Source organism: Vulpes lagopus, chromosome 15 (assembly GCF_018345385.1).
Source record: "Vulpes lagopus strain Blue_001 chromosome 15, ASM1834538v1, whole genome shotgun sequence".
Classification (NCBI taxonomy): Eukaryota; Metazoa; Chordata; class Mammalia; order Carnivora; family Canidae; genus Vulpes; species Vulpes lagopus.
The window spans coordinates 9,072,916-9,208,928 of NC_054838.1; the positions used below are offsets into that span (position 1 = coordinate 9,072,916).

A 136,013-nucleotide genomic window follows, 5' to 3' on the forward strand; every position below is an offset into this window, starting at 1 on the left:
GGAAAGGGCAGAGGTAACACACTCAGGAATCCCATGCAAGTCTTGACACTGGGGACAGCAAATCTAAGTTTAAAATAGGCAGCTTTCTATCCCAGGGCCACTGTTGGCTCCAGATGGTATATATACTGACTGGAATCACTTTCTGGATTCAACTCTCCCCCTGGATGTTATAACGGATGGTTACCATTATAGGTACAGATGCTAAAGCATTCTTTAGTCTTCAAGACTGAAGTGGGCAGCGCAACACAGAATTCACTTTGTAGTTTAAATCCAAAGCAAACCAGCACTACTGACTTTCCACTTCTTTCCAAGAGAAAGTCCATTCTCCTAAGGCAGGTTATGATTTCATTATTATATTCTGCAGCCCTCTGGGCTAATGGGACCCATTAAGCAGACTACTGTGATTTGCCATAAAAGCAACACAGAATAGAATCAGAGGTAGGAATAGCAAGGAAGTCAAAAGAAAATCTAGCCAATGGAAGCGTGACTTGGGGAATAAAAGTTTCCAACTTCACAAGCATCTTATCCCTAAGGGACTGCAAAAGCTTAGCAGTTCGGGTAAATCCCATCACCTAATATCTAAACCAGTTCTTTCTTTCTTCTTTCTTTTTTTTTTTTTAAGATTTTATTTATTTACGAAAGAGAGAGAGAGAGGCAGAGACACAGGCAGAGGGAGAAGCAGGCTCCATACAGGAGCCCAATGGGGGATTCCATCCAAGGACCCGGGATCATACCTTGGGCCAAAGGCAAACGCTCAATCACTGAGCCAACCAGGCGTCCCGATCTAAACCATTTCTGATTTGTAAAATTATCTGTCACACCTACCCACTTCACTGGTTATATCTCCATCCAAGTAGAGAATGAAATGAGATACAGCCGGAACGGTGCGATCGTTTTCCACAATCAGAAGGTAGGAAAGTAACAGGCCCAAACGGCAGCCAAAGTTCACTTTGAAAAGACTCCAAGGATAAGATACTTTAAATGCAAGGTAGACATGAAATTGAGAGCTATCTCGGGTGAAATCATCCTTAAATCCTTCATTTCCTGTAAGACTAGGTCACATATCTTAAGAATGTCTTTACTCATCCCTTCCTATTTACCAGAACTCTTCTTTAATTTGGACCTAGTTTCCAGTCTGGATTGGCATGTTTAGGGGGTTGGCCTTCCTAACTGCCAGGCTTTATCTAAAAACCAACCAACCAACCAACCTTCATAAAAACTTACATTTTTTTCTGACATAACCCATGCCTAAAGGATAAAGTCTTGAATTTCTTACCTTGGCATACAAAGCCATTCACAATCTGGATTACACTGATTTTCCCAGTCATTTACTGTCATTCCCAGCCTTCTAATCTAACACACTGGGGTCTTTCCAAGCCCTCACACCTTCATCATGCTTTTCCCTATTCAACCTGCAAGGCTTAGCTAAAATATTACCTCCTTAGTAAAGCCTACCCAGTTTCCCAAAGTGGTTTCTCTCTTCAGTCTCCGTTACTTCCATCACTTAATAACAGAGTACTCAACAGGGTATTTGTTTACACTTGGCTTTCCCAACAGATACATACTCTTCATTTCAAACATTCTCTACCTGCTCCACTGCTATTGCTTACAGTAGTTGTAGTGATAATACACTTGAAAAGCACTTTGCAAAACTGTAAGGTGTAAGAGATTCCACTATTACTGTTCTGATCTGAAGGAGAAATGGGAAGACTGAAGCTGAAAGGGATGTTGCCCCTTCTCTTTTACCAGTTCAAAGACCAAGTTTTTGACCCGTTGTAGCCATTATATGAAAGAGAATCAGTCACAAGGATGGGAGGTACTGCATACAGAATATTGTCACTGGTACTGTAATCAATGGTGACAGACGGTAGCTACACTTGTGGCAAACATACAGCATAACATGTAGACTTGCTGAATCACTATGTTGTACACGTGAAAGGAATACAACGTTGTATGTCAACTATACTTCAATACAAAAATAATTTTAAAAAAGCAAGAAAAAAAGGAAAGACAACCAGCTTGTACAATGGCTTTAAAAAAGAATGAGTAGCCTACCTGAGTAAATACCACACGTGAAAAATCACAAGATGTGTTAACAGTTAAAACAGTACCTACAAAAATTTTTTTTTTCCTGTAATTTTTAATACATCTGAAGTCTTAAACAGTGAGTTGATCCTATTAGGAACAAAATATGGCATGAGTCCAGAAACAAGAATGTGCCTTTTTTTTTTTTTTTTTTTTGCATGTAGGCTTTTCAGTCACTATGCAATGATTATCGATTCGCCAAGGACAGTAACAGTCAGATACTGGAGAAAAGGAGATATGAGAAACATCTTTTATTTTTTTCTAAAGAGGTGAAAATAAGTAAGATTTCTTATATTTCTCACTCGTAAGATTTTTAAACTCTTAAAAATGCAATTTCCTCTTTTCAAAGCACATGCCATCTTAAAAAAAAATCTTAGCAATGTACATTTGCACTCAAAGAAAAACATGCAGCGCCATTGTCTTTTGACAAAATTCTGCATAAAAAAACCCCACACAACTTTCTGCAAATATGTTCCCTCTTAATTATTTAGGGACTCCAAACCACAAACATTCAGTGCAACATTTATTGTTTCTTATTTCCGTAGGAAACACAGGACCAATGATGTCTTCTGACTATAACTGTTTCCTGATGGCTGAACAACAGTCTCCTTCTGCTTTACTTTAAAGTACTCTCTTTAACTTGCTGATGTAAGGTATAATTAGAATTCAGTACAACTTGAGGATCCAAGTGGAGGATGGAGGAGAAATACTTAAGGTGTACCCTGTGCCATAAACTTAGGAAAAAAATTTACAAAGAAAAAAAAACAAACCTCAGATTTTATCAATGCACCCTTTTAAAAAGTTTTTTTTTTTTTAATTTCTGAAAGCAGCTTAATGTGAATCAAAAGCAGTTCCTGAGTAACTGCAGTAAACAGTGTCTCTTTAAAATATATATATGTGTATATATACATATACATATATATATATATCTGCAACTTATTAGCTCATTTTGGTTCTGCCTTAATTTACCTCCTCAGCTTTGAGTTTTGTCACAGTTCCTTTCCTTTCAGTTCACAATGTGCAAGAACAACAGCATCAGCTCCGAGAGTTGGCATGGTGCAGATGTTTGTCACTTCTGTGCGATCATCGGCATGTCTCAGCCAGGTTTCCAGAGTCACTGCAGGTCACAGTTCTCTTAATTTCACAAAACCTGCGAGAGCCACAGATACTTCACGTTTTCTTCATCAGACGCCGTGACTGCCACTTGTGGAGCTTGTTGTAGGCTGTCTGGAGCATCTCTTCTATGTGACTTACCAACTGAAAAACAAAGCAAGACACTTAAGCAATAACTGGGCAAAGGCTGGGGAGGTTAACCGTTCTGATCCAGATCTGGCACATACTTCAGAGTATAGTTTCCAAGCTCATTTCTATTACTCTGATGAGGCAACCTGCAAGCCCTTTGTGGAGGTATTTTCAGACACACTGGTGGGATAGAGGCTGGACATTCATCTGCTTTGGCCTGTTATTAACTAGCTATAGGACACCATGGAAGTTGAAACTGAGCTCTAGACCTCAGTTTCTTCTGTCAAATGAGGCTGATTGATAGTTTCTAGATTTAAACATTAGTCTGGGGATCCCTGGGTGGCGCAGCAGTTTGGCGCCTGCCTTTGGCCCAGGGCGCGATCCTGGAGACCCCAGATCAAATCCCATGTCGGGCTCCCGGTGCATGGAGCCTGCTTCTCCCTCTGCCTATGTCTCTGCCTCTCTCTCTCTCTCTCTGTGTGACTATCATAAATAAATAAAAAATTAAAAAAAAAAACTTAAAAAAAATAAACAGTCTGTTGACTAAGGACAGGATGGTGGCATCAACATTATTTTATAGAACATTTGAAAAAAAATGGCTTACTCTCCTGAAGATCTTTAAAAAAAAAAAGCAACAGATTTTTATTTATTTGAGAGAGAGAATGAGCAGGGGCAGGGGCAGAGGGAGAAGCAGACTTCCTGCTGAACAGGGAATCTGATGCAGGGCTCCATTACAGGACTACAGGATCATGAGCTGAAGGCAGGTGCTTAACTGACTGAGCCACACAGGCACCCCTCTCTCCTTAAGGTTCTGATGTAGCAGGTCTGCCACAAGATCAGGAAGCTGATGTTCAAAAGCTCCTGTAGCTAATTTTGTTGCACAGCCAATCTTGTGAAGTATTTTTCTATGTTTTTTTAATGGTCTTTTCCAGCTCCAATGTTAGGGAATTTCAATGTTACTCAGTAAATTAAAGAAAATCTTAATGGTGTCAATCAGTACTTCACCTTAAGTATTATGTCACACCTTAGGTCAGAACTATACATCTTGAATAGAAAAGGATTTTCACCCTTGTTATGGATATAACTAGAGGTCAACAGGATCACACTGATTAAAGTTGATAAAGACTCCTGAAGGAAAATGTCTTTGGAGTATCTGTTTCTTTGGAGACGGACAGTATTTATGTGGTTGGAACTAACAGTCTTATAAAGTCTGCAAGTCAGTTCTGGCAGTATGCAATGGCGACAGGAAGTCCTTAATTCTTTTAGCATGTCAATAACTTAGATTCAATCTGAGATGGAATAAAAAAAAAAACAAACCACCAACACGCTTATTTACCCCATCTGTTATCATTATGGTGGGGATGGGGGTAAGGAGAAAAAGTATTATGTTATTTAGTTGGAAATAACATTGGAAAGTATATAAAAATCATTTATTTTGCTTGACGGGCACCAGTGGTTCCCTAGTGCCAGTGAGAAGAGATGAATGCCATAACCTCTTGTGAGGTTGTACAGGCATACCTTGTTTTATAATGCTTATCATGCTTCTCAGTGGTTTTTTTAATCACAAATTGAAGATTTGGGGCAACACTGCATCAACTGAGTCTACGAGGGAAAAGCCAGTTTCCCAAGGGCATTCATTCACCTTGTGTCTCTGTGTCACATTTTAGTAATGCTTACAACATTTCAAACTTTTTCATGTAATCTGTGACAGTGTGACTTTGATGTTTCTGCAACTAGTTTTGGGGCACCATAAAGCATGCCTGTATGATGGTAAACTTTAAATCGATAAATGCTGTGTCCTCTGACTGCTGCACTGACTGGCTGTTCCCCTCTCTCTCCCCTGTCTTCAGAACTCCCTATTTGCTGACACACAACGCTGAAAATAGGCCAATTAACAGCCCTACAATGGCCTCTAAGTGTTCAAGTGAAAGGAAGAGTCACACAACTCCCACGGTAAAACAAAACTTCCTCTTAGTGAGGAAGGGGTGTTGAAAGTTGAAACAGGCTGAAAGCTAAGCCTCACTGTGTCAGTTAGCCAAGTTGTGAACGCAAAGGAAGAGTTCTTGAAAAAAAATTGTTATTCCTGTGAAAATATGAATGGTAAGAAAGCAAAACAGCCTTATTGCTGATATGAAGTTTTAGTGGTCTGGACAGAAGCTCAAACCAGTCACAACGTTGCCTTTAGCCAAAGCCTAATGCAGAGGAAGGTCTTAACTCTCTTCAGTTCTATGAAGGCTGAGAGAAGTGAAGAAACTGTAGAGAAAAAGTCCAAAGCCATCAAAGTTGGGCCATTACCTTTAAGGAAAGAAACCATCTCTGTAACAAAGTGCAAGGGTGAAGCAGCAAGTGCTGATGTATAAGGTACAGCAGGTTATCCAGAAGATCTAGCTAAGTTAATTAACAAATGCGGCTAAATTAACCAATAGATTTTCAATATAGACAAAACAGCCTTCTACTGGAAGATGACATCCACGACTCTCATAGCTAGAGAGAAAACTTCAAAGGACACACTGATTCTCTTATTAGGAGCTAATGCAGTTGGTGACTTTGACAATGTACCTGGTCACTCAAGAGCTCTGATGAAGATGTGCAAGATGAATGTTGTTTCCATGCCTGCTAACCCAACATTTATTTATTCCATAGCCTGTAAGTTAAGGAGTAATTCTGACTCCTAAGTCTAATTATTTAAGAAATACAATTCCCAAGGCCATAGCTGCCATTGACAGGGATTACTCTGATGGATCTAGGCGAAGTAAAATGAAAACCTTCTGGAAAGGATTCACCATTCTAGATGCCATTAAGAATATTCATGATTCCTGGGAAGAGGTTAAAATACCAACATTAACATGAATTTGGAAGAAGTAACTGCAAAGTAAAGGAAATAGAGAACTACAATTAGAAGTAGAGCCTGAAGATGCGACTAAATGACTGCCATCTCAATAAAACTTGAATGAATGAGGAGTTGTTTCTCAGGTATGAGCAAAGATAGTAGTAGTTTCCTGAGATGGAATCTATTCCTGGTAAAGATGCTGTGAAGACTGTTGAAATGACAACAGGATATTTATTTACATAAATTTAGCTGATAAAGCAGAATTTGAGAAGGGTGACTCTGAAGCAAACTTCACTGTTATCTTATTTTTAAAAACTGCTACCAGCCACCCCAACCTTCAGCAGCCACCAACACAGAAATAAGATCCTTCGCCAGCAAAAAAGATTGACTCTCTGAAAGTTCAGGTGGATAGCAATTTTAGCCATAAAGTTTTTTAAATTAAGGGAGGTACAATGTTTCTAAAGATATAATGTTATTGCATACTTAAAAAAAATTTTTTTTTTTCATTCACAAGAGACAGAGAGAGAGAGAGGCAGACACAGGCAGAGAGAGAAGCAGGGTCCATGCAGGGAGCCTGACGTGGGACTCGATCCCGGGACTCCAGGATCACACCCTGGGCCGAAAGCAGGCTCTAAACTGCTGAGCCACCCAGGGATCCCAGTTATTGGATATTTAATAAACTATAGGAGAATGTAAACAATTTGTACATGCACTAGGAAACAGAAAAATTCATTTGAATCACTTTACTGAGGTGATCTGGAACCAAATGCTCAACATCTTTGAGGTTATGTATGCATGGGGCTTCAGAATCCTTTTTTCCACAGTGTTCCAGGCAGTTACAACTGAGAAGACAACACATAAATTGAAACCCATGTGCTGTCCTTGCTCTCATATAGGAAGAAACTTCAAGCTTCTTTCCTGATTTTTAGTACTATAGTTCTATTCTGAGAAAAACCATGTAGAATGTTCATGGAATAAATACTAAAAAACCTTACTGATGAAGAATTTTCAGCTTTTTTTTTTTTTAATTTTTTTTATTTATGATAGAGAGAGAGAGAGAGAGGCAGAGACATAGGCCCCTAGGCCTCATAGAGAGGGAGAAGCAGGCTCCATGCACTGGGAGCCCGACGTGGGATTCGATCCCGCATCTCCAGGATCGCGCCCTGGGCCAAAGGCAGGCGCCAAACTGCTGCGCCACCCAGGGATCCCGAATTTTCAGCTTTCAATTATAAAACTCCTCCTTTTGATTAGCCCATTTACTGAAATACTAAATCCTAAAATTGTATATATTCTTCTTTCCCAGTCATCTCAGAGGGAATTGCATAACACATACAAAAAAACCAATCTTGAGTGGTTGCTCTAGCCTTGCATTAAAAACAATGTTAAAAATCCTGAGCACAAAGTGACACTTTTCACCCACTACCGCACCCCCAGCCCTGCGCTGCTGTAAGCAATTAGGGTAGGTGAAGGCAGACCATTAGGCAGCAACTTTAAGGTTTACTGTTACAGAGTAGCAATTCTGCCTTTCTTGGCAGGGTTAAGTTTTCAAAATAATTTTTTAGGAAATATATGTAGGTTTCTAAATCTATAAAAGCACAGAGATGATTAGAGCTCCTTGACTGGCTCAATTGGCAGAGCAGTAACTCCTGATTTAGGATTGTGAGTTCAAGCCCTATAGAGCTTACTTAAAATGAACTTAAACCCATGGAGTTCATTATTATAAATGCCTGGGTTAGTTGTGGACTTGGAAGACTGTGAAGGAGGGGTAGGCAACTGGATAGGGAATGCCTACGGGTACTGGTATTGTTCCATTTCTTATGGCGATTTATGCATAGATCCTTGTTTTGAAGTGTTACGTATTTTATATACTCTTGAATGTATGGTACATTTTCATTTAAAAAATAGTACCCTTGAGAAGCTCCTGAGCGAGAGCCCCACACTGGGTACAGAGATTACTAAAAAAAAAACAAAAACAAAAACAAAAAAAACCCCCAAAAAACCAAAACCAAACTGTACTCTAAGCAACAGAAAAAACAAATGAACCCAAAAAACCAAAAAAACCAACATGTACTCTGAGCAATAGAAAAAACCAAACTGTACTCTGAGCAATAGAAAAAACAAATGAACCCAATTTATCTACTCATTCACATGAAAACAAAATTAATCCCATAATTTTGTGACACAGAGAAAGAAAATCAGGCCAAAATCACATTGTTGCCTTACATTTGTGCTTAAATACTGTCTCCGAATCTTTTCTTGGAATGGGCAGAGCTTCGTAACTTGAAATCGCTCCAAATTACTTTTCATTTTCACTACCTAAAGACGATGACAGAAATAAATTAGAGAAATCTTAGAGAACCTATGGGAGGTAAGATAGAAACACAGGAAGGTTACTTTTTTTTAATAGATTAATTGGCTTTAGGAATTTATATTAAATTCCTGAATACTGAATTTCTGGGTCAAAACATTTTTTAAACAAGGTAGTACAAATTTAATGAAGAAAGGACTCTTAGCAACACGGCCATCACGGATCATTTTAAATTTTTTATTTTAAAAACCATAGATAAAAAAATGCTCTTTCACTGTAGCTTTGAAGATTATTTGAATACTAGGGAGTATGAAAATGTCCTCTTAGGTTTGCTGAGCCAAGTGCATTCTTTAGTGAGGTGCCTGTTAAAAATCTTTTGACTATTATTTTTAATGGGGCATTTAATCTTTTTTTTTTTTTTAGAGGGTTGTTTAAAAGAGCAATCTATACAGTTCAATTACTACTATTAATACTATATATATTTTCTATTTGTCAACTGTCCTTTAATTGGTTAAAAAAGGATTTTAGTGTTATATAGCTAGTGCTGTATTTGTTGTCAGGCTCAGTTTGAATTTCGCTACCTCTAAAAAATAAACCAAATAAATAATTTTACATATATAACTTGTTTTGGGTCTCTGTCCTTCATTGCTCCTAGTTGATTTGAGCTAGACACAAGTTTTAAGATGCCAACTATAGGTTATAGAAATGGCCTGGATCTAAAGTTTATTTATAAAATGGGTTTCAAAACCTACTCCATTAAGATGTTGTAGGCTTAAATTAACATATGCAAGTAGTTATCTGAATGTCTAGCACATGGTAAATACTCAATACAATTTTGATTTCAAAATAACACCCTACTAAGTCATACTACCAGAGAGCTGGCTGTTTGGAATTATTCTGACCTTTTCTTCTAGGAATGGTGTATTAACAGGAAAGCAGGACCAGAAGTGCCGTAGAAGTTCCCCAACAGCCACATAAAGGTGTTTCAATTCAGACTGAATATCATTTGGCACCATCTCTGCCGAAGAAAGAATTGGATAAAAGTTATTTCCACATATGTATAGTCTCTGAAAGAACGATCACTCACAAAATAAATATGATCATGTGTTCTTTGCCAATGCTAAACCAGGATGTGCTATTCAGAGATAAGTTAATGATTTTGTGGCTAACAGATCTTAAAATTTAAATTCCCTTAGATTTTGGAATAATTTTCAGGTTTCCTTTTATTCTAAGAGGCTGGAAAGTAAAAAAGAAAGCTTTTAGTATGATTAAGGAGACTAGCAATGTACTGCTGTTTGTAATATTAGGATAATTAATGAAACCTAACTCTTGTCTAAGTAGGATCTATATGCATAAAAACATAAGTTCCAGAAATGCTCCCAAAAAACAGAATATAATTTTTGCATTCCTCTCAACTTGCTCTTTAGAGTTTATTTAAGTAAAGGGACAGCAAAGAAAGTGGCCCAGCACATACGGTTTATGGCTTGCTGTGTCCCTCCCTGCATAAGTGCTCCTCCAGGTGATAGCGTTGTGATAGTACTACTGGCAGCACTACTTGAGAGAACCTGAAAGAAATGAAGACACAGAAAAGTGGTTTTCCTCTTCTTGCCATCTTTCTTACTTGTTTTACGGCAAAACATTCAGTACATCTTTATTCCTGTATCAACAATATACAATTTATAGCAGCCAGAGTGAATTATTTTGCATGAGGCCAGAAAAAAATACCTACCAGTCTTCCAGCGAAACAAGCAAGTCTATAGAACTCAAAACTCACACTTTGGCTAGTAAAGCACTTTCTTAAGCACCAACTCAACTAAACTTGTGAACTTTTACCAATGAAGGTAAAATTGAGTTTAAGAAAACAAGCAAAAACAATATGATGTGTACTAGCCGGTAGCGGCGGGGGGGGGGGGGGGGGCGCGGGAACAGAGCCGTTTTCCAAAGGAGTGAATATACTTGCCAAAAGGGGAAAAAACATACTCCCCACTGTATCAGTATCAATAGTTAAGGAAATAATTGACCTATGTATTCAGTGAATGCTTAACAAGTGCCAGGCACTGTGGTTATAGAGGAACAAATCATTTGTTGAATAGTTCAAGTGCAGGACCAGTATGTGCAAGGCTTTTCAATGATGTTTTTGCAAGTAGAAATCTATGGGTATAAGGGACTGGCTGAAAATAAATTTTCAACCTGGCCTCAGGGTACAGGACATGACAACAATGAGTGAAGAGAACATGGGAGTTCATGTTATTCCTATTTCTTTTTGTCAGAAATTTAATGTGTTGGACCCAGAAGTTTCACTGACTGTTGAGTTTGCTGACTAGCCATGGGCTGCACTCAGGTACACACACCCAAAGAGAGATAACTTCCTGGGCATTCCTGAGTCAATTCATGTGTCTTAGATATTAAATCATTTTGGGGATGCAGAGTAGGTGTGGGGAAAACTTTAAATATCTAAGATTGACCACAGCTTAAAAACAACCAGGAGAGGGATCCCTGGGTGGCGCAGCGGTTTGGCGCCTGCCTTTGGCCCAGGGCGCGATCCTGGAGACCTGGGATCGAATCCCACATCGGGCTCCCGGTGCATGGAGCCTGCTTCTCCCTCTGCCTATGTCTCTGCCTCTCTCTCTCTCTCTCTCTGTGACTATCATAAATAAATTAAAAAAAAAAAAAAACAAAAACAACCAGGAGAGTCTATCTGGGCCCAAGGGCCAGATGTTGAGCAGTTATATACCAAGAAGAAAAAAAAGTAGTCAAATAATCTCAAATGTATTATGTGTACATACATGTACATACCTATATTTCTCAGCTCTGATCATGGGACAATAACACTAGCAGTAAATGATACCCCAAAAGCAATGAAAACACTGCACCCAGGTCTTTGTTTCTTTCTTTTTAAATTCTACACCAAGAGAGAGAATCCCAAGCAGGCTCTGTACTGAGGGCAGAGTCCGACTTAGGGCTCAATCACACCATGCTGATACCAAGACCCCAGAAATCAAGAGTGTGGCATTTAACTGACTGCACCACCCAGGCACCCCCAGATCTTTGGCTTCTAAATCTACACAGCACTAAAGAAGATTCCATGGCTGGGGCAGAGAAAGCATAAGATGAACCTGGAAGATCTATCTCATTGTTCCATAAAGTAAGGTACTCAAAAATTGATGAAGAAATCATCAGAAAGATACAGGAGCCAGTGTGAGGGGCATGGGAAGGTACTAACTACAAAGAGGCATGGGTACATTTTTGGGGATGACAAAACTGCTTTTTGACTTGTGTTGGTGGTTACCGAACTGCATATGTTTATTAAAATTTGCAAAAGAGACTAAAAAAAATGTACATTTTATAATTTACTGCATGTAAATTATACCTTAGTTTAACAAAAAGACAGCAACAGTTAATAACCCAGAGAATAATGTAAGAACCCATGAATCCATTCTGATATAAATGCAAGAGAAGGAAAGGCAAGCTCTTCATCTTAGCAAAGTGTCAATAAATGTAGAAGGAATAATGGGATTAGAAAATCACCATTTGGGGCACCTGAGTGGCTCAGTCAGTTGGGCGTCCAACTCTTAAGATTCTCTCCCTTTCCCTCTGCTCCTCCCACTGCTTGTGCACTCTCTCAAAGACAAAAAAAAAAAAAAAAAAAATCACCATTTAACTACCATGGTAAGAATAAAAAATGGATTCTAAAAAACTGTGGGTAATAGTTTGATAAGAAACAGAATAGTTACATAGTCTTAAAAGTATTGCTCAAGGGGCACCTGGGTGGCTCAATGGGTTAAGCCTCTCCCTTTGGCTCAGATCATGATCTTAGGGTCCTGGGATTGAGCCCTGTATCAGGCTCAGTGGGGAGTCTGCTTCTCCCTCTGCCCTTCCTCCCCACTCATCATGCTGTTTTTCTCTCTCTCTCTCTCTCTGAAATAAATAAAATCTTAAAAAAAAAAAAAAGTATCTCTCAAAATAAGTCATTACAAAGGGAAAAACAGTAACTTTTTGGTGGAGAAACCAGGTAGATACTACCTTACCCAAGTGGTCAGAAGTTAGGAAAAATAAATACGTGCCTGATAGGATATAGTGAGGATAACACATCACTTCTGTGGTATTCCTGCCAAAAATGCATAATGTGAATCCAATCATGAGGAAACATAACAGAAACTCCAATTAAGGGCACGTCACAAAAACTGGCTCTACTCAAATATCAAGACCATGAAACTGTAAAACGATTCCATTTGAAAGGAGACTAAAGGGATACGCGAGAACCAAAGAAAACTTGGAACCTGACTTGGATGCTGGACCAAAAAAGTTTTCTTTGCTGTGAGGGACACTGCTGGTACAACTGGTAACATTTTTGTAAGACCTAAAGAATAACAATGCTTTATCAGTGTTAACTTATCATTTCTGTAATTATATTGTGTTATTTATGAGGAATGTTTTGTTTTAGGAAATACAAACTGAAATATTTCAGAGTTTCTAATCTCAAAATAGGCCAGAAAACATTCTTTTGGCAACTTTCTGTAAATTTGAGATTACTTCAAAATAAAAAGCAAAAAAATAAGTTCCAATACGTGACAAGTATTATAAAACATATATGAACTCTGCCTCGGGGTTTACAAAAACAGACATGCCCCCATGCCCTGCCCCAAACTTGTTCTGGGCATGCTGAGAATTGCTTTACAGAGATAATGAAATCTGAGCTGAGTTTTGAATAATTATTATTAGGGGCAGAACAGACTAAGGGCATTCTAAGAAGAGAGAAAGCCTGAGCTTTCTCTGTTTTCTAGGTAGTTTAGTGTGTTTGGCTGGAGAGAAGACTCTTGGTTGTGTGGAAGGGAATGGTGGAGATACAGCTGGAATGCAAACTGGAGATGTGAATCCGGGCCACAACGTAAAGGCTCTGGCACACCAGATAAAGGCATTCAGACGATTCCTATGTCAATGAAAGGGGACAGTAAAGGTTTTAAGCTGCAGGGTGATAAGATTAAATTTCTGTTTTTAGAAAGATAACCTGTAGAGGCATTGTGGAAAATTGATCAAGTGTGCTTAAACCAATGTTGTGCGAATCAAGAAATACTGAAGAATGGACAGAACTTGCCGAAGAATTTAAGTATGAATAAGAAAATAAAGACCTGATAATAAGCTCTATTTTATATATTCTAGTTTGAGATCATGCAGAATATCTAGATAGTGATGTCCAGGAGTGTTTCGGAAATCTGGGAAATTTTCCCAATAACACTGGGTACGTGGAAGGAAAAAATTAGCAATCACAAAACTTATGTTATTTTTTATTACATCTTAACTTCAGATGCTTCTTAAGTATGCCAAATATCTTTTTTTCCCTACCTCTTGGTTATTTTAAAATCTATTTAGCAGAAATATGCCTTTAAACCCAATTAAAACAGTTTATATAGTTCAATACAGTTGTGCTCATAAACGGAGGAAAGAACTATGGGAATTCTGGTTTTCAAACTGTACAAGTCACATACCTGAGTTAATTTGGGTGTATAAGCTTCCATTTCTTGCCTAATACTTTGAAAAGAATTAATAATGTCCTGACTTGTTGCATATTGTAGTGACTGGATTGGAGTTGGACCGTGATAATACCTGAAGATTAGCAAAGAATAAATTACTCATCACACAGAATAAAGGCGCTCAACATTTGCCCTTCAAATATTTCAGCAGTCTTCATATAAGTTGTCCCCAAAGGAAAAAACAATAATACATTTAAACAGATTTCAATAAAGTAACTCAATTTTTATGGGGGTAATAAAAAAATAGCACAGAGAACCACCTTTTATCTTAGCTTTTATCATTTAGCATCCTTTTCTGAAATGCACAAATTTTCAAGGAAAGAATATACTGTATTTATATGGTAACAAAGGGATAGAAAACGTGGGTTCTACACTTGCAGAATACACTCTGCAGTGACTTGTGTTATAGAACTGTTGTGCCTTAAGTTAATTTGATATTGACCAAACTTACCTATCTGACTTCTTGAGGTTTAGTGCAATCGTTTTTATGGAATTATTTTTTCCCAAGTCTTCATATTCAATGGACTCTTGTAACTTTGCCTGTAATCATCAATACAGCACTTTTTATGTTAACTTTTCCGTACAAAAGTAATAAATGTGACTGAAAAAGTACCACTATAGAGTAAAATATGAAGTCTTCCCACCATGAGATTCGATTCCTAGAAATGAATGTTCTACAACTTGTTGAACTAATTTTTTCACCAACCACTCAGAGTACCTGTTTTCTTCCTACACTCTGAAGTACACTTCCTACACATCTTAAGTATTACTGAACTTCTAGTTTTTAGCAGTCTGACAGGTGAAGATGGTGTATTTTACTATTTTTCTACCAAATAAGTAAGACTAATTTATTGTATGTGTTGTAAATACTTTTTCTTTTACTTGGGTGGGTTTTTTTTTTTTTTTTTTTGGTTTTAATTATTTCTTTCTTACTTATTATTCTGTGGATTAAATCTTTTGCCTAACTTTGATCCACTTAGGATTTATTGTGGAATAAGGAATCTGAGTTGTTTTAACAGTCTTCCCAACAGCATTTATAGAATGTCATTTCCCATGCATTATGAAACAGCATGTTTATCACGTATATTTAATTCTTCCAGGTATTTGGGTTTACTTCTGTACTCTCTCTTCTGGTTTCTGTACTCTCTATTTTGGTTGTACTAATCTGTTTTCTCCTGTACTAGTAGTAACAGACTGCTAAATTTCTACAGCCTATATGTTAATTATAAAAGAAATAAAGCAATCTACATATGGCTATTTGTGAAAATAATTCTACAACATTTCATCCTTTACATAGCTGTGAAATTCATCTGGTCAAACCTTCATCTATAGCTACCAAGACTAGGACCAAAATATTTAGGTTATTAAATAACCTGAAAACTTAGTATCTGAAATTACCCATTTGGACAGTTTGAATATTCCCCTGGTAGTATAGGAACACAATATTCAGAATAAACACATTCACCAGTCCCACTTTACCTAAACCCAGAATTTTTTTTCTCAACTCTATACCCTTTTACCAACTTCAAGGCATATAGAAATCTTCATTAATTTTCACATAAATCAAGCTCATTTCTACCCCTGCTGTTGCTTCACCTAAGTCATATTCCTTTCTAACCTCCCATGATAACCCAAATCCCATACTTTTGCCAAAGTCTCATTCGATGACCTGATTCTCATACCTAACCGAAAACTCCATAAAAATACTCTTATTACTTCAGAATCTCTCATTCTATAAAACCCTTCTACAGAACATTCATCAGACTATTTATTTCAAACTATTGATTTCAAATAATGTCTAGAGTCAGCATTATTGAACACTGTGAAAATCCACACAAACCATGATTTTTTTTTCAAACCATGATTTTTGACAACTCTTTAATTACCAACTGTCAAATGTACTTAGTGTAATAGTACTGCAAAGAAAAGCATCACTTCCTAGATTTCCTCTTAAACTCCTCTCTATAACTTTCATTTTATTTTCACTTTTCTTAATCAGAAAAAAAACTATTCAACTCATAATAAGATATTTTTTAAAGGAGTGCACTTGTGATGATCACTGGGTATTATATATAAGTATCGAATTACTAAATTGTAGGGGCGCCTGGACTGCTCAGGCACTTAAGCGGCTGCCTTCGGCTCAGGTCATGATCCTGGAGCCCTGGGGTCCTGGAATAGAACCCAGTGGTGTGCTCCGCGCTCTGCCTCTCCCTCTGCCCTTCCCTACTGCTCATGCACACTCTCTAATAAATAAATAAATCTTAAAAAAAAATTAACAAAGCCAATAGAATATTTTTTCATTTTAAGTTTCCTTTTTTTTTTTTTTTTTTTTTTTATGATAGTCACAGAGAGAGAGAGAGGGAGAAGCAGGCTCCAAGCACCGGGAGCCCGACGTGGGATTCGATCCCGGGTCTCCAGGATCGCGCCCTGGGCCAAAGGCAGGGGCCAAACCGCGGCGCCACCCAGGGATCCCCTCATTTTAAGTTTTCATTTAAATTCCAGTTAGTATATGGTACAGTCTTCGTTTACAGGTATAGAATTTATTATTTTTCTTTACAAGATTTTATTTATTTATTCAAGAGAAAGAGAACAGGAGCAGGGTGATGGGCAGTGCGAGCGGAGAGGAAGAAGCAGGTTCCCCCATTGAGCAGACAGTCCAACGGGAGGCTTAAGTCCAGAACCCTGGGATCATGTCCTGAGCCAAAGGCAGATGCTTAACTGACTGAGGTGCCCAGGCTTTGTTAATTTTAAAGGTTTTTAATTTTTTTAATTTTTTATTTTTTTAAAGATTTATTTATTTATTTATTTATAAGAGAGAGAGAGAGAGAGAGAGAGGGGCAGAGACACAGGAGGAGGGAGAAGCAAGCAGGCTCCATGCAGGGAGCCGGATGTGGGACTCGATCCTGGAACTCCAGGATCAAGCCCTGGGCCAAAGGCAGGCGCTAAACCGCTGAGCCACCCAGGGATCCCCTAAAGGTTTTGTAATTTATTCATTTGAGAGAGAGAGAAAGCAAAAGCATGAGAAAGGGGGAGGCGGAGAGGGAGGAGACAACCCACTGAGCAGGGAGCCCAACCTGAGGCTCAATCCCAGGACCCTGAGATCATGACCTAAGCCGAAGGTAGACACTTAATCGAAGGAACCACCAAGGTATCACCGGCTTTGTTAATTTTAAAAGTGTATATGCCTGTAGAAACATTAAGTTACTAAAAAATGAACTAAAAAATGAGTGTAAGATTCATTCATAATTCTTTTATGGAAAGAAAACCATTTAGCGAATTTTTGAAGGCCTTTTAAAAAAGTTCATAAACTTTTTTTTACATGTGAAATTGTATTACATAGCCTGTTCTGTGAACTTTGCATTTATTTAATTCATGAATTTTTATTTTCTTTGATTCCTACTTTATTTTTTTTTATTCCTACTTTAAATAACATAATTGCTAACTTCAAGTTTTATTCTGAAACACTTTTGATTTTGTGTTCCCTAAGACACTAAACTCATAAAGGATAAGAACTCTTATCCTTTTTTGTTTCCCACCCCCTAATATTTTCAGTGACTCAAAAATAGTTTCTTGAATATAATTTTTTATGAACTAGTTATGGCATATGTGAACTCTTTTTAATTTAGTATGTCAATAATCCTTTTCAAGTTATTCATGACTGCATCAATCTCCATTGTATGGGCAGATGTATTACTAGGATGTTTGCTGCTTTGTTATAATACTATAATAGGTATTTGCATTTAAATATTTGCACACCTTTACTGTCCCAAAAATGGAATTAAGTGCATAAACCACTAAAATTTTAATACACATTGCTTGATTGCTGTTTATATTTATAATTAGGGAAGAACTTAAAAAATTGGTGAGAGAGTAGCTTGGCAAAGTTGAAGGAAAAAATATGGAAGTAGATAATTCTGTCCATACTCCCCAAACGCCCCAAATGATTACTTCAATATTTAATGAGAACACATTTCTAATTCTGATACGTTGTTTAAAAGAGGCCCAAATCCTATCTTTTAAAATCATATACACAAACCTTTAGTTTTTCTTCCTGTCATATTGCCTTTGTTGAATACTCTTGCCCAGAACACAAACTGTATGTCAATATGTGTGTATGTGTACATGTGAAGGAAAAAAAGAGAACAAAACCAGTAAAAACAGTTAACAGACAGGAGTGCATGGAAAGTGGGCTGGCAAGTTAAAAACCAACAAAGTATTCTTTAAAACGTTCTATAAGTTATGCCAAATGCTTAAGGTCCTGGTCAGAAGAACTGAGTCATTTGAAATAATCTAGGGTTAACATAAAGTACTAATAGTTATACAAGGTTATCTGGAGAAAGTTGAGCTCTAAACCTTCTGAACTTTTTACCCATACCCTTTTGACTGCAGGCTGGAAGCAATCTGCATCTCCAGAATTTCCATCGATGCTGCTGGGTTCACCATTTTGTTCATTTTGTGCTTCTCTTAAAACAAAGGGGGAAAATGTTAAAAATCAGAACAACACAACTCCATCTGGTTACCTTGAAAAGCCCAGTTATTGCACCTTTGTATGTATACTTAACTGTTTCCTGAGACCTGCTGCAAGGACCATGGCACTGTGATGGTTAAACCTCTTGATGATGGCAGCATTACTATTCTCCTTTATGGATTTAGAATTAGAAGTAGATGGCACAGAAGAAATGCCATAGCCCTATGAGAAACAATTTAGAAGATTAAAAATAAAGTTCTGGTTTTCTTATCCATTATGAGAGAGATGCCTAGCTGAAAAAGTTTTCTGGATGATGGGACTATATTAATTCTGAGCATTACACAAAATTTTTTTTTTGCGTTACTCAATGTTTACAGGCAAATATTTAACAAGTTACATACACACAAAAAAAATACAACATGCTCCTTCTTCTAGCATGATAAAAATAATCTTAAACCACCCATTTTTTAAAAGAAGATTTTAAGTCATCTTTACACCCAGTGTGGGGCTCAAACTTCTAACCTTGAGATCAAGAATTGCATGCTCCACTGACTGAGCCAGGCAGGCACCCTGAACCGTGTTTTTCTTTATTTTTTTTTTTTAGAAGAGCAGTTTTGGATATAGTTAGCAAAATATTAAATGAAGAATTAGAATACAGTGGAAAAAAAAGGCATAGACTTTGGAGTCATATAGATATGGAGTCAAATCCTGGCTTTATAACTTTTTAATAAGTATTAGTCTAAGCAAGGGTAATAAACTTTTCCAAGCTCTGTAAAAATAAGTATTTAAGAAACAGATGAGATATTTTCAAACATGTAGACAGAAAGTTGTTAAGACCTCGTGCCAAAGGAGCCAGAACACTAGGTTAGCAGGGTGCTAGGCTATAAGCCAGTTACACATAGTTAAGTGCTGCATCCTGAGGAAAAAAAAAAAAAAAAAGTGTTGCAACAGAGGAAGTAGTCTATCCCACAGGAGAGCAGAGATAGGTTCAAAAAAGCTTCATGGAGCACCATAAATTGATCAAGTGCTTGCAAGCCAGACATGAATACAGTAACATTTCAGGGAGAGGAAACTGCTTAAATATAGGTGTACAAGCAACATAATACATATGTGTCATAGGGTTTTCCTGGTCAGCAATACATCTGGAATGAAGGGTGGACCAGGGATTGGTAAGACATAGGGCTAAAAAGGGAAAAGATTATAAAAAGACTCATGCCGGGCAGCCCGGGTGGCTCCGCAGTTTAGCACTGCCTTCGGCCCAGGGCCTGATCCTGGAGACCTGGGATCGAGTCCCATGTTGGGCTCCCTGCATGGGGCCTGCTTCTCCCTCTGCCTGTGTGTCTCTGCCTCTCTCCCTCTGTCTCTCATAAATAAATTTAAAAAATCTTAAAGACTCATATGCCATTCATTCATCAAATACTGAATACCTATTACATGTCATGTGCAGGGGATAGGTCAGTAAATGAGAGTCACCATCACAAAACTTCTACTCTATTGAGAGATCACTTTTGAAAATGACAAGGGGTATGAAAAAAATAAAAGGGTGGCAGGATATAAGGACTGCATGGAGAGAGAGCAGGAACTACTTCAGATAGAGAGGTTAGAGAATGTCTCTCTTTTTTAAGATTTTATTTATTTATTTACTCATGAGAGAGAGAGAGAGAGAGAGGCAGAGGGGGAGTAGGCTCCACGCAGGGAGCCCGACCCAGGATCACGCCCCAGGCTGAAGGTGGCACCAAACCGCTGAGCCAATGGGGCTGCCCGAGAATGTCTCTCTTGAAGAAGTCTTTGAACAGATGTCTAAAAGATAGGTAGGAGCTAGTTAGGTAGAAGAGCAGGAAGGAGGAATAGCAAGTGCAAAGACCCTGAGGTAGAAAAAGCTTGGGATAGACATGAAAGAAGGTATCTAAGGGGATGAATGAGTTTAAGTGGCCTAAACTGAAGTAGCAGCAGGCAGAGGCCAAATCAAGAAGAGCCTTGTAGTTTTGATTTTTAGGTTCAATAAGAAACCACCAAAGAGTTTTACACAAAAAACTGTTATGATCTGATTTATAACTCTACTGCTAAGGGGAAGTAACATAGGGAACAAAGTTGAAAATAGTATCAATTAGGAGGCTAATAAAAGCAATCAAAACAAAAATGGTGGTAGCTTAATAGTAAGAGAGTTTAAGTGTGGAGATGGACAGTTGTAGGCAAATCGACGTATTGTAGAGAACTTGCTGATGAACTAAACATTGGAGGTGAAGGAAGGGGAGGAATCAAGGAGACTCCCAGCTTCTGGCTTGAGCAACTGAGTCCATGGTAATGTTCGTCTTTTTTTCTGAAGATTTTATTTATTTCAGAGAGTGAGGGTGGGAGGGGAGGAGAGAGAGAAAGAGAGAGAGAGAGAATGAGAGAGCGTGTGCAAGTACAAGTGGGTGTTATAGGCAAAGGGAGAGGGAGAAACAGATTCCCTGCCGAGCATGGAGCCTGATGTGGGCCTTCATCCCAGAACCCTGAGATCACGACCTGAGCCAAAGGCAGATGCTTAACCGATTAAGCCACCTAAGCACCTCGATGCTATGTAATGGTAATTTTTTAAAAATTAAGACACAGAAGATCCAAGAAGAAATAGGTTTAAGAGGATAAGAACAAAAAGTTCATTCTGGACATGCTATGCTGAGGTGTCTGTGAAATATCTAAGTGAAGACAGTAAGCAGGTATGTGTATAGTTTTGGAGTTCTGGGGTCAGAGAGACCAGGGCTACCTGGGATTCATTATTACGTATTAGTATTCAAAGCAATGGAAGAAAATGTATCCAGAAGGTGGCCCAAGGCCATATTCTGGAAAAGTTACAACTAGAGGATATAGGGGAAAGAGGCACCAAAGGAAAAACAGAATCACCCAACCACCCAATCACCTCCAATGTTTTGTTCATCAGCATTTCTATTTAGGGAATTGGTTATGTAAATGTTCATTTCTCCATATAATGGAATATCAAGCAAGCACACCTAAACATAAATAAAAGTAACACCTATGATTTGCTGAGCACTGTGTACCACACTCTTCTAAACTCTTGTAGCAATCCCATAGTCAGCACTTTTCTTTGTACTGAATTTATTCAACTCAGATATAACTGATACATAACATTTTATAAGTTAAATGTATAAAATGTATTAACCTCATATTTCCATATTGCAGTATGATTACTCTAAAGCTAACATCTCTATCATGTCATGTAATCATCATTTCCTGTTCTGCAGTAAGAACTAAGATGTAGCAACTCTGAAGTTTATAACACAGCATTGTTGACCATAGGCCACATATTAGATCTTTAGAACTTATTTATCTGCTAGTGGCAAGTTGGTTATTCTTAACCAACATCTCAATTTTCCTATCCCCTACTAATAAGGTCAGTACTATTAACCTCATTCCATAAGAAAACTTGGAATGACAGTCTAAGCCAGGTAGTTTGGTTTTATAGTCTATGTACTTAACAACTATGGTTTATCTAACTAGGACTGACAGTGGTTAACAAGCAAAGTGAAGAACAAAATCACACAAGAATACGTATAATATGCCATCATTTCTTTTTTTTTTAAGTTAAAAAAATTTATTTCGGTAAACTCTGCACCCAACGCGGGGCTTGAACTCATAACTTTGCGATTAAGAGTCACACGCTCTGCTAACTGAATCAGGCCGACACCCCAAAATACCATCATTTGTATTTTCTTAAACAAAAAAACCCACTAATATCTTTCCCCCATATTAAGCTATACTTTTTAAAATTTTTTTAAAAATTTATTTATGATAGTCACAGAGAGAGAGAGAGAGAGAGGCAGAGACACAGGCAGAGGGAGAAGCAGGCTCCATGCACCAGGAGCCCGACGTGGGATTCGATCCCGGGTCTCCAGGATCATGCCCCGGGCCAAAGGCAGGCGCCAAACCGCTGCGCCACCCAGGGATCCCTTAAGCTATACTTCTAAGCTTCACAAAACTTCATATTTTCAGGATGATTTAAAGAGGGCCATGTTTTAATGTATTGAAACTCACCAAGAAAGTGCCTGAATATAGAGAATTAACAAGAAAACTCAATTTCATTAAGGAAATGACTTATCTGGGCACCCAGGATTATTTTCTGCTAAAAACTGTAGGTTAAAAGTTTCCTCACCTTGCTGAATACAATACACTAAAATAAAGAAAAAGTTTATTTTTTTAATTTTTATTTATTTATGATAGTCACACAGAGAGAGAGAGAAAGAGAAGCAGAGACATAGGCAGAGGGAGAAGCAGGCTCCATGCACTGGGAGCCCGACGTGGGATTTAATCCCGGGTCTCCAGGATCGCGCCCTGGGCCAAAGGCAGGCGCCAAACCGCTGCGCCACCCAGGGATCCCCAGGAAAAGTTTAGAAAAGTTTGGAAGGTTTAAGCATGTGTATATGGCCAGCAGAAGAGGAGCCAAAAGAAAGGTAAGAAAATGAAAATCTGAGTATAAAGAAGAATAATTGAGGAAAGCAGGCTTCTAGCCTAGAAGACAGGGGAAGGGATCCCATCCTTCCCTGTGACCAATACATCTGTAAGTCTGGAGTTCTGAGGTGGAGGTAGGTGGTGCATACCTGGTGGTCTAGCTGTTGAAACATATCAGAGCTGGTAAGGTCATGGGTGTGCTCAAGGTCTGGCATATAGTGGGCTATGGAAAAATGTTATCTTTTCTTGGCCTATTGATATTTACTCATATTTCTTTAGATCAACGTCAGAAAATAAAGCAGACTCACAAATATCTTAAGCCTTCACATTACTTAGAGAAGTACCAATCAGCTAGAGCTAGAAAATTCTTTTTTAAAAAAAAGTTTTAGTGGGGATCCCTGGGTGGTTCAGTGCCTGCCTTTGGTCCAGTGCGTGATCCTGGAGTCCCGGGATGGAGTCCTGCTTCAGGCTCCTGCTTGGCATGGAGCCTGCTTCTCCCTCTGCCTCTCTCTCTATGCCTATCATGAATAAATAAAAAATATCTTAAAAAAAAAGAAATTAAAAGTTTTAGCAACTCAGGATTTTCCATTTTCCAAGGCGATTTTAATAGCAAATGGTGCTGACAAGACTTCTGATAAATCACTCCAAATAACAATATTTATGTGAAATATTTACCCTGAAGGAAATTTTTTAAAGAATTTTGTTGGTTTTTTTTTAAATTAAGATTTTTATTTTATTTGGCAGAGAGAAAGCCAGAGAGCACAAGTGTGGTGAATACCAGAGGGAGAGGGAGAAGCAGGTTCCCTGCTGAGCAGGAAGCCCCATACAGGGCTTGATCCGAGGACCCTGGGACCATGGCCCGAATCATCAGCAGATGCTCAATCGACTGAGCCATCCAGGTGCTCTAGATATTTTTAAACCAGCTGAAGACTGTTTTCTCTCGTCAATTTTTTTTTTTAAGATTTTATTTATTTATTATTCAGAGAGAGAGAGAGAGAGATGCAGAGACACAGACAGAGGGAGAAGCAGGCTCCATGCACCGGGAGCCCGATGTGGGATTCGATCCCGGGTCTCCAGGATCACGCCCCGGGCCAAAGGCAGGCGCCAAACCGCTGTGCCACCCAGGGATCCCCCCTCTCGTAAATTCTTTTTAACGAAAATTTGTTTCTTGTGGGGCGCCTAGGTGGCTCAGTTGGTTAAGCATTGGACTTCAGCTCAGGTCATCATCTTGGAGTCCTAGGATGGAGCTCGGTGTCGGGCTCTGTACTCAGCAAGGAATCTGCTTGTTCTTGTCTTTCTCCCTCTCACTCTGCCCCTCCTCTGACCTGTGCTCTCTTGGTCTCTCTCTCAAATATCTTTTAAAAAAGTTTTTTTTTCTTGGTGTGTGTGTTTTTTAGTAGGCTCTAGGCCCAAGCTTAAACTCACAACCCTTACACCAAGAGTCACATGCTCTACCAACTGAGCCAGCCAGGTGCCCCTCTTACAAATTCTTTTACTTCTACTTACCTCATCTAATGATTTATCTTCCAAAGCAGTCAAATCAAGTAGTGGGTTTTTCACTCCTAATGAAACCATTGTTTTTAACCCTAGAAAAACAATGAAATAAAAAATTGGTCAAGTCTGACCTTCCTCAGAAATAAAAAAATTCACTAATGGCACTATGACTAGAGGACCAGAAAACAGCAAATCAAATTTAGTGTGTGTCAGGGAGAAATGATTACCTTTTTCATCAATTTTGGCACATTCTGCAAAGAGGTCTTTTGACCCCGTATTCAGGCGGTCCCTGTGAAAATAATGGGACTGAAAGAAACGTGTCCAAAACTCTTTTTCTGTCATGTTGTGAGGAACATTTTCTGCATACTTCATTTTTACTGTGGAAAAAAAACATAATAGTTACATACAAAATTTCCATTTCTTAAAATCTCTCAAATTAGTTGAAATATGGATAATGGAAAAACTAAATTAAACTGTTCAACTTTATATACTGTGTGTCATAATCTAATTGGAAATATGAAATATAACTTGAAAGATTAAGTGACACAGTCCCTTTATGAATCTTAAATTACAAACAAAATCTTATTTTGCACCATTAACAAGTTTCATAGTTTTAGTAGAAATATCAAAAATCAATACCCACTAGACTATCTGTTCAGCACATTCCAGAAGTTCAGAGTCCAATAAACAAGAGGTTAAGAGCATGGTCTCTTGAGCCAAACAGCCTGAGTTTAAAATTTTAGATCTGCCATTACTATGTGACCTTGTACAAATTACATAACTTCTCTGTGTCTTGGTTTCCTCATCTGTCATATGAAGGTATAAGAACACCCACTTCACTGGGTTATTTGTGATGACTAAATGAGTTAATACATATAAAGGCCTTAGAATAGTGTTCGATACATAATAAACACTATATAATGACATTATTATTATAAAAAAATACAAAAATAATTATATTACAATCTGACAACTCTTTGAGACAGACACAAGCCCCTATAGAAGCAAAGGGAGGCTTATACGTGCCCAAAGAAGTCAGGATTTTATAGAAGTGGCAGTGAGGCAATACTTGAGTCCTATAAGGGAGATATGTTTCTAAAGGACTAATGGAGCAGGGGTGAGGGAGTGAGGGGAGAGAACAGCATGCGGTTTGAGGGAGAACAGTTTAGTCAGTAAAAAAATTGAAGTGGTGGCTCTCCTCCTTGGCTGCACCTCATAAATTACTAAGGCTGGGATCAAGTCATTTATACTTTTAGGATGGTTTCTGCAAAGGTAATGATTTGTGGGTTAGAAAGGTCACTGTGGAGGCAGTATGAAGGATGATTTGAATTACTGCTGTAGAGACTCATTTATTAATGCCTCTGGAGTAGGTCATTTTGTGCAGGTATGCTGAAGGGTAAATAAAGTTTAAGAACCACTGACGAAAGAATGGGAAAGTCATTATACCAATGAACTGATCCTTTTACCATAAGAGACCCTTAATCACGGGAAACAAACAGAGGGTCACTGGGGGGGAGAAGGGTGGGGGATGGGGTAACTGGGCAATGAACTATTAAGCAGGCCATGGAGTCCCACATCAGGCTCCTTGTAGGGAGCCTGCTTCTACCTCTACCTATGTCTCTGCCTCTCTCTCATGAATAAATAAAATCTAAAAAAAAAAAAAATAAATAAATAAAAGAGAAGGCACAGGATGTAATGCGCACTGGTTATTATATAAGACTGAAGACTGACGAATCACTGACCTCTAACTAACTCTGAAACCAATAATACATTATGTTAACTAAATAAATTTAAATAAAGCTTAATAAAAAAATAACTACTGTATGTTTTCGCAGATTTTGTTGTACTTCATCAGGAATAAAGGTAAAGGTTTTTGTTTTTCGCTGATGTATTACTGAATTCATCCACACAAATATTTCAACTATGTGGAAAAATTGATGATTCTTACCTGCTGGATAGGTCCTAAATATGGACTCAATGATATCAGAGGTTAAATTGTACCTCAGACCATTACATCCATCTGTTTGGGGCCGGACATCAGCCTAAATTAAGACCAGATGTATATATTTATTACAATATTGGGGGGAAGATATATAAGCATATAATAGACACTGGACAAAGGTGGAAAAACAGACTTTTCTGAATAAACAACACAGGCAGAATTAAGTCCCTCATTTGTAATTTTTGGCACTGAGATAGGGCTCAAAGAAGCCTGACCTGGTTTCACTTAATCTTACTGATGTGTAAAACCTGCTTCCTTGAATTACCAAAACTATAAACCTTGGTTACTAAATTACTATCTGGTTTCTCTAGGAAAGACTTTATTAATTCAGTTCACTACTAAGCACCCAAGAAGATGCTAAACATATAAATGGTAGTCAAATTTTTTGTTAAATGCATAAATACTGCTTTGGTTCTTCCAGAGTACAGATTAAATTAATCCCACTTTCTAATTCTACAGGTAAGGCATTCCCAATTTTTCATTAACATACATTTTACAAATCTTAATTCTTCTGAAACACCATGGTCATTACACATTTAACTCTGAATTTTAAGTATAGCAATCATAAAAAAAGGTACCAGAAAGCCCTAAATTTAAAAGAATTAGGGGAAACAAGTACTAGTCCAATTGCTGAAAGATTCTCTTTATTTATTAAAGTCCATAAATTTCTAGCATGTTAGGGTCAAGTCCAAAAACCAAAAAAGTAGAACTGGCAAAAAGTATCAATTTAATAAATACTGCATATATTTTAAAAGATTTTTTTAAAAGAAGAACACTGTAGATACCAAAGTATCCACTGATTTACTTGAAGGATCCCCTGATTTACTTGAAGGAAATGCTAGTTTTTACAAAAGAAATGGCACGGTTATGACATATACCAGGGTTTTCTTTTTTTTCTCTTCAGAAATCTAGAAGGGTCACATACCAGAAATGCTGCAGAAATGCCAACATCCTGCTTATGATTGGATGTAGAAGAACTCTCTGTTGCATTCACATTTAAACGATTGGCCCAGAATTCCTCAGCGCTGATCACTTGACTCACAACAAGGTCTTTATAAAGCTGAAACAAAACAGGATCTTCTTGCAGCATTCTGGTGATAGAATAGATTGAACATATTGAACTTCTAGAATAAAACACCATTTATGTAACACTTTTTTAAAAGACTTTAACAACATGAAACACACACTCAACTTCCATTTTATAATGTGGGAGCGGCAGAGGTCATTTAATTCATTTGTTAGTAATTATAACAAACAAGCTAACAAAAAAACATTTCTGGAGGAACAAATGAAAAGTAGAAGTCTGAAGAAGCAAAGACTAAACTCCTTGAAGGCATGGATTTGGTATTATTTGTCTCTGTATCCTAGTGATACAGAGGTCATTGTGTCTGTATTTGTACTGTATTCTCCTTCACAGATGAAGGGGAAAGGGAAAGAGAGTGGGTATGCATGAGATTTTCTGGCCATTAGTTTTTCCACTAATAAGCACCTGGAGACTTAAGCACTCATGGCCTGGAAATATTGGTGATGGAATAATTCATCTTACCAGAAACTCATCATTTGATATACTTTCTCAACTTTTTTACAATGTGATTTCTTTCAAGTTTCTCACTCACAAACATATTTCTAAATGGTTTTGTGTCATCTCTGTGGCAGTAAACTGGGAAAAGGAATGAAAGGACCTTAGCACCTTTGAGTCCCAGTTGTGTTCCTCATCAGACGTTATACTTGAGGCAGTACAAGGGATAAAAAATAACAAGGTGTGACTCTACTAAGAGACCAGAGAGAACCTAGGGTCTCTTTATTCTTTTCCCCCTTCACCTGTTTTTCTCTTCCAGCTCTTTATTCGCTTTCCTCTTGAATTTGGGCAGCAGCTGCTGAAGAAGGTCTTTCACTGCATCTCGCTCTTTCACAGCTGTGCTTTCATTGGAAAAATGGAAGTTAGTTGTGTCCCCTGCATGCAACACCAGCTGAAGTTGAATTTTAGCTTTTCCTTCTGGACTGATTTTCTGGCCTAAAAAGAAGCATGAGGCAAATTAGATGAGGACACCCACACTGTGGAAATTGTCCTACAATAGGCTACTTCTTCCTCCCAAGAAGATTCAGAATTCCTTTGGGCTTCAGCTGCCCAGCTCCAATCTTAATGCTTTTGCAGAAATGCCCTCTTCTCAAATAATTCCATATATTCAGAGCAGATAATTCCATATATTCTGCTTCCTTCTTCATTATCCTTTGTTGGAACTTCTTACCCACTGTCTCCACCTCCAGATACTAAAGGGCTTCTGTTTCCATTCAAGATGGGGCAGATCTCTAAAGAGCCAGCTATTTAGAGATAAATAGTTAAACCTACCCTGAACAGCTGCCTCCAATCAACATTAATAAAAATGATCTGTCATAGTTAAAAAAAAACCTCCCAAAACATAGCCCATGGCTTACTAACTTCAAAGAAAAAAATATATTTTACATTTGAGAGATCTGGGTCACCATTTCAATCAAGTGATGAAATTTTAATGAGTCTCATTCAAAGTGGGTGGGACAACCTAACATTATGGGCTTTCTGAGGGAACAGAAAAGTAGGTAAATAACACCACCTATGTGTGTTCTTGCTGTGAAAGTTTATTTTATTTTATTTTTTTAATTTTTTTATTTATGATAGTCACACAGAGAGAGAGAGAGACAGGCAGAGACACAGGCAGAGGGAGAAGCAGGCTCCATGCACCGGGAGCCCGACATGGGATTCGATCCCGGGTCTCCAGGATCGTGCCCTGGGCCAAAGGCAGGCGCCAAACCGCTGTGCCACCCAGGGATCCCCTTGCTGTGAAAGTTTAACCTGAGTATGATCAAGCCTGTAGAAATGACTCAGTTTATGAGAAATACAGGTCTGCACAAATAAATTAAAGAAAACCTTGAGGAGACAAGCACACATAATCCAAATGTGGTATGCAACACTCCACAGACTGAAGAGACTACAAGTCCATATGTGAACCTAGATTGCATATAATTAAAAAAAAAAATCACTGCTACTGAAAATGTTATTGGGACAACTGGGGAAATGTCACAACGTTCTGGATATTATTAAAAATTTCTTGGTGTAAAATATTACAGCAAAATGTATGCACACATGATCTTAAGTGGATTATATAGGTATGCATTGCACCATTTCTTTTTTTGTTTGTTTTTTTGCCTTTTTTTTTTGCATTGTACCATTTCTAAAAATTTTTCTGTTACTTTGAAAATTTTCATAATAAATTGAGGCGAAGAATGTCAAAATACACCCACATAATGGAGAACTTGTACTCTTAAACAGTGGGCCTCATGGTGATAGCAGTGCTTGTCTCTGTCAGGGGAAGAGAGATGGAGGGGCTTTGTCTCATGAAATGGGAGACTCCTGGTAGTGTGAAACAAACTGCCTAGAGTTGTAACCCAAACCACCTATTAAAACCCCTAAACAACCTTTACTACTGAAAACAACAATACAGAGCAATTTACACTGTCAGCCACCCTATTCTGGTATTCTATTTTTCCAAAACAAAACTATAACTTCTTTCTAGGCACCTTTTCTCAGTCATTGCTTTATCCTTGCTCTATCTTGGCTTTTGCCTCTGAGAGGCCTACTTCTTAAGTTTTTTAATTAACAAACTTAACTGCTGATTTTCACCTTAGTAATTTACTATTGATAACTCTCAACGTCTTCTTCCAGAAATGGGTATTCTTTCAAATATTCAAATTAAAATGAAAACTGATCTGGTGCAGATCTGGATTTGGGTATGAGCTCTCCTTCCTAATAAGAGAAGAACTGACGGAGGCAGCCCGGGTGGCTCAGCGGTTTAGTGCTGCCTTCGGCCCAGGGTGTGATCCTGGAGACCCAGGATCGAGTCCCATGTCGGGCTCCCTGCATGGAGCCTGCTTCTCCCTCTGCCTGTGTCTCTGCCTCTCTCTGTGTGTGTCTCTCATGAATAAATAAAAAAATAAAAGAGAAGAACTGTCGGGAAACAGGAGAAAGGTATATTCCTCTATTGTATGTTGTGGGTATCACAATGAGTGTGTGTTTTGGAGAGCTTCCTGTTTAAGAGAAATGCTAATAGAGGCAGTTCCTAATTTATGGGTCTCTTCTAGTACAACTGTTAGTTTAAAAGAGTACTAGGAGGAACCCGATGAAGCACTTTCCCACAAAGTTTTAAAAGGAGGTAGTATTACCAGAATGAATAGTGGACAAAACATCAGGTAGCTTAGGCAGTACCTAATTATGATGAATTTTAACAGTATTTCCTTCTGAAAGTTAAAATTCTAAGTTATTTCAGTGGCGGTAGATGAAAATCCTGGTCACTTCCAGCAGCAAAACTGAGGTAAGTCCTTAGGGCCACTGTTGACACACAAAGTACTTCTATATCTTGAGTACCTGCAAGTGGAAGGTTGTCTTTTTTTGAGGTGTCACGTTCCTTGAAATTTACACAGGATTTTATCTAGGAGAATAATTTTACGTCCAGGAAAATAAATGAATTCATATTAATGGTCACAGCTCAGATACCACAATTTGTTAAGGAGACTGTGCTCTGTATTTCTATTAAGTCCAATAAAAAAGTGAGTCTATCTTTTCAACAGATGATGGTCACATAACTAAAGATTAGACAACTTGCTTACATCATATAATTTTATTAAAGGCCAATCTGCCATTATCTGTCAACATTTTAAATGCACGAACCATCCGAAGCAGTAAATCTACTGCAGTGATGTATCCCATACATAACACCTCACAAAGATTATTAGCACACATAACTATATTGCAGCATTGTTTGCATTAAAAGAATTCAGGAAACTTCATAACTGCCCTTCAACAGAAAACTAATTAAATACATGACTATATCCATTCAGTGGAGTATTAGGCAACTCCTAAAGAGAAGGTAGGTGTGGAGATCTTTATGTAATAAAGATTTATATATTCAAAGCTATATAAACTCTATTATTAATTGGAAAAGACAAGTTACAGAATAACAGATTCAGTGATCCCACTTTATATTATTTCAACATGATTATTTTTTGGACACTATAATAAAAACCCCCATAAAGACTGTATAAGCAATCTTCTTATAAAATTACTGACAAATATTCCATCAAACCTTAGTATAGCTGACTTACATTTAATATCTGCATACATATGGCTGATTGTAAATCTATCTTTGCCTTCAGGTGCCCAAGCAATTCTTTCTGCCATGAGGTATAAAGCTCCATCCTGCTTCTTTTGACGCACCTTCTTCACAATCAACAAAACCTCTTCAGATGAAGTTGCCATGATGTCTAGGAAGTGCTAAAAGAGAGTTCACATCTTAATTAGGATCATACTTGTTGACTTCTGGAGTCTTTCCAAATCTAAACCTAAACTAATAATGAGGAAAAATGTCTGTGACTCAAAGTTGAAGATGAGTTGTATGGTACTATCTTATAAAATCAAATTTAATCTGCTCCTATCACAGGTGTGAAATTTACACGATATACTTTATGACACTTGGCAGTTTTTAAACCATCTCTACGTATTCTAATCAGAGTATTTTCAATTTTACTTTTAGTTTCTCAATACTATTCTTAAATCTTAAATATATGATTTGACTACAGATATGCTATCTTTAATCTACGTGCGGAATTGTGGAACTTGAGAATTAGGACCCTACTGAATGTTTAGTTCAATTTTCTTCAGCTGAAACAACTAAAGGCTAAAGGATTTGTGTGACTTTCCAGAACCACTTTGAACTGAAACCACACCCACATCTCCTGATTCCTAGTTTAAGTTTCTTCCTGTATGCTTTTAAAAGAAAACTTTTAACACTTCAGATGCTATTTCCCCCATCTTTTACAATCAAGTATCTTTAAGCTGAATTGTTCTCTTGGTCTCGGTGGAAGATTCACTTGTATATGACTAATTCATTACCTAGGAAACCACCTTTAGTCTGCCTCTTTCTCTACTCCCTTCCTTCCAGTCCTGGGAATCTTACATGCTCAACTGAAATCCTAGATGCTTGAGTGTGGCTTTCTAGAATATGCCTCTGAAAAGGAATTTGAGGTTGTATGGGCTTAAGGAAAGAAGCCATGATTGATAGCAATGTTTGCCATGGGCTGGGATGGGCAAAGTGATAGCACATATATGATACCACATATACGTCACTTCTGATGAAGTTACGGCTTTAAGTTTTCATTCTCAAATAAATGATTTAAAGTATAATTTTAAAACATTTGCTTCTTCAAGGATAGCTTATAATACAATTTTAGAGAAATCCACATATCTAAGTATCATAAAAATTAAGTTTGTCATGAGCAACTGAGGCTTTACTGAAATGTTTTTCCTGGAAGTTAATTAAAACAAATGAGAACAATGAAATACTGGATCTGCCATCAGTTATTCAAAATAATTGAGGAACGTTTCTATTTGGAAGTGGAGAAGCAATAAGCACCAGGAAGAGTGGCAGGCATTAAAAATAATGGAAACCATCAATTCTTCCATCACCTCTTAGCATTAATGAAAAACATGACTGGATTAAAAAACATTTTATAGTAGTTGACACATTACATTAGTTTCATACAGTAAATCGAGTAAGTTATGCTCACCGCAAGTATAGCTACAATTAAAAAACTCACTCAAGCAGTAATTTAGAAATAAAAAATAGAAATGAAAAAAAGTGAAATCTTAATTTCTCTGTTGATTTCCTGAATTTTGAGTAGCCAAATATTCTCTTGCATAGTTATCTTTACAAGCTACTCTACCTGAGGAATGGAAAGAAAAAGGGTCAGTGTGAATACATTTATTCAATAAATTTGTGCTGAACCAATAAGTCTAGGAGTTATCCAAAGATGAATGTCTGACCATGATTTCTGCTTTTAAAGAGCTTTCAGTTAGTAAGCAAGACATGTGTATATCAGTGTATACAAATTAGAATGTGTGAAGTTCCAAAAGAGAGATTAAAAAATGTTCTGGGGCAGCCCCAGTAGCGCAGTGGTTTAGCACCGCCTGCAGCCCGGGGTGTGATCCTGGAGACCCAGGATCGAGTCCCGCATCGGGTTCCCTGCATGGGGCCTGCTTCTCCCTCTGCCTGTGACTCTGCCTCTCTCTCTCTCTGAATAAATAAAATCTTAAAAAAAAAAAAATAAACAGGCAAAGAGAACGATTTGGGGCAAAGGCCTGAGATGCTAGGAATGGTAAATAGCCTGCTCTGGATGTAGTATAAAGTTCATGATAAAGATCAGTGGGATATGGAATGGGATGGTTAAGACAGTGGAGAATGCCACCATACATGGCAGACGACAGAAAAACCTCTAAGGACTTCTGAATAGGCCAGAGATTTGTATTTTAGGAAACTCATCTGTGGACAAGATGAGAGATACTTAAAAGGACTAGCAAGGGTCTGAACCAGGCTGGTGGCATCAAGAATGGAGAGGAAGGGACAAGGAGGAATACTGAAGAAGGATGAATAGACACTGCAAGTACTGAAGGTGTCACAGCGCTTGCTCATACCCCACTCCTAATCCCTACTGACATGAGTACAGTGCGCCATTTACAGAAAAAATTTAAAAGGAAGAACAGGTTTGAAAGTGAAGACCAGGAATTCAGTTTTGGACATGAAGAGTGTGAGATGCTGTTGAGTCATGCAGGTGGAGATTAATTAACTCATTTTTCACTTGCCATTGAAAATACTTCCCCATGTTAACAATCTCCAGTTTGGATTTCTATAAAATAAACATGACAGAGGCTAACGTTCTTAATACCACCTTTTAACTAATTTATTTATTTGATATCCTCCTAAGATTTTGATTAGAGTTACTGCTGCTTAAAAAGTTTGAAAAACCACTGTTTAACTGTTTTAAAAGACTAATGACATGAAAAGACACAGGTAATCAAAAAAGGGGGTAAAAGCATGTAGTTTGATTTCCTATTATTAAATTTTAAAAATTTAGTAAAATGTACTCAATGCAGGGAGCCTGGCTGGCTCTGTTGGTAGAGCATGCAACTCCTGATCTCAGGGTCATGAGTTCAAACCCCACATTGAGTGCAGAACTTAAATCAAAAAATGAAAGTACTCCATGCTTAATGTTATGTGTGAAGCACTGGGCTAAGTTCTTTATAGGTATTATCTCATTCAATCCCTAGTTAACAATCCCCAGGTGGGTTCTATTATTAGTTTCATTCTGCAGATAAAGGAAACTGGGTCTAAAAAAAAAAAAAAAAAAAAAATCAACATGCCTTCCCAAAGCATCAAAGAAATAGCTAGGTCTGAATTTGGGTCAGTCTGACCTTAGAGTTCCACCATGCTGTTTTGCAAATAATATATGACTGGATAAATATACACCCATCTTCATAGTGGTTACCTATGGGTGATGGGATTACAGACGACTTGAATGTTCTTTTTGTTTTCTGGGTTAGCTATAATACATATTTTGCAATGAGAAAGGTAGTTATTAAAAAAAAGTCTTTCCAAGAATTTGTTCCCTATCAAACCAGAGGTATATAAAGTAACATGGGAAAAATAGGACTATTACTGTAAGAAAACAACTGTTATTTTTGAAATTTCTGTAATATTTATTAATTTATTGGTTTTTTTCCATAGATTTTTTATTTATTCATTTGAAAGAGACACCAAGCGAATGAGAGCACAGCAGGGAGAAGGGGCAGAGGGAGAAAAAGCAGGCTCTCTATAGAGCAGGAGCAGGAGCAGGAGCAGGAGCAGGAGCAGGAGCGCAATGTTGGGGCTTATACCCAGGAACCCAGAATCATGACCTGAGACAAAGGCAGACATGTAACTGACTGAGCCACCCAGGCGCCCCCAATTTATTTTTTTATTAACTTAATGTACCAAGAAAATTTCATAACATGTATAGAACTTAACATTAATTTTTATACTTATAATAAACATAATACCAATAAAAAAGTCTGTACTATCTGAAATTATGCTATAGTGTAATTACATACACATGTTTTAGGAAGCATGAATTAAAATCTAAAAGATAGGAGGGGGAGGCTTTGTGGACGGGGGGAAAGCAAATAATTATAAGTATGTCCATATACAGAGAAAAGCAGTGAGCAAGGACAGCTGATCAAGCAATTAACTGTGCTTATAGGCACAAATAAAAAGTGCTAGCTTTGGAAAAGAACAGAAAAACTTTCTGAGATGAGAAGGTAAGAAAGAAAAGAAGAGTGAAGACAGAATGTAAAATGGAGAATAAATCAGATGGAGAGAACCGTGAGAGTCAGTCACTAGCATGTAAAACCATTTATATTAAAAAATCCACTTGAGAGAACATAAAAAATGAATCAGAGATAAGTAATTGAACATTGGGATGACTAGTCAATTGTCTCACAGCTAACTTGCTTGGCAAATTTCCTTGTACATCTATTGCGCCTCTGATAATTGTACAAGGACCAGTTTTAGAAAGTTTAATAGACCCAGTGGGGATATCCTACAATGCCTTATGTGACTTCCAGATTTTTCTTGAGGGTGACACCTTGGGTAGCAAAACTTCTTTCCAGTAAAACTCTGTAAAAGTCACAGAATATTTTGCTTATGAAAAATATTGGTTAGTTCCATTTAAGCAAATTAGCTTGAAGATCTAGGTTTACTTACAATTTTTTTTTAAAAAATATTCTATTATTTATTCGAGAGAAAGAGTGAGAGCGTACATGCAGGGGGAGGACCAGAGGGAGAAGGAAAAGAACAAGTAGTCTCCTTGCTGAGCACAGAGCTGGACGCAGGGCTCAATCCCAGGATCCTGAGATCATGGCCTGAGCCAAAACCAAGAGTTGGACACTCAACCAACTGAGCCACCCAAGTGCCCCACTCAAAAGATTATTTACTTTACGAAATTATCTGCCACAAGACTTCTTTAAATTAGCAAGATCCTCCAGTAAAGGCATTAATTCATTTGTAGTTAAATATTTGCTTGAAACTATACATGCCTGCTCTGAGCCTTTGCACATTCTCCTCCTTTCCTATCAACTGGCTTTTAGTCATTTTTTGGGGTCTATTCTAGGTTTCAAAATTACTAGGCAAGACTTTCTGTTGTTCTTCTCTTGATAGCACTTACCACACTACAATTAATTTCTAAAGTAATTCTTTTAATGTTTGTCTCCCCGACAGACTATGAGCTTCACAAAGGGAAGAGGATGCATGTGTTGTATTCACTGCAATACAGCACCCAGTAACATATTTGGCCTGTATGAAGAGTGTAACAAATACCTGTGACATCTATTTAAGATCTGTTATTAAAAGAACACCAGCTTGGTAAGACATAAAACATCTTTGCACATATATCCTTAAATAAACTCCAGGAAGCATTACAGCTCTCTACTCAGAGATTACAGTATCATTCTTCAGAGATTCCAGTAACTGGCTTAGAAGGAAACAGAGATAGAAAAAAATTGAAACTGATCAACAGAAACCTTTAAATCACATCTCTTTTCTAATGTGCAGAGATAAATGGGGCAGAAACAAGGACAACAAGTGAAATAAAAACTCCATATCACCCCCTAAAAAGAGGATTATTATTAGAGAGAGCTGCTTTATCTGCCAGCATACAAAATGGAGATCTGGAATGCTGCTTGCTATGAAGCAATCCAAAAAAATTTTAACAATTCAGCATTACAGGGAATAGGACCTTGGAATTATGTAAAAAGTGAACAAAATTTACCATTTTAATGAAAGTTACAAACACAATGAAGCTATTAAGGGGAATAACCGATGTAGCAATTTTGAGACCAAGCACTTTTTCATTTTACAGCAGTGCAGGGAGAGGCAGGAGGAAAATGCGACAGAGACACAAGACAGAAGGAAACGTATGCTCATGTTCACTAATAAATACTGCATGCTGACAAGAGTGCAATATCAAAATTGAAAGAGCAATCAGTTGGTAATCAAAGTGGAGAAGGGAGAGACTTATTAGTTGGATGCCTAATACTCCCACATTGAAGGCAGACTAAGAAAGGAGGAAGAGCACAAGATATTTCTAGCAGCAGTATCCATGAAGTAGAAATAGGGGGTTAAGATCAAAAAAGCTCATTCTGATAGCAGGGGAAAAAACCCAGTAGCACAGAAAAGCAGGTCTAAAAGTTGTAAAGAGAAACCAGCAGGGAGAAGATCTATGCCTCCAGGGCAGTACATGCAGGAAGCTGATCATCTGGTTTATTAAACTGATTCCTCTCTGTACCCATCTTCCCAGGATCTTTAAAGAGCCCTCCCCACATCTGCGTGGCTCATTTACATGTGCACTACCGCATGTATTTAACACCGCCCAAGAGAAACTCAAACTTTCAATCTGCTGCACTGCTAAATGTCAGCGGAGTGAGGGCAAAAGAACAGGTTTAATGGCCCTAAATTATCTCACCCTCCTTCCCAAATGACGGATTTAGGTCTGCTTGCTAAAAGGTACAAAGTTCTCTCCAGAGCCCCGTCCTTCTGCAAGCCATAGGCCTGATAACCAGAGATTATCTTCCCTTCTGTTGTGACTTCATTTCATTTGTTCTTCATTTAAAAACCTACTTTAGGGTTGGCAATTTTGGCTTATTCACCAAAGCCCAGTCAAGTGGTTTTCAAGCTGTTGGGGGGGGGGGCGGACTGGGTGGGGCTCGACCCTCTTCAATTCAATCCCCTCGGGCTATGTTTTGTATACTGGAGCTCCCCTGTTAAGGATCTGTGGGGAGAAATGAAATGGTTGCGCTCCTTTGCAGAGTTAACACTTACTGCAAGGTGTATTTCAAACCACTTAGTTTTTGTACGTTTTTCAAATTGGGTCTTCTGACAAGCAAAAGGGTAAGCTTTTATAGCTCTTTCCCCTCCCCCACTACACAGACGCCGAAATGGCCGTTTAAGAGTCAGTTTAAGGAAATGAAGACTCCCTTAGTCGGTTCTGTCTCTGAGAACACTGGAGAATTTATAAAATAATTATGCTCTTCCCTGGGTCGGTGGTCTGTCCTATCATTACAGGACGATCACACCGGGCACAGACTAAGCGGGGGGTGGGGGGTGGATTGGCACACGTGCTAGGAAGGTTTTAAGAAGCGGCAGGATTGACAGGTCGAGCGAAAGGAGTGCGGGCACGACGGTGGAAGCTGTTCTCCTACAGAAACCGAAAGGCTTAGCCTATTTCCTAACGGGAATGGCTCCTCTGTCAGGCGGAGGCCTCCACGTCCTCCTCCTCAGGAGCCAAGTCTGATCCCGGCGGCTTCGGGTGAATCTGGGAGTCCTTGCTCTTAGTAACGGGGCAGGCTTCCCACAGGCCAGATGGAGGGGGGGGTGTCGATTATCCGCCCCCCCCCCCCGCTTCAGGACAATAAACGGCGACCGAAACGGCAAGCTTAGGAGCTGTGGCGACGGCAACGGGGACACAGGGAAAAGGGGCAGAATCCGCGCCGACCTGCGGCCCCCGGCCTGTCAGCTCCTCGCCCACCCGCTCACCCACCCCCATTCTTCGCTCTAAACTTACCAGGTGGGAGCTACGGCCCCGGGCAGGAAGTAAGTAACCGGGCTGGATCGGGTCGAGTTCCGCCGCGCTTCTTAGAGACGCTGCCGGGAAGACGCTGGAACCCAGGAGCCACCGCCGTCGCCACCGCCTCTGTTACTGGGGGGTCTCGCCTCCATCGCTGGCTGCGAGGACTCTGAGGGGCACGTGACCGGAAGCGCGGAGGCGGGCCTGCCGGGCACGTGACCCAGAGCGCGGCCGCCATGACACCTTCCGCTCGTTCCCTCCCTCCCCCGCCGGTTCCCGCCTGTTTCATTTCCTTTCGCCGGCCTTAAGCTGTGAAAGGTCCCGGGGTCCTGGCTGTCTCACCCCTTTAGCCTAAGGGTCCTCCGGTCCCGGTTGGCGTTGCGTCTTCGGCCGGCAGCAGCCAGGGGACTGCAGGCCGCAGGGAGCGTAATTGCGACCGCGGCCGGAGGGGGAGGGACCACGCGCAAGCAGGGGGCGTAACCCGTCACGTGACAAGGAAGTGCCGTTAATAGCGCTGTCCGCGCGTCTTCGGCGCCTGTGGATGACGTAAGCCAGGGAGGGGAGGCGCGGAGAGGGAGAAGGAAGGACTCAGGCGTAGCTCTCAGTTGCGTCTCGGGTGTCTCTACTGCTGCTAGGTGCTCGGTGAGTGTTCCGGCGACCGGCCGCGAGAGCGGGTCTGATGTACTGAGGCTTGCGGGCTGCCGGCCTGGAGACGGGGAAGCGGGGCCGAGACCCCCGTGCTGCTGGTCGGTGCGCCCGGCTTGGAAACCCTGGCTACCGAGAGGTGCGACTCCAGGAGTCGCTGCTTGTGCGCAGGGACTGTGCAGCCGCGGGTACAGAAGCGTGCCGAATGCACGGCGTCTGTAGGAGTCGGTTCCGACTTCTCCAAGGTGAAGAGTTCTCCGATTAATACTTTCTGGCTAGGAAGGTCTTACCCTTCGCGTAGTGTTTTTAATTTTTCCTTGTGCTTCCTTCTCTCTCCCTCCCTCCTTCCTTCCATCGTGGCTAGTGGGAGAAAGAGAACGCTGTGGGGTTTGCTTATGAGGAGCACTAGGATGATGAGAAAAGCCTCCAAACCCTACGACTCGTTCATGTAATCAAGTGACGCGTGGAAGTGGAAAGGTAGATTGGATTTGGGTTTAGGAGGAGTGGATCCCAGTCTCAGTGCTGCCTCGGCGGAGTTCTGTCAACCGTGGGCAAGCCAAGCCCCTCGTCCCACTGACTGGTAAGCATCTAGAGCCACCTTCTTTTGTTTAGGTGGTTTTTTTTTTTTTTTTTTTTTTTTTTTTTGCCAGCCTAGAGGCGTGCAAGGCTTAACAGCTTTGCAGAAGGTAGAGTTTCGCTAGGGAATAAGAATTCAGAAAAAAACAAAACACGGTATCTCTTAAATCATGGAGGGACAAAGTTTTATGCAATGAAAGAGGAACAAAAGATAACTTGGTATAGTTGTAAAAAAAAAAAGGATATAAAGGGGAAAGTGAGGCTGGAAGAAGAAGTAGGGTTGAAGTAGATTATGTAAGAAGGGGAACTTTTGAAGGTTTGAACAGAGATTTCTCTTAATTTTTTTATTTGTTTTAAAGATTTTTATTTATTTGACAGAGCGGGGAACGCACAAGCAAGCAAGGGGAGCTGCAGGCAGAGGGAGACGGAGAAGCAGGCTCCCCGCTGAGCAGAGAGCCCCACAAGGTGGGGCTCGATCCCAGACCCTGGGGTCATGACCCCAGCCAGAGGCAAAGGCAGACACTTAACTCATACACCTTGCAGACATTTCTTTTCAAAAATATGTACATAAAGGACCGCCTGGGTGGCTCTGTTGGTTGAGTGTCAGACTTTTTTTTTTTTTTTAAGATATATTTATTTATTTATTCATTCATGATAGATACAAAGAGAGAGAGAAAGAGAGGGAGAGACACAGGAGGAGGGAGAAGCAGGCTCCATGCTGGGAGCCCAATGTGGGACTCGATCTTGGGACCCCAGGATCGTGCCCTGGGCCAAAGGCAGGCACCAAACCGCTGAGCCACCCAGGGATCCCCAGACTCTTGATTTGAGCTCAGGTTATGCATGATCTGGGTGTAGCAGGATCCAGCCCCCTCTCAGGATCAGCACAGAATCTGCTTGAGATTCTTTCCTTCTACACCTCCCTGCACTCGGAGGCTCTCCATGAAAGTGTCATGGAAAATTTCAAACATAGGCAAAAGTATATAGGATAATAAAATGAACCCCCCCCATGTATTCAGAACCCATTTTTAACAATTGTCAACATTCTGTTGTTTTTACAGAGAATTTAAATGTGTAAGTATTTTTTATATACGTTGTCACAGTTGATTAATACCAGATTTCAGGTTGAGCTCAATTCTATCTTATAGAAGTACTAGCCAGGAAGAGCATATTAATTTTATGTGAAAATTTCTTTGGGTTTCAGTGACATGGCCACTTTAAAAACATCAGATGAGGGGCACCTGGGTGGCTCAGTGGTTGAGCATCTGCCTTTGGCTCAGGACATGATCCTGGGCCCAGGATCAAGTTGCACTGGGCTCCTTGCGGGGAGCCTGCTTCTCCCTCTGCCTGTGTCTCTGCCTCTCTCTCTGTATATCTTTTTAAAAATTAAAAAAAAAAAAAGACTAGAAATTATTTTAGGTTGTAATATAGAAACTTAGTGTCCAGATCAAGGAAGTTGATGTTTCTAGTCTCCTGTTATTCAACTACTTAAGTATTTTTTAAAAAATATTTTATTTATTTATTCATGAGAGACACAGGCCAAGGGAGAAGCAGGCTCCATGCAGGGAGCCTGACTTGGGACTCCCCTGGGCCCCAGGACCACACCCTGGGCTGAAGGCGGTTTGGCGCTAAACCGCTGAGCCACCCGAGCTGCCCTCAACTATTTAAGTATTATGTTCATTTCTAGACAGCATATTTTCAGGCAAACTAAATCACCTGTGTAGAAGGGTGACAAGAATAGAGAAGAATTTGGAAATTGTCATGTCACAAATGATAGAAGAATTCAAAATGTTAAATTTTTATAAGACCTGATAACACTTTTCAAATACTAAAGGGTTACTTTGGAAGAAGTAAACTTGCTCCCATAAACTACAGAAGACGCAATTAGAAATAATTAGTAAAAGCTCTAAGTGATCAGATTTCAATATTAAAGGAAGAGAATAAATATAAAGTATAAATTTGCAGTTGGCCTAACACCATCACTCTGCAACTTCTCTTAAGTAACATTGCTTATGCTGGTTTTTTTTTTTCATTCTCATTTCCTATTAAATCTTTTTTTAGAAAAATAGAAACTTGCTAGTTTCTTTTTTACCTCATTTAATTATAATTTGTAGGATACTGAGATCAAGGCCAGATGGCCTATCCACCTCAGAACTTAGGATCACAAATAGAAGAATAGGACACTGTGGTCTTGATGTCATTCCTTTCTGTCTTCTTTAGGATTTTATACTATGGTTTTATCTTTTTTCTTGTATCTTCAGTCCTTTTCATTCTGAAGACTCTTACTGCATGCAAATCTGTTTGAGTCTCTCCTGGTTAGAAAGTCAAGAGAGGGATGCCTGAGTGGTTCAGTAGTTGAGCATCTGTCTGCCTTTGGCTCAGGGCATGATCCCAGGGTTCTGGGATCGAGTCCCGTATGGGGCTCCTGCTTCTCCCCCTACCTATGTCTTTGTTTCTCTCTCCTTGTTTCTCTTATGAATAAATAAAGAACACCTTAAAAAAAAAGGGGGGAATGTCTGGATGGCTCAGTTGGTTAAAGTGTCGGACTCTTTGTTTTCAGCTCAAGTCAGGATTTCATGGGTTGTGGGATGGCGCCCCACTTCTTGGCTCCTCACTCAGTGGGGTGTCTGCTTGAAGCCTGCTTCTCCCTCTGCCACTCCCCACCTTTCAGATAAATAAATCTCAAAAAAAAAAAAAAAGTCAAGAGAGGTTTTCTTTTCCACCAGGTTTCTTGAGTAATTGGCAGGTCTTATCTCTACTTCCTTACCACCCAACACTTTTCTCAAGTCTTTGTTTTCCAGTTGTGCTCACAGCATTTCACAGAAATTGTGATTGCCTGGTACCAAATCCTTCTGTTGCCTTTCTGTTGCATACCAAATTATTATTATTTTTTTAAAGATTTTATTTATTAATGAGAGACACAAGAGAGGCAGAGACATAGACAGAGGGAGAAGCAGGCTCCCCACAGGGAGCCCAGTGTGGGACTTGTCCTGGAATTCTGGGATAATGACCTGAGCTGAAGGCAGATGCTCAACCACTGAGCCACCCAGGCGTCCCTGTTGCCTACCAAAGTAAAATATCTTCATTTTCTTTGGTTTTAAATTCAAAGTGTTTCATACCTTATGCTGAGTTACTATTCTGCTTTTATCCTTCATTATTCCATCCTTGTATCCTGTGTTCCAATCAAAGACAAAACTCATATTTTTCACATGTATCTTCTATATTTTTGCTTGTTGCTGCCCTTTTCCTATTTCTTCTGATAAAAGCCTACTCAGCTCCAGTGCTACTTCCCTTAAGTTTTCTATGGTTCCATTTAACTCAATGTGATTCTTCTGTAAGTTCCAACATAGCACTTTTCTTATGTCTCCCTTATGAGAGGTGTGTGTTCTTTTTCTCCCTATTTATAAAGTGACTGATTTCTGGAATTATTTTATTTGTCTTGTTCCTACCGCTGTGCCTCATATTTTACTAGGAACCCAATAAAATGAATGAGTGAGAAGAATGAGATTTTTTGGGGGTTAGGAATTCTCAAAAAAATTTTTTTTGGTAAAGATTTCATTTATTTATTTATTTTTGAAAATATTTTATTGAGGGGTGTCTGGGTGGTTCAGTTAGTTAAACAGCTGCCTTCGACTCAGGTCACGATCTCAGGGTCCTGGGATCAAGCCCCACGTTGGACTCCTCCCTGGGTGGGGAGTCTGCTTGTTTCTCATTCTCCCTCCTTACCTTGTTTTCTCTCTGGCTCTCTCTCAGAGAGAGAGCTCATAAGATGGGGAGGGCAGAACGAGGAGAAGAAGAAGCAGATTCCCCACTGAGCAAGAAGTCTAGCAGGGAGCCAAACTGAGTGTGGTCCCAGGACCCTAGGTTCATGACCTGAGCCAAAGGCATAGGCTTAACTGACTGATCTACCCAGGTGCCCTGAAAGATGTTACTTTTGGTTAATCTCTACACCCAGAGTGGGGCTCAAGCTCACAACCCTGAGGTCAGGTCACACACTCCACGCCAGCCAGGCACCCTGGAATTCTCAAATACTTTGAGTGTGGGACTACTAAAGATTTGTTGTTGTTTTTCTTGAAATACTATTGTCTTTTCAGAGATCAAGCTGTATTAAGAACAGTATAATGAATAAGAAATAAGGCTATATTGTATCTGTGCATGAAAAAAGCATCCTAAGTTTATGTGTGTTTTGCCCCTGGGAAGTATGCTCCATGACTGTTAGGACTTTGTTTTATCCTCTGTTTTTATCTCTGCATCTAGAACAATGCACAAGTTGGTGCTATTGTAACCTAACAAACACGAGTTCACTCCTGTGAGTCGGAGGTAAAAACACACTAGATAGAATTGCTGTGTAAGGAAAACTTTATTTGCAGCAGATAAGGAGATCATGGGGAATAATTTCCAAAGCTGTGACTCCCTGAGCAAGGGCGAGTGGATTTCTTTTATTTACGGTCAGGATGCATATTTAGATAGGGGAGCCTTGTCATGGCTTGTAGAGGTGGGCATAAGGTTGCGCGTGTGCCCTAAGGAAACCTGCTCATCTGTACATTGTATGTTATGTAAAGGAGGCTTGTGCTGCTCCTTGGGTGGAGATTTTAGTATGGTAATAAGGTGCAGGTAACTGGTTGCTCCACAGTCCATCTGCACAGGTCTGAATCGGGAGTTGAGCTCAAACTGGTCTGGGTGGTCTGGGCCGCCCAAGCTCCTATCCAGGCAGTCCTTACTGCTGGAGGGGTAGTTTTGGTTTCCATCACAGGATATTAGGCCCCTCGGGTCTTTTGCCTGAGTGAAGAGATGAGCTGTGAAGAAGAGCTTAAAGGAGAATGTGGGAGGTTAATGGGAACAAACAGTTGATAAGTAAAGGTCAGGCCTTGGGGTTTAGCTGGTGACAATAAATACCTAATTGATGAGTAAATGAATTAGTAGGTACATGTAGCTCTGAGAAAAATAGTTTAAAAAACAGTTGTTTCTAAATTTTTCTTTAGCGTTTGCTTTTATTCTTAATTGGCATGTTATAAAGATTGAGAAAAGTTAAAGTTGATGGGTAAGAATTTTTTAAAATTTTATCTCTTTTCTGAAAGGGTGCAATTTGACAAAAATGTACACTTGAGAGTTGCAGAACAGATAAGCTCTTGTGTTAGTTTACAGAGTCTTCATAGGGTGTTTAGCATTTGCTGTCTTGTATTCTTATTCCTTTTCATTCCTTTCAGAGTCAAGGAATGATATGGTACAAGCTGATGGTTGCATATAATATTGCTTATATGTATTTTCTTTCCACCTGGATGCTAAATATAGCGTAAGGATCCTTATCCCTTTCTCATGTTTCTCTCTGTTCTGCATATATCCATTAAATGCATGCTGAGTGAAGAGCTTCTTTTTTTTTTTTTTAAGAGCTTCTTAAATTATATTTTTTGCAGGTTTTATTCAGGAATACTGTGTCTGTCACTCAACATAGTTTCAACTTTCCAGCTAAATGACTTTTGTGCCAGTGATACCGGAGTCCTACAGCCATGTTCTTGCAGAGTTTGAGTCTCTGGATCCATTACTTTCAGCCCTGAGGCTGGACTCCAGTCGTCTGAAGGTGAATTTCTTGATCCTTGCTCATATTTGTGTATTTTATGTGCTCTGTGACGTATGCTCCCTCCCCTCTAGTTCTTTATGTTCAATGGAATCTTGGGTGTTCTTTACTGTGCTAGTAGTACCTTATACATAGATACCATGTTCATACCCCCCCTTTAAAAAAAATTATTTATTGGGAGGGGGAAAGCACAAGCTGAGGCAGAGGGAGAGGGAGATGCAGACTCCTTGCTGATCAGGGAGCCCATGAGGGACTCAGCCATAGGACCCTGGGATCATGACCTGAGTGGAAGGCAGATGCTTCAACAACTGAGCCACCCAGGCACTCCTGTAGCTCTTTCTTGATTTACTTTTTGAGCTATCATTTGAATTTTTTTTTCTCATCCTTGGAAACCATGATACTGATTGCTGAATTTTTTTCCCTTCACAATGATCTTTTTTTTTTTTCTTTCAGAAAGTCAGGTATTTGGTTGAAAATAAAGTAGTATAAATGAGTATACCGTGTTATATTTTAAGCAACATGAACCACTGCAGATATACCAAGCTCATTCCAAAACAAGGAGTTTGATGTACCCTCCATTTTAGAGAACAGAGCAAAAGTTCTTAGCTCTGTGGAAAGAAATATATACTCCCTTCAAGCCCCGAGTTCTTCTGATAAACTCAGGAATGACATGGTGAAGAACAAAATCTTATAATCAATTCCAAAATAATTTTGTTTTTATACTTCTGCTCCCCCATCCAAGTACTTTTCTAGCCTCTAAGCGAAAGTATAGAACGTAATAAGCAAATTGATAGGAGGAACAATCATGAGGGTTGATTTCAGTTAGACTGTTTTTTTAACTGCAGATTATGAGATATCCTACCTGGTATAGTATGGCTTAACTAGTATAGGTGTTTATAACCTTGTTGGAGGCTAGTGTTTCTAGGTTTAGTGTAGTAGCCCAATAATACCACTTGAAATATCAGGTTCTCCCATCTTTCCTATTCTACCATCATCCATATATTGGGTTTTAGTCACAGTTGCAAGGTAGGTGTCCTGGCTCCAGTCTTGATATTTCCATTTGCATCTCAAGCAGGAAAGATGGGGCCATAAGCAAAGGCTTTCTTTTCTTTTTCTAACCCCTCCCTGGGTTTGTTGTTTATTTATTTAAAATTTTTATTTTTCATCATGATAAATATACCTTTTTTTTTTTAAATTTTTTTTTAGAAGGAATTTGAATTTATTTATTTATTTATTTATTTATTTATTTATTTATGATAGTCATATATATAGAGAGAGGCAGAGACAAGGCAGAGATAAAGACAGAGGGAGAAGCAGGCTCCATGCACCGGGAGCCCGACATGGGATTCGATCCCGGGTCTCCAGGATCGCGCCCTGGGCCAAAGGCAGGCGCCAAACCGCTGCGCCACCCAGGGATCCCTACTTTTTAAATACTCATCCCCTATTTCCCTCATTCCCATACCTTCCTCCCCTCCAGTGACCATCAATTTATTTTCTATAGTTAAGAGTCTGTTTCTTGGGGCTTCTGGGTGGCTTATTCAGTTAAGCATCCAGCTTTCGATTTCGGCTCAAAAATGATCTCAAGGTTGTGGGATCCAGTTCCGCATTGGGCTCCATGCTGAGCATGGAGTCTGCTTGGGATACTTTCTGTCTCTCTCCCCTGTCCCTCCCTCCCCCTCTAAAAAAAGTCTATTTCTTGGTTTCTCTCTTTTTTTCCTTTGCTTGTTTGTTTTGTTTCTTAAATTTCACATGAGTGAGATCAATATGGTATTTATCTTCCTCTGACTTATTTTGCTTAGCCTTATACTCTCTAGCTCCATCTATGTCAGTGTAAATGGCAAAATTTCATTCTTTTCCTATGGCTGAATAATATTCTATTGTAGATATATACCAGCTTTTCTTTATCCATTCATCTATTGGTGGACACTTGGGCTACTTCCATAGTTTGGCTGTTGTGAATAATGCTGCAGTAAGCATGGGGGTGTATGTATCCCTCTGAATTAGTGTTTTTGTATCTTTTGTGTAAATACCCAGTAGAGCAATTACTGGGTCCTAGAATAGTTCTGTTTTTAATTTTTTGAGTAATCTCTGTACTGTTTTCCAGTGTGGCTGTACCAGTTTTTATTCCCACCAGCAGTGCAAAAGGGATCCTTTTCTCCATATCCTTACCAGCACTCGTTTCTTGTGTTTTTGATTTTAGCCATGCTGACAGGTATGAGGGGATATCATTTTGGTTTTGCTTTGCATTTCCCTGATGATGGGTGACATTATTGAGCATCTTTTCGTGTGTCTATGGGGCATCTGTATCTTCTTTGGAAGAATGTCTATTTGTGTCCTCTGCCCATTTTTTAATTGGATTATTTTTTGGGTATTTTGTTTTTTTTTGGGTATTGAGTTGTAGAAGTTCTTATATATTTTGGATATTAACACTTCATTGGATATGTTGTTTGTAAATATCTTCTCCCATTTGATAGATTGCCTTTTAGTTTTGTTGATTGTTTCCCTTGCTGTGCAGAAACCTTTTATTTTGATGTAGTCTCACTAGTTTATTTTTGCCTTTATTTCTGTTGGTTCAGGAGATATAGCTAGAAAAATGTTATGGCCAGTGTCAGAGATAACTGTCTATGCTCTCTTCTTGGATTTTTATGGTTTCAGGTCTCACATTTAGGTCTTTAATCCATTTTTAGTTTATTTTTTGTGTTTGGTATTAGAAGGTGGTCCAGTTTCATTTACATGTGGTTATCCAGATTCCTCAACAACATTTATTGAAGAAACTGTCTATTCCCATTGTATATTCTCCTTTGTTGAAGATTAATTGATCATATAATTGTGGGTTTATTTTGCGTTTTCTGTTCTTCTTTAAGATTTTATTTATTCATGAGAGAGGCACAGAGAGGCAGAGATACAGGCAAAGGGAGAAGCAGGCTCCTGCATGGAGCCTGATGCAGAGCTCAAATCCAGGACCCTGGGATCATGACCTGAGCTAAAGCTAGACACTCAACCACTTAGCCACCCAGGCACCCCTCTCTCTCTCTCTCTCTTTCTTTCTTTCTTTCTTTTTTTTTTTTTGACGTCATCTTGAATTTCTTTCTTCAGTGTATTACAGTTTTCAGAGTATGAGATTTTCACCTCTAAATTTATTCCTGGGTATTGTTCTTGGTAAAGACATAAATGGGATTGTTTTCTTAATTTCACTTTCTGCTGCCTCATTGTTAGTGTATAGGAATCCAACAGATTTCTGTACATTGATTTTGTATCCTGTAACTTTACTGTATTCATTTATCAGTTCTAGTAGTTTTTTAGGGGACTCTTTAGGATTTTCTATATATATGTTATTTGCAAATAGTGGGAGTTTTACTTCTTCCTTACCAATTTGGATGCCTTTTATTTCTTTATGTTGTCTAATATCTGTGGTAGGACTTCCTAGTAGTATGTTGAATAAAAGTAGTGACAGTGGACATCCTTGTTTTGTTCCTGACCTTAGGGGGAAAAGCTCTGTTTTTGCTACCATTGAGTATGATGTTGGTTGGCTGGCTGTGGGTTTTTCATAAAAGGTCTTTATTATGTTGTATGTTCCCTCTAAACCTACTTTGCAGAAGATATTTATCATGAATAGATGTTTTACCTTGTCAAATGTTTTTTTTTTCTGCATCTATTGAAATGATTATATGGTTTTTATCCTTTATTGATGTGATGTATCATGTTGATTGTGAATATCGAACCATCCTTGTATCCTGGGAATAAATCCCCTTTGATCAGATATATGATTTTTTTAAATGTATTATTGGATTCAGCTTGTGATATTTGATCGAGGATATTTGCTTTGATATTCATGAGAGGTTGGCCTGTAGTTCTCTTTTTTTGGTAGTGTTTTTATCTGGTTTTTGATATGTAGGGTGATACTAGCCTCATAAACTGAATTTTTAAGTTTTTCTTTCTCTTGTTTTTTTGGAATAGTTTGAGAATAGGTACTAACTCTTATTTATTTACTTATTTTAAAGATTCATTTATTTGATTTAGAGAGAGTGTGTACAAATGTGCAGGTGGGTGAAAGGGCAGAGCAAGAGGGAGGGAGAATCCCAAGCCGACTCCCTGCTGAGTTCAGAGGCCAGACTTGGGCGGGGTGGGGGAAGCTCTATCCCATGACCCCAAGATCATGGCCTGAGCTAGAACCAAGAATTGGATGCTCAACTGACTGAGCCACCCAGGTGCCCTGGTAATAACTCTTCTTTAAATATTTCGTAGAGGGATCCCTGGGTGGCGCAGCGGTTTGGCGCCTGCCTTTGGCCCAGAGCGCAATCCTGGAGACCCGGGATTGAATCTCACGTCAGGCTCCCGGTGCATGGAGCCTGCTTCTCCCTCTGCCTGTGTCTCTGCCTCTCTCTCTCTCTCTCTCTGTGTGACTATCATAAATAAATAAAAATTTAAAATAAATAAATAAATATTTCATGGAATTCGCCTGTGAAGCCATCTGGTCCGGGATTTTTGTTTGTTGGGAGGTTTGGGATTACTGATTCAGTTTCATTGCTGGTAATTGGCCTGTTCAAATTTTCTATTTCCTCCTTTAGTTTGGGAAGTTAGGCATCTCTAGGAGCTTAGCCATTTCTTTTAAGTTGTCCAGTTTATTGCCATATAGGTTTTCATAATACTGTTATAATTGTGTTTATGTGGTGTTGGTTATTTCTCCTCTTTCATTAGTGATTTTGTTTATTTGGGTCTTCTCTCTCTCGGGGTGTTTTTTTGTTTTGTTTTGTTTTGGGGTTGTTTTTTTTTTTAAGTGAATCTGGCTGCAAGTTTATCAATTGTGTTGATCTTTTCAGAGAACCAGCTCCTGGTTTCATTGATATGTTGTATTGTTTTTTTTAGTTTCTATATCATTTTTTTCTGCTCTAATCTTTATTTCCTTTTTGCTTGGTTGGGTTTTATCCTTCTTTCTCTAGCTTTTTTAGATATGAGGTTTAGGTTGTTTGAGATTTTTCTTGTTTCTTGAGTTAGGCCAGTATTGCTATAAACTACCCTCTTGGAACTAGTTTTGCTGCATCCCAAGGATTTTGAGCTGTTGTTTTCGTTTTCATTTGTTTCCATGTAATTTATTTTTTCTTTGATTTCTTGGTTGATCCATTGTTTAGTAGCATGTTATTTAATCTCGTATTTGTGCTCTTCCAAATTTTTTCTTGTGGTTGATTTCTAGTTTCATAGCATTGCAGTCAGAAAAGGTGCATGGTATGACTTTGATTTTGTTTTGATTTGTTCAGACTTGTTTTGTGGACTCATTTATGATCTATTCTGGAGACTGTTCCATGATCACTTGAAGAGTGTATTCTGCTGTTAAGGCTGGAATGTTCTCAATATGGCTGTTAAGTACACCTGGTGCAGTGTGTCATTCAAAGCCACTGTTTTCTGGTTTATTTTCTGATTAGATGATTTGTCCATTGATGTAAATGGGGTGTTCAAGTCCCCTACTATTATTATATTATTATCCATTGTTTCCTAAAGGCTTTCTTTTTTCAGACTCTGCCTTTTACCTAATAAGGTAAACCTTTCTAAGAAACCCTAGTAGCCTTATTCTTATTAGCTAGATTTTAGTTACATTAGCTAGAGGGAGTTACATAGCTCCCTCTAGCTTCAAGAGAAACTGGGTAAATGAATATTTAGGTTTTCCAGCTTCTGTGGTAGAAAGCAAGATTCAGAGGGTTGGGAGGGTCTGTTCATCAGCCAAGCAACAAATTTTGCTGCAGGGTATTATTGGGCACAGCAAGACCACTGTTTTTTTCTGTCGGATAAAGAAAGAAATCAGCAAGCTGAGAGTTGAGGGAGAGATAATAGCACAGTGACCTGCATCTGCGTCCTCTACAGTCCTACTTGTTCTAAAAAACTATAGGTGGTTTGTATGTTAATTATAATTATGTAGACTAAAAATGATTCAAGGGAGTAAATGGTTAAAGCAGTTGCTTTATCCCCTGGAGACTTATTTGATCTCTTGTCTTTGTGGTAAGCATTGGAATGACCTAGCCAAATTATGCAAAAGATGAATGGTCTAATAACTGGATTTTGCTAAGGGAAAATGACTCATTTGTACAATGGAGCCTATTCAGTCATTTTGAGATTCAATTAAACATTCAGAACCAAATGTTTCATTATACTAGGATGAGAGGATGAGTGCGATTATGTGGTATCCTACAGGGCAAGGAGTGGGGTAGGAACCTGCTACACAGATCCTTAGTATTTATTTCCAGTAGTTAATTTGGTTATGTGACTATGATCTCACGCTTGTCTGTTTACATGTTTTTAGTGCACCAGCATAGCTGTATCTCGAAAATGGTTGGCTTTGGGCAGTTCAGGAGGAGGACTCAATCTCATTCAGAAGGAAGGCTGGAAGCACAGGCTTTTTCTTTCACATAGGGTAAGATTAAGGGTAGTCCTGTCATATGCTATTTGGAATATCTTTCATAAATTTGAATTTCCCCATTATGAATAATCATTTGGAGTAAAAGAAGAATGTAAATCTTGAGATATAAAAGTAAAAAATTAGCATTTTTGAGAAGCCCAATATTTTTCCTTTTGTGTTCTAGGAAGGTGCAATTTCTCAGGTTGCATGTTGTTTACATGATGATGATTATGTTGCTGTAGCTACCAGGTGAGAAACTGCTTTAAAATTATCTTTTCTAAATGTATTTTATTTTATTTTTTTGAGAGAGTAAGTGCTCATGCCAGCAGTGGGGAGGGGCAGAAAGAGAGGAATAGAAAGAATCCTAAGCAGGCTTTTTACTGAATGTGGGGTCCGATGCCATGCAGGACTCCATCTCATGACCTTGAGATCATGATCCGAGAAAAAATCAAGAATCAGACACTTAACTGACTGAGCCACCCAGGTGCCCCCCTAAATACATTTTAAATTGATAGATGTAGGGGGGATCCCTGGGTGGCGCAGTGGTTTAGCGCCTGCCTTTGGCCCAAGGCGCAGTCCTGGAGACCCGGGATCAAATCCCACATCGGGCTCCTGGTGCATGGAGCCTGCTTCTCCCTCTGCCTGTGTCTCTGCCTCTCTCCCTCTCTCTGTGTCTCTCATGAATAAATAAAATCTTAAAAAAAAAAAAAATTGATCGATGTAGTTGTGTGTTTGTTAGAGTAGCCAGCCATCCTGGTTTGCCTTTGACTGTCCCAATTTTAGCCCTGAAAGTCCTGTGTCCTAGGGAAATCTCTCAGTTCCCAGCAAACTGGGACAGACAGTTGTTCACGGTCACCCTATGGTTTATGGAAAATGTTTGGTGTAAGGCAAGAACATTTCAGTGACCTTAAAAGAGAAAGATAACATAATGTATAACATCTAAATTCTCATACTGGATTGGTGGACTAAAGCAAGGAAGTTAGTACCTTGACTTTCTACTTTCTCTTTTTTGAAGAACAGGAATTATGTATATTTGATAAAATTGATACTGTGATACAAAGAAATTGCACCGTTTTCACTATTGCCAAAAATCTGCTTCCGTGACTCATTTTCTTGCAGTCAAGGTCTTGTAGTTGTTTGGGAATTAAATCAGGAGCGTCGTGGGAAACCAGAACGAATTTATGTGTCTTCAGAGCACAAAGGCCGAAAAGTTACAGCTCTCTGTTGGGATACAGCTATTCTTAGAGTTTTTGTAGGTGATCATATGGGGAAAGTTTCTGCCATCAGACTTAATACTTCTAAACAAACAAAGGTAAGAGCTAGTCTGGTTCTTTTATGTATTTAAGTGAGATATATGATATTGTCTTACAGAATCTCAATTGAAGGACACAATTTTACATACTATATTTCTTGGGAGACTGATCTAGAGCCTAACTATTAATTTTGAGGAGACTTGTTTGTATGTAGTCCATATAGTAGCCTGGTTTAGCTTGATACTGTTGCACGGTTGCTTTTGTGACATTATCTATTTGTACATTGTCTGGTACAGTATTCTGTAATTCACCTGTATGAGTCACTTAAATTAAGCATTAATATTAGGCTATTAATAAAGATAAGATGCCTTGGGGCACCCAAGTGGCTTAGTCAGATATGTGTCTGTCTTTGACTCAGGTCATGATAGCAGGGTCCTGGGATTCAGTCCTGCATCCAGCTTCCTACTCAGTGGAGAGCCTGCTTCTCCCCCTCTGCTCCCCCTTCTTGTTTGTGCACGCACACACTCTCTCTCTGTCAAATAATAAGTAAAATCTTTAAAAAAAAAAAAAAAGATGCCTTTTTCCTTTTTTTTTCTTTTTTTTTTTGAGAGAGAGAGTGAGTGAGTGAGTGAGTGGGGGCAAGGACAGAGGGAATAAATCTTTCGAAGACTTCTCACTGAGCGTAGAGCCTGATGCAGGGCTTGGTCCCAGGACCCATGAGATCATGACCTGAGCTGAAACTAAGAGTTGGATGCTTAATCAACTGAACCATCCAGGTATCCTGATAAGATGCCTCTTTGTTAGTTGTGTGAACAAAATGGGAAACATACAAATAGTATCAGTTGTCCAGGCTCCTATTCTCCTGGTCCCTGCTTAGAAGAAACTCATGAGATTAGGTATATTATTTCTCAGAATGAATGTAACTTACTGTAAGTTGAACCTTAAAGATACCTCCTGGATTGTGCTTAGCTGTATGGTCCCAGGCTTCCTCCTAAGTTGGAGTAAAAGGGTTAAGTTTCACATTACCCTAACAGAATGTTCCAGGCTCTCATTAAAGAGGGCAGACCAACTTCTTACTGTCCCTCTTCTCCAAAATTGTTATAGTGGGGAGCTTGGTTTATTCCATATAGGATCTTCACAGGAAAGAAGAAATCTAACTACCATTGGCTAAATTATTTTATTTTAATTAACACACATTCTTTTGATTTGATCATGGTGACCCACATCAAAGTTACCACTTGATTCCTAACATATTTTTCATCCCAAATACAGTTGGAACCTTACAGGTGGTATAGCCCTAATTTGTGTTTTTCCAAAGGGAGAAGTTCTGTCTTCCGTGTGAAAAAAATTCTCTTTCACATGTCCCAAAACTTGCTTCATCTTTGTCATTCCAGCCTTTAAGATTAGATAACCAGAAACAGAGCCTTAAGAATTGTCTTTTGCAGTTATGTAACAAAGTATTTCACAACTTTTAAATGAGTGAAGCTTTGATATCCTAATAGGCAAATTAAATTTTGGCCCATTTAAAATTTTTATTTTGCTATCTAAGGTTATTTTCACTGAAAGGGTAAAGAGAAGATTATGCATCTGTGTAATGGTGATTTTTCTTTCCTTGTCATGTCTCTTTTAGGCAGCTGCTGCCTTTGTGATGTTTCCTGTTCAGACAATAACCATAGTTGACTCCTGTGTTGTGCAGTTGGATTATTTGGATGGAAGACTACTTATATCTTCACTTACTCGATCCTTCTTGTGTGACACTGAGAGGTATATTGACCAACCATGAGTCATAGGTTATGCAGAATTCTCGAACTCTCAGAGACTTAGAAGTCATATAGCCCAAACCCTTCAGTTTATTTATTTTTTATTTATTTTTTAATTTTTTTTTTAAGATTTTATTTATTTATTCATAGAGACACAGAGAGAGAGAGGCAGAGACACAGGCAGAGGGAGAAGCAGGCTCCATGCAGGGAGCCCGATGTGGGACTCGATCCAGGGTCTCCAGGATCACGCCCTGGGCTGCAGGCGGCGCTAAACTGCTGCACCACCGGGGCTGCCCCCAAACCCCTCAGTTTAGTAATACAGATGTTAATGAGGACCCAGCTATGTGCAAGCTGATGGTAAAGAATAGGAAAGATAGGAGACTGAGCAGTCCTGTGAGTGTCTAAGACAGATGTTCAGTTAACCCCATGAAGGGTGGTCACAGTGCCATGAGGGAAGGCTGGACAAAGGCCTATTTCAATATGAGGAATCAGGAAGTCTTCCTTGATTGAATTTGTTGTTGTTTAGATTTGTTGTGTGTTTAATAAATTTTACTAATGGGTAAAATTGGGTGAAGGATAATTATGAATTTTGTGAAGCTGACAGGTATTTTACCGAAATCTCAAGGGTGGAGCCAAAGGTTCAGTGAATGGTGTATTACAGGTAACTATGAAACATTAGAACATAATAGGAAACAACTTGGTATGAATATTGTGTATCGCTCTACTGAAGTTACTCAGCTATTCTCACTGCAGGGAAATTTTCACAGGTTATTCTTTTTGTTCCCACTGTCATATTCTTCAGGACCGGCCACTCTTTTAAATATTTATGAAAGGGCAGCCCAGGTGGCTCAGCGGTTTGGCACCGCCTTCAGCCCAGGGCCTGATCCTGGAGACCTGGGATAGAGTCCCATGTCTGGCTCCCTGCATGGAGCCTGCTTCTCCCTCTGCCTGTGTCTCTGCCTTTCTCGCCTCTCTTTCTCTCTCTCTCTCTCTCTCTCTCTCTCTCTCTGTCTCATGAATAAATAAATAAAATATTAAAAAAAATAAATATTTATGAAAGAGAATTTTGAACACACATAAAAGAGAATTGTCTATTGAACTCCCATGAACCCACCAGGCAGCTTAAATAATTTTGATGATGATTTTTGGTAGGCTAAATTTGAACTAAGAGGGGAAGGAAGGGATATTTTAGCAGGAAGGAGCAGCCTCTTGGGGGAAAAGTGAGGAAAAAGTAGGCATATTTAAAAACCTGCCAGTCTGACTTAAGTAGGGGAGTTGGGGAAGATCAAGTTGCTAAATTGGCACCACAGTGAGAGTGATAGCCTAAAATGTCACATTAATTAAGTAAGTGGGTTCTCAGGTTGTTTTAAGAAAGTATACATATAGTATATCAAGATTTGAAAATTGATTTCCTTAAAACTATCCAGGCTTGGAAAGTCTTTATGTACTTCCAGAGGTTCACACATCTCTATTAGAAAGTTTCTATTCTAGAAAGCAGGAGATTGTTTATTATAAAAGGTTTGGAGGAATGTGAGTCAGGGATGGTAGAAGGAAGTTTGGGGAGAAGGTATACTTTGTATTTATTTTCTTGGACGAGAAAGATACATGGAAAAGAGACCAGTTATAGTAGGATGGCAGGTGCCTGATAGCAGAGAACCTAGCCGGACAGCAGAGAGGCAAGGTTTTGAGATGCAGGTGGCTAGATTATATGGAATTAGTGGGAAGGAGGATATACTTGGTTCTGACCTATTTCAGATCAGCGATGAAATTAGACTTGGAGAACTGGAGATCATCTAGTGTTACTCTTTCATTCTTGCAGATCAGAAAGCCTAAGCATCCTGAGTGATAGAGCATGCCTGACATTGCACAGCTCGGGAGAGACAGGCAAGAAGACTAGAACCTTTCTGTCTTGATTCTCTGCCCTTGCTCTTACCTTGCAGTTCCCCAAAACACCTTTTGATGTTGAATCTTTGGCCATTAATTCCACACTTGAGATTTTGGTAACATATTTATTAGCCTCACCAAGTTCCTAAGTATTCTTCACCTGTAGATTTTCAAGTTTACCAATGGGCCCAATTTAGAAAGACATATGATAGACTTTTTGAAATAAAGAGCTAAAATAAGTAGAGGTTTATTTATTCTTTCGTGCAATGGAGTTGCTAAACATTTTCCTGGTTCACAGGGATGTGGCTAGAGTTGGTTATGAGAATAACATAGATTCTGCTGCTAAAATAACAACTTACAGAAATGTCCACTGTCTGTTTTTTTTTTTCCTTTTTTAAAATTTAAATTCAGCTTGCCAACATATAGGATAACACTCATCCCGTCAAGTGCCCTCCTTAGTGCCTGTCACCTAGTCATCCCATCCCCCAACCCTCCACCCCTTCCACAAACCTTTGTTTTCCAGAGTTAGGAGTCTCTCATGGTTTGTCATCCTTTCTAATTTTTCCCCACTCAGTTCCCCTCCTTTCCCTTATAGTCCCTTTTACTATTATATTCCGCATATGAGTGAAACCGTGTGATGATTGTCCTTCTCCGATTGACTTATTTCATTCCACATAATACCCTCCAGTTCCATCAAAGTCCAAGTACCCACATTCTGTTAACTAGAATTCAGTTTGGAGGGATATAGATAGTACAATAATTTTAAAAATTCATTTATGTTTAAAATAATTTTGTTGGTTTCAACCTATATTCCCTCCCAACAAGCAGCAATTTTTTTTTTTTTTTTTTTAAAGTAGGCTACATGCCTAGCATGGAGCCCAGTGAGGGACTTAAACTCACAACCCGGAGATCTAGATCTGAGCTGAGATCAAGAGTCAGATGCTTAACCGGCTGAGCCACCTAGGCACCCCAGCATTTTTTTTTTTAAACGGGGCTCTTAGTATTTCCTTCTCCTGCCAGCCACTGACTACTTTGTCTCAGTATTGTTGATGAGCAAGGTGGGTCCCAGGAAGGAACAGAGGAAATAGAAACAAAGAACTAGGGTCTAGTGAGGAGAACATGGACTAATGGAGCCTGACAATATGATTTCAAAATCTGGCTCAGATACTCTTTAGACCTTGGTAAATGTTGATTTCCCCATCCAGAGTGTAGAGACAGTTTTAAGGATTAACTAAGAGAACGTATATGAAATACTTCGCCTTGTGCCTGTAATATATTGTTTGAAAATGTAGTAAGCAAGGTTAATGAGCATAGTAGAATAGTATAATAGTATAATAGGAATGAGTTGCCTGTGTGTGTTCACACGGCAAACATTCATTGCACTCATCTGAAACCTTAGCACTATGGTAAGTACCATAGAGGATATAAAGTAAGCAAGAAATATGTTTTATCTCCCAATAAGGAACATAATAATAAATCCATAACTTCTTAGATTGCTCTGTATACATTTCAAAGCACTTTCACATCCATGTTCTCATGGTACGCAGAGTTCTTATAGTTACATTTTACTTATCAAACAACTAAGTACAGGGATAATATTTATTGAATTATATCTAAGGTCACCTTGTAAATTCACACCGGATGGCATATTTGATCATTCTCTTTTAATCAAAGAGTTAGAGTACATGGAAGCACTACAGAGTAGTTAGGACTTTCTGTAGGCCAGATGCTGGGCTCTACATTGGGAATTCAACTAAAGTAGAATAAGAAATGACCTTTGTCCTAAATAAAGTCATATTCTATTGTTGAAATAGACACAATTGCCATATATAATGAGGTAAGTGCCCTGGGAAGCATGTAATTCAGCTTATGGGCATCAAGGAATCTCTCAGAGGAAGAATGATGAAGTGAAGCCATGAAGAAAGAGGGAAGCAGTTTTTAGGAAGCAACATCCTCACATTATCACCTTTCATGTTCCCAGTCAGTATACTATGCTCTTTTGTCTATTTAGCTCCTGTAGTCATAAGAAAACAGAATGTTCAAAGTTGCAGAGTTTCAGAAGGACTTGGCATTCTGAGACAGAGTGAAGAGTTTGCTGGGTGTTTGTAGCAGGGGAGTGCCTGGAAGACAGGGTTGGAGAGGTAGCTTAGTAGCTGCTATGGAGCGTCCAAAGAACCTTTTACAAGGTGATTTGGAATGGGTTTTTATTTTTTTATTTTTTTATTTTTATTTTTTTTTTGGAATGGGTTTTTAAAATAACTTTACAGTAAGATTTAAGGATGTATGTCATGATTTGCTAGCACTCATTTTATAGATTTGAAAGGGGCCTTCATATTAATTGTGAGCCCCTCATTCTGTGGTGATAAACTAAGTACTAATGTGAAGTGATCTGCTTCCTGTTACAGAAATTATTAATGGCAAATCAAAGCTAGAACCCTATTTTGACCTTTCCAAGCTACTGTTTTTTCCAGTATACTGCTAATGTGAATGTAGAGAGGACGTTTTGGGTGCAGTTGTTATGGCCATGCTGATTTGTAGTGCCATTGTTCTTGACTTTCTTATAAGTAAACATGCTTTCTTTGCCTTTTTTGGGGATTAGAGAAAAATTTTGGAGAATTGGAAGCAAGGAAAGATATGGAGAATACGGAGCTTGTTTCTTCCCTGGAAGATGTTCTGCAGGCCAGCAGCCCCTAATATATTGTGCTCGCCCTGGCTCCAGGATGTGGGAAGTGAACTTTGATGGGGAAGTTATAAGTACACATCAGTTTAAGAAACTCCTCTCATCACCACCTCTCCCTGTGATTACTCTAAGGTAATGATTTGTATGGCTGGTAAGGACTATTTGAGGATTTTACCTGCAGGAGTTGGGTTGAAATCTCTGATATTCCAGATGTGTTAAAAATTTTATAATGCTTTCCAAGAATGAAGTTGAATTTATATTAAAGATTTAGAGAAACCAAGTCTTTAACCAGTTATCTTTGAGATGATTAAAATAGATCGAATAAAGGCAGACAAGTTAAATGCGGCAGAACTTTTCCTACATAGGGAGCAGCATACTTTTATGCTGTGATTCAATCATTAATAGACTCTTTACTTCCTAGATCAGACCCTCAGTATGACCATACAGTTGGATCCTCCCAGTCTTTGTCTTTCCCCAGACTCTTGTATTTTAGGTAAGTTTCTCCTTTTGATCTTTCAAAAAACACACAACACTTTTTCTCTTTCAAAAAACACACAACACTTTTTCTCTTTGCTTCTTATTCATAGGTGGTTAGCTTTTTAAAAGTTTTTTTTTGTACTAAACTGTTTTTGGAAAATTAGAAAATGCCTATGTTTCTAAGAGAAATAAAAAAGATCATAGAAATATGCTGCTGTTTTTAGTTTTCAAATTGACTTTACTCTGTAATAATTAGAGCTAAGAATTGTCGGTACTCTTTTTTTCATAATCTCTCCTACCTGTTGGGAGGTTAGAATGAAAGCAAGTCTCAGACTGAAGTCAACCACACATAGGGATGTTTCTTAGCAGGTAGGCACAAACCTAATTGTAGAACTTGTTCTTGTAAGCATGGTAAACTTTCAATTCTGTGTTCTTTAGGTGCTCTGTCAGGTACCTTGCATGAAAGCTTTGCTTGAGGCACATTCAGAAATATTCTAATTTCTTTTGTTAAGATTTTATTTATCTATTTGAGAGGGGGTTAGGGGGAGAGCTTAGGGGGAGACTGAGAGGGAGAAGCAGATTCCCTGCTGAGCAGAGAGGATGTGGGGCTCCATTCCAGGACACTGAGATCATGACCCAAGCCGAAGGCAGACGCATAACTGACTGAGCCACCTAGGTGCCCCATGTTCATCCATATTCTGACATGAGGGTTCAGCTAGCCATCCAGTAGATCAGGTGCAGAAGTCCACTCTTAAGTGATAGCACAGAGTGCCACTAAAGGCTGGGTTTGTCAGTTCTTAGAACTTGTTCTGCCAGTGTGGGAGTCCAGTATACAATTTCCAGCCAATCTCTGGCTCTTGAACTCATTTCATCAGTGGATATTATTTCTAATATCCTTTAGGTGATGCACAAGATCTATACTGCAGATTCAGAGAATGTTATTTGGAGGTCATTTTAGGATAGTGTGATTGGGGCTTCATCATCCGCTCGTAGAAAGTGATTAAAAAAAAAACCCAAACTCTCAAAATGTTAACTAATTGCCCCCCCTCCCCGTGTGTGTGTGTGTGTGTGTGTGTGTGTGTGTGTATGTGTGTGTATCGCACTGCCTACACTGATGAATTTAAAATTAAATTGTAGACAATTTAACATTTTCATAAATTCTTAATTCAGCCTGAAAATTACAGAGAAAAGTTGATATTTGTTCATAGTTAGATAAACCATATTAAAAACTCTTCCTTTATTATAATTTATAATTATGTATTCATACATTTATGCTTGTCTTACTCTTAGTAAGTTCTGTAAGGACTTTGTGTCTGTTTTGTTCATTATATTATTCTCAGTGCTTGGCATAGTGTCTGGCACATGATAGACACTTGCTGACTGTGGTGTGATTTGTGAGGAAACCCTTTACCCAAGGGTATGTTTTCTAATGGAAAACCATGGTTCATTTGGTCCTTCTGGTAGAGTTGTTCCTTTGAGTTAAGCTATTTAGAGCTCCTAAACAGATAAGTTTCTGCCATCACATAAAAAGCCCCTGATGATCTGGCCCTGCCTGCTCTTCAGCTTAAGTAATAATTAATGCCAGTTTGAAGCCTGTGCTGACTCCTCCAGCAGGCTTAGATTAGACACTTATTCCCAGGCACTCTTGTCACACCTTCCTTGTTCCTCTGTCACCACCCCTATTTCACTGTACTATGAATGTCCATCTCAGCACCAGATTGTAAACTCCTTTGCTCTGGGCTTGGTGTTAGCCACAGAGAAGGCCCTCAAGTAACAGCTCAATTAAAGAATTCAATGAAGATTTAAAAAAATGAGCAGGAGGGCTTTTTGTTTCTTTACTTTTTTCCTCCACCTATACACTTGTGTCCTATGGTAACCTTTACTGTTACACCCACAAATCCCAAAGGAAGCAGTATATACTTTGTTTTCTCTTGGGTAAACAGTACCACTTTCTCTTTCTTGACCTTTAAAGCTATTCTCTTTAGGTTGTGTCCTAGTCTGTTTATTATCAATGAAAGGACAAGGGGAGGGATACATAAGTTACAGAGTATCAGCTCTTAGGTAGGCCCCTCCTAAGATTTCCTATGGAATCTTTCCAAGCTGAGTATCAAATTTAGTGTCAAAATCATGATTGTGGGGGTGCCTGGGTGGCTCAGTTGGTTAAGGGTCTGCCTTTAGCTCAGGTCATGATCTCAGGTGGTGTAAATAAAAATGGTATATATTAGGAAAAGGCCTCTGTTTTCTAATTTATTTATTTATTTGAGAGACATATTGGGGAAGAGGGGCAGAGGGAGAGAGGGAGACAATCTCAAGCAGATTCCCTTCTGACCATGGAGCCCAACACTGGGCTTGATCCCCTGACCCTGAGATCATGACCTGAGCCGAAATCAAGAGTCAGATGCTTCACCAACTGAGCCACCCAAGCACCCTAATGTCCTTGTTCTTAAGATTATAATTTGTTGGAGAGATGTGATATTTCTACAAAACTTAACAATAATAAAAAATAAAGGTTGCAACAGTGCAATACATGACTAAGTGCCATATGAACAGGGTTGACAGGAAGTAAGGTGAGTGCAGGAGAAAGAGTGGTTGCCAAGGGCTCTCAGAGGATTCCAGAGAGAAGTAGCACTTTTGTGATCCTTGGGAGGTGGCTAGAGTGAGAGCATTATAAATGGGATGCCCTGACTGAAGGGAAGAACCAGATTACTCATTGGTACATGAGAAATAGTAGCAGCCTTCAGAGAGTAAATGAATAAGTATAAAGAAAGGAGTATGGAAAGAGATGAGCAGAGATAGAGAGTACCAGAGGACTGGCAAAGGTGAACCAGGGAAGTGCAGTGTACCAGACTCTGGGGAGGTAAGATTCAGGAAGGAAGGAACAATCAACAGGGTTGGCCCCTGCTTGAGCATTAAGAAGAAAGGAAATAAGGAAGGTTCACTTGGTTTGGCATTTAGGAAATCTATGACGATGAAAATGCAGCTATGTAGAATAGTCGGGATTCTGGATAATAGTTGGTGAGTGAGTCAGTGTAAATAAGAAAAGAAAGAGGTGTAGAGGAAAAGGTATAGAGGTCAGGTTTAGAGAAAAACTCCAGGTTTTAGAGCCAAACTGTCCTTGGGCATATTATTTCATCTTTTTGACTTTCAGGTTTTTTGTTGTTTTTTTTTTTTTTTTTTTTTATAAAATAGGGTAAAGCACATATATCTTGAGGAGTAACCACAAGGTTAGATGATATAGGTAGAGCCTTTGATAAAGCTCCTGGCAGATAGGATAGTTGACCAGGGGTTTTTTTTCAGCCTTTTATTGCCTGCACACAACTAAGGGCATCAAAATATTACCATCCCTAAAAGTGGCTCACTAGAGCATTGATTTGTGCTGAGGTGTGTAGTCTGTTTTGAATGTGCCCTTTGCATACTAGTAATAGGAAATTTAGGTGCTTTAATAAATGTTAGGTAAAATGCCAGCCTTTTCTTTTTCTAGAAGATTCTTAGTGTATCTAAATTTTTCTCAACTTGGCATCATATTGTGCTATTTTTTAAGGGACTCTTGTTACAGACATAAAAGAGGTGTTAGGACTTGATTAACTGGATCACTGTTATGTTTTCTTTGTAGTTTCAATTTACTTTAATAGCTGATCTGAGGGTCTCACTGCAGGGAATTACAGTGAATAAACTTGGGTACAGGAATAAACTTCTGTACCCAAACAAACTAGAATTCTCTAAATATCTTCCCTTTTCTTTTATAGTGAGCACTGTGTGCTGACTTGGACAGAAGGAGGAATTTATATTTTCATTCCTCAGAATGTTCAAGTTCTTCTCTGGAGTGAGGTCAAAGGTAATTATATTTTTCTTCCGTATGTGAATGTTTAACCTCATGCTTATAAAAGATTTAATTATCTTAGGAGAATTCTTTTGCAGCGTGAAAAGTAGAAAAATAGACTGAGGTGACTTTCTTTTAAAGATTAACATCATAGATGTTTCCCACTCTAAGGTATTTCCCTAGCGTACACTTGTAAATTTGTGTTCAGTTATTCAATTTTTCATGGATAATTTTATTTATTTTTTAAGTCAGCTCCATGCATGGAGCCCAACATGGGGCTTGAATTCAGAACCCTGAGATCAAGACCTGGGCTGAAGAGTCGCTGCTTAAGCAAGCCTCCCAGGAGTCCTTTCATGAATAATTTTATGTGTTTATTATTATTATTATATTACTATAATATTATATTATATATTATAATCATAATATATTTTATAATATTATAATACTATAATGTTATAATATATAATAATTATACAATATTATTATATTTATTATTATTATTAATAATAATGTGTCCTAATAGTTTGAGGTTCAAAAAGTCCTTGGGGAACAGCATTTTATGTGGCTGACGCAGAGAAAATCAATCTCTGATTTTCTTTAGTTTAAACCAGAAATGTCATTGCTACTCAGGGTGTGTATCTTATCTTCGTCATTTTCTACTTTGTAGAGGTATAAAAAAGAGGAACCGTTGCCTACTGATCTAATTGATACTGATTTCTTGTGGATTAAGTTGCTAAGGTTCTCCCTTGAAAAGGAGTGTTTTTAAAAAAATTGACATATACACTGTATGAGTTCAGGTATATGAAGTACTGATTTGATACAGTTATACAATTAACCCTTCAACAGTGGGACTTAGGGGCACAGACCCCTGGGCAGTCGAAAACTGGCATGTAACATTTGACTCCCGGAGAGCTTAACTACTAATAGCCTGCTGTTGACCCGAAGCCTTGCTTGATAAACAGTTAACATACTTTGTATGTTATATGTAATATTTGCTGTATTCTTACAATAAAGTGAGCTAGAGAAGAGAAAACATTAAGAAAATCATAAGAAAGAGAAGATACATTTACTATACTGTATTAATGGAAAAAATTTCACGTATCCATACCCATGCAGTTCAAACCCATATTGTTCAAGGATCAGCTATATATTGCAATATGATTACTGTCTTTTGTGATGAGAACATTTAAGATCTAGACTCTTAGCAACTCTGCAGTACGTGATACAGAATTGTTAACTGTAATCACAAGGCTGTGCATTAGGTCCCTAGAACTTGGGATGGCTGGGTGGCTCAGCGGTTAAGTGTCTGCCTTCGGCCCAGGGCGTGATACTATAGTCCCAGGATTGAGTCCCGCATCGGGCTCCCTCCATGGAGCCGGCTTCTCCCTCTGCCTGTGTCTCTACCTCTTTCTCTGTCTCTCATGAATAAATAAATAAAATCTTAAAAAAAAAAAAAAAAGATCCCTAGAACTTAATTTGTCTTCTAACTGCAAGTTTGTACTCCTTAACCAGCATTCTTCACCGCTCCAGTCCCTGGTTACCATACTTAGTTGGCTTTTTTAGATTCCACCTATAAATGAGATCAAAAACTAGTTTAAGTTCTTTCATGATGTTCTGCCAAGATAAGTATTTTCTCATGAATTGTTTGTCAATTTATATATGACATTAAAATCCATGCATTGACATCAGATTGTAACTCTCAGAAATGTTGTAGTCTGGTTTCTAATGTAGAGTGCTCTCTTAAATCCTCAATTTCTTTTCACAGAAAGTATCATTTATTTTATATAGTTTTTAATTCCAATATAATTAACATAGTGTAATGCAGTTTCAGGTGTACAGTATAGTGATTTGACAATTCTGTACATCACCCAGTGCTCACTATGACAGACAAGTGCCCTCTTTTTTTTTTTTCCAAAGATTTTATTTATTCATGAGAGAGAGAGGAGAGAGAGAGAATGGCAGAGACACAGGCAGAGGGAGAAGCAGGCTCCATGCAGGGAACCCGATGCGGGACTCAATCCCGGGACTCTAGGATTAGGCCCTGGGCTGAAGGCGGCGCTAAACTGCTGAGCCACCCGGGCTGCCCGACAAGTGCCCTCCTTAATGTGCATCACTGGTTTCCCCCATTCCCCCACCAACCTCCCCACTCTGGTAACCATCAGTTTGTTCTCTGTCGTCAAGAATCTGTTTTGGTTTGTCTCTCTCTTTTTCCTTTGCCCTTTTGTTTAGAAAGTATCATTGTAAACATAGCATTTTAGATAAGAGAGATGTGTTTCTCTGTTTATTTTTGATCTTATAAGAAGTGTCTAAAATATTTCTTCACTGAATTGCAAGTATTCTAATAGAGATGAAATTTAGGCAAACCAAACTCCATATAAAAAGTGAATTTATTAAAATAATTTCAGTCTTTGCCAACATGAAATGGAATATTTGGTTAACCTTCTGTGTGTTCACCCCTGTGGGTTTTGTAGATATTCAGGATGTGGCCGTCTACAAGAATGAGCTGTTCTGTTTGCACCTAAACGGGAAAGTCTCACATCTTTCTCTATTGTCTGTGGAACGCTGTGTGGAGCGCCTGCTGAGGAGAGGCCTGTGGAACCTGGCTGCTCGCGCTTGCTGTCTTTTCCAAAATTCTATTATTGCCAGCAGAGTGAGTCAGAGACTTACACGTTCATCTGGTTTGTTAAAACCACCCTAGCTTGCAGGAGTGTGCTAGAAAGTTGCTTGTCTTTATTAGACCTGTCTGTAGGACCTACAGATAAAGCAGCAATAAATCACTAAAGGAGGTATGGCAGACAAATCTAGGGGTGGGTGTGGGTAGAGGGTAAGAAAAAGGGTATACTTCCCATTTTAAAAAATTACATTCTCAGAAACCTCCTTGAATTTCAGGCCCTGTTTTAAGAGGGATGATTGTATGTACAATAACTCTCAATTTTTAATTCCTAAGATAATTCTCATTAAGTCTTTCACTAGCTTGTTAAATCTTTTTATTTTTTTTTTTTATTTTTATTTTTTTAAAACAATTTTGTTTTTCTTTTGTTGTTTTGTTTTTTTTTTTTTTTTTATTTATGATAGTCACAGAGAGAGAGAGAGAGAGAGAGAGGCAGAGACACAGGCGGAGGGAGAAGCAGGCTCCATGCACCAGGAACCCGATGTGGGATTCGATCCTGGGTCTCCAGGATCGTGCCCTGGGCCAAAGGCAGGTGCCAAACCGCTGCGCCACCCAGGGATCCCTTGTTAAATCTTTTTAAAGCACTTTTGAGATTTTATGTTCTCGGTTATATCTCTTTCAGTATATTGACCACTGAATTTAGATTTAGTTATAAATAGTAAGCTATTCTATTTGATTTCTGCTTATCCTTTCATTAGGGAAGAAAATCTTTAACTGCAGATAAATTGGAGAATCTGAAGTCTCAACTGGACCTCACAACCTATAGTGATCTAATTTCTCAACTGGAAGAATTGATTTTAAAATTTGAACCTTTGGATTCAGCTTGCAGCAGTCGGAGAAGCTCCATTTCATCACATGTAGGTAGTTTTATTATTTATTTATTTATTTATTCATTCATTCATTCATTCATTCATTCATGAGAGAGAGAAAGAGGCAGGCAGAGACACAGGCAGAGGGAGAAGCAGGCTCCATGCAGGGAGCCTGATGTGGGACTCCAGGATCAAGCCCTGGGCTGAAGGTGGCGCTAAACCGTTGAGCCACCCGGGCTTCCCCAGTATTTTTACTTTTTAAAGGGTTTATCTGCACAGTAAAGTTTTTCTTCCTTTGAAAAGAAATATCCCTTAAGATCCCAAAACTTATCTTCCTTTCCATATAGTAGATTTAGGGGAAAGGGGGCGGAGTTGTCAAGAGGAGGCTTTATTTCCGTTGTTGGGCAGCCCTTAGGAAGCCTCTGTTTACGTGTGTCTTGGAGCTACATTTTATTTTATCATTATTTATTATATTGTTTCCAGACATAACTCATATAGCCTCTAGCAAAAGTTGAGTTGTTCCTAATATGTGATTTCAGATGCTTCGTACTCATTAGAGTCTTAGTGTAGCTCAAGATTGCTTCCTTACTGCCCCAGTCTCACAGCCAGGATTCATGGAGGCAAGCTAGAGAAAGATGGTAGTGTTCTGTCACCCGTACGAGAAAGTGATCCAGCTGCCAGGGACCTACACCTTGCTCACCAGCTTGTTCTATTAAGCTATAATTGTGGTTATTGACTTGCACTTATTCATATTGGTTTTTCTCAAAAAAAAGGAGGAGTTTCACTTTGATTTTTTGGGGATTCTTTTTATTTGTAGGAAAGTTTCAGCATCTTGGACTCTGGTATATATCGTATCATTAGTAGTAGGAGAGGCAGTCAGTCGGATGAGGACTCTTGTTCCCTTCACAGCCAAACTCTCTCAGAAGACGAGAGACTCAAAGAATTTGCCTCACATCCAGAAGAGGACCAGCCAGATCCGTGCTGGAGCTCACGCGGAAATGAAGGTGATGGCAGTGTGCTTTGTTGGCTGCTGATAGGAAGCAGTTATTTTCTGTGACTTCTATTGGCCAGGGTTAACTTGTGCATCTAATTTTCTACATGGTGTTAATAATTTTTATCATGTTGATAGACTTTCCACTCAGACCTGTAGATCTGCTTGCCCCTGGGAGAGTGGGTTTATGTTCAGTCGTGTTTTTCCCCCTCTTGCTTAGGCTAACATCGATAACAGTCCCTAATTTTGGTCATGCATCATTGTGCTGGAAAAGTTAAGAAAGAAAGTCATTAACCAAAGGAGTAGAACAATTTTATCTTGACTAACCAAATTATTTTCCATCAGGAATGAAAAATTACCACAGTTTTGGGGGCCATTGCCTTCACTTTTCGATGTTCGAGTATTCCTGTGACTGAACTATTGAGAAGAGATTAATAGAGATTCTAAACTTCCTTTTTGACTTATGGGGATTCAGGGTTAGTAGGACAATGAAGGTACCTACCTAAGTGTTTTATATGTGGACCATCCCGTGCATCTTGTAAACCTGTGTTCTGCTCATTTGTATCTGGGTCAGTTGTGATTTTGGTATGGAACCCTTCATTTCCTTTGGTTTATTCATTTCAGAATTTTTCTAAAGATTAAAAAAAAAACCTCCTGTGTGATTAAATTTTGTTTCTTTTTCCCCTGATTCCATTCATCAGACAGTGTTTCTCATGCTCCCGTGACATTTGAGACAGATAAGAATGAAACATTTCTCCCCTTCGGCATTCCACTATCATTTCGTTCTCCATCTCCTCTTGTGTCTCTTCAGGCTGTCAAGGAAAGGTAAACTAATCTGTCTTGCCACTGAATCCTGTTTCTGGTTTCACTTCAGTTGTCACATTAGGTACTTTTGCACTGAGAATGGAAAGACATTTATTTATATACTTTTAAAAAGATTGTATTATTTTTTTTTTTTTTTTTTTTTTTTTTTTTAATTTTTTTTTTTTTATTTATTTATGATAGTCACAGAGAGAGAGAGAGAGGCAGAGACACAGGCAGAGGGAGAAGCAGGCTCCATGCACCGGGAGCCCGATGTGGGATTCGATCCTGGGTCTCCAGGATCGTGCCCTGGGCCAAAGGCAGGCGCCAAACTGCTGCGCCACCCAGGGATCCCAAGATTGTATTTATTTATTTGAGAGAGGGAGTGCATTCGAGAGAAAGCATGATCCAGGGAGGTGGAGGTGGGCAAGGGAGAGGCAGGAGACTCCCCCACTGAGCAGGGATCCTGATGTGGGGCCTGGTCCCAGGACTCCAGGATCATGACCTGAGCTGGGGTGCCCTGTAGAAAGACATTTTAAATGAGAAAAAATGAAAGCCTCTTGGTTATTTCTATATAATGTGTTATCTGAGGCTATTAGCTTCTCATTTCTGTCTTGGGCAGTTTAGCTTCCTTCTTCTTCTTCTTTTTTTTTTTTTAGCTTCTTTCTTTGAGTACTTGGATATTCAAGTTGTTAAAATGTGTCCTCCACTTCAGACAGAGCAAAGTTTGAAAAATCTGTTTTTTCCTCATCTCTGATAGAAACAGTTCCTATATATCATTAGTCATTTCTTGATACTTTCTCAGTTTGGGCTCAGAATTGGAGACTCTTAGGAAGTCTAACTACTCTGTGAGCCTAGAATTAGCATTTAAGTTTGAGAGCAGACTTTGTAAAGCTACTTAACTGCTTATCTGAGTCTTACTGGATACAGTTTTCTGTTTTGGGTTTTTTTTTTTTTTTTTAATTTTAATTCCAGTATAGTTAATATACAGTGTTATTAGTTTCAGGTGTACAGTATAGTGATTTAATTACTGGATACAGTTTTGCTTATAAAGGAGGCTATATAGTGACTAGTTAACCATTGAGTGTCATGGAGAAATTCTGTTATTTCTCTGGCCAGGCTGAGGCAGGTGATCATATGGCCTCCTTTGCCTAAGTTGACAGAAACATTACAGACATAGCTGGAGTTAAAGATTTTTTTCTTTTTTTAATTTTTATTTATTTATGATAGTCACACAGAGAGAGAGAGAGAGAGGCAGAGACATAGGCAGAGGGAGAAGCAGGCTCCATGCACCAGGAGCCCGACGTGGGATTTGATCCCAGGTCTCCAGGATTGCGACCTGGGCCAAAGGCAGGCGCCAAACTGCTGCGCCACCCAGGGATCCCAAGATTTTTTTCTTTAGCATTGAATCCAATGAAGTGAATCTTTATTATATTGTAAATTTTACATGGGCCTTATGGGAAATACGTAGTTGATTAGGGAAGTTGCTATAAGCATAATCTTTTTTTTTTTTTTGTATTAAGTCCAAATTACCTTACTAGGAGTACAAGAACATAGAGAATGCAGATACAGAATTTTCCGTTCTTGGGAGTAATGAGGGGTTTTTTTCATTATTACTTTTTTGCTATTTGACTTCTAGTGTTTCTAGCTTTGTACGTAAAACTACTGAGAAGATTGGCACCCTTCATACTAGCCCTGATCTGAAAATAAGACCAGAACCCAGGGGTGATGAGCATTTATGTGAAGAGGATATGAGTCCAGTCACCTGCCCAAAGGAAGAAGACACTGAGTAAGCTCTTGCACATAAATCTGGGTAAATTCTAGAGGACTCAGCTGTCATTTTGGAGAAAGCCATAGACAGTGCTATTAGGGAAGGCACATGTATGACCCTGTTCATTGTAGATTGTGTAGTTCACTAAAAAATGTGAATGCCATAAAGGTAAGTGTTGGAAAATGACATCCATCCATGACAAGTCTTTTGAGAGAGAGTTTTAAGTTAGCTCCTGTTTCATTTTTGCTCTCCCTTCCCTCCAAATTTTTCAAACTTCTGGGTTGTTAGAGAAGAGTATTAGATTAAGAGTAGGATGATCAACAATTGAGGCCTTGTCCTTGCTGTGCTTCTGACTAGCATGTGACCTTGGCTAAGTTACTAATGCTCTCTGGCCTGTCAGATGAGAGCATTGGCATTGATGTCTTGGCACGTACTTTCTCAGGGGATCTGAGCATTGGAAGCACACAGGTTCAGCACTCACCCAGGAACTGAGAGCCCCATAGGCCCAGGGAACGTGGACAGTCAGAGGAAATAGGATAGGTCTGTGAATCCCATGTACTTAACAGGGAAAAAAAAAGTACAGGATTGCCGTGGCATTGAAAGCCACCTCAGTCTGACCTCAGCCCATCTTTCCAGCCTCACTTCCATCTACATCCTTCCAAGCACTTGAAATTCCAGTCCTGGCAGAGTACTGGGTGGATACACCTCATGCTGTTTCTTTCACCTGCATTCCTCCCACCCCCACCCTTCAACCCCCTAGCCTGCACCATTTTTCCTAACACATATACTGCCTCCAGGGGAAGGTATCCCTTGATTGCCTCATCAGAATAATTATTCCTTTTACTGTGCTTTTCGTAGCACGGTTGTGTTGCTATTTAGCATTTATTTTATTCTCATTTATGTAATAGTTATTTGCATACTTTTCTTTCTCACTTGAGTTTATTCATCTTATTTTTTTTTTAAGATTTTATTTTATTCATGACAGACAGAGAGACAGACAGAGACACAAGCAGGCTCCATGCAGGGAGCCCGATGTGGGACTCAATCCCAGGTCTCCAGGATCACACCCTGGGCCGAAGGCGGCGCTAAAGCTGGGCCACCAGGGCTGCCCGAGTTTATTCATCTTAAAGCCATGGACCATTTTTCTATATTCCTCTGTTTGTGTCATGTAGTACTAAGTACAGTACTTGCCACTTAGTGAGCACTTAGAAACATTTGTCCAAGGAAGCTCTAATCCCCTCCAACTCTTTTCACATTTTTCTAGGGACAAAAAAGAAGTAATTAGTCAACCTCCAGAAGAAGACAAGTTCCGAGAGCTCAAAGTAGCGACAGCAGAAGCAATGTGAGTATTTATTTTTTAAGATTTTATTTATTCATTTGAGGGAGAGAGAGCATGAGCAAGGGGATGGGGTTGGCAGAGGGAAAAGTAGGCTCCTGAGTAGGGAGCCTGATGGGGCTTGATCCCAGGACTCTGGGATCATGACCTGAGCCAAAGGCAAACATTTAACTGAGCCACCCAGGTGCCCCGAGGACGAGGGAGTTTTATAGTGAATGGGAATGACTTCAAGGTCGACAGTAGTGGTCCTCAGACAGTGTGGGGCAGAGGTAGGTCTCATTGGTAATTGAAATTCAACAGTTAGTATTCAAGTTAACACTCTCTGTATTTTCATCTTGCTGAGATAATTGTCAAAGAGTTGAAAAGTAACATTTCAGATCAGTCTTTTATTCAGTACGTTTGTTTAGCATGAAATAATTTGTTTTTTTTAAAAAAAAAAAAAAAAACCACATGGAGCCTAAATTTCACATTGGTCTGTCTTGTATAGGACCAAGCTACAAGATCCACTGGTTTTGTTTGAACCCGAGTCTCTGAGAATGGTCTTACAGGAGTGGCTTCCACAGTTAGAAAAAGCATTTGCCGTGAAGGACTTTTTAGGCGTTTCAGATACTGGCCACTCATCTATGACATCAAACCAGGATATGCTGTTGTTTGAAGAGTCAAAAAAGGGAATATTAGAAGAAGATAACAAAAATGAAAAAAGAGACTCTTTAGGCAATGAAGAAATTGTTGCTCCAACAGCATGTGAATCTACAGAGTGTGTGAAGGAGCCCTCGGATGACCTTTTCCAAGTATGTGCTCCGTGCAGCATAGCTGACGGTCTTCAGAAGGACCTGGCTGAATTGACAACATTGTGTTTGGAATTGAATGTATTGAATTTTGAGACCAAAACCACAAGTGGACACGCGGACCATTCTTTCCAACAGCACTCTCCTGAAATTCTGGCTTGTCAGTTCATAAAGAAGTACTTCTTCCTCCTGGACTTGAAAAGAGCAAAGGAGAGTGTCAAGCTTAGTTACGCTAACAGTCCTGGTGTTTGGGACACTTTTATTGAAGGATTGAAAGGTAATAATCAGATTGCCTTGTCACATAGAAATTAGTATAGAGCACAATAGCATCTTAGTATTTCCACATTTAAAAAAAAGAAGGCTGGTTGCCTTCTCTGAATTTGTTCAATTACTTACTGCCTGACACAAATAGGAAATAATGAAAGTGAGAAAAAATGATCTTAAAAAACCATATATCAGGGCACCTGGGTAGCTCAGTTGATTAAGTATCTGCCTTCAGCTCAGATCATGATTCCAGAACTCCATGTCTAGCTCCACGCTCAGCAGGGAATCTGCTTCTGCCTCTCCCTCTGCTCCTCCCATTTCTCTCTCTGTCTGTCTCTCAAATAAAATCTTAAAACACACACACACACACACACACACACACAAAACCCATATATCAGAAATTGAAGGTTGGGTTTTTAGAAATGATCTGAACAGATGCTACCCTTCTGCTAATGATGTGATTAAGGAAAACAGCGTTTGGGATCGTTCCTTAGGATTTGTCCTCAGAGCCCTTTGAAAACTACTTCAAAAAACTACTCCGTTTTAGTGGTGCCTGACTGGCTCAGTCAGTGGAGCATCTGATTCTTGGCCTCTGGGTGGTAAGTTTGAGCCCCACATCGGGTATAGAGACTAAAACTAAAATATTTAAAAAATACTCACTTTAGATTCATATATGTGTGTGTGTGTGCAGAGATATTCTTTTTAAACTACAAGTAGTTTTTTTTTTTTATTTTTATTAATTTTTTTATTTATGATAGTCACACACACAGAGAGAGAGAGAGAGAGAGGCAGAGACACAGGCAGAGGGAGAAGCAGGCTCCATGCACCGGGAGCCCGACGTGGGATTCGATCCCGGGTCTCCAGGATCGCGCCCTGGGCCAAAGGCAGGCGCCAAACCGCTGCGCCACCCAGGGATCCCTTTTTTTTTTTTTTTAAACTACAAGTAGTTTTAACTAGATCACACACACTTGACCTGGCTATAACTGATGTTCGTTAAAAATAGGTGAAATTTTAAGTTAATGTAATTTATTTTGTTCAAAAAAATGGAGTAGGGGCACTGGCTCTAGGAAAAATGAGAAATTTGGTATTGATCATAGATTGATCTGTCTATTCTGCTGATTTAGTATATAACAGATACGTGCTAATATGTGTTATACTTTTTTTTTTTTGTTATACTTTTTTTTGAGGGTGATAGTGGGTTATATCTTGGTTGTGTGTTCTTTTCTCATTTAAAAATTACAGTGTATTTTGCCTCCCAATTTGATTTTAAGGTCTTTAAAAGTAGGGATTGTGTCTTACTCATTTTTATCTGTCTTTCAGTGCTTAAACATTGTGCCATGCACGCAGTAGGTCCATGACTAATGATTGTTGAATGAATGTGTTCATGAACTGGATATTTACAGCTATGAGATGAAAGGAAAAGGGTGTGCTTTATCTTTCAGAATTGGCAAGTTCCAATCCTACATATATAGAGATGGAACAAGGAGACCTCCCAACAAGACTAAAGTTATTAAATGACTCAGTCCCCTTTGACAATCCTTTGTTGATTGCTTATTGTGCCCGGTAAGTTGTCGTATATGTTGTTTATATGAATAAAGCATATTTTTAAAATTTTTGTCTGCCTTTGGCCCAGGGCGCGATCCTGGAGACCCGGGATCGAATCCCAAATCGGGCTCCTGGTGCATGGAGCCTGCTTCTCCCTCTGCCTGTGTCTCTGCCTCTCTCTCTCTCTCTCTCTGTGTGACTATCATAAATAAATTAATTAATTAAAAAAATTAAAAAAAAATTTTTGTCTTAATCTCTAAAATTTTACTCAGTTGCATGGTGGGCAGTCTCTTTTGTTATTTTTATTTCTAGTAAGTGCTTAGTGTAACCAAGTTACATCATGTCACTGAAGTTGAAGACTAACTTATTTTGTTTTTAAATGCAGATTGTATGAGAGGTTTGGAGAATCTGCCCTTCGGTCCTTAATCGGATTTTACCCATCTGTTTTGCCGTCGGATGTCATGCAACTTTGTCATCATCATCCTGCTCAGTTTTTGGCCTATTTAGACAGTCTGGTGAAATCGAGGCCTGAAGAACAACGGTGAGAAGGCGAGAATATTTGCAGACTCCCTTTGCCTTGATAGGGCATTGTTTCCTTTGTGGAAGGCGCTGTAACATTTTTACTGCCAACTGCCACAATGCTGAGGCCCCTACTATGGAAGAGGACGCCTCCAGCCACTACCCTCTGTCACAGTCCGCAGCACACACTATAAATGTGCGCATACCACACTTCTCTTCCCCACCATCCCCCTCATCCCCCAGGGATTCTCAGATGATCAGTGTACATTTAACCCCTGCTTCAGGTCTTAACGCTAAGACAGATAAGCTTCCTTGTTGTCTGTGCTGCTCAGTAGGTTTATTGTCAACCTCTTTACTGATAATATTCCAGCTTTCGGAGGAATCTCATCTTTTTGTGGATCTCAGTTCCAGCTTTTTGTCCCTTTTTTAGGCTGAGGCCTCATTTCCTATTTCTGCATTGCTGTTAGTTGTTGAAGCTAGCAACATCCATCCCCCACCCCTCCCACCCTGATCATTTTTTTCCTCTGATTGATTTACATTTGCCATGCTGGTTTTTATTTCTCTCTCTCTCTCTCTCTCTCTCTCTCTTTTTTTTTTTCTTTTTAGGCCTTTAGGCATTTACCTTATCTTGAGCTCACCTGTTCATTTAAAAGGCTGTAAGATTTTTTTTTTTTGAGATTTTATTTATTTATTTATTCATTATTTATTCACACAGAGAGAGGCAGAGACATAGGCAGAGGGAGAAGCAGGCTCCATGCGGGGAGCCCGATGTGGGACTCAATCCTGGGACTCCAGGACGGGATCACACCCTGAGCCGAAGGCAGATGCTCAACTGCTGAGCCACTCAGGCATTCCGGCTGTCAGATTTTCACCAGCATTTCTAGACATTTCGTAGTAGAGTGTTTTCAAGTTATTTCACCTACTATTTTGATCCCCTGGTAACATTTTTTTTCACTTTCCCAGATTTTATGTCTCCTTTCTCAGCATGAAGATTGGTGACTTTTATCCCCACCTTTCTTTTAGGCCCTCCTTTCTTGAGTCTCTTCTGCAACCAGAGTCTTTAAGGTTGGATTGGCTGCTTTTGGCCGTGTCCCACGATGCTCCCCCAAGCACCAGCACAATGGATGATGAAGGAAACCCCAGGTACAGAAGCCCACTTTCTAAGCTCTACAGTTCTTTTGGAATGGAAAATGCCTTTATTCACATGTAGCATTCTTGGCTTACTTGAGGAATAGTGATGGAAGAGACTGGCTCAAATCATGGTAGTAATGAGACTTAGTGGGTCTGAACATGTTTTGAGTTACAGATCTTATATAAGAATCTGATGATCCCTCTCAGGAAAAATGCACATCCCTGCACAATTTTGCACATGATTTCAGGTTAAACTGATCCCCCTGAACCTCTTTCATGGATCCACATTAAGAGTCCTTGATACAATCCATATTAGAGGGAGAAAATTGTATGTTTTCTCCCTGGAAATTTCTAGACATGGCTTGGGACTAAAAAAAAGAATTCATTAAAAAATACACACTGATACGTGTTCTGTATTAGAAATGTTCCTTATGCTTTCCTCTAGGAGAGCTTTTTAAAAGCCCCCCCAAGTGCCTATCTTATATGATGCCTATACAAAAGGTCTAGAAGGACATACAGTGGCAGTCTGTGAGTGATGGATTATAAACTTTTCTTTGCTTTTGATGACCTAAAATGTGTAATTTTAAAAAAATTGGTATTTGTATAGGAAACATAGCTATTTTTAATTTTTCAAAAGCCAAGTAGAAATGTTTGAAAACTACAATAATAATGGAACAAATAAAATTAAACTGTATTCTTATCTATCAGATGATTTAAAAAAACAGGTTGTAGAACGTATTTCCTATTCAATTTATTTAGAGCTTTTCATTTTGCAGGCCTCATTCACACTTGTCTTCATGGGGCTACAGTCAGCTAATGCTTCATCTCATTAAACTACCTGCAGATTTTACAACCAAAGAGAAAATGACTGACATCTGTAGGTCTCATGGGTAAGTAAGAATTTTTTAGAAGCTGAAGATTAGAATCATCTTTATTAACAGCTTTGTAGTGAAGGCCCTGAATTGGTATGATTTTCATTTGGAAATTCTCTTTACGAGGGAAAAGTACCTTTTGTTTTAAGTGATAGTAAAGTAAACATCTTTTTCCGTTTAAACTTTGTGAATGTTTTTTCATTGTGTAGAAGAGATTGGCCCTTGCTAATTCCTCTCTCCCCCTGGTCCTTAGTAGCTAGCCCCAGTTCTCAGGCACTTAGATGGTATTTAATTAAGCTCCAGACCATGTGATAGGAGTTGATACAGGATTCCCGAGAAGGGAGAGATCAGAATGTGCTCAAGAGAAGTGCTGGTGAAGGACTTCAGAAGGAGGTGAGACTTTGGAAGTAAAGTCCTGAAGGCTGGACAGGATTTGTATCGATAAAGAAGCCCAAGAGGAAGGCAGGGCAGGTGAGCGAACCAGCAATAGCAGGAGCATGAGAAACTGACATTGCTTTTTATCCATACCACATAGTAGTTATTTATTGTTTGGCAATGTTATTTTAGGGCTCTACCTGGATTATAATCTTTTGGAGATAGGGACCTGTGTCTTCCTTTTTCCTCATAATGCCTTAATTCACAGTGGTAGGTTCTTGATACGAATTTGTTCATTAATAATAAGGGATGAGACTAGCCAGGTATGGTGGGTGATGAGATCATGTAGGACATTGGTGGCTTGTCAGAAGAATTTAGTTATCAGTAGAGACCTTTTAGAGTTTTTGGTACAAAAATGACATAAAAATGCAGCTTTTGGGAGATCATTTTCTGGTGTCATATATGAGAAGGATTGGAGGTAGGAGTGCCAGCTAGGAAGCTGTTTTAGTAATTCAGATATGATTGAATTGGTGATTAGTAGGGCAGCAGAAGGAGCACATCCAAGGGACATTCTGAAGGAAAATGCAGTGGTACTTATAGACAATGGGTATAGCAAATGAAGGAGGGGGTAGAGTCAGGGAAAACATAGTTTGCATATTTGGGGAAGAAACCTGAAAGTTTATAAAATATATTAGCTTACATGTTTCATAATTGGTGCTTAGCCTCAAATGTTAGTATTTATCTCTAGCTTTTATTCTTTTTTCTTAAACACTTTAGATCAGGGCTAACTAATATAACTGTCTGTGATAATGGAAATAGTCTTCTACATTGTCCAATATGGTAGCCACTGGCCACTTGTAGCCATTGAGAACTGGAAATATGGTTTGGTCAGCTGAAGAACTGACTTTTTATTTAATTTAAATTTAAGTAGCCATGTGTGGCTAACATTTACTCTATTGGACAGTACAGCTCCAGATAAATTTGCTGTTTTGATTCCTTTCTTTAACTTTGATCTCTTTAAAGTTTCTGGCCTGGATATCTTAGTCTTTGTTTGGAGTTAGAGAGAAGAAGAGAGGCCTTTACCAACATTGTGTGCTTGAACGATATGAGCCTGATGGAAGGGGACAATGGTATGTAAATCCCAATTGGTTACTCTTGATTGTAGTATTTTAGATGTCACTGCAGACATTTCAGTAAAGAAATTTAGTGAACATTTTAATGATCCTGTATGTAATTCTAGCTAGCTGTCAAATCTGTGGAGGTTTGGGAGCTTTTTGGGATTTTTTTTTTTTAATCTATATCACTTAGTATATATATGAAATCATAATTAGGAATAAACTATAGACAATTTTTCTATCAATGAATGCGTACTATATGGTATGTTAGGCATCATATACTAGGTGCTTTTTCACTTGCTGTTTAAATGAGATGACAAACTGTTGGAATTGTTACTGTTATTTCTATTTTACCAGAGTTTTAAAGAGGAAGAACAGTTTCCCCAAAGCCATGCAACTGGTGGAAGAAGTGTTCAGGCCCAGGTCTCACTATCTCTAAAGTTTGAGCTCAGATTGTTTTTTTAATAGATTTTATTTCTTTATTCATGAGAGACTCAGAGAGAGAGAGAGAGAGAGAGAGAGAGGCAGAGACACAGGCAGAGGGAGAAGCAGGCTCCATGGAGGGAGCCTGATGTGGGAATCGATCCTGGAACTCCAGGATCAAGCCCTGGGCCAAAGGCAGGCACTAAGCTGCTGAGCCACCCAGGGATCCCTGAGCTCAGATTCTTTTCTCAGCACCATGCTGCCTTTTACACAGGCAGAAGTTAAGATATCATTAAAATGAATTTAAAATGGAGTGGCAGCTTTTCCTAAGCCTTCACAGATATTTAGATACTTAAATTTTTTTTCTTTTTTAATTTTCATCAATCCAGCACAGATAAAATGACAATTAAAAGGCCAGAACTTTGACACACTGATATCTGAGAGCCCATCTTGAATGTTTTGTAGTGCTACTTCATTCATCTCAGTGTAAAGATGCCAACCTTGTGACATCAGCAACCTTCATTCAGTAGTGTGACTTACAGGCCAGTTCAGCCCTGTTGGTGTAGGAGAGGGAAAGTTAGAACAGAGCAAAGAAGCCAGTTGACTGGCAAGTGTTAGTTTCAGATGTCCCAATATTACTGAGGTCATTTTTGTTTCAGAAATGAAGAAGAGGCCCAGGTGGTTCTGTAGGACTAGAACTGTACAGTTCTGAAAAATAACCAGAATAATTAAGATATACATGGTATATATTTTAAAATTCATAACATAATGTTTATTATAGATTAAAACTGAGGATTCAGGAAACAAAGAAAATAAATATCACTTAAAATCTTTTCTGCCTAGGGATCCCCGGGTGGCTCAGCAGTTTAGCACCTGCCTTTGGCCCAGGGTGTGATCCTGGAGTCCCAGGATCAATTCCCGCATCAGGCTGTCTTCCTTGAGCCTGCTTCTCCCTCTTCCTGTGCCTCTGCCTCTGTCTCTCTGTGTCTCTCATGAGTGAATAAATAAAATCTTAAAAAGAAAAAAAATCTTTTCTGCCTAGATAAAAGGACTGAATATTTTGTCTAAAGCTTTTATTTATTTATTAGTGAGACAGAAGCAGAGCATGAGTGGGGAGGAGGAGGCAGAGGGAGGAGGAGAAATAAAGCCCCTGCTGAGCAAGGAGGGCACAGGCTAGGACCCTGAGATCATGACCTGAGCTGAAGGCAGACACTTAACCAACTGAACCCCCCAGGTGTTCCTGAATATTTTGTTAAAGTAACAATAGCAGCTGTTCTTACCCTTGGTGTATTACATGGGGGTCTTTTCTTGATAATTCTCTTTCTCCATAACTCATATTAATCATTCTTCAAGGCATGTTGGTTTTACTGCCAGAAGTAGATCTCGTATCTGTCTACTTTTGCTTCATCACCAGCTCTCTGGTCCTAGCTACTTGCCTAGATGGCTGCAGTAACCACAGAGTTAATCTTCTGGTTTCTATTCTCTCCCACCTTTAATCCATTTTCCTTGTAGCAGCCAGAAGGGTTTTATAAAAATTGGATGATTGTGGCTCTTCTCTCTGAAGCCCCTTATATGGAACTCAGAATAAAATCCAGGCCTTTGTGCACTGGTAGGCCTTTCTTTGAGTTCCTTGAATTCAAGTTCTGTCCTGTGTCAAGTTACCCTCTTTGTGTCCTTTGTCAGATATGCAGGCTCATTCATCCTCTGTTCCTGATGCCCTGAGACCTCAAGCTGCCCTGTATGAGCCACAGGCACATGCTCTCTAAGTTTGCTTGGTCTTTCAGCTCTCTGCTTACCTGTCCCATCCTCATGGAGCTCTTCTCAGATCCTCCCCTAAACCTGCCATTCTCTGTGATGGTTCCCTGCACTTAGCCCAGTTTATAAGTACAGATTTATTTCTGTGTTTACTTAAGTTCTGCCTCCTTTACTAGACTGTGAACTCCGCAAGAGTGTAGGGGTCATGTCCATTGGTCCCTCGCTGCACCTGTGTGCCTAGCCCAGACCATACCTGAGAAATTCCTGAGTAAGCAAGTGAATAAAGAATTACGGAACTAATTTTGTGACTTCTCTTAATGAATTATTTATTCAACAAATGTTCAGAAAACAACTTCATGGTAGGATGATGTGATTATGTTCTTATGTTTTGATATTAAATGTTTTCACAAGTGGTTTTGACCATCTACTACTGTATGCAGGCAGAGCACTACGAGCCATGAGAGCCAACAGTTGTGTGTTTCTGTGTGCGTGTGTGTTAAGGTTGGGTCCCAGAGACTGTGGAGGAATGGAAGCTTCTCCTGCATCTTGTACAGAACAAGAACACGAAGCCCGCACCCCAGAAGTCACCAAATGGGAACTTCAGTGATGGGCCTTCCCCCATCAACGTGGAGAATGTGGCCCTCCTATTAGCTAAGGCCATGGGCCCAGATCAGGCCTGGTCACTGCTGCAGGAATGTGGTTTGACCCTGGAGTTGTCAGAGAGGTTTACCAGAACCTGTGATATCCTAAGGATTGCTGAGAAGAGACAGAGGTAATACTTGTTTCACCATTGTCCTGTCATCTCCACAGGCTCAGTAAGAGATTAACAATAACTGTAATAATAAAATAGAACAATCATAATAGCATACTGTGATAAAGGTTATGTGAATGTGGTCTTTCCTCTCTCTTTCTGTCTCTCAAAATATTTTATTGTATCATACTCACCCTTCTTGTGATGATGTAGATGATAAAATGCCTATGTGCTGAGATAAACTGAGGTGAATGACATAGGCATTGTGACGTGGTGTTAGGCTATCATTCTCATATGTCAGAAGGTCATTTCTTTCTGGACCACAGTTGACCATGGGTATCTGAAACCATAGTAAGTGGAACTGTGGATAAGAGGGGACTACTGTATTATAAGTATTTTATATAAATGGAATCATATGGTGTTTGTCTTTTTGTGACTGGCTTATTTTCAACATGATGTTCATAAGGTTCATTCTGTACATGTGTCAGACTTCCCTTCCTTTGTAGGGCTCCATTGTGTGAATATACCACATTTCGTTTATCCTTTCATCTGTCTGTGGATACTTGGGATGCGTCCACCTCATGGCAATTATGAGTAATGCTGCTGTGAACACGAATGTATAGATTTGAGACCCTACCCCAGAAGTGGAATTGCTAGATCATATGGAATTCTATTTTTAATTTTTTGAGGAACTGCCATACTGTTTTCTGTAGGGGTTACACCATTTTGCATTCCTACCAGTAGTGTACAAGGGTTCCATTTTCTACATATTCTCACCAACACTAGTTATTTTCTTTTTGGTAGTAACCATCCTGATGACAAGTCATCGTGGTTTTTATTTGCATTTCCCTAATGATAAAGGATCATTGAATATCTTTTCATATGCTTGTTGGCTGATTGTGTATTATCTTTGGAGACCTATCAAGTCTTTTTGCCTATCTTTTTGTCATGTTTTTTGTTGTTGGATGAATTTTTTTTATATATTCTGGATATTAACCCTTTATCAGATATATGGTTCGCAAGTATCTTTTCCTACAGGACAGGATGCCTTTTCACTCTTATGATTGTCTTTTGATGCACAGAATCAGTCAGCTTTTTGAATCCTTTAATTCTTTGTGGGTTTTTAAATGTTCTTTTGTAAAGAAATAACAATGAAAACTAAATGCACTTGTTTCTTTTCTTTGGGATTTCAGAGCCTTGATACAAAGCATGCTGGAAAAATGTGATCGGTTTCTCTGGTCTCAGCAGGCCTAGTGGAAGAAGATTCAGCAAATGTCGCAACATTTTGAGAAAAACAGAATCATCCTCCTGAACCTCCCGAGTGCATTTGTTGTTGAAGGAAAGGTACCACCTGAAAATCCTACCACCTTACTGGGAGTACTTTTGTCAGTATATATAACTTCTGCATTTGTGGCTATGGCTGTGACCTCTGTTTCTTAACTGGGGTTGGATTTTGAAAAGGACTCAGTACTTTTTTGCTGAAATGAAGTGCTCTGGAATCAGAATGTGAAAGTTCACAGCTGTGCAGTCCTTATTCTGAACTACAGTATTATTTTCTCCTTGCTTAAGGGATTGGGGGAATTATTTTCCTATTGTGACTCTCATGGAGGGAACAGAAGTTTCTCACCCTGGTTGCGTGAAGGCAGATAAAGTAATTGACAGAAGTTGAATTCTTTATATCTTCTCTGGAATAGTTGAGAAATTATTGAAAGAAGACCTGATGGAATGGAATTAACACATCAAATAAGTGAAACATTGAAGATTCAAGTTAGATATTTACGTGAAATGACCCCATATTTAAAATTGAGCTAACTTAAAATCTATTTTTTCCCAGTATTTGACATTTTCTAATCTGAACTTATATACAGATGACTAATTTATTACTGGAAATGTTTTATCTCTAATCTTTCCTAAACAGTGGTCCAAAGGAATCATGCACTTTTGAAAATTAAAAAATTTTTTAAAAGCCATAATAAAGGAAAGCTAAGTACTCACAAACTGCAGTAGACACCTGTGTCATTTAAGCCATGGACCCAAATGCCTTCGTCAGGCCCCTGTACACTTGCAAAGCATGTTACGTTAATAATACATTAAAATCTGTTAAGTTTTTATTTAAGTGGAATACAGACATGAGGTTTATTGTAGCAATTTGTAGGAAAGCATGGGATAAACTCAATATGGAGTAAGAAAAGTGTTGGATACCTTGAATGATTTACTTCTTCCTTTCATTCAGAACACAGCCGGGAAGCTATAGACAGAAATTGCTGTCATATTTCCACACAGGTATTCAGATTTGATATAATCAAATGGGTTGAAAAATTGTCAGATGTCAGAGAGAGAAGGCTTCACAAAACTTATTAGAGTTTTGTTTAAAACCTAAAAATTCTGGTCAGCAGTAGGGGTGGTAGTGGTGGGAGGTGTGTGTGTGTGGTGTTTCCCCTCTGACCCCAGTTGGGTGTCCTACAATTTAACCCAATTCTGACACTGTTGACATGTCAGATCCCATAGGTAAACGGCTCAGTCCCTAAAAGACTGCCCTCCACTTTATACACTAATTGTAAGGCCAGGTTGTTACTTCTATTTCTAACCAATTTCCTGTAAATCAGAGGTCCTCACGAACCCCTCCTTGTGTTTGATGGTTTGATTAATTGCTAGAGCAGCTCTGAGAAACTATTTGTAAGATTGCCAGTTTTTTATTTAAGGATACAGTTCAGTAACAGCCAGATAGAAGAGATGTGTAGGGCAAGATTTGGGGAAAAATGTTAGGAACTTCCATGCCCTACTCCAGCTCTCCCTTCTCCAAATCCACATGTTCACCAATCCAGAAGCGCTCTGAATCAAGTTCTTTGAGGTTGGTTATGCCTCCATTACAGATTGGTTAAATCACTGGTCATGGGCAATTGAACTCAGTGTCCAGTCCCTCTCTTTCCTGAGGTCAGGGATGGGATATAGAGGGTGATACTCAAAGTTCTAACCCTCTAAATCACATGATTGGCTCTACTAGCAACCAGTCCTCATCCTTAAGTGCTATCCAAATGTTACCTCATTAGTACTATAGGACACCTCTGTGGCAGTCATCACTTAAGAAATTCCAAAGGTTTTAGGAGAGTCTTCTGCCAGAATTAGGCAGAAGACCAAATATATATTCTTACTGTAAATCATCGTATCATACCTTCCCACTAGCAGCAGCTGGATTTTGGTTGTTTTGTATTATGTCGAGTATGAGTCTATACTAAGGTAAAGAGCAAGACCCTTCCCTTCACTGTCCATCAGCTTTCTCATTACATAATGACTGTCCAAAAGAGGGCCCAGAAGAAATATGAGACAGGCGACAGCCTGAACTGGCACAATTGTGCAATCATTTCCTGACAGATTGTTCTAGGGTGTATTACAGCAATCCTCATTTGCCAAGAGGGTACAGAGAAATTTCTAGCATTAAAAAAATAAGTATCACATCATCTGAATTTATTTTCTAAAGTAAACCAGCCAACAACAAAAATCCCCTTTGGTTAAACGTTTAGGTTTCAATAGTCTAGTTGGATATTAGGCAGTGTTTTCAAATACAACTTGTATTTTTCACTTGCCTAAAAATTCTAGACAGTGATTCTTAGTTGCCTCACTTTTAACAGGGCCACAGAGTAGCATAGTGGCTAAGAGCTTGGGTTTTGAGGCAGGCTGTCTAGCTTTGCATGTTTTTCTGTCTCTTTCTAAATGACCTTGGGGCAGTTATTTTATTTCTCTAAGTTTCAGTTTTCACATCTACAAAATGGGGACAGCAATAGCGCTTACTCAGGATGGTTTGAGAATTAACTGAGGTCATGAATGTGAAGCACAGTGCCTGGCACAGAGAGTCAAGTCAGAGCCATCTCTTAGTGACACAAGAGACTAATGTGCAGGGCAGTAGTACTTGGGGCAGCACACAGGTAATACATGTTGGTTGTTGTTTGAAAGATTTGGAATATCTTTTCATCCAGTAGTGATCAGACCCAGGTCAGCTGGTTTTTATGAATCCCAGAGAATGGGAAAACCAAAGTTGAAGTTAAGAATGTCCTTACATGGGATCCCTGGGTGGCGCAGCGGTTTGGCGCCTGCCTTTGGCCCAGGGCGCGATCCTGGAGACCCGGGATCGAATCCCACGTCGGGCTCCCGGTGCATGGAGCCTGCTTCTCCCTCTGCCTGTGTCTCTGCCTCTCTCTCTCTCTCTTTCTCTTTCTCTCTCTGTGACTATCATAAATAAATAAAAATTTTTAAAAAATGTCCTTACATGTGTTACATTTGTCCCTGTCCTGCCCACAGCTGAGAACCTTGTGGTCATCCTTGCCTCCCCCTTTTCAGCCCTCAGGTGCAGTCATGAGGGAGATCCTCTCAACTGTGTGTTGGTGGTTTTCCATGGTCATTTTCTTCCCAGTTTCTGTTGCCGCCGCCCGTGTTCTCATTCCTTCTTGTCTGCCTGAACAGTCGGAGCAATCTTAGTGACCTTCCTTTCTTCACTTCTAAACTCTGTCTTCCCCATTGCCCCCACTCAGTCTCAGCTCATTAAAACATAGGCACCTAGGCATCATCCAAGTCAGGTGACTCACAAAGCTGCTACACACATAAATCACCACAGGAGCTTGTGAAAAGTACTGATGTCAGGGATCCTGCCCCAGGCCTGGGATCTATAGACCTCGAGTCTAATTTAATCCTCAGCTGGCCTCCTACCACTGCATTGTTCCTAGATTTAGATAAGAGTTATCCGGGATTATATATAACCCCTTATCCTTGGTCTCATGGAAAGTAATGAGAGATCCACTGGCAGAGTTCTTGTCCTCTTGAGGCATAGTCTTTTTTTTTTTTCTTTAAGATTTTATTTATTTATTCATGAGAGACAGAGGCAGAGACACAGGCAGAGGGAAAAGCAGGCTCCATGCAGGGAACCTTACGTGGGACTCAATCCCAGGTCTCCAGGATCATACCCCAGGCTGCAGGTGGGGCTAAACTGCTGCGCCACCAGGGCTTGAGGCACAGTCTTAATCGTGCCTCTTCCCAATCACAAACTTTCAGTGGCTCCCCTCTGCTTTCTGAACAAAGCCCAAATCCTTGAGCTTGTCCTTGAAGGCCCTCTATGACTTGTTTCCAAATTCAGTTTCTCAGTTCCACAGTTTGTCTCTCATCCTGGGTTCTCTGTTTCTTGGATAACACTCTCCATCCACATGGACCTCTGGTTGTGCCCCTGCTTAATTAACAGACGTGTCCATTGCCCAAGTCCCCATTTGCTGAGACCCACCAGGATTCAGTGCCTTCAGGTTCTCTTTCTTTCTTTTTTTTTTTTTAAAGATTTTATTTATTTATTTGAGAGAAAGCATATGAGAGAGAGAGAGGGAAAGCACAAACAGGAGGGGCAGAGGGAGAAGCAGGCTGACATTGGGCTCAGTTGTAGGATCTCAGGATCATGACCCAAGCTGAAGTCAGACACTTAACCTACTGAACCACCCAGGCGCCTCTATGCCTTCAGGTTCTACATGTCAAGTTTGGTTGTTTTAAATTATAAAATACAGATAACATAAACTCCACTGTGTTAACCATTTTGTGGCAGAACAAGGGGCTGAATCTCGTTGAATCTCGTGTCAAGAAACAGTAATGTTAGAGTGGGGTCAGAGTTTTTCCTACCCCTTCATTTATTTATTTTTTAAAGATTTTATTTATTTATTCATGAGAGACACAGAGAGAGAGGGAGAAGGAGGCTCCCTGTAGGGAGCCTGATGTGGGACTCAATCCCCCCACCCAGAATCACACCCTGAGCTAAAGGCACACCCTCAACTACAGTGCCATCCACGCATCCTCCTGCCACTTCATTTAGAAGAAAACTGCATACTGCTAAACTCCCTAAGTAAACTATCAGAGTTGCAACACAGTGCTGGAGTCTGGAGTTTCCAAGTCTAATGAATCAAATACAAACCACAGAAGCAGCCCGGAAAAAATGCTATTTGGTAACTTTCCAGAAGGCTCACAAAAATACTAACTGGCACCACTGTGTCCTAAATACAGAGGATGTTGTCCCAGGTTGTGGTTTTCCCAACTTGCCCAAGTAATACGTTTTTCCAGATGGGCAACTCTGAATCAATGTGAATATTCAAGATGCTGTTTCTTGAATGATGAGGGCACTATTTAGACCTGTTATCGGCAGGTAAAATCTGGCTTTAGTGACCTAGTGTTTTTAATCTCTGGTGTAGCTTTTCCTAGTAAACTGCCCATCTTCATAGCCTGAGGCCTGTGTAGTCCTGCAGGGGCCTGGGCTTGCGTGAATACCCTGCTTCCACCATCTTGGAATTTTTAATAATTTCTGAACAAGTGTCTCCACATTTTTATTGTGCATTGGGACCCACATGATAAGTAACTGGCTCTGGCTGTCACTATAGATCTGAGGTACAGCCTGAGATTTTACATTTCCAGCAGGATCCCAGGGTTTCCTGGGATCACCCTTTGGGTGGCAAGCCACAGTCTTAGTAGAGCAGCAAATTGGAAGGAATCTGAAAGACCGTATGGAGCCAAGGCCCCTGGCACCTGGTTCACTTGCCACATTGAGGGAAACATAAAGTGTTGTATTCAATCTTAAGCTTCTGTACTTTTGTTATAACAACTTAGCCCTACCCTAATTAATGAAAGTGAAATAGAGCCAGTCTCGTAGCTTATCCTGTTCTCAGTTTATTTAGGCTTAAGTAGTTGTGGGGGAAAGAGCCTTCTGTGAAGTGTGCCTGGAAACTTGCCTCCAGCTGTGTCAAACACAAACTCAGGCTCCCTGGTTCGCCTCCTCCAAGGCTAGTGGGTGCCTATGGGGACAACCTTTATGATCTCGGGGGCTGGAGAGGAGAAGCAACCGAGGCACTGTTGCCCAGGCTCACCCGAGCTCAGTTTTGATGTCTGGAGTCAAGCCCTTGCCAACAAAAACTTGCTTCTCATTGCCCTTGAAGCTTATCCCCACTAGGGACCTGGTGGCTCGTGCTTTCCTTGGATCCCCTAACCATAAATAATGGTCATCATATCCCCCTCATTCTACCCCAACTTCTGACAAACTACTTTTGTTGTAAGAAAACAAAAGCATGTTATCTTAAGTAAAATAACGATGGGTTGTGCAGCAGATATAGTCTTGTTGCTAAGAATGTCCCTACCAAGCCCTGTAGCCTTCCCTTGCTCTCAAAGAGCACTGTGCTCCAGACCATGTCTGCCCCCCGGGGTGACATCTCTGTGGCGTCACTAGGTTCATGGCCGGATCATTTCACAAGTCCACTAGTGTACATTTCTCTGTTTTTCCCAGTTGCCCCTTCCTCTTTCCTCTTGGTTAACCAGTGCCTTTGCCTCTTCCCTCTTTTACCCTCAACCTGAGACCCAGTTGGTGCCTTCATTCCTGACTAAGCGTACTATCCATGCCTTGGGGATGCCTGTGCTTTTCCATGAGCTTTAGAAGAGCACAAGGTTGTGGTAGTCAGGTCTGGCTCATGCAGTACTTCAGATCCCCTGGCCCCCTTCTCTTCCTGCAGCCACTGCCACAGTGATTCCATATGGGTTTTGATCCATCTCATGCAAGTGCAGCTGGGCAGCACCTTGCTTTAGGTCTGTTCCATACACCTTCTATGTCCTATACTAGGGAAACCCATAGAGCACTTCAGTGTGCACAACCATGCGATGCAGGAACGTTACATTGTAGGGGTTGCACCTGCTCAGTGGGGATGGCAGCCACTTGATAGGGGCTTTTCTTTTTTGATTCCTGGTGGATAGTGCTCAGGCATCTTTTATTACATTGCTCAGAATGTCCCAGGGTGATTGAGCTCAGCTATAAGGCTCTTACTGCGGCCTGTCCTATAATATATCCTTCTGTGGACATGCTCCTTCCTTGGTCTCCTGCCCTGTCTCTCACTCTTGCTCCCTGGGGTTATTTCCAAGTAAAGTAGTGGAGAACTTAGGCTAAGAACCATGAGGAGATGGTGGGGATGAGGAGGGCAGGAGGTGGGAGGATTCTTCTATTTGAGGCTTTATCACCTAGACTTAATCTGTTATTTAAGTCTAGGGTCCATTAGGTAAGAAAGAGTAGATAGTCTCTCCCCTGACCATACCTGCTTCCTTATCCCTCCTCCTCTGATGTCCTCAGATCCCCACAGCTAAGCCCCTTGGCCTACCTCCCTATCTACAGAGGTAGCTCAGCTCATAGCTTGGTGTAAAAAGTACTGAAGGATCTTCAATCTCTAACCTCCAGGCAGCCCTCCAACTATTACCTGGGGTAGGAGGGGGAATGGCACATGCACATGTATCCACTAGTGAGAGTCCCAAAGGGCCCAGGGCCCATTCAGATGGTGCCCCAAATGCCAAGTGGAGTCCAAGCTGTGATCAGGCTGGGGCTTTCTATGTACCCTTGCTGCTAACCAGCCCACAGGACTGGCTGGATCTTGCCTAGACCCAAAACATTTCCATTTCTCCCCTAAAACAATTCTATGCTTTTTTCTCACCGGCCTATTAACTCTAAGTCCCCATCAGAGAACTGGGGAATCTTATTATTTATTAATCCTGCCCAAGGAAGTAGTGGTGCAGGTTAAGGGAGGGACCTCAAGCCAGGGGTGTTCAAATCCTGGCTCTGCCACTCTTTATGATCTTGAGCAAGTTACTCCATTTTTCTGCCCCTGGGTGTCCTCATTTGAAAATCCACACCAGGGATCCCTGGGTGGCGCAGCGGTTTGGCGCCTGCCTTTGGCCCGGGGCCCGATCCTGGAGATCCGGGATCGAATCCCACGTCAGGCTCCCGGTGCATGGAGTCTGCTTCTCCCTCTGCCTGTGTCTTTGCCTCTCTCTCTCACTGTGTTCCTATCATAAATAAATAAAAATTAAAAAAAAACAAAGAAAGAAAATCCACACCAGGGGTGGGGCAAGATCCCGGAGGAGTAGGGTCCCCAAGTCTACTGTCCCCACCAACTTACCTAGGTAACTTTCAAGTCATCCTGAAAACCTACGAATTCGGCCTGAGATTTAAAGAGAGAACAGCTGGAACGCTACAGAGAGGAGTTTGCGCTTCTATCAAGGTAGGAAGATGGAAAAAAAGTAAATAAAGCATCCAGTGGAGGAGGGGCCCCACGAGGAGCCGGGCTAAGCGGGCGGCGGAAGCCTCTAGGACAGGAGAGCCCAGGCCTGGAGAAGCGGGAACTTTACTAATATTCCTGGTCGGAAAGGTGCACGCAGGGAGCTCAAGCAGGATCCCAGGAGGGGCAGTGGAGCCCCCAGGTTCCCGGAGTCACTAACAGAAGAACTGCGACCCGGGAGAGAGCTCGCCACACCCCGCGGGCTGAGCGCAGTAAAGGGCCAGAGCGCAACCAGCGGGGCCCGGGGAGCAGCTCGGGCGGCAGCTCAGGTGGCGGCTCCGTGTGGAGGGGGCTGCGCGGCCCCGGAGCCCGGGGCACTGGGGGACACAGCCCAGGATCCTGTGCTGCCCCCAGGACAGGCGGAGGTGGGGAGGGCCCAGGACAGCGAGGACGCTCCTGCCCCCGGGCAGCCCCGAGCTGTGCAGGTCGGCGCCCTCCGCCCCCGGAGCATCCAGGCCCCTGCGGACTGAGAGCTATAGTGGTTACTGCGGGAGCTGACTCCAGGGCTGGAGGGCTGGCCGCAGCTGCTGTTGTTCCTCATGGTGTCACCTTGCGCCTGGGATGGAGCGGGGCTCCCGGGGAGCAAGGGCCTCACAGGATAAATGGCTCCCACTGAACCGTGCACCTGGCCGGGGTGGGCAGCTCCCCCAGTGCACACACCTGAGAATCAGCCCAGCAGGCCCCTTCCCCAGAAGACCAGCTGGAAGGAGAGGGGAAGAGCTAGCTCTGGACCGAGCAGTGCTGGAAAGCGCCAGGGGAAGTTGAGGGACTTACAGTGTATACAACCAGAGGATACCCCCTCCTTGGTTTTTGGTTTTGTTTTTTCCCTTTTTTCTCTTTTTTTCTTCCTTTTTCCAGTATAACTTGTTTTTAGCCACTCTGCACTGAGCAAAATGACTAGAAAGAACTCACCACAAAAGAATCAGAAACAGTACTCTCTCCCACAGAGTTACAGAATTTGGATTACAATTTGATGTCAGAAAGCCAATTCAGAAGTGTAATTATAAAGCTACTGGTGGCCCTGGAAAAAAGTATAAAGGATTCAAGAGACTTCATGACTGCAGAATTTATGTTGCGTGTGCTGCGGCAACACGATCAGGGTCCTGAGGATAAGGGGATGAGGAAAATAAAAGAGATGGGGACAGGAGGGACACAGTGGATGATGTCCAAGCAGTTCCAGCTTTATTCAAGGTTTTACAACATTTTATAGCATGAGCAAAACAAAGCCAAGAAAGTGTTTATTTTTAGCAGGTTTGTGAAACTCTCCAAAGTTCCCTTTTCTCAGCATGCAAGACAGACTCACAGGTGCCAGAAGACCTTGGTAAATAGATAAGCTTATTGCTCCAGATGTGCATACTTCAAAGGAATATTAGGTATGGTAAACAGACCAGCAAGGACAGACAGACCCTTATTTACATTTATGACCAGGTCAGAATAAGTTTTATCTATTGTGTTATGTGATCACATACAAGTGAGCCCTGAGAACCATTGCTCAAGCCCTTTCTCAAGCATCTACCAACTATTCACCCTTTAGGCTCTCGAGCCTTTTGAGGGAATGAGGGACACAAGTGTGGGCCTGGTTTGGTTCAGTTACTCCAGCTAGTTCGTGGTTGCCCACAAATTTAGATCTAATCAGGCCGAAATTAAAAATCAATTAAATGAGATGCAATCCAAACTGGAGGTCCTAACGACGAGGGTTAATGAGATAGAAGAAAGAGTGAGTGACATAGAAGACAAGTTGATGGCAAGGAAGGAAGCTGAGGAAAAAGAAAAAGACCATGAGGAAAGGTTAAGGGAAATAAATGACGGCCTCAGAAGGAAAAATTAACGTTTAATTGGGGTTCCAGAGGGCGCTGAAAGGGACAGAGGACCAGAAAGTGTATTTGAACAAATCATAGCTGAGAACTTCCCTAACTTGGGGAGGGAAACAGGCATTCAGATCCAGGAGATAGAGAGGTCCTCCCCTAAAAATCAATAAAAACCATTCAACACCTCGATATTTAATAGTGAAACTTGCAAATTCCAAAGATAAAGAGAAAATCCTTAAAGCAGCAAGAGACAAGAGATCCCTAACTTACATGGGGAGAAATATTATATTAACAGCAGACCTCTCCACAGAGACCTGGCAGGCCAGAAAGGGCTGGCAGGATATATTCAGGACACTAAATGAGAAGAAATGCAGCCAAGAATACTCTATCCAGCAAGGCACTCATTCAGAATAGAAGGAAAGATAAAAAGCATCCAAGATAGGCAGAAACTGAAAGAATATGTGACCACCAAACCAGCTCTGCAAGAAATATTAAGGGGGACTCTGTAAAAGAGGAAGTCCAACGAAACAATCCACAAAAAACAGGGACTGAATAGGTATTATGATGATGACACTAAATTTATATCTTTAAATAGTAACTCTGAACGTGAATGGGCTTAATGATCCCATCAAAAGACGCAGGGTTTCAAACTGGATAAAAAAGCAAGACCCATCTATTTGCTGTCTACAAGACACTCATTTTAGACCTAAGGACACCTACAGCCTGAAAATAAAAGGTTGGAGAACTGTTTGCCATTCAAATGGTCCTCAAAAGAAAGCAGGGGCAGCAATCCTCATATCAGATAAATTAAAGTTTATCCCAAAAACTGTAGTAAGAGATGAAGAGGGACACTATATCATACTTAAAGGATCTATCCAACAAGAGGACCTAACAATCATGAATATTTATGCCTCTAATGTGGGAGCTGCCAAGTATACCAATCAATTAATAACCAAAGTTAAGACATACTTAGATGATAATACACTTGTACTGGGAGACTTCAACACGGTGCTTTCTGTAAATGACAGATATTCTAAGCACAACATCTCCAAAGAAACAAGGGCTTTAAATGGATACACTGGACCAGATGGATTTCACAGATATTTACAGAACTTTACTTCCAAATGCAACTGAATACACATTGTTCTCAAGTGCACATTTCTTGAAAAGTGAACTTTCTCCAGAGTAGATCACATCCTGGGTCACAAATCAGGTCTTAACCAAATCCCAAAGGTTGGGATTGTCCCCTACATATTTTCAGACCATAATGCTTTGAAATGAAAACTAAATCACAAGAAGAAATTTGGAAGAAATTCAAACACATGGAGGTTAAAGACCATCCTGCTAAAAGATGAATGGGTCAACCAGGAAATTAGAGAAGAATTAAAAAGATTCATGGAAACTAATGAGAATGAAGATGCAGCCATTCAAAATCTCTGGGATACAGCAAAAGCAGTCCTGAGGGGGAAATACATTGCAAAACAAGCATCCCTCAAAAACTGGAAAAAACTCAAATACACAAGCTAACCTTGCACCTAAAGGAACTGGAGAAAGAACAGCAAATAAAACCTACACCCAGCAGAAGAAGAGAGTTAATAAAGATTCGAGCAGAACTCAATGAAATAGAGACCAGAAGAACTGTGGAACAGATCAACAAAACCAGGAGTTGGTTCTTTGAAAAAATTAATCAGATAGATAAACCATTAGCCAGCCTTATTAAAAACAAAAGAGAAAAGACTCAAATTTATAAAATCATGAATGAAAAAGGAGAGATCAACACCAGTACCAAGGAAATACAAATTATTTTTAAAAATATATTATGAGCAGCTGTACACCAATAAATTAGGCAATCTAGAAGAAATGGACACATTTCAGGAAAACCACAAATTACCAAAACTGGAACAGGAAGAAATAAGAAAACCTGAACAGGCCGAGAACCAGGGAGAAAATTGAAGCAGTCATCAAAAACCTCCCAAGACACAAAAGTCCAGGGCCAGGTGGCTTCCCAGGGGAATTATATCAAACGTTTAAAGAAGAAACCATACCTATTCTACTAAAGCTGTTCCGAAAGAATGAGATGGAGTACTTCCAAACTCATCTATGAGGCCAGCATCACCTTAATTCCAAAACCAGACAAAGACCCCACCAAAAAGGAGATTTATAGACTAATATCCCTGATGAACACAGATGCAAAAATTCTCAACAAGATACTAGCCAATAGGATCCAACAGTACATTAAGAAGATTATTCACCATGACCAAGTGGGATTTATCCCCAGGATGCAAGGCTGGTTCAACATTCGTAAAGCAATCAATGTGATCATATCAACAAAAGAAAAAACAAGAACCGTATGATCCTCTCAATAGATACAGAGAAAGTATTTGACAAAATACAGCATCCATTCCTGATCAAAACTCTTCAGAGTGTAGGGATAGAGGGAACATTCCTCAGCATCTTAAAAGCCATATACAAAAAGCCCACAGCAAATATCATTCTCAATGGGGAAACACTGGGGATCCTTTCTCCTAAGATCAGGAACACGACAGAGATGTCCACTCTCACCACTGCTATTCAACATAGTACTAGGAATCCTAGCCTCAGCAATCAGGCAACAAAAAGAAATAAAAGGCATTCAAATTGGCAAAGAAGAAGTCAAACTCTCCCTCTTCGCAGATGACATAATACTGTACATAGAAAACCCAAAAGCCTCCACCCCAAGATTGCTAGAACTCATACAGCAATTTGGCAGTGTGGCAGGATACAAAATCAATGTCCAGAAGTCAGTGGCATTTCTATACACTAACAATGAGACTGAGGAAAGAGAAATTAAGGAGTCAATCCCATTTACAATTGCACCCAAAAGCATAAGATACCTAGGAATATGCCTAACCAAAGAGGTAAAGGATCTATACCCTAAAAACTATAGAACACTTCTGAAAGAAATTGAGGAAGACACAAAGAGATGGAAAAATATTCCATGCTCATGGATTGGAAGAATTAATATTGTGAAAATGTCAATGCTACCCAGGGCAATTTACACATTCAATGCAATCCCTATCAAAATACCATGGACTTTCTTCAGAGAGTTGGAACAAATTATCTTAAGATTTGTGTGGAATGAGAAAAGACCTCGAATAGCCAGGGGAATTTTAAAAAAGTAAACCATATCTGGGGGCATCACAATGCCAGATTTCAGGTTGTACTACAAAGCTGTGGTCATCAAGACAGTGTGGTACTGGCACAAAAACAGACACATAGATCAATGGAACAGAATAGAGAATCCAGAAATAGGTCCTCAGTTATATGGTCAACTAATATTTGACAAAGCAGAAATGACTATCCACTGGAAAAAAGACAGTCTCTTCAAAAATGGTGCTGGGAAAATTGGACAGCCACGTGCAGAAGAATGAAACTAAACCATTCTCTTGCACCATACAGAAAGATAAACTCAAAATGGATGAATGATCTTTTTTTTTTTTTTTTTTTGGATGAACGATCTAAATGTGAGACAAGAATCCGTCAAAATCCTAGAGGAGAACACAGTCAACACCTTTTTGAAATTGGCCACAGCAAACTTGCAAGACACATCTATGAAGGGAAGAGAAACAAAAGCAAAAATGAATTATTGGGATTTAATGAAGATAAAAGGCTTCTGCACAGAAAAAGAAACAGTCAACAAAACTAAAAGACAACCTACAGAATGGGAGAAGATATTTGCAAATGATACATCAGATAAAGGGCTAGTATCCAAGATCTAAAAAGAACTTATTAAACTCAACAGCAAAGAAACAAACAATCCAATCATGAAATGGGCAGAAGACATGAAGAGAAATCTCACAGAGGAAGACATAGACATGGCCAACAAGCACATGAGAAAATGCTCTGCATCACTTGCCATCAGGGAAATACAGATCAAAACCACAATGAGATACCACCTCACACCAGTGAGAATGGGGAAAATTAACAAGGCAGGAAACCACAAATGTTGGAGAGGATGTGGAGAAAGGGGAACCCTCCTGCACTGTTGGTGGGAATGTGAACTGGTGCAGCCACTCTGGAAAACTGTGTGGAGGTTCCTCAAAGAGTTAAAAATAGACCTGCCCTACGACCCAGCAATTGCACTGCTGGGCATTTACCCCAAAGTTACAGATGTAGTGAAACGCTGGGACACCTACACCCCGATGTTTCTAGCAGCAATGTCCACAATAGCCAAACTGTGGAAGGAGCCTCGTTGTCCGTCGAAAGATGGATGGATAAAGAAGATGTGGTCTATGTATACAATGGAATATTCCTCAGCCATTAGAAACGACAAATACCCACCATTTGGTTCGACGTGGATGGAACTGGAAGGTATTATGCTGAGTGAAGTAAGTCAATTGGAGGACAAACATTACATGGTCTCATTCATTTGGGGAATATAAAAAATAGTGAAAGGGATTAAAGGGGAAAGGAGAGAAAATGAATGGGAAATATCAGAAAGGGAGACAGAACATGAGAGACTCCTAACTCTGGAAACAAACAAGGGATAGTGGAAGGGAGGTGGGCAGGGGGATGGGGTGACAGGGTGATGGGCACTGAGGGGGCATTTGACAAGATGAGCACTGGGTGATATGCTATATGATGGTAAATTGAACTCCAATAAAAAAAAAATTAAAATATGGGCAGCCCGGGTGGCTCAGTGGTTTAGCATCACCTTCAGCCCAGGGCCTGATCCTAGAGACCTGGAATTGAGTCCCACGTCGGGCTCCCTGCATGGAGCCTGCTTCTCCCTCTGCCTGTGTCTCTGCCTCTCTCTCTCTCTTTCTGTGTGTGTGTGTGTGTGTGTGTGTCTCATGAATAAATAAATATAATCTTTAAAAAATTAATTAAAATAAATAAAATCTTTAAAAAATAATTTTTTTAAAAGATGGAAAAAAAATCCACACCATAGAGTAGTTGCTTGCTGGCATGAGAATGAGCTCAATAAATATTCATTCTGACTAGTATTAGTATTCAAATATTCTTCTGGCCAATCCCAGTAATCCTGGTTTTCATTTTTTAACCTAAGTATAGATAATATTTCACACTAAACAAGCAAAAGTTTTGCTTTTATTTTCATAAGGAGATGTTAATATTTTTTAGGATATTCCCTATGCATAAGATAAACAACAGTTTCTTTTATTGTGTTATCAAGATAATACTAAACAGAATTTTTTTTTAATTTTTTTTTTTTATTTATGATAGTCACAGAGAGAGAGAGAGAGAGAGAGAGAGAGAGAGGCAGAGACATAGGCAGAGGGAGAAGCAGGCTCCATGCACCGGGAGCCTGATGTGGGATTCGATCCCGGGTCTCCAGGATCGCGCCCTGGGCCAAAGGCAGGCGCCAAACCACTGCACCACCCAGGGATCCCTAAACAGAATTTTTAAAAAAACTTTCTGATGGAACACGGATATTGTCTGAAATGACTGCATAGTACTCCATTTCGTGTGTGTGTTACACATTATTTGATGAGTGCTCATTCCTCCCTCTCAATTATTTACATTTTTTCTCATACAATTTTTTAGTTGAGATATAAATCACATACCATTTAATTCACCCTAAGTGTTCAGTTCAAGGGTTTCTAGTATATTCATAGGGTGGTTCAGTCTTCAACTCCATGCAATTCCAGAACATTTTCATCATCCCCAGAAACTTCATACTCTTTAGCAGTCACTCTCTATTCCCCCTCCTTCCAGGTCATGGCAACCACTAATATGTCTGTCTCTGGATTTGTTAGTTCTGGACATTTCATACAAATAAAATCATATAAGATACAGCCTTTTGTGCCTGGTTTTTATTTTTATTTATTTTTATTTTTTAAAGATTTTATTTATTTATTCATGAGAAACACAGAGAGAGAGGCAGAGGCATAGGCAGAAGGAGAAGCAGGCTCCATGCAGGGAACCTGATGTGGGACTCGATCCCAGGACTCCAGGATCACGACCTGAGCCAAAGGCAGATGCTCAACCACTGAGCTACCAGGAGTCCCTGTGCCTGGTTTTTATTTAACCTTTTTTAAGGTTCATCCGTGTTATAGCATGCATTAGTACTTTATTCTTATTATGGCCAAATATTGCATTGTATGAACATACCTCAATTTTATTTAAGCACTCATTAATTGATACTTGAGGTGCTTCCACTCCTTGGGTATTTTGAATAATGCCGCTACAAATACCAATATACAAATTTTTTTTTTAATTTTTTTTTTAATTTTTATTTATTTATGATAGGCACACAGAGAGAGAGAGAGAGGCAGAGACACAGGCAGAGGGAGAAGCAGGCTCCATGCACCGGGAGCCCGACGTGGGATTGGATCCCGGGTCTCCAGGATCGCGCCCTGGGCCAAAGGCAGGCGCCAAACCGCTGCGCCACCCAGGGATCCCCCAATATACAAATTTTTATGTGAATATATACTTTCATCTTTTGGGGGTATAAACCTAGGAGTGGAATTGCCAGCTCATATAATAACTATGTGTAACTTTTTAAGGAACTGCTACTGTTTCCCAAAGTGGCTGCCCATTTTACATTCCTGCTAACAATGTATAAGGGTTCTAGTTTCTCCACCATCTTGCCAACATCTTTTCAGTTATCTCAATCCTAGTGGGTGTAAATAGTAGCTTATATAGTTTTGACTTGCATTTTGCTAATGAATAATGATGTTGAACATTGTTTCCGTGTGCTTATTGGCCATTTCTATGTCTTTGGAGAAATGTCTGTTTAGATCTTTTCAGCAACATGGATTTCCACTCACCAAGACCAACCAAGATGACTACAACTATCACTGAGTGCCTACTCTATCAAGAGCAGGGACCAACACTGAGCCCCTGCTACTGCACCATTGCCTGGGGTGGTCAGTCAACTCTCTAGTGACAGCTTGATACATTGGACCACTTCCATCATGGAAGGGGCAATGCTTTTCCTAAATAGAATAGACATATTGAATATAGATTTGTCTCCCCTGCATGCAATGCTTCTGCCAAAATCTGTGGATTTACAGAATGCCTTGTCCACCATCATGGTATTTATTTCACACAGTGTTACTTCTGATTAAGGAAATCACTTTGCAACAAATAAAACATGGCAGTAGGGCTATGCTCATGGAATTCACTGGCTTAACCATGCTCCCTATTATCTTGAAGTAGCCAGCTGGGTGGAATGGTGGAATAACCTTTTGAAGACTCAGATAACAACACCTTGCAGGGATAGGACAGTACCCCCCCCTCTGCCCTGCTCCCCCAACAGATATGGTAGGTGCTGTATTATTTTTTTAAAGATTTATTTATTTATTTATTTATGATAGAGAGGCAGAGACACAGGAGGAGGGAGAAGCAGGCTCCGGGAGCCCGACGCGGGACTCTATCCTGGGACTCCAGGAACGCACCCCAGGCCAAAGGTAGGTGCCAAACCACTGAGCCACCCAGGGATCCCCATGGTAGGTGCTTTAAGTCAGTGTCCAGTATATGGTACTGTTTCTCCATAGCCACAATTCATGAGTTCAGGAATGAAGGCAAAGAAGTGTCAGTGGCTTCTCTCACTATTACCCTACTGATCCACTAGCAAATTTTTTTGTTTTCCATCCTTGTGACTTGAAGTTCTGGTAGTCTAAAAGACTTAGATCCAAAGAGAGGAACAACTCAAGAGAGAAGATTACACCTCTGGACAACAGCTTGAGCCCATGCCTGTGGAGTTCAGCCTGCTTGTGATCTGCTTGGTTGCATGGAAAACAGGTCTTCCCTATAGACTTAGCCAGCCCCCACCATCGCATAAGCCAATTCCTTTTGAGAAATCTAAATCTAAATCTATCTTTATGATTCTGTTCCTCTAAAACAACTTATAGTACCAAATTCTGAATCAATCAGAGTTCAACCAGAGAAGCGGAACCAGTAGGATATGTATGTATCTATTAATGGCCCTATTGTAAGGAACTGGCTTACACAGTTGTCAGGGCTGCCTAAGCAGTCAGGACAGGCAGTCAGGATGGCAAGATCCAGGGGGAAGGAGAGCAATTGTAGTAGGCCCAATGACTATTTGGAGACCAGGTCAAGGAAGGTTTAAGCCTTTTTCTAAAGGCCTTCCAACTGATGAAGCCAGTTCCACGTAGGATAATCACTCATTTGATTAATTCACAGATAATTTATTATGGACATTAATCACGGCTGCAAAAAAACCTCTCATAGCACTGTGTAAATTAGGTGTTTGAATAACTGAAGGATGATGTGTGTATACAACAAAGTGGCTCCATCTCCCCTTCACCCTTTAAGAAATATCTCTATGGCCCATCCAGCTGGCCTCACTTGAGAGAACTGAGGACTGTAGTTCAGCCTAGCCAAGTTGACACATCCAAAGGCCATAACTGGGAGTCATAATTTTCATTTCTCATGAGAAAGCTTGCAAAGCATTGCTAGAGAGGATTATTTTTTCTATTATAAAGTGAAATTATGTCAGTTTAGATGGTACTTTAGTATAGACTTTGGTATAGATTTGGAGATTCATCTTTAAGTGAAACATTACTAGGTTCTGCAGACCAAAACCTGTATCAAATATCAGATACCCTCCACAAGTCCCAAACACTGCTCCCAGGTCTGTCATCCTCTGCAGAATACTTTTCTTCCTGCTTCATTCACTCAGTAAATGTTTACTGAGCATCTACTATGTGCCAGGAGCTCTAGTAGCTACTCTAGATAACAAGGATGGCATACAACGAGATAGAAGTGCTCTTTGCCCTTTGTTGATGGGTCCTGGGGACAATAATGTACAACAGTAGCAGGTACAAGTGAATTCCCTCAAGTCCCTTGGCCTCCCTCTCAAATGATCTGCATCTCATGACTGCATTCTCTTTACCTTCCTTCCTTTCTCAGGAGTAACTCCTTGCTCCTTTTCAGGTTAACCCATCAACTGGGAGCTTGACCTCATTCCTACCTTCTTACTAATTAGCTAAACAGTAAATTATTTCACTCATTCGTTCATTCAGTAAGTGTTGAGGTTCTATTATGTACCAGGTACTTTGCTTAGTGCCAGGTATTTAAAGTTAAATAAGACAGGAATTGTTACAACAGAAGATGGAAGATGGACCAAGAAAACAAGCAAAACAAAGAAAAACAATAACAGAAAAATGAAAGGCAAGAAATGAAAAAAAATCCTATATATATATTTTTTGAAAGATTTTATTTATTCATGATAGTCACACAGAGAGAGAGAGAGAGAGAGAGGCAGAGACACAGGCAGAGGGAGAAGCAGGCTCCATGCAGGAAGCCCAACGCGGGACTCGATCCTGGGTCTCCAGGATCACACTCTGGGCCAAAGGCAGGCGCCAAACCGCTGCGCCACCCAGGGATCCCAATCATCCTATATATTAATAATAGGTAGAAAAGAACAGCCACAGTAGGTGACTCAGAGCAGTCAGAGAAGGCCTCTCTGAAGAGACATTTCACAGGAGAGGCACAGGATGAGCAGGGGGCAGCCACGTGAGGAAAAGATGGATCGAGTGTTCTAGGCAAAGGCAAGCAACATCATGTGCAAACATGCTGTGGTGAATTAAAGCTTGACTTTTTGGTGGGACCGAGGGAACACTAGTGTGGTTTGGAGAGCAGTGCTCCAAGAGGGTGGGACCAGAGGGTAGTGTGATAGGATGAAAGCAATTGAGAGCATTGTTCAAGAAGGTGGGAGAAGGCAGGTATGCTGAAGGTTTCTCAGGGGCCTACTGGTAGAAGGAGGAATATGTCACTTGTTGGGGGCAACACGGAGGTCCTTGGTGGACAATAGTTGCTCTGCTGAAGTGCTGTGGACAGGCCAGGCTGGAGTGGATTCAAGTGTGAGTCGGAAGGAAGGAATCAGTGTAGACGGGAGGCTCTTTCAACAGGTTGGACTGGTAGGAGGAAGAGGATAAGGTGCAAGAGTAAAGAGTGAGATGGACGGAGTCCAGGTTTTCAGTGGTAATTTATTGGGGAAGCCGTTGGTGAGTGCCTGGGCCATACGAGGCGTAGTGCACCCGATGATGTGCCAGATGTGGTGCCCATCTCCCGATCATAAGTGCTCTCCTGGCTGTTTAAACCTAGCGCTAGAGATCTGGGAAGGAGAGAGAGGTCCCACTGCTGAAGCTCTTGGCCTTGTACAGCACACCCAGGTTCTGGAGGCAGACACAGCAGCCTGCAGTCCTGGCTCTGCACCTGTTACGTGTGCAACCCCGGACGAGGTCCTAATTGCGTACATACCTCTAAACCTGGGTTTCTCCAGCTGAGACCTGCAGAGAGCTTACGTCAAGTAAGGTGCGTACAATATATAGAGCACAGTTCGGCGTTTGCAAACAAAGCAAATGGCAGCTACTTTATTTAATTGGTATTCACCAGCCTCCCACACCCTAATGGAGCTGAGGTTGCCACCAGTGTGCTTCAGCAGAGGCTCTTACTAAATTATGTTGTGTCTATGTATGTATCTGGCTTCCTCTCTAGAACATTAGACATTGTCAAAAGAAAAGTTATGTAGAAAATAGAATGAAAGTGTTTTATGAGCTGTAAACTACTTTTCGGATGTAAGTTATATTAGGGGCTTGGAATCTAACTGGGGAACTAACACGTTAAGGGAATAGAGGGGATGGGGTAAAGGTGAGCCAACAGGCGTGAATGAAGCTCTGTGAGAGCCCCCAAACTCTGCCCTGCAATGCAGTGCGTGGGCTGCTGGGAAGATTCCTTGAGGAAGGAGAATTTTTATCTGGATCTGAGTTCAAGGACGGTAGGAATAAAGATGAGAGAAACTAATGTGAGAGCCAGTCCTCAGGTAGGACCAAAAAGAACTGGTTAAAAATGTCATGAGAGACAGGTGTTGGCGTTAGGGAGGCCAAGACATCAGTTGCCAGAACCCCTGGGATTAGGCTTCCCAAAGCCTAATGGAAAGAGGCCACTGAGGAGCAAGACGCAGAGGCAGAGAAGGGGACAAGACACAAATGACTGGGCAGCGAAGAGCTGGAGACACAGACAGGTCTATGAGTACAACAAAACACCTGGAGAGGCCTCAGCATGACAAAGGTAAGAAGCGGAGAGACATGTGAGACTTCTCATCTGTGGTGCTGTGGATGTCAAAGGGGAGAGCCCATGTAGAACCCCTGGCAGCCTGGAGACCCCGTTACTGGTCAGGAGCCTCAGGAGACAGAAACCAACCAGTAATTTAAAGAGGGAGGGTGTTTAACAAAGAATTACTATAGGGACACCTGGGTGGCTCAGTTGATTAGGCATCTGCCTTTGACTCAGGTCATGATCCCAGGGTCCTGGAATTGAGCCCCACATTGGGTTCCCTGATCAGTGGGGGGTCTGCTTCTCCCTCTGTCCCTGCCCTTCCTCATGTTCTGTCCCTCAGATAAATAGTTAAATATATATAATTTATATATATATATACATATATATATAAATTATATATATATAGCAGAAGATTGGCTATGAAGCGATAAAAAATAAAGGAAGGATAAATCCAGGAAAGGGCCCCCCACAAGGTTGATCTTAAGGTCTTGGAAGAAAGTATGTGGCCGTGGTCCTTTGCTTGGCAGGAATTTTGCTGGGTGCCACGACTGAAAATTGATGAGCAAGAAAACCCCAAAGAGTGACAACAAAATTTCGCAGATGTTGATGATACCACTATGCTAACATTTTTTTCTTACATTTCTTTTTTTTTTTTTAAAGATGTATTTATTTATTTATTTACTCATGATAGACATAGACATAGAGAGAGAGAGGCGCAGAGACACAGGCAGAGGGAGAAGCAGGATCCATGCAGGGAGCCGGACGTGAGACTCGAACCCGGGACACCAGGATCGCGCCCTGGGCTCAAGGCAGGCACTAAACCGCTGAGCCACCCAGGGATCCCCTATGCTAACATTTCTGACATGTTATGGTCCTGGTAGCTTTTGTGTAAGGCAGTGAAATCAGGAGGAGCAAAACTCTCTTGGACACATTCTTAGATGGCAAGGACCGAAACTGGTTGTAATTTGACTTGAAGGCCCTGCTGAGGAGCCCACAGAACATCAAGGTGGCCCTTGATCCCACAGTCCTGGCCTCCCTCCGCTGTGTCCCCTGTCCTCAGGGACATGGACCACTGAGGAGCAAAGCTAAGGGAACTAGACGCAGAGGACAGAGACGGTGACAGGACACAACTGACACAGTGAGAGTTCTGGACACCAAGGAGCCAGAAATACCACCAGTGTAAGCAGAGGGGCCTGGGCAGGCGGGCAGGTCTGATCCGGGAAGGGTGGGTACAGGGCGTCTGTCTGAGTGCTTGAGACGGTCCCCCCTACACCAGGGCCCAGGCTCAGCCTCACGTGGTGTCCATCCATACCCCCTGGGGAACTAACCGGCAGGACGTACACCCAAGAAGAACACGCTTTTCGACAGTCCATCTCTTAAGCATTTATTAGACACCTCTGAGGTGCCCTCCCCAGCCTGCGTGGCCCGAGATCTCAACGAGTGGGTGTCCCTGCCCTCAGGGGGCTCACAGCCCGGCTCCCCAGGGCAGAGCCAAGAGGAAGCTCAGTATTTGCTAGGCAGGCCAGCAGGTCGGAAGTGGTTGGGGTCTTTGCCACTCCGGCCCCATTCGTTGGCAGCCTGGTCAGCCTTCGAGTCCTCCACTCCGTGGCCGCTGTCTCCAAACTTAAGAAGGTCTGTGATTCTCTGAGAATTCTCTCTGGCATCGCTAGGATGGAGGAGGACAGGCAAGAGATGAATTAGGGCCTGATGAGCAAAGCCCACCGCCCCCACCAATCTCTCCTCTCTCCAAGGGCTGGCTGACAGGAGCCAGGGCAGGAGGGGCTGAATCACCCTGCACCTGACCCTGCACCTGGCACAGCCCACCCCAGCCAGGCTGGTCCCCGGGCCCCCAGGAGGAGGGCAGGGAATCCCCAGGTCCCCCGGCCTTGCTGTGGCCCTGGGAGCCACTCCAACCCCACACTGGGCCCAGAGGAGAGGGTGGGCAGGACCAGGAGGAGCCAGTCTCTCCTGCAAACATCTCTGGGGCTTGGCCTGTCCTCTGACAGCCTCGCCCAGCTCACCCATCCCTGCATCCCCAGGGGCCCAGGTCACCTGATCACTTTAGCAGCCCAGGCGCCCCCAGGGCCCCTCTGTGCAGCATCATAGTTCCCCCGGGCATGGAAGTATTTGTCTGAATTTTTGTAGTTGGCTTCTCTCATGTCAGAGTAGGCTCTCCACATGTCTCTAGTCCCTGGAAAGGAAAGAAACTGAAAGTGATTATCCCTTGGAAAATAGAGAAAAAGTTTTCCTCCCACTGATACTAGATTTCAGTCTTTGACAAAACCCTTGGAGATGATCTTGGCTGGGAGAAATATTCCCTAACTCTTCACTCCCCTGATTCCTCCAGAATCGCACTGGATACACATTTTATGATCTTTGATTCCATCCTGTAGATACCTGGCTTTTGGCTCTGTGTGATGTGTGTGAACAAGGGTGGGATGGTCTCTCAGGGATGCTTCCTTGTACAATGAACCTCTACCTGGAAAGACTAGGGAACCTCCTGCTGGGACGTGTGGACAAAACCCAGGGTAGGGGGGCTGCTGGCCCAGGGGGCTCCCAGCCTAGTCAAGGGGAGAAATTCATCCCTGTGGGCAGCATGAAGACAACTCGGTCCCACCTACTTCAAAGGTCTGGGGTGTATTTTGCCTCTAGGCAACTGTCAGAATTCAATCATTCATAGAATTGAAAAAGTGAGCTCCCAAAAGCAGCTTCACAGAAATCGGGTCACGAGATGCATAAAAAGGGCAACTGACCCGCCAGCTCTAAAGCTCAGTGTCCTCCCCATAAATGGAAGAGTATCGCCTTCCCCACAGTGGTTATGCAACGAAATGAGAAATTACACATGTAACTTCTAGAAGATTGTAGGTGCTCCATACGCTATCACCTCACTAGGCCTTAGGAAGGCTGGGACAAAACCAGCAGCGGGACTAGGCTAAGAGGAAGGCCAGAGAGTTATGGACTGAAGGAGTCTCAGTAGACTACTCAGTAACCACATGAAGACTTCTAGAAAGTAGCTGACTAGGCAAAAGAGAAAAACCTCAGTCGAGTGGTCGTCATAGTTTGCGTAATATCGGCCACGCCCCTATGTTCATTTCATGTATTTCTCATTCCCAGTGCTCAGAAAGATCGCTTGGTTGAGCAGCACAACCTTCTGACTATACTGATTCCCTCCGAGTTACGGACTCAATAGGTGCCTGGGGGCCGCTGGCTTTAGAAGTGCTTCCAAATGCCCGACAGATCTGTCACTCGGGGAGCAAGACTGCAGGTAGTAGTACCCAATCTTGAGTGGGGAAAAAACCCACTGGATGCTAGCTAAGGGCCAGATTTCAGGCTCAGCCTCAGAAATTGTGATTCAGCAGAGGGGGAGTGTGTGGACCAGGCATCTGCATTTCACAAAGCACTTGCATGAGAATTGTGATTCTCATGCAAGTGGCCCTAGAATGACCCTTTGAGAAACCTTGACCTAAAGATGAAAAAAAAAAACTGTAGCTGTACCTGTCAGAAGGTCTTAAAGCAATAGCCACAGGCCATCACAGAAAACTCAAAATACATGATTTAGTGAAATAACCAAATGTGGCCTCTTGACCTGCCTTATAAGGGGTATATCTCTTCTCTCCGGGCCAGCCAGGTCTCAGGCCAGAAGAGCCATCATCATGTAACTCCTTGTGCCTTCGACTGGGGGAGAGAGCTCTCAGAGTTGCTTTCTGCCTGCAACACATCCTGACTATCTGGCATTTGGGCAGATGAGCAAGAGGATTATGTGTTCACAGGCCCCTCACTCTCCCATGTGCTCTCTGGTGGGAGGCAGGGTAGTCCTGTCCCAGGAAGCTCTGGGAGCGCCAGCACTGGGGTAAATCCTGCTCTGTGTGGGGACTTTGTTAGGACTCTTCATCTCTTTCTGCCTCAGGTCCTCTAATAAGAGATGATGGTGCCTACATCCCAGGATTAAAGATTAAAACCTGAGGATGAAAACGAGTTCATCCATACATGTAAAGCTCTCAGAACAGCACCTAGGACGGCCAAGCTCAGTTACTCTTGGATGTAATTACTAGGTGCACAAGTTGGATGCACCCACTTCAGGCTGCCTGAGACCCAGCCATGAGCTGTCCCTGCCTTCCCACCAGGCGGCACTAGAGTCCACTTGGAATAGGGAGCAGGCACCAGGGACCCCAGATCTCTTCCTGCTCCTGCTGCAAGTGGAGGCCCAGACCCTATATGACCTCAGGCAAGAGGATCACCATGGAAGAGGGCGATGCTGGCCAGAAGAACCAGGGGTGGTGGGATAGGACGGATGAGGTTTCAGGGGAAAAGGCACAAGGAGGAAGTAAGGCCTGGAGATCTGATGCACAGTATAATGGACACCAAACAATGTATTATTATAACTATGAAGCTTGCTATACTCGAGAACTTAATTATTTCTTTTGTTAAAAATAAAAAGATTTTCTTTATTTATTTGACAGAGAGAGAGAAGAGAGCACAAGCAGAGGGAGCAGTAGGCAGAGGGAGAGAGAGAGAAGCAGGGCCCCAGTGAGCAGAGAGCTCAACATGGGGCTGGATTCCAGGACCCTGAAGTCATGACCTGAGCCCAAGACAGGCGCTTAATCAACTGAGACCTGCAGGTGCCACAAACTTAATTTTTTCAAATACTAAAAAAAAAAAAAAAAAAAAAAGGATAATAATAGACTATAGTAGATGTGCCAATTATGGCTACAAAGGCAATCAAATATATAAATGCATCAAATTAACGTGACATATACCTTAATTATATATAATGTTATATGTCAGTTGTATTGCAATAATAATAAATAAAAAAGGCCGGGGAAAATGCTGTCTTGCAAACCACGCTTTGTGCTTCCCACTCTTGGCCCCTGCCCTGTGTGGATGTGGCCCCCGCTCAGGTGAACTCCGAAGGAGGCCAAGTGCAGTCTCCCCATGACCCCCATGCTTTGGTCCTTACCTTGACCTGCTTCCTTGAGGAATGTCCACCAACTCTGGCTGCTGACTCCCAGGACCAGGGAGCACAATAGGATGCCCACGAGAAGCTTCATCCTGCTGCAGAGTCCTGGGGAAACACGAAGAGGAGACAAGTTTTGTTTTCATTTGGTTTGTTTTGTTCATGGGGGGAATGTGACCTATCCTTCATGTCTACACACACACACACACACTGCGTGTACCTATACACCCATGTACATGCATCCGTGTGGGGGGGTATATGGAGAAGGAAGTGGACAGCGTGTATTAGCAGGGTTAGCAGGTGATACAGAGCTACGTAGACAGAATTCCAGGGGGTCCACGTCTCCATTTCCACTTGCCTGCCGGGAATCCCAGGATGAGAGCCTGCACGGCACATCCAACACACACCACTTTCAATCCTGCCCTATGAGCCCTCACAGCCACTGACAGGAAGCTTCCGAGGAGCCCTCTGGGCATTTGTGACTGTGCACCTGTCTATCGAATGAGATGAGTGAAACGATGCCCACACACTTGCAGGTGCCACTTGTACCCACCCCCGAAGGCCCACAGAGGATGATCACGACTAAAGCCCAGTCCCAGAAAGTATTCACATCTGCTGAATCCTCATTGTCAGGATCATGGATCCAGGAAAGGAGCAGAGAGCTGGGACCCAGCACAGGAACACTGTGGGGAAAGAGAATGTGCCAGGAAGAACCGCTTGGAAGGTTCTGGACCTCACCTTTGGCTGTCCCTCCCCGCGGAGGCTCCTGGTGAGGCTGAGCTGCCCTGCCTCCGGCCCACGACCTGTGTCAGCACATATATACTGACGCTCTGCTGGGGGGACGAATGGGAAGACAGGGCGAGGGAAAACACTGGGCTGGGGGAAATTCCCCGAGGCCAGAGGCAGCTTTTTTCCTCGAAGCCTCTCATTTCCCAGGTTTTGCAATCTGGCAGGTTCCGGGAGTGTGACAAACGGGGATTTTCCAGCCTCTTTCCACTCTCACTGCTGCTCAGGAAAGGTTTTCTTCCCCACACAACTGCTGTGAAGGGGGATCAATAAGAGAAAAGAGACCCGAATGCCTAAGGCCTGAGAGGGCACAGGGCCACTGGAGGAGCAGAAGGGGGTCCGCTGAGGGGCCCGAAGCCTGGGGCTGGGCCCGGGGAGCGGGAGGGAGACAGGAAAGCCTCAGGACCAGGACAATAAGCTCCAGCAGCCAGGGGGCCCTGGACACTGGGAAGGTCCTCCAGACGCCCGAGCATCACGACCAGCCCCATGAGGGCGCCTCTGTAGGCCCGATGAGGACAGGCCGTCCAGGGACACCGACCTGGGGCTAGATACTGGCTCCCATGTCACGCAGAAATGACATCCTAAAAACCATCAGGAAAGAGAGCACTGGCTGGGAGCTGAGCAGAATAGAAGATTCAGGAACGGAGCCGAGAAAGCGGGATGCAGCGCAAGAACAGAGGGAGCGGCTGCTTGGCCCGAAGGTCAGGACCGCGCTGTCCTGTGGGAGGATAGTCAGGGTGTGTGGGGAAGGCCCTGCGCGCAGGGCTCCGGGGGCCGGGAGGCCCGGTGGGCGCCCGACCCCTTCCTGCCCATTCAAGTGAAAGGAACGTGCCGAGCTCATCGGATTTCCTCAGGGAGAGAGGACGGTGCATGTGTGATGTGGCGGCGATCATGGGGCGTCCAGAGGACAGACCCCGTCCTTCTCACAGTGAGGCCCTGGGCCACAGGCCGGAGGCAGTAGGGCAGGGAAGGCCCGGCCCAGGGGTGCTGGCTCAGGGGTGCCGCCTGGAGCGCCCCTGGGAGACGAGGAACACCAGCGGCTTGACAGACACAAGACAAGTGCCTGCAGGGCTGATGCCAGCAAATCCTGGAGACTGGGCAGCCCAGAGGCTGGAAGATGCTCCGTAGTGGCCAGGTCGGAGGTGGGATTCATGCTCCACTAGTCACCCAGAGAAGAAGCAGGAGGCCCACTTCTGACTTGTTACAAGACTAGAAGGGATCCGAGCAGGACACTACAAAGGGGAGGCTGACCCAGGACGAAGCAAATCAGGCGAGGATTACAGGAGCGTGAGGGAATCATTGGCTGAGATGGGCGCCTGCCAGTGCGGAGTGATGCCTCTTCCGGGGCTGGGTCTCATCTTAATTCCTGTAGGTATGATGAGCCGAAGCTGCAGGCAGACAACTGTCAAAGGATCTCTCTGCCCTGTGGGCCTTAGCCAAGGCAATGCTAAGCTACATTTAGATATTCTCCGCACAAATCATTCCTTGGGAAACGTGGGGTCCCTAGGTCCACTGAGTCCGCAACCCTGAGCTGCTTTGGCTCCCGGGGTCGTAGGAGTAGACATGTGGGGAGACGGGCAGTTGTCACCCTCCACAGCCATTGGTGACAGGGAGCTTGGGGGCTGCTTCCCGGAGAAGGCCATGGGATGCCCACAGCCCGCCCCCTAGGCTCCCCAGGGCAGAAATTCTGGATCAGTGACCCCATCCTGTGACAATTCTTTTGCTCCTTTGTGGCCCTTCTGTGCTGGAATGCTCCCTCCCCCCCCCCCTTTCACACAGCATTCAAGTCATTCCCTTCTTTGATAGAGACATTGCAGAGACAGTGAGTGCAATTTCTAGACACCAAGAGATGCTCCTCACAGGGACGTGAACAAGCACCGCATAGTCTCATCCTTTGTCACATCGTGTTCAAACTTCTTGGAAGGGACACTCAGATCTTTGCAGGGCCCTGCTTAGAACAATAGACATTAGGGACTGGCAGCTAATTCCCTGGTGTCTAATACAGAAGGAAGAGGCTGGCATGGTGGCATCAGAATGCCCAGGCCTTAGAGAGATCTCCAGGTCTCCCCGGAATCGCTGTGTCCAGGTTTGCAGAGTCAGTGCCCATTAGGGCGTCTGTGTCAGCTTCATCAGTAGTGGCAACCCCTTCACTCTCAGAGTGACCTGGTTTACATAATAAGGTAGATGCCCCCCCCACCCCGTGACCAGGCTATTAAGGGGCCTCAGAGACCCCCCTTTGCTCTGTTGCAATTAATGTAAGTGGATGAGAAGGGGACCAAGGGTTGAAGATCAGAAAGCCAAAGTTAAAAAATAAGTTCCACAGGACACCGTGACCCAGGGAGGCATAGGAGGCCTGGACCCAAGGGTAAGAGGGACGGCAGAGAGAATGATGAGCATTTTCATGAATTTAAAATGAGAAGAATAACCATATGTACCTGCAAGGTTCGCATGGATAAGAATAAAAATTTGATCATTCTGATGATGAAATATGTCCCATATTTCTTGGTCTTTCGCAGTGGCGGCCTCCCAAACCCTTGGAATTGCCTAAGTGTTGACAGATACAGAGGGGTCTTTAGTGATGTTCGTGAGGTGACTTGGGACCTCACGAAGGACGGGGGCTGATTGCCAGGAGGCCCAACCATATGATTGGAGGCACTTTCGTTCCGTCCTCTTACTAGAGGGAAGCTACAGGGACAGAAGCATTGAATCAATCCCCCATGCCCCAGGATTTAAGTAATCCCTTATGCAACGAAGCCTCCATAAAACCCCAGAAGGCCTCGGTTCAGAGAGCTTCCAGGGTGTAAGCATATGGAGACTCGGGAGAGTGGTGACCTGCGAGGACATGGGGCCTGTGGCCTTTCCCATTCTTTGCCCTCCAGATCTCCTCATCTGGCTCTTCCTCTGTATCCTCTTCTATAGCCGTCATTACACTGGTAAATAGAAGTAAGTGTTTCCTCGAGTCCTGTGAGAGCTTCTAGCACCTTATTCCAACCCAAGGGGGAGGTGGCTGGATCCTTCAGCCTGTCTGGGGTCTGTCAAGCACACAGAGCAGTGGGGGTTTAGGATTGACATGTGCCTGGCTGAGGTGAAGGGGAAAGATCGTGTCCTAGGACTGACTCCTTAACAGGAGGGTTCTGTGCTCTCTCTGGGGAGAGAGTGTCAGAACTGAGTGGAATTCTTGCACACCCAGTTGGTGTCTGAGAACTGCTTGGTGATGCATGTGGGGGATCCCCGCAGACCCTGACACTGGGTCTGAGACCTAAAAGAATGCCTCATAGGGTGTGGTCAGGGTGGGTCCATTAAGGCTGAAAGGGGCTTGGGTGGGTCAGAGCTCTTCATATGCTGAACCTTTCTGCGCTGCCAAGACACTTCATAATACTTTATACGTAGCAGAAGACAGAAGATTAATTAATAGAGTATTACTGCAGCCACACATTATTAACATTAAGAAGTGAGACGACCAAGCAGAGTTAGATTTTTAAAGATCCTGCTTTGACTACTCAGGACATAGCAACATTCTTTCAAGTCTGGGTGTCTCTGAAGATCTCTTTGTTAGAAACAGCTGTGCCCAGGACAGTGTTTGTGATGCACAAGACAAGGCGGAGTCCCTGCAGCTGTGCAAGAGAAGAGGGAACATTCTCTTGGCCCTGGAACTCCACAGGTAGCACCGGGAGAAACTGAGGCTGGAGGAGCTCAAAACTTGCCACAAGGAAAAGAGAGGGCAAAGCGGGTTCAGGAACACATGCAATATTGACTGAGCCATTTTTCCATCTAAAGGCCCCCGGGTAGTTAGAGTAAAAGAAAACTTTATCAGCATTTCCCTCTGTATGACTTCCTTTTATTCTTCACATTCTTCTTTCCAATATGAACTACTTGCTTAGCATCCACGTGTGAACAACTGTGGGCATCCGTTAAGGCTACATTCATGTACTCTCTAAAGCATTGCTGGTTTTAAAACTAAATACTGTATCCGGCATCATAAAAATACCTTTTTAAAAACTTAAATCGAGAATAGCTTAACAGAAAGAGTTTATCAGTGTGATAGACAAAGTAATGCCTCCCACAAAAGATGTTCAGGTCTTGCCCTTTCTTTCTTCAAGTTTCATCTAGTATGCATTGATGGGCACTCATTCTTTTAAAAATTGGATTAACTGGGCAGCCCAGGTGGCTCAGTGGTTTAGCACTGTCTTCAGCCCAGGGTGTGATCCTGGTGTCCCAGGATCCAGTCCCACATCGGACTCCCTGCATGGAGCCTGCTTCTGCCTCTGCCTGTGTCTCTGCCACTCTCTCTGTGTCTCTCATGAATTATTAAATAAAATCTTTAAAAAAAATTTTAGTAACTTATTTTAAGTAATTTCTATACCCGAGGGGCTCATGCCTCCATCCCAAGATCAGGAGTCCCATGCCCTATGATCTGAGCCAGCCAGGAGCCCCTGAGGAACACGAATCTTAACTTTGTTGTACTTTCTTCCTCAATATCAAACTGTCTTTTTGAGTGATCATCGTCTCATTCATTCCCCTCATGGTCATTTCCATAACCTATGTGAGGTATTTGCTCCGAGGACAGAGGATATGCTTTATGGCTTAGCTATCTTTGCAAACATTGAGGGACACATACGTTTACTTTTCTCTCAAACTGGAGCATTTTCCTTAACAGCCACCACTTCTGTGAAGAGAAGTTTTGTTTTGCTTCCTTTTTTCCCTCTTCTCCTGAGGATCATTGAAAGTCTCAGCTTAGACACATGGTGTATCTGGTCGTCCCTACCCTGTGAAGGTGGACTGTCCTGGGGCGCCAGGCCAGCTCATAGGAGCTCAGGACAACCAACTGTTAAGTCATTGGTCATACGAGTTTAGCCAAGGTGGGACGCTTTACACCATAGAAACTGATGACACTGGGAGTCATGGATTTTTTTTTTTTTTCACTTCTGGCTTCTGGGGAGGCAGTTGTTAAACATCTCCCAGCACGGGGTGGGCGCCACCTTCTAATTCCAAGCACCACAGATCCTTTTCTTTGTGAGTCTAGGCACAGACAGACCAGCGCTCCAGGAGGGGGAAGCTGCCGCAGACCCACAGCTTCAGCCCCAGAACAGGTGCATTCCTCAGCCCACCCTTCAGTTCACTCAGGGAGATTCAAAGAAAACAGCGCATTGGAACAACTGAAGAAAGCGTTAAATTCCCGGCCCGCTGTAGATGATGTGGCTGCATATATTCCCAAGGAAACAAAGAAACGAGGCAGGGCTGGGGCGGGTGCACCAAGCATCCAGCCCGAGAGAACATGTGTACTCAGCCCCTTTGTGCTTCCTGAGACCAGGAGCTCCACCTCCATGATATCCTGTAGGGAGCAGCAGCTCCCCAATTCCAGGGCAAGGCAACCTGCTGAGGCAGGGCGGGCTTTCTGCTCTGGTGGCTCCTCACTCTGCCCTAGTCCCACACTACTACTAGCAAACCTACAAAAAAAAATCCTTTCAAAATCAGATCTCCCATGTTTCTCCTTTCAGCTGACTGCTGGTGGCTCCCAGGTCAGGGGACACCTGCATTCCCCACATGTACCCCCAATGACCTCTGGAAGAAGCCACGAGAGACAGCAATGAACAACACTAACTACAGCACAACACAGCACAACACAAAGCAAAACCGCATAATTATCGGACCTTTCAATGACTGCAGCATTTCTCAGCATAAAAGCTCTTCAGAAGGATTGTTCTGAGCTGGTTAGAACCAGTTCACAGAGGCAGACTAACTCTCCGTGTGGACCCAAAAGGTTGCCCTAAGTTCCCCTTTTCTGGCTCATGTTTGGGCTTAATACAGAGCTCCTGTTCTCAGGTTCAACTTAATCAACTCACGGTGACACACCTTGTGTTAATTTAGATTAAACAATGCCACAAAGGTATTTATGTAAGTAAGAAACTTTTTTGTTGCAAGGAGACATAGTCATCTTTAGGAAGCCAAATAAATATTAGATACGGTGAAATGGTTGATAAAATCTCTCCTCTCCAGATTCTCCTCTGAGGCCAGATGTTCTTCAGGAGCCTGATAGAATCTTAGGGACAGTTAATTATGTGTTATACAAGCTGTTGTAGAAGACAGAAAATGAAGTTGTGCAGCCATTTGAAGAAGCTAGAATAATCTTGATTCCAAAACCAGACTTGGGTAGTACAAGGACATAAAACAATAGTTCATTTTGTTTTCAAAGGCACAAACTTTCAAAATGGAATATAGTGTAAACAATCAAATCTGAGTTTAAGAATGCCTCACCATTGGTTCACTCTTGGAATGCACAAGGAGCTCAACATTAGGATATTGATCAGTATGAAAAAGACCATAACATTGTGTCAATTGAAGCCTAAAGAGATAAATAGTATCTCAGTTGATAAAAAAAAATCATTTGAGAAAGCTCAAGATTAATTATGGTTTAAAAAAATCTTTTTTTGAAACTGAACATCAAAGGTAACTCTCTTAAATGTATCAGACTAGGTGACAGTAAACATATAATTTAATGGAAAACTTCTAATCCAATTTCTGAGGTTCTAGAATGAGCGAAGACTACCAACTATCACCACTGTTTTCTATCGTAGGTCTGGCAGCCATGGAGAATAACTTGGAAAATAAAAAGAAAGAAGAAATATTAAAATTGGAAAGGTGGACATTAAACTGTCATTATTAGTAGATATTAAAATCATTATCTCCTAGAAGCCACAAATCAAAAAACTACTAGACTTGATAAGAGAATTTAATAAGATAACCCAACAGTTGATCCAGAAACCAAACACATTTCTCCATATCAGAAATAACCAAATAGAAAATATGATTAAAAATAGGAAACCATTCCTGGTAACAACATTTCTACAAAATACCTAGGGATGAAATGAATGTGGAATCACAGTGGAGAAGATTTCAAACCTCTAATAAACACATCATACGATGATGTGAATTAATTGGAGAGAAGCTGCAGGCTCTCAGATGGGATGATTTCATTTTGTAAAGATGTTAATTCGGGATCCCTGGGTGGCTCAGCAGGTTTAGCGCCTGCCTTTGGCCCAGGGAATGATCCTGGAGTCCCGGGATCGAGTCACACATGGAGCTCCCTGCATGGAGCCTGCTTCTCCCTCTGCCTGTGTCTCTGCCTCTCTCTCTCTCTCTCTCTGTCTCTCATGAATAAATAAATAAAATCTTTAAAAAAAAAAAGATGTTAATTCTATCCCAAATTAATGGACAAATGTAATGCCTTTCAAAGTAAAATTCCAGGTGAACTTATGAGGAATCGAAGAAAATTACTCTGAAATTTATATTGAGAAGTAAAGATCATACATAGAAAAGTAAATCTTCATAAATTAGAGTGTGAAGAGGTTGCACCTGGGTTGCTCAGTGGCTGAGGGTCTGCCTTTGGTTCAGGTCGTGATCCCAGAGTCCTGGGATCTAGTCCTGCATTGGGCTCCCCACAGGGAGCCTGCTTCTCCCTCTGCCAATGTCTCTGGCTCTCTCTGTGTCTCTCAGAATAAATAAATATAATTAATTAATTAGTTAGTTAGTTAATTAAATAAAAAAAGAAGAATGCAAAGAGTTGACACTTGTCTTACTCAGGCACTAACACACAGAGCCAATGCGGTAGTAGAAACAAAGTAGTAGTATTGGCAAACAAAGGACACATTGAGCAACAGGAGAGAAGAGAGTGCAGAGAAGGGCCACACATAAAGGGCAGGAGATGCAGGAGACACCTCAAATCATGGAGGAAGAGACGGCTTACTTAAAGAGAGTTTCGAAGGAACTGGTCACCCTACAGAGAAAAATGAAACAGGATCCTTGCCCTATACATATACAAATACCAACACTAGAATTAAATACAAAGGTAAAACGGTAAAGTTAATAGAAAATATTTTCACAAACTAAACTTGTGGGGTGCCTGGGTGGCTCAGTGAGTTAAGCATCTGACTCTTGGTTTCAGCTCAGGTAGTGACCTCAGGGTCATGAGATTGAGTCCTGGGTTGGGCTCAGGGCTCAGGGTTCATTGTGGATCCACTGTCCCTCTCCCTCCCCTGCTGCCCCTTCCTCAGCTCATGCTTGCATTCTCTCTCTCTCTCTCTCTCTCTCTCAAATCAATAAACAAAATCTTTTTTAAAAAGTTTTTTTCACCATATAATTTATTTATTTGAGATAAGCATGAGCAGGGTGAGGGGTAGAGGGCAATATATAAACTCTTCAACAAATAAATAAATAAATCTGTGGGGGCACCTGGGTGGCTCAGTTGGTTAAGTAAGCATCCGACTCTTGATTTCCCCTCCAGTCCTGAGCTCGGGGTCTTGAGATCCAGCCCTGCTTCAGGCTCTGCACTGAGCTGGGAGTCTATCTGAGATTCTCTCCCTCTTCCTCTGTCTCCTACCCCGACTCTCTCTCTCTCTCAATGTCTCTCTATAATAAATAAGTAAATCTTTTAAAACGTAAACTTGTGATGTGGACGAGGGAAGAAATTCTTACAATTTCAAAGCACAAACCAAAACGCGAAATAGTGAACTTGAATATGTCAAAAATAAGAGCTCATTTTTAGAGAGAAAGTGGCAAATGACAACGTCTAAAACATGTTGAGAGATTAATTCTATCGATGAATCTGTGAGAAATGGATAGCACTGCAAATAGAAAAATGGGTGAGGAGCTCAAAAACCTAGTGTGCAGGCAACTGCCAATGACCAAGAAGCTCACAAAGAGATGCGCTCAGCGTTCGTCCTGGGGAAAAGGCAAATAAAACACGGAGCAGTCGGGTCACATGTATTAGAACAGAAAAAAAAATGACATTGGCTGAAACCTTGTATGTCAGGAGAGCGCGTGCTGGGGGTGCGGTGCGTCTGTCACTCTGCAGTGTGGCCCGACCTCCTGGCTCCAGCTCCTTGGCCACCAGCGGGCACTTTCCCAGCTCCGCCTCCCACCGGCAGCATCCACGTCCACCTGCAGCATCCGTGTCCACCTGCAGCATCCGTGTCCACCTGCGGCATCCGCGTCCAACCTGCAGCATCCGTGTCCACCTGCACCTGCAGCATCCGCGTCCCACCTGCAGCATCCGTGTCCACCTGCGGCATCCCCGTCCCACCTGCACCATCCGAGTCCACCTGCGGCATCCCCGTCCCACCTGCACCTACCGTGTCCCACCTGCGGCATCCCACTACCCGCCAGGTAAATCATTGTGGTGTCACCGACACAGAGTCACGTCTAAATATTAAATAAAATGGGGCGGCGGCGCTCTCATGGGACGAACAGACAATCTCTGAAGTCTCCTTTGTTGTTCTGGGTTCAAAGAACTCCTTGGTCAGAGCAGCTTCTGAGAACGCGGTGCCCGGTGCACTTCGTATTCCTGCAGCTGCGGGGATGAGGAAAACCCTTCCTTCTGGTACTGAGCTAACTTCTTTCACGGGGGGTCGGTGGGGCCTGTCTTTTTCAAGGCCAAGTTCTGGAATAATGTCTTTTTGGCCTGAAGATAAGCAGGCCTAGGAGAAAATAGAATCCTATGGGAAAGGACAGGTCAGAATAGGACTGGGACAGACGGACTACGGCACGTGATCAGCACCATCCTTTATCTCGTAGCTTCCATCCTGTATGTTGACTGGGACCCTGACTCCTTTACCAATTAGTATCGCATGATCTTTATTAATGTGGGTGCACTATTGATGTGTGTGGATGTATTTGCACATTTAGTGCAGTTGGGGGGGTGTGATGAGAGAGAAAGGCACACACGTGTGAATTATATGCTGCACAGACATCTGCTGCTTTTCCTCATCTCAACCCTAGCCTCCAAGCAGGCGTGCGGTTGGCTTTCTCACCTTCGACAAGCAGCACCCAGGACAAGGCCTAGCAGACAGTGGAGCTTAATGAGCCTAGGTTGAAAGAACAAGTTAGAGAAGAAAAGTTGAAAAACATTTAATAAGTATATGGACAGCCCGGGTGGCTGAGCGGTTTAGCGCCACCTTCGGCCCAGGGCGTGATCCTGGAGGCCCAGATCCAGTCCCACACCAGGCTCCCTGCTTGGAGCCTGCTTCTCCCTCTGCCTGTGTCTCTGCCTCTCTGTGTGTGTCTCTCATGAATAAATAATCTTTTCATAAAAACCATTTAATAAGTATAAAGAGAAAAAGAAAACAGCAGGGCTCACTTCCTCATCCTGGGTTGGGGGAGAGGCAGGAAGCACCTCCTGGAACCTTCATGTTTGCCTTCTGGTCTGTTTCCTAAGCGTATGTACTTACCTGAATACATAAACACCGATAGGGATATAATACTCAGCATTTTCCAGGCTGCTTTTTCCCTGAACTACTTAGCAGAGCATTTGTCCTCGAGTCTCCTCTCACCTGCCACAGAGTCAGGGGCCAAGCAGAAATTCACATCTGGCCGCCTGGGATTGAGCATTTGGACTCTTCGCCACATGCTGTGCAGCTGCCACCTGAACAGTGGCCCGGGATAGTCCTTCACCCCCTAAATGTACAGTGTAACTTAATTCCATTGTGGTAAACATGCATAGCTAACTAATGGCTCCCCCGGAGAGTGCGACCTGCCCGGACCACTATGTCCTCTGTGCCATCGGCTGCTCTGTTCCCAGGGCCTCCCTCAGTTCCTGCCACATACTGGGGCTCATTCAGGAGGGGGTGAATCTGGGAACGGATGGAGAAGGAGTTTGGTAAGCATCTGTACCCACCAGGGGACAGCTGGGCTTTGAAAAGGCTCTGTGTTAGACTGTCTGGACATTCTGAAGGGGAGGCCTACAGGGGATTAAGGGAAGATTCCAGTGAAGGGTGGCTCCCTTCCTGCTCAGGTCCCTGGGCAAGCAAGGCCCTATGGGCAGCCTGGAGTTCTTGTCACTTTGCCCAGCTCTTTCAGCAAAGGGACGTGTGAGTCATGATGGGAGCTTTGCAAAATGTTTTACCCAGCATGGTTTCACAGCCCTCCGTAAATCACGGATTGTGTGTAGAGCACACACACTCTTCCCAGAAAAGAGCTGAGACTGCTTTCCCATAGTTAGAGACTTCAGGAACCGACTTGGAAATCAGGGGACTGTGAAAGGGCTCCCTTTGCCCCCGAGTTTGACAAGCAGGCCGTCAAGTGAGTCTCTTCCTTGTCCCACACCGAGGACCGAGAGGCTCCATGCACCCCACATCCTAGGGAGAGCATCCAAGAAGCAGGCCAGTCTCACGAGCACCCAGGGCTGATGAAGAGGCACCTGTGCAGATGGGTGCAATCACCTCCTCCCGGTCCCATTCCCCTCTGACCGTACAGAAGAGGCCCAGGCAAGACGAGTGGGGCCCTCCGTCACTCTGGGGTGTCCTGGCGAGAGAACTGAGGTTGGATGAAGGCTGTGGCTGGGCCACGAGTCGCAACATCCTATCTAGAGAGGGAGGTTGGCACATGCGCCCTGTCAGGACCAGTCATGGATACACCACCTCTCTCTGGGGGGTCCTGCACATGTGTGGGTGCTGGTGTAGAGCTGACCTACACCCCAGGAGCGGGTAAATAAAATGAGAGGGAACCTGTATAAATAGTAACTGTAATAGCATATTCTAGTATTTCTAAGATAGACATTTTTTAGCATGATTTTTCTGAAATTAGGACATCTCACATCCACCAGTAACAAGGCCGCAGTCATAAAGTCATTATCATTGCTCTAGGAGCATTTAAATCAATTTATTTTGCGTATGCTTCATCTTTCTTTTCTTTATACACAAAAGTGATCTAAGATAAAAATGTATTGTATGCCCAAGTAGGTCCAAGAGTCTCTTCCAATAAAAGTCAAGTAAAACTGCTGAGTGATAGGAAAATATTACAACTTCCCTGAATTCACAGAACGTTTTTCATGGAGCTTTACCAACAGTAATGCGTATCTCAGTCCAGGGTGTCTTGGGCTCAGGGAAATGCAGAGTATCTTTCCCCTCCTCTGTTCTCACAGAGCACCCTCTGCTAACTTGACCCTCTGAGAGTCCACAAGGTGGTCTGGAAGTTCAAATATTAGTTGCTCTCTCCCAAGGCTTCCCCTCAGAAACCCTGAGGACTGATAGCTTCCTGTCCTCCTGAGGTTTCTATTTGCATTTGAATGGGAGACTGGCAAGGCCCTCCTAGGAACAGGGAGTGTATTTGATGCTGAAGTAAAATCTTGTCACTTCCCGCAGTACCTAGTGGAGATTCTGGTGTGGATCACAGCCACCCAAGATGCCTCCTGACCACGTTGTGCAGATCAAGCCCTGGACCTGACAGCCCTACGTCCTGCATGAACCCCTCTTGCTTCTCCTTTGCGTTGGGGCAGCTGTTGTTCCTCTCCTCAACCTTGAGTCACCTGCAAGCCAGAAGTGGTGGGCGGGAATATTTAAAGGGTTTGGAGAAAAAGGCCCGTCAGCACACACTGTGTACCCCGTGCACTTGTCCTGCAAAATGAAGGAGAAGCAAAGGCTTTCTGAGAAGCAAGTGAGGGCCATGGTTGGCACGCACCTGCCTGGCACAGCAGGTTCCAAGTTGCTCAGGAGACTTGGAGGATGGGCTGGAAAGTCAGATCCATGGAGAGGCAGGCGACCTTCGGGGAGGAGGCGTCAAGGTGAAGCAGCACAACCCCTCCCCGAGGGGCGCCGAGGGCAGTGAGGCCCCAGGTCACCAACTGGACCCCACTCCCCGGGCCTGCCCCCCGCTGGGCCGCCACCTGCTTCTGCTGCCCCTGCCTTGGTTCCACAGAGACCCGACCCTGGCTCCCAAGCCCAGAGCCTGGACCCTCTGCCTGCACCTGACCCTGCTCTGGGCAGGAGCCACGATCTCCCGTCACTGACACCCGCATCCACACTTCTGTTTCCTCCTTGACCACACGTGCAATTGTCCTTCCTCTGTGAAATGTCGTCATGACTCTCTCCCTCCGGTGGGCTCCTCGATGTCTTTGTCAGAGAGGATCCACATGCTGGTCGCCATTGACATCCCTGAGCTCCCAGGAGGGACAAGCAGGGAGGAAAGGCCTCTCCCCCAGCCTGGGGCTTGGCCTCCTCCCTGCCCCTGTGGCGCTCCTGTCCTGTGCAGGCCCCCTTGCCCCTCACTACATGGAGCTTCCTGGCTGTCCCCCCGAACTTCCTTGGCATCTTCTGTGATGCTTCCCTGCAGCGCTGGGCCTGTGTTAGGTGGGTGCTGACCACAGCCACACACTGGGGGACTTAATCCACTCAAATGTATTTCCCGTATTTCAGAGAGCAGGGAAGTCCAAGATCAAGATGCACTCATTTGGGGCCTGGTGGGAGCTCTCCTCCCGGCTTGCAGATGGGCACCTTCCAGCTGTGTCCTCTCGGGGCAGAGAGGAACGAACAAGATCTCTGGTATTTGAATTTTTAAAGACACTGATCCCACCAGACCAGCTTGCGAGCTTGTGAATTCATTTAACTGGAATCACTTCCTTATCCGGTGGACACCCACACTGGGGGGTGGGGGGGAGGGCGGATAGGGCTTCACATATGACCATTCTGTCCATAGCTCGGCCGCCTCCACAGCTAGCCTCAGGCAGGTGGACAGCATCGCCCCCGCCACCCGCCGGGCCCCGTGACCCATGTGGGCTGCCTCCAGGTGAGTTCCCAGCAGCCCCAGCTCCATTCCCAGTTCCACTGCACACCGTTGGAGTTTCCTGCCTGGTATCCTCCTTGGCACCTCAGTGGGGGAATCCTTGTTTGTGGGCTTTGTCTTGGGACACCCCACAATCTTTATGGGCCATCCAATGGGCTACAGGAGTTCCAACAAGATGGACATCTCAGCTTTGTGTGATCTGGACCCCATAGTGTGTAATCTCGCACCTGTCAATCTCTCCTTCTACTATAATGTTCCGTCTCAAATTATTACCTGGTTTCCGTGTGCTGACTCCACCCCAGGCGCCACCCCAAATGGCTTCTCTCCACTGCTCCTTCTTCACTACCACTTCCCCAGTGTGACAGGCTAAGGTGCAGAGGCCTGAGGAAATAGTCCCGAGTGAGGTGGCATTTCGTCTACACTTAGCTTGAAGTGAGGCAGTGAAATCAGGAGGAGCAAAACTCTCTTGGACACATTCTTAGATGGCAGGGACAGAAACTGGTTGTAACTGAACTTGAAGGCCCTGCTGAGAAGCCCACAGAACATTAAGGTGGCCCTTGATCCCACAGTCCTGGCCTCCCTCTGCTGTGTCCCTTGTCCTCAGGACAGCAACCACAGAGGAGCAAAGCTAAGGAAACTAGACGCAGAGGACAGAGAAGGTGACAGGACACAACTGACACAGTGAGAGTTCTGGACACCGAGGAGCCAGAAATACCACCAGTGTAAGCAGAGGGGCCTGGGCAGGCGGGCAGGTCTGATCGGAGAGGGTGGGTACAGGGCATCTGTCCGGGTGTACTGAGATGGTTCCCCCTACACCAGGGCCCAGGCTCAGCCTCACGCGGTGTCCATCCATCCCCCCTGGGGAACTAACCAGCGGGACGTACACCCAAGAAGAACACGCTTTTCAACAGTCCATCTCTTAAAAATTTATTAGACAGCTCTTAGGTGCCCTCCCCAGCCTGGGTGGCCAGAGATCTCAACGAGTGGGTGTCCCTGCCCTCAGGGGGCTCACAGCCTGGCTCCCCAGGGCAGAGCCAAGAGGAAGCTCAGTACTTGTCAGGCAGGCCAGCAGGTCGAAAGTGGTTGGGGTCTTTGCCACTCCGGCCCCATTCGTTGGCAGCCTGGTCAGCCTTCGAGTCCTCCACTCCGTGGCCGCTGTCTCCAAACTTAAGAAGGTCTGTGATTCTCTGAGAATTCTCTCTGGCGTCACTGGGATGGAGGGGGACAGGCAAGAGATGAATTAGGGCCTGATGAGCAAAGCCCACCGCCCCCACCAATCTCTCCTCTCTCCAAGGGCTGGCTGACAGGAGCCAGGGCAGGAGGGGCTGAATCACCCTGCACCTGACCCTGCACCGGGCACAGCCCACCCCAGCCAGGCTGGTCCCCGGGCCCCCAGGAGGAGGGCAGGGAATCCCCAGGTCCCCCGGCCTTGCTGTGGCCCTGGGAGCCACTCCAACCCCACACTGGGCCCAGAGGAGGGGGTGGGCAGGACCAGGAGGAGCCAGTCTCTCCCGCCAACATCTCTGGGGCTTGGCCAGTCCTCTGACAGCCTCACCCAGCTCACCATCCCTGCATCCCCAGGGGCCCAGGTCACCTGATCACTTCAGCAGCCCAGACGCCCCCAGGGCCCCTCTGTGCAGCGTCATAGTTCCCCCGGGCATGGAAGTATTTGTCTGCATTTTTGTATTTGGCTTCTCTCATGTCAGAGTAGGCTCTCCACATGTCCCAAGCCCCTGGAGACAAAAGCACATGGCAAAGAGGATACCACGTGGATAGAAAGCCAGAGGCTGCCATGGGGAAGACTCAAGGAACAACAATCTACCACTGACTCTAGATTTCTGTCCATGGTTCTAGCACCCTTGGGGACCGTAGGCCCAGGAGGACAAGTCTCCCCCCTTGTTGGTTTCTCCATGTATCTCGACTGAGGTCATGCATGGGGGCACAGCTGTGTTGCTCCTGTGTGTCTGGCTCTGTGCTACCTATGGGCTCATCCACTAGGGCCCCATGGGAGCTGCTCAGTGGGAGAAGGGAGGTGTTCTAGAGCAGGATTTCTCTCTTCAGCATCATTGACATTTGGGGCCAGATCTTTCGTTGCTGCTCAGTCCTGTCTTGACTCTACAGGTTGTGTAGCAGCATCCCCGACCTCTACCCACTACATGTGCGCAACCTAATCCCCGAGAGTCACCCATCAGAAATGCTTCCACACATTGCCAAAAGTCTCAGGACATAAAATTGCCCTTGGTCGGGAAGCACTGGTGTAGAATGAAGCCAAGATGGTAAAATCCAAGGGCACTTGGGTAAGTGAGGAGGTGACAGGAAAGGCAGATTCTGAGAAAGGCCCAGGCTTACTGGACTTCTGCCCCAAGTCCCAGGAAACCTATTCTTGCAGAGTGAATGCCCGCGACTGTGACCCAAGGCCCTCTGAGGGTTAGGGGCAGAAATGGCAACCTGGTAACTTTCTGTATAGGCTGTACCCATGATGTGGCAGCTGGAGGTAGCAAGCCCTAGGGCCGCGGCCCATCTGCCATCCTTGTCTGCACTTCTAATCACCTGGGAGCTCCTGAGAGGCCTGCACCCGGGTCTCAGCTCAGGCCAATTCCCTGAGCTTCTCTGGGCGTGGATCTCAGGCATCAGTCCAACATGTAGCTGAGACTGAGAGCCACTCAGCTTTAGGAAGAGGTACTCAGACACATCTACCTGGCAAGAGCTCTGACCTCACGCACAGCTGGGTTCAAACCTCCTCTCTGCCACCTGCTGACTGCCAGGTAGTCCCTGGGCAAGGGACTTGGCTGCTCTAAGCCTTAGCTTCCTCCCCGCCAAGGAAGGGGAGAGGCCTGCCTCACTGAGGTGTTCTGAAGTCCTAGTAGGAGAACACCTGTCCCAGGTTGACCAGTAGTGTCCCTGTTTGCCTCGAACCCTCCCCATTAGTGCTGACAGTGTCACAGGAAAGGCCTCAGACCTTCCTCAGGCCACCCAGCAGAGTTGGTCACCCTGAATTGCATGAAGGTACTCAATTCCTCGTGTAGGCTTGATATATATTATTAGCTCCGTCGCTTTTGGGATCATGTTTAGGGCTAGGAAAGGGTAGGAAACAGACCTCCCAGGGACACTGTCACTGACAAAAGGAACCATCAGAGAGAGCTAAGCTGAAGGTGTCTCTTAATGATCCTATCAGGAGGTGGAAAGGAGGGAGGGAGGGAGGGAAGGAGGGCTGAATGGACGGGAGAGAGGGAAAGGAGAAGAAAGGATGGACAGCTTTAACCATACTTTGTGCATTTTGTCTGCAGAAGATGTTATTCCATTTCCAGACTCACACTGTGTCTTCTCTTCCAACTTACACTTCAGCTGGGAATGATCATTGCTCTTTCTCTAGTAACAGATGGACTCCCATTTTGTGCTTTCCAATCTGTTTGATGAGGGGCTCCCTAACACCGGGCCCATCCTACCACATAGGGCAACACACCCAAGACAGTGGCTCCCACCCTTGAAAGTGCTCAGGGCAAGTCCTAGTGGCCCTTGGATGTCCCCCCGTCCAGCGGCCTTACCTTGAGCAGCCTCTCTAACAAATGAATACCATTGGCCGCTGACACCCAGGACCAAGGAACAGAAAAGGAGGCCCAGGAAAAGCTTCATGGTGCTGAAATGAAGAAGAGGGTTAGGGGGGCAAGGACAGGACCCGCACCCTCCTTTGGGATTTGCATGTCACAGAGAGCCTGGTGCTCATTCCCTCTGTTCTCAGTAGACTCTCAGGGGCCAGGTAGGAATCGTGGCTGTAGGTCCTCACTCGGAGCCACAGCCCTCAGTGCTGAGCCCATCAGCCAAGAGGTCCCTAAGGTGGCACTGATGGAGGCAGAGGGCAGCTGGGACCAAAGTGTCCCAGCCTAGGGCAGCCTTCAATCAACCCAGAACCTTACAATCAACCAAAGTCCTCCGTGTGCCACTGCGTCAGCAGGGCCCTCGTACAGGACAAACACACAACAGAGTAATTACTTTTAAAGGAATCCCCAATCCTGTGGGGAAAGAGAAAAGAGCCTGTTTTCTCAGCCTCAAGGACTGCTTGCAGCAGCCCCTCACCTGAGTTCCCAGTGGAGCGAGCTGCTGGTCCCTGCCTGCTGGGCACAGGTGACCCGTATTTATACCGAGCCGTCCAGCTGGGCCCTGGGGAGAGAGGAAAGGCCAGACCTGGTGCCTGGAAATGTCTCCCCAGGTCGTGGCCCCTGGAGCCTCCAAGAGAGGACTTCCTGGACAACCGTGGTGTTCTGCATCCCAGGGCCAATTCCCGGTTGTGCAACCCCAGGGAAGCAAGGTTCCCTGCTTCTCCCTGGCAGCCCGGGCTGGGGGCGGGGAATGTTCTGCCATCAGGGCTGGGGGGGGGGCGTGGGGAGGAGGGTGTGCAGCCTCTGCTGGTGGCCCCCCGCTGCTGGAAGGATGAGGATGGCTCCTCATCCAGGACCTCGCTCCCCTGGCCACCTCCTCAGGATGGTCCCTGCCGGGCCAGGCGGCAGATGGGCCAGGACAGACCCGGAGTTTGCGCCTAATGCTCTTGAGCTTCCAAAAGGACAGGCTCGCCCCAGCCTGTGTTTTGGGGGCCCCGGGAGGTCCGTGCACCTGTGTGGGTGTGCGTGCTCGGCTTCCAGCTGGGAGGCACAGAAAGCCCTGCTCAGCTGGCAGAGCCCAGGAGGATGTGTATTATCTCAGTAGGGGTGGGGGTTGTGGGGTTCCCAGGGTGGGAGTGCCTGCCTGGAGGGATTCCTCCTCCCTTACACCCCTGGAGCTGTCTCCATGGCAATGAGAGTGTTTGGTGCAGGGAAATAAATTGTAAACTCTAAGAAACCTCTAATAGGACATGCAGTCTGGGAGAAAGCAGCCGAATTGGAGAAGTGGCAGGCTCCCATCAGGAGACTGTTGGGGGAAAGTCTTTGCTGCATTTCCTGAATGTATAGAAGGTCACTACCTGTGCTCTTCTCACTATGAATCAGAAGTATCACCAGGGTCTGTCCAGTAAGGTGAGGCCTGTGAAGATATGAACAGAGACTCCACTCTCCATAGAAAACATCCTTTGTACCTCGTTCTAACTGGAAACATTCTAGAAGGACACTTCTGGGGGTGTTGGGTGGCTCAGTCAGTTAAGCATCTGTTTCAGCTCAAGTCATGATCTCAGAGGCCTGGGATCAAGCCCATCTTGGGCTCCCTACTCAGCAGGTTGCCTGCTTGTCCTTCCCCTGTGTCCCTTCCCCTGCTCATGCTCTCTCATTTCTCTCTCTTCTCTTAAATACATACATACATACATTAAAAGAGAATTTTGGTGACTAGTTCAGCATAGACTGTTGACATTGTTTCAAGCTGTCTAGACACTGATTAAAGAGAAAGGCTGATTCTCGGTCTGAAGCAGACTATAGCTCATTATTACTCCTTCCCTTTGCCTGATTTTTTGGGCAAGACAGCAAGTACTATTTATTCTTTTTGACTCCCTGTACCCTGCCTCGTTAGCTAACTGTTGTCTTGTTGGTGTTGCTAATATAAATGAAATACAGAATCTCAAATTCTCAAACTGTTAGTTTGAATATGAAATCTAGCATATGGGAGAAGAGCGACATGCTAAGTTTTCTTTCAACTTTATGAAGATATCTTATATGTTCGGGAATCATTCGGGAACAGAGGATGTCCATTACACCTGTTACAACGTCATTACCAGGGTGACAAATCATGAGTCCAGACCACCAAGTTGGCTTCTTTTTTTAAAGGTTCAGAGCACAGGACATACCAACCCTGAACCATTTGCTTTAGAACACTATTTAAAAATTTTTTTTCCCAAAGGCCAATTTAAATTCAAGTTACCAACAGAAACTACGTCTGTTTTGTCACCTTTGTATATACAGTGTTTATCACATACTTTATTTCCTCTGTGAGGACTCACAGCATGCCAGCACTTGTCTGTGTGCGGAAGTGTCTCTAATCTCATGTGTGTACCTTTTTTTTTTTAAATTTATTTATTTATTTATTGATGATAGTCACAGAGAGAGAGAGAGAGAGGGGGGCAGAGACACAGGCAGAGGGAGAAGCAGGCTCCATGCACCGGGAGCCCGATGTGGGATTCGATCCCGGGTCTCCAGGGTCGCGCCCTGGGCCAAAGGCAGGCGCCAAACCGCTGCGCCACCCAGGGATCTCTCATGTGTGTACCTTGTAGCGATCCATCTGTAAGTATATAACATAGGGACATCCTGCATTATCTAATTCTAACCCATTCCTGACAACCTGTTGGGTAGCTATTTTTTTTAAATTATTTTTTATCTACAGTTGTGCTCAGTGCATCTAAACCTCAGCATCATCTTGGTTAATTTACTCTTTTTCAGGAAAATCTGCCTCACCTGCCCTCCTCCACGGCCACTGTGCCTCAGGTCAAAACATCATTCTCTGTGGCATACAGAGGATCCTTGCCTTTCTTGTACTGTGTCATCTTGTGGGGCTGGTGCATGCCACGGTTTTGATAATTGGGCTAGTTTGGGAAGGACGCATTGTCTCAGGGCACCGTGTCCACACGGTGATCAGCACCGTGTCCACAGCACTTGTCTTATTGGTAATGGTAGGGTCAGGACCAGGTCAGGATGGAGTAAGGCAAAACAGCCCTGTCAGGAGCTCCAGAAGCAGCCTTGATGGTTTAAGATACTTGAAGCCAAGCTTCGGTTTCCTAGACTCTAAATATACTGTAGCAATTGTTTTGTGTGGAGGTTAGAGGTAGCAAATTTTTGAATGCCAATTATTTTAAATTATTTTCCAAGAGAAAATAATAATAATCCCTTTTTAGCCGATGTTCACAAATATTATGAGAACTATTCAAATACCTATTTTACAATCTATGAAGGATATCTATACAATATAAAACAATTAAGATGCCAACTACTCAACTGCTAATAATCAATGAGGCCATTTGTGCATGTTTTGTCTGCAATACATAATAATACTCTAGGAGTTGGACACAAATTCTGTTTTCTTTTTTTTTTAAATTTTTTATTTATTTATGATAGTCACAGAGAGAGAGAGAGAGGCAGAGACACAGGCGGAGGGAGAAGCAGGCTCCATGCACCAGGAGCTTGATGTGGGATTCGATCCCGGGTCTCCAGGATCGCACCCTGGGCCAAAGGCAGGCGCCAAACCGCTGCGCCACCCAGGGATCCCCAAATTCTGTTTTCTTTATGCAATGAATATGTGCTATAAATCTTTAGAGATAAAGAAGTATTAAAGATAATGAGTGCACGGGGGTGCTGGGTGGCTCAGTCAGTTAAACTTCCAGCTCTTGGTTTAGGCTCATGGGTCGTGGGTCTGAGCCCCGCATTGGACTCCATGCTCAGCAGGGACTCTGCTTCAAGATTCTCTCCTTCAGCCCCTTCCCCAACTTGCACTCTCTTGTGCTCTCTCTCTCTCTAAAATAAATAAATAAATCTTAAAAAAAAAAAAAAAGAAAAAGTTTAATGAATGCAAGGGCAAGTAGATGGCTCAGTCAGTTAAGCATCTGTCCAACTCTTGATCTCAGCTCAGGTCTTGCTCTCAGGGCTCTGAGTTCAAGCCCTGAATTGGGCTCCAAGTTGGGCATGAAGCCTACTTAAAAAAATGAATACGAATAATTTTTGCATAATAAAATATACAGGAACTTTGGTGTCAGAATAAATGAAAAATTATGCATCTAAGATTTGTCTGTGTTCAAATTCAGGGAGCTGGATGACAGTCTTTTCTACTTGGCACTGGAAATTCTGTATACAGACAGCTGTGAACAATGTTCTAAAGCCATAGATGATGCTATTACTGAAACACACCCAGGTAAAATGGCTGTCTGTGTTGTCTTTTCTTTCTATCACCCAAGTCCTGATAATATGAGACTGTTTGCAGTTACATTTTTGAGTGGATATTAATGTTTATATCTTGGTCACTCACTAGCAGCATGTGTCACTATTGTCTGCATGATTTAAACCATGTCACCACCCGGTAACAGGAGCAGTCCCCCCTAGTAACAGGAGAGACAGCAGAGTTTCTGGGAATAAAGGCAGGTACATCAGTGCATTTGGCGGTCAGAGCCCATGGAATTCATTTCAGATTGCTTCTATTTTTCAGGGAAATAGAAGAATCATCATCTGAGAGGAGGGTGGAAGAGGAGGTATGGTGGAAGTTCTAGGAGAGAAGCGAAATATGGTCATCTAGGAGAAGGGCAAAGTGAATAAACTTAGGAAGTGTAGTAGTAGGATTGCAAGGAAGCTCGAGGATAATGATCATGAATTTAAAGGAAGACTAATCACCATAGCTTTCCCTGACTACATTCAGGTGCCAAAGCACAGGCTTGAAGAAAGTGGGGAATTGGATCTCACCACTCAGTAAATACTTGTTGAATTATCAAATGGGTTAACACATGTGAAGGTCAAAGGAGGATTCATTTAAAGATGAAGGAGGGTAATAGGGTATAGGGAGGGAATTAACAAGGAGAGAATGAGTGAGGGCATAAATATACTCCAAGGTCCAAGGGCCCACAGACTCCCTGAGGGTGGAGTTACCCAGAGTGTAGTAGGGGTGGGTCTTTCTCTGATAAAGAAGGAAAGGAAAGAGAATGGAGATGTATTTTGTGGTGAAGGATAGCTGAAGGAAACCAGAAACACTTGTCCTTTACCTGCTCCAGGATTCATCAGTCTCTACCTGTTTGCATTTCTGAGTTTGGCCCCGCAGTGCACAAACCTCAGGGACAGGAATCTTGTCTGGTTTTTTTTTTTTTTTTAATTTTTATTTATTCATGATAGTCACAGAGAGAGAGAGAGAGGCAGAGACATAGGCAGAGGGAGAAGCAGGCTCCATGTACCGGAAGCCCGACATGGGATTCGATCCCGGGTCTCCAGAATCGCACCCTGGGCCAAAGGCAGGCACTAAACTGCTGCGCCACCCAGGGATCCCTCTTGTCTGGTTTATTGATAATCTGCTAGATCAGTTACACCTAGCAGAGCACCCCACCTATAACAGGCTCTCAGTAATTTTTATTGACTGACTGTATCAATGAATGAATGAAGGAGGAGAAGTAATCTGCATGGATGGGTAGAGGTAATGTGATGGTGGAGCTTGAAAGTTAAGAAGAATGGAAAAGCTTTGAAAGAATGGTGTGTCATTTAGAGAGATGAACACGGACATTGTTTATACGCAGTGATATCCCAGCCTACTTGGAATGGTTGAACTTATTGTCGAAGAATATATTCAGAAACCGAACAACACCCTCACTACCATTTCCATCCTGTTATTACGCACCATCATTTGGATTATTGTAAGGAATCCCTAATTGGCTTCCTTCCATGTTTTCCACACTTGCCCCCATCTAGTCTCTTCTCAACATACCCACCAGATTGTTAAACACAAGACAAGCGATGTCATTTTCTGCTCAAAATCCTCCAGAGGATCTAAGTTTTACCCATGCTGAAGGCAAAACTCTTTCAACAGCTTATGAAAATCTGTCTTTACACTTCATTTCCTACTTCTCTCCTCTCATTCATTTTGCTGCAGCCACACTAGCCTCCTCCTTATTTAAACTCCCAAGCACATCTCATCCGAGGGGGCTTAGATAATTATGCCTTTCATCTGGAATATTCTTTGCCCAGATATTTGTATATCAGGGCTCTAAGAAGAGCAAGACCTGGGATTTCAGGATGCTGGAAGGTTCAGCAATATTATTAATGTCACCAAGTGTTGGCAACAAAAAAGTCAGAAGGAAGGCTGGGAGTGACAAGTGGAAATCTTCCATGAAGGTGGAGAGGAGTGGGGAGCTGTACCAACAAATATAATTGAGATATGCTTTGTCCCCAAACAGGACTAATTAGATTGTCTCTATCAGGAGTATCTGGTGGCCACTTTATGAATGCCAGTTCCTGAGCCAGAATCTTGAAGATTCTGATTCAGCAAGTTTGGAGTGGACTTCAGGAATGCCTATGTTTGACCATCTCCATGTTTTGGAAATCACTTGTGCAGATAACATTGCAAAGCTGGAGGATAGGTAATAAAGACTTTGATGGGGACTTAGGAGAAGGTACTCCAAAGAGCATTGGAAGGTGTTGCTGGGTGGACTTGAGAGACCCCAAGGCCTCTGCTCAGTCTGTCCTGGGATGTTGCCAGAGGCTCTTGGTCCTGTCACAAGAAAGAATTCAAAAACAGACTAGACACAACAGTTGAGTGGTGCAAGAAGGAGAGTTTATTAAAGCCAGAGTATACTCTCAAGACGTGAGAGCCGGTGAGCTCAGGGAAAGCTACATACCCTGGGGTTTGGGTCTCTCTTTTCTTGACAGTTGTTAACCAGAGGGTGGAATATTTATTATCCATGGGGACAGGATTTTGGGGTACCAGAGTTTCTCACCTTTTCTCCCTTACTTGGTGAGGGTCTTCAGCCTTTTTGGTCTTGAGCCTGTCTGGTTTGACCCAGCTTCTTGTCATTTTGGTTTTGGAGTGCTACCAGGAACGGGTCTCTAACTTTCCCCCTTATAGTAGGCCATGAATCCCCTTTTGCTAGCCTCTGGGTTTCCTGTTAAACTTAACGAATTGCACACTGTAACAGAAGGAAAGAATGTGGAGATGGTGGTGGGAAGCAAAGAGGATAGAGACCCCCCTCACCCATTCTGTTGTTCAGGAATTGCAGGAGGTCTACCCCATGGGAAAAGATGACAATAAAGTGGAACCAACGTGGGAAAGGCAGGTTTTTATAACAGGGGAAGGAAATAAGCAAAGATAAAGGGCAATACTCAACATGGAGCCTTCTCACCTGGGGCTCAATGGATGGTAGTAGTGAATGGGCAGACAGAGTATAGAGAGTTGAGACTGACTCATAAAGAAATTACTTTAGGTCAAGCAAAAGCAAGGACATGAGAACAAGGGTAAAGGAAGCAGTGCTGGGGTTACTGTCTTGGGGCTGAGTGTGAGATGCTCTCCTGTAGAAGGCTGATGCTTTTGAGCCAATAGAACTACCCCTCCAAAGTCCAAATGGACTATAGAGAGAAACAATGGGTATGCTTTTCAGATCTCCTCCCAAAGATGCTGAGGTGTACTATCGACATGAATTCTAGAGAGAATGAAGGGACAAAGGAGAAGGGTAGGGGAAAGAATCGTTAATGAGAATAGATAAGATATACTCCTAATACATATTTAATACAAAAAAATTTGTAAATAAGAAATTAGTTCCTCGGGGCGCCTGGCTGGCTCAGTCAGTAGAGCACATGAATCTTGATCTCAGAGTTGTAAGTTTGAGCCCATGTTGGGTGTAGAGATTACTTTAAAAATAAAAAATATTGGGGCATCTGAGTGGCTTAGTTAGTTAAGTGTCCAACTCTTGCTTTCAGCTCAGGTCATGATCTCAGCTTCATGAGTGAGATCAAGCCCCGTGTCTGGTTCCATGCTCAGTGTGGAGTTTGCTTGAGAATCTTTCCCTTCACCCTCTCACTCCCTCTCTACTCCTCCCCTGACTTGTGCTCTCTTTCTCTCTCAAATAAATACATGAAATCTTAAAAAAAATTAAAATCTTAAATAGAAATTAGTTATTCAGACCTCCACACAGCATTCAGACTTGGAGGCAAGGGTCTTGCAAGGCCAGGTCTTTCTACTCTTTGAGATCTCTGATTACTGAAGACGGGATCCAAGTTTTCTCCCCAGGCCAGGAGTGCTTTGTTTACCTATGAATTCATCCTTTATAGAGTCATAGCCAATTGATTCTTTTAAATACATACACCACATCTCCTAGGGATGACTCTCTTTACTCACATAGAAACAATCTACCTCCAAACCCCTTTCTGATGGAGAAGCTATAGAGAATATAAACGGATCACTCAAGGACCAGAACCACACAATGCCTTCGTCAGTGTTCTTTCTACTCTAGCTTCTTGCCTCCATAACTTAGCAAGTATTATTTTCTGGGGAATTGTACACCCCTTAAGAAATATGAAAAGAGGTTTCTGGTAATTCCAGGTTGGATGATTTGGTTTGGGAGAATGCCATCAGGCACAGCAATCTCAGCTTCTTGTAGTAGAAATCTGGACTTTGCCACATTCCATTATTCTATGCTTATTTTTAACAGAATGTCCCATTACGAAATACCAGAATACCTTTCCAGGATAGATTGTGACACTGAATTCCCATCACAGATCCTAAAATCCAGCAACCTGGACTTGGGAGAAGTATGGCATAGAAGTTTGTGACACTGAATTCCCATCACAGATCCTAAAATCCAGCAACCTGGACTTGGGAGAAGTATGGCATAGAAGTCAAGAGCCAAGCCCTAGATTCAGACAGACCTAGCATGGTTTCAGAGCTAATATGGTTTCTAGCATATACTCATATTGTGACAGCATTTGATGACCTGGAAAAGCAAAGATAATGTCTTAAGGGAAAAAGAGTGCAATCGAATATGATCCCATTTTTCAAATGTTCAAAGGCATTTTCCTACAGTGAAACACAGCATGAGAGGTTGCACATCAAACAGTGATCATGTTTCTGGGTAGTGGGTTCTGTTTGTGTTATTCTGGGTTTTCAAAATTCCCTATAATGTCGTGCTCATTCATTCATTTATTTATCAACTATTCATTAAATGCCTTCTATGCAACCATCACTAAAGTAGCTATTGGGCACGCATTGGGGATTATGAGTGGGAGCAAGAAATAACCAGATCCAGGGTACGCCTTGGTGAAAATGAGTCATGTGACTGGGAAAAAAGATGATCATATATAGAGAGAAGGTTTATAGTTATCTGATTGTAAAATCAATAAGATTCCAAGAAATAAAGGGGAAAGATTAAGTGCAGAAAGTATACTGAAAGAAAAGTGTCACTAATCCTCCCAAGATTTTTGTTTCCCCCAAAGAACAACAGTCCCTAAGTACTAACATCATTACTCATTCTCATCATGTCCTCCTTAAAATTAATAAATTCATAAATGGCTCAGC

At 42.1% G+C, this 136,013-nt stretch overlaps 4 protein-coding genes across 9 annotated transcripts; 1 reads left to right on the top strand and 3 right to left on the bottom strand.

Moving 5' to 3' along the window:
• Nucleotides 1–2,321: 2,321 nt before the first annotated feature.
• On the bottom strand, nucleotides 2,322–39,059 carry GTF2H1 (general transcription factor IIH subunit 1). Its single transcript, XM_041730021.1, has 15 exons — nucleotides 38,866–39,059; nucleotides 31,543–31,711; nucleotides 28,228–28,420; nucleotides 27,332–27,497; nucleotides 26,353–26,446; nucleotides 24,632–24,781; nucleotides 24,417–24,496; nucleotides 18,559–18,686; nucleotides 18,372–18,459; nucleotides 14,448–14,536; nucleotides 13,952–14,069; nucleotides 9,940–10,030; nucleotides 9,368–9,483; nucleotides 8,381–8,473; nucleotides 2,322–3,342 (listed from the first exon to the last, which is right to left on the bottom strand). Exons 2-15 carry the CDS (start codon nucleotides 31,694–31,696, stop codon nucleotides 3,256–3,258), a joined length of 1,647 nt encoding a protein of 548 aa, XP_041585955.1. The 5' UTR covers nucleotides 31,697–31,711; nucleotides 38,866–39,059; the 3' UTR covers nucleotides 2,322–3,255.
• A 324-nt stretch (nucleotides 39,060–39,383) lies between these two features.
• On the top strand, nucleotides 39,384–83,345 carry HPS5 (HPS5 biogenesis of lysosomal organelles complex 2 subunit 2). Of its 5 annotated transcripts, none has more exons than XM_041730015.1 (24): nucleotides 39,385–39,510; nucleotides 39,878–40,093; nucleotides 45,501–45,664; nucleotides 51,954–52,064; nucleotides 52,234–52,298; nucleotides 53,169–53,361; nucleotides 54,933–55,066; nucleotides 59,546–59,758; nucleotides 60,048–60,119; nucleotides 63,850–63,938; nucleotides 66,395–66,573; nucleotides 67,293–67,451; nucleotides 68,221–68,407; nucleotides 69,096–69,219; nucleotides 70,835–70,984; nucleotides 72,231–72,308; nucleotides 72,790–73,367; nucleotides 74,797–74,917; nucleotides 75,285–75,440; nucleotides 76,442–76,561; nucleotides 77,326–77,439; nucleotides 78,820–78,926; nucleotides 81,591–81,861; nucleotides 83,034–83,345. In XM_041730015.1, the coding sequence occupies exons 3-24, from the start codon at nucleotides 45,557–45,559 to the stop codon at nucleotides 83,092–83,094; spliced, it is 3,390 nt and encodes a 1,129-aa protein (XP_041585949.1). In that variant the 5' UTR covers nucleotides 39,385–39,510; nucleotides 39,878–40,093; nucleotides 45,501–45,556; the 3' UTR covers nucleotides 83,095–83,345. The 5 variants fall into 5 exon arrangements, with proteins under 5 accessions (XP_041585953.1, XP_041585949.1, XP_041585951.1 ...); XM_041730017.1 differs by having other exon boundaries at nucleotides 45,553–45,664; XM_041730016.1 differs by lacking the exon at nucleotides 39,385–39,510 and adding an exon at nucleotides 39,517–39,758.
• A 21,798-nt stretch (nucleotides 83,346–105,143) lies between these two features.
• LOC121476342 (serum amyloid A protein-like) lies at nucleotides 105,144–109,568 on the bottom strand. The gene is made up of 4 exons (XM_041730278.1): nucleotides 109,473–109,568; nucleotides 108,738–108,842; nucleotides 105,833–105,971; nucleotides 105,144–105,446 (listed from the first exon to the last, which is right to left on the bottom strand). Exons 2-4 carry the CDS (start codon nucleotides 108,826–108,828, stop codon nucleotides 105,284–105,286), a joined length of 393 nt encoding a protein of 130 aa, XP_041586212.1. The 5' UTR covers nucleotides 108,829–108,842; nucleotides 109,473–109,568; the 3' UTR covers nucleotides 105,144–105,283.
• A 14,409-nt stretch (nucleotides 109,569–123,977) lies between these two features.
• Nucleotides 123,978–127,293, bottom strand: LOC121476343 (serum amyloid A protein). 2 transcript variants are annotated; one of them, XM_041730279.1, is made up of 4 exons: nucleotides 127,146–127,293; nucleotides 126,617–126,708; nucleotides 124,666–124,804; nucleotides 123,978–124,280 (listed from the first exon to the last, which is right to left on the bottom strand). In XM_041730279.1, exons 2-4 carry the CDS (start codon nucleotides 126,702–126,704, stop codon nucleotides 124,118–124,120), a joined length of 390 nt encoding a protein of 129 aa, XP_041586213.1. In that variant the 5' UTR covers nucleotides 126,705–126,708; nucleotides 127,146–127,293; the 3' UTR covers nucleotides 123,978–124,117. The 2 variants fall into 2 exon arrangements, with proteins under 2 accessions (XP_041586213.1, XP_041586214.1); XM_041730280.1 differs by having other exon boundaries at nucleotides 127,062–127,166.
• Between the last annotated feature and the right edge of the window lie 8,720 nt (nucleotides 127,294–136,013).

Excerpts from the sequence above, each read along its gene's own strand:
- LOC121476342 (XM_041730278.1), bottom strand. The coding sequence starts at position 108,828 with ATGAAGCTTCTCGTGGGCATCCTATTGTGCTCCCTGGTCCTGGGAGTC. Across the intron at positions 105,972-108,737 it reads CCTCAAGGAAGCAGGTCAAG|GGACTAGAGACATGTGGAGA; the intron begins GTAAGGACCAAA and ends TTTCCTTTCCAG. Across the intron at positions 105,447-105,832 it reads TGGGCTGCTAAAGTGATCAG|CGATGCCAGAGAGAATTCTC; the intron begins GTGACCTGGGCC and ends CCTCCATCCTAG.
- LOC121476343 (XM_041730279.1), bottom strand. The coding sequence starts at position 126,704 with ATGAAGCTTTTCCTGGGCCTCCTTTTCTGTTCCTTGGTCCTGGGTGTC. Across the intron at positions 124,805-126,616 it reads TGTTAGAGAGGCTGCTCAAG|GGGCTTGGGACATGTGGAGA; the intron begins GTAAGGCCGCTG and ends TTTTGTCTCCAG. Across the intron at positions 124,281-124,665 it reads TGGGCTGCTGAAGTGATCAG|TGACGCCAGAGAGAATTCTC; the intron begins GTGACCTGGGCC and ends CCTCCATCCCAG.
- HPS5 (XM_041730015.1), top strand. The coding sequence starts at position 45,557 with ATGACTTTTGTGCCAGTGATACCGGAGTCCTACAGCCATGTTCTTGCA. Across the intron at positions 52,065-52,233 it reads GGCTTTTTCTTTCACATAGG|GAAGGTGCAATTTCTCAGGT; the intron begins GTAAGATTAAGG and ends TTTGTGTTCTAG. Across the intron at positions 63,939-66,394 it reads TCTCTGGAGTGAGGTCAAAG|ATATTCAGGATGTGGCCGTC; the intron begins GTAATTATATTT and ends TGGGTTTTGTAG.
- GTF2H1 (XM_041730021.1), bottom strand. The coding sequence starts at position 31,696 with ATGGCAACTTCATCTGAAGAGGTTTTGTTGATTGTGAAGAAGGTGCGT. Across the intron at positions 18,460-18,558 it reads GCAGCAGGTCTCAGGAAACA|AGAAGCACAAAATGAACAAA; the intron begins GTTAAGTATACA and ends CTTTGTTTTAAG. Across the intron at positions 8,474-9,367 it reads CACCATTCCTAGAAGAAAAG|GTAGTGAAAATGAAAAGTAA; the intron begins GTCAGAATAATT and ends CATCGTCTTTAG.